The 144,179-nt window shown below is 43.7% G+C and overlaps 2 protein-coding genes across 5 annotated transcripts; both read left to right on the top strand.

Annotated features, from left to right (window-relative positions):
• Nucleotides 1-30,507: 30,507 nt before the first annotated feature.
• PREP (prolyl endopeptidase) lies at nucleotides 30,508-142,366 on the top strand. Of its 4 annotated transcripts, XM_008154610.3 has the most exons (15): nucleotides 30,508-30,687; nucleotides 36,548-36,622; nucleotides 52,192-52,325; nucleotides 53,405-53,535; nucleotides 56,463-56,672; nucleotides 62,363-62,484; nucleotides 81,816-81,921; nucleotides 91,897-92,088; nucleotides 97,870-98,067; nucleotides 103,413-103,516; nucleotides 127,730-127,866; nucleotides 131,120-131,214; nucleotides 134,240-134,371; nucleotides 137,897-138,053; nucleotides 141,612-142,366. In XM_008154610.3, the coding sequence occupies exons 1-15, from the start codon at nucleotides 30,643-30,645 to the stop codon at nucleotides 141,904-141,906; spliced, it is 2,133 nt and encodes a 710-aa protein (XP_008152832.1). In that variant the 5' UTR covers nucleotides 30,508-30,642; the 3' UTR covers nucleotides 141,907-142,366. The 4 variants fall into 4 exon arrangements, with proteins under 4 accessions (XP_008152832.1, XP_054578131.1, XP_054578133.1 ...); XM_054722156.1 differs by lacking the exon at nucleotides 36,548-36,622; XM_054722158.1 differs by lacking the exon at nucleotides 134,240-134,371.
• On the top strand, nucleotides 79,255-79,470 carry LOC103297744 (phosphatidylinositol N-acetylglucosaminyltransferase subunit Y-like). Its single transcript, XM_054722159.1, has one exon. The coding sequence runs from the start codon at nucleotides 79,255-79,257 to the stop codon at nucleotides 79,468-79,470; it is 216 nt and encodes a 71-aa protein (XP_054578134.1).
• Nucleotides 142,367-144,179: the final 1,813 nt, after the last annotated feature.

Below are 144,179 nucleotides of genomic sequence, written 5' to 3'. Positions count from 1 at the left end.
AGCATCACAGGAGGCACATGATGCATAATGAATCAGGGAGTGTGGACATTGAGGTTAAGGAGAGAGGGAATAAAAGGAACCATCAAAAGACTTCTGGCAGTGACTGTCTGTAATTATATGTGAAAGTGTCCAATTCCCCCTTTAGGTTGAACAACCTGCTGGCCAGCCATCCATTCATTAGTTTAGTGATGCTTATTGAGCACTGACCATATGCTAGATACTGGGTGAGGCACTGAGGGCATAGCTATAATAAAACAAAATCTATAAAATGGATGGAGAAAATTAAAGCAAGATAGGAGATGGTGAGTGACAGGGATGTTCTCTTAGATAAGATAGCTGGTGAGGCTCTCTGAGGAGGGCAGATGAAACAGAGACCAGAATAAAGTGAGGAGGGAGCCCTGTGGGTATATATATTGTCATATATATATTCTAGAGGCCCGATGCATGGAATTCGTGCAAGAGTAGGCCTTCCTTCCCCAGGCTGCCAGCACCAGCTTCCTTCTGGCACCCAGGACCCGGGCTACCCTTACAGTCCCGGCTTCGTCCATAAGATTGTCCCTAAGGTAAGGTGACCAGACATCCCGCTTTTGGCGGGACAGTCCTGATTTTTAACAATTTGTCCCGCGTCCTGTGGCGTTTTAAAAAAGTCCCAATTTTTGGAAAGAATGCACGACAAGCTAGGGAACGGCGGGAGAACGGGAAGGGAATATACGGTTTTCGGCGGCCATGTGGCTATTTAGCCAGGATATGAGTTTTATATTATTTTTGTTAATTTTATAATGTTAAACTTTAATAATAACAAATAATTGTTGAGAACTGATTATCGAGAACTGCTTATCAAAGTTCGCATTGTTGATCAGTTGTTAGAATTCGACCACCATTGTTTGGACTTAACGAACAATGGCATTTTTTGGGATTGGCAACGACGAAAACATTTTGTAACTGTCTCTCAGACGATACACATCGTACTGCGTGCTAGTAAGCTAGTTAAACAAGTGATGTCATTACAAATCAGCTAGTCAGATCATTTAGGTAAGTAATTTATTTATTTATTTCATAAATACATAAATTTTTTTGAATTTAGCAGACAGTACTCGTATTATTTATATTTTATAGTGGCAGCAAAAAGTCTAGCGCCGGCCTTGAAAGTGACACTTACGACTTACGTTACGGCAAATTCATGACCTTTTAAACAACGACAGCAATCTACTAAAAAAAATTCACTCAAATGAGAAATATGCCAAAGAATAAAATAATACTATACATAATTTTTTTATTATATTTGTAAATTGTACTTATGTTGAAATTTAAAAATATATATTACAATACTATTTTTGCATTCTATGAAAATTTTTGTTGCTCCATATAGACCAAATTTTTAATCAAGAACCCTCCCCCCCTGCCCCCCGGTCAATGGTGTCCCACTTTACCAATGTTAAAATCTGGTCACCTTACCCTAAGGGACATCCAGTCTAATTAGCATATTATGCTTTTATTATTATAGATATACCTGGGAGTGCCAGGCAGGCCGAGTGTCAGAGACAAAGGCCTTGAGCAGGGGCTTACTTGGCAAGTTTAAGGCACAGAAAGGAAGCTGGTGTGAATAGCGTATAGCAAGGCAGGAGGAAAGTCAATGGAGATGTATGCAGAGAGGGATTCTGGGACTAGCTAGTACAGGCCTTCTCAGATCAGTCATGACCACTGAGCACAGGGGCTGGGTCTCACTCACTCCAAGTCCCCTCTAGTGCTTTAACACTGTAGATACTTTGCAAAAAAAAAAAAAGGAAGTAAACTGTGAATAAACTACTCTGGACCAAACACTATACAGGATCATTAGTTACACCCAGCCATGAGAAATACCTATATAGTTTACTTGGAGATTTTGCCAATTCTCTGCACAAGTGAGCTTGTCTTGGGCAATCAACTAGTCATATTTGCTGCAATAAAAGACTGATCCTTTTTATTTCCACAAACTGCTGATCTTGGAAATTGGAGTGCAACTGCTCAAGATAATAAATGCCTACAATGTCATAAGACCTGGAGCAGTGATAGCACAAGTCTATTTTGATAATCATTCTGACAGAGTCAGTAGGAGCATTTGTTGAAAAATGACTTCTGTATTTTAGGAATATAGAGTCAATTACCCAGGAAATGCATGGGACGCTGCCTGCACAACAGACTTCACGTATTGGCAGGAACATTCTTCATTCACAGATTCTCTAAGGAAATTATGAAATGCCATAGCTTAGCCCAGAAATTTTCTTCAGTATGTGTTAATGTAGTACTGGTTTTAAAACTCCAACCTCTCCTTTTTAAAGAAAGGCATTAAAATAAATTAAAGGGTTTTCTTTTTCCTGAGGCAAGAATGGCCTTTGACTCAAGGTTAGATTAAGATACTCCATAAAGGACATTGAGGGCTTTGTGATGGCAACAGGAAAAGCCCAAGAAAAGAGAGAACCTTGCTGAAGGATACAAGCCTGACAGGGAAGGGTGGGCTCTGGTGAGGTAGGAGGGAGAAAGGCAAAGAGTGAAGAAGATGAAGGAGACCTGGAAGTGACTATTATTTCAAGAGATGGCCCTGATAAGCTCATTGTGGAGTGTGGCACTCGGTCAGTGACCTTTAACTGGACTCGGGTTACATTTGCTGTCACTATTCAGTCGTCACAGAAATGGTCCCATTCTTTTGAAAGACATGTACAAAGGATAGCTAGACTGAAACCATGTCTGTAATGGCATTCAAGTTTTACCTGATCTGTGTAACACCCTTATAGGTATTTAAGGCCACTCTGCCTCTCGACTCCTACTAATTGCTATGCCAAGTAGGGTGTTGTGGTCCCCAATTTGAGCATAAGAATGGCGAGTGCTCAAATATATAGAGTGATTGTTGCATGTAATGGGATGGTTTTAATTTCATTGAGACAATTTCTTAGATATTTTGTTATTTCAATATGTATTTAGAATAGTCCACAAATACATAGTTTTGAATAGTTTCATTTCTAATAGTTTCTTCACTTTGTTTTCTCTTCTTCCCCAGAAGAGATGCCATCTCTTATATTTTAAATCTTTTTAAAATAATTTAATTTTGTAGTGCCATCAAGACCAAAAAAAAAAATGTCCATTTAGTCAGGGGAGATATTTCATTGCTTTAGAACATCCACATTTTGAAAAATAAACGTGTTTCTTTTTCTCCTTGGTCAATTTGGCAGCATGAAGTAACTTATTTGTGGCTGTTATTTGTCTCCACAATTTCCCTTAATAGTAGGTTTCACAGTCTTTATTTCATGAAGCATTTCCTTATGTCTGGACCAAATCCCTTTTGCTCTAATTTGAAGCCAGAGACTCTGTGGAGTTGCTCACAATTGTCTATTGAACAGACAAACACTTGGAGTTTGTTTTGAAAACTCGCTTCAGCCTTCTCTTTACCAGGGTAAACAATACTGATCTCACAGCCTTCCTCAACAGCATTATAATGCGTTCATGCCTATGTGTTCATATACGACAGGACACAGCTGACCAATTTCAGGACTCATTCAAGAAAAGCAATACAACACTTATTTCACTTAATCCTATTTCCCCTCATATTTGAAAGGTCCTTTAATTTGCAAAGTACTTTTATAAACAAATTTTATCTCCATAACAGTATATTTTACCCATAATAAATCCATGAGAGGAGTATTACTATTGTTTTCTTTTTTGCTGCTTCTTTTCAGATGAGGTCACTGACTCAGGTCTCACTGCTAGTAAGTGGGAAAGCAGAGATTCAAGTCCTGCTCTTCTGAGACAAGGAGCAGCGGGATTTACACTACCCAGCAGTGCCTACTATGTGCAAAGCCCTCTAGAGGTAAGGAAAATTTGGGGGAAGGAAATGGAATGAGTTGGGCTGAAGTGTTAAGCAGGGTTTGGGTAGGTGGAGAAGAACGTTAGGAAAATTCCTGGTGTGAGCGGACCTGCCTACAGAAAGGTTATGCTGTACTAGAAAATTACATGCTAAGCTTATCTCTTCTCATAGTAGAGGACATGACTTTGAGACTAATAAACTTTCATGGTTAAGAACTAGGGCTGTGAAAGCCTAGGTTTTAATCCTGGATTCACAAAATTCTAGTTGCATTGTTCAGGGCAATTTTTTTTTCATCTCTTTTTGCTTCATTTTCTCATCTGTAATATGGGAGATTTAAATGTAATAATTCATGTAACTATGTAATCAATATTAACTATCATAACACCAAAAATGCTAGAGACTAATAATATGCAGCATTTGGTAAGAATAGAAGGTTGATGGGGTATTCCTAACTCATATCTCAGTTTCTTCCTTCCAGAGGACATGACATAATTCAAAAACATTTTTAGCCTTGCTAGTGGTTCCTTGTGCTAAGGCATAAGGTCATTCTATTTTCACTCTTATTTTACAGGAAACTAAAGAATGATTTGGAATGAACCCCTTTTAATTTCACTGTTGAATAATAGTGAGTTCAATGAACCCAAAGTATGCACACACAGAACACACACTACAACCCAGAAGGATAGGAAAGTAAATCAACCTCTTATTTAGCCTAAATAGCCCTTTACTCTCTATCTTAGAATGCAGCTTTAGGGTATTGATTGTATACAATTTGCATTTTGTTTGAATAAAAATTGCTATTTCAATAAAACTCACCTCCACTTGTGTCCCCAGTCCTGAACTGGAGGCTAAATAATACGATTGGAGTCACCATGCACTCCCAGGGATTTGAACCTGACCCTGAGTACTCCCAACAAAATGTGTCATGCATGTGAAAAACCTTCTATCATGTGTACTCTGGATGAAAAATAATAAAATGAAATCACCAAATTAGGAGCCAGCATGGAGGGCTTTTGTTGGCGAGGTGGGAAAGGCAAGTCAGTACATATAGCTGTGAGGTTGGTCAGTGTCTCTGCTTTGGGGTGGAAGAACAGAGCATTGCAAATAGCCCATTGCCATGGATGAATGGCACATGCATGAGGCTACTAAATACTCATGGCTCTGGTTCTCTTCCGCCAATGGACTCCTTAGTGTGGTGAGAGGAAAGTCATTTGGAATTGTAAGGGTAGTTTATCAGTTTTCTGTGGCTGCAGAAAGAAATTGTCACAAATTTCGTGGTTTGTAATGAAGCAAATCTATTTATTTTATAAATAGTTCTGTCTATAGGACCACAGTTCTATAGAACAGAGGTCCAACATGAGTCTCACTGGGCTAAAACCAACATATTGACAGGGCTGCATTTCTCTCTGGAGGCTCTAGGAAGAATCCATTTCTTTGCCTTTTCCAGCTTCTAAAGGCTATCCAATTTCTTGGTTCCAGGTCCTCTTTTCTCTCTATCTTCCCTTCTCCTCCTCCTCCTCCTCCTCCTCCTCCTCCTCCTCCTCCTCCTCCTTCTTCTTCTTCTTCTTCTTCTTCTTCTTCTTCTTCTTCTTCTCCTTCCTCTTCCTCTTCCTCTTCCTCTCCCTCTCCCTCTCTCTCTCTCCTCTCTCTCTCTCTCTCTCTCTCTCTCTCTCTCCAAAGCCAGCAAACGTAGGTATACTCATTGTCATAACATATCACTCTGACCTATCCTATTGCCTCCCTCTTCCATTTATAAGGACCCTTGTGATTACATTGGGCCCACCTGGATCATGGAAAATCTCTCTATTTTTAAGGTGAGCAGATTAGCAACCTTAATTTCCCTTTGCCATGTAAGGTAACATATTCATAGGCTTCAAGGATTAGTATACTCATGGACATCAGTGGGGGGCCTAATCCTGCCCACCAGAGTATACAGTGGTACCAAAAGACATTCTCAAAAACATATGTTCAACTTATCCACTTATAGTTAGGTTATAAGCCTCTCTTTTGTCCCAAAATGTGTACTAAAGTTGTTAAGTCTACCGGGGATGAACACCTTGGTGTCGGCACTTCTCTAGAACAATAGCTGTGCCTACTAACTTGGAGAGAAGCAAGGAAAGAAGACAAAAGAGAATCAAGACACTCAGCTTCTGTCACACAACCTTTTGTTTTTGTTATGTACACTCAGGGCTTCTCCTGCTCATAAGGACCATCATCTCACACTCCCAGGAATACCAAGAGCTTTGTACAAAGCTCTCTTGTGCTCTCCCATGCCCACTTGCCATCCCCTCAGTCCAGCTAAAGTGGCTCATAATATGCCTGGTTCATCTCGTGTTGGCTTTCCTTCCTTCCTAAGTATTAAACTTTCATTTCCAAAATGCCTCAGGACAATAGCACTCCAACTCCAATCTAGTTGAAAAAAATAGATACATTCAGTTGTACCTTTAAAATTCAAGTGATCAATTAGTCTATCCAGTTGAGTTGGGGTAATCAGAAAGGAATAGCCAAAAAAAATTATTGCAACTATTTCATGAAAGTTAAATTTAATTTTTAAGTTGTACATAAGCCTATTTTTAGACCTTGAATAGTTTTTCTTCATTTTTCTTTTGTAAAGATCAAACCACTTACATCAAAGAAAATTATCTTGTTTGGTTTTTAATATCCTCATTCCACCAGAGGATACAACTCCACAAGTTTCCTTGGCAATATATTTTGAAGTTTGAAAGTTCTCCTGTCTGGAATGTATGCCTTGTCCAACCTAGTTTAAATCCATTTATTCTTTTACACAGAAGATGTTTAGTTACTTAAAGACACTTACCAATGTTCATCCTTGCTAGGTTTGCCAAATCTAAATCTGGAGAATAGAGATCATATTTTGATAAGAATTATGCTAACAGTACTACCCTGTAATGTTTAATCTGGACTCCAATATTGTGTAAGTGCATGTGAGTGACGGCATATGCATGTGTGTGCGTGTGCGTGTGCGTGTGCAAGCATGTGTGTGTGTTTGTTCTTCTAAAAACAGAATTACCAGAAAACCTTATCCATATGGGACATCTGGAAATCCTGCCAAATTCCTCTTTTCTCCAGATCAAATAATCCCAGTCCCATTTAATTTTGCTTCAAAAATTCAGATTTATAAACATCAAAATGAATCATTAATGGAAGCAAGAGCCACAATGACATGCATATGTAGCTAAGCACCTAGGGTGACAAAGTCAGGCTTTCCTAAAAGCTGGAGAACAAATAAATGGCTTTTTTATTTTCCTTCTAGCATTAGAAATCTATGAAACAGCACCAAATATACCAACAGATATTTGAGTGTCCAGTGGATTTTTAGCACTAGCCCAGGATCTGTGGACCAGAAAAGTAACTTGAGTTTTGTGACCAAGTTAAAATATGCACATATATGACCTCTGCTAGTGGAGCCATTGACTTATAATGACTCAGGGTTCCCATTAGCCCAGGACTTCAGATACGTACTTGTGGTTCTTTTTCCCAAAGGAAGTTTTTGATTGACTGAAGATGTTCATCACTTCTGTCTCATCATGGGTGTCCCACCTATAGTGTATTACTTTAAACATTTGTTCATAAACCCTGTCATTATTTTATGAAAAGCTCCATTATATTGCATTGCTTTTGAATGAAAAGCATTAATTTATTATCCATGAACATTTAAAATCTACCACAATTATTTATAACTCTGTTATAAAGTTGGGAAGTGGCCCAGGGCCTCTCTCAACCTCTGGGAGGACCTGTACATATAAAATCCTGTCTTGGCCTCTGAGCCTTTCAATAAGAACCCACGGGCTCCCATGTGTGGCTTTATGCCAGTATCCAAAAAAAGCAGGGTCTGCCTTTATTGGCCTACTGCTTTGATGGCCTTTGATCAAGCCATTGTACCAGAGCAGCCAAGATATAAGGCAAGATGTGGCCTTTCAGTAACCTTCTTTCTTTGTGTGAGAGTAAGACAAGTTAATTGGGCTTGACAGTACAGATGACCCTTTCAAGTCAGGTAAAATGAGACTGTTGTGCTTATCACAGGTAGATGACCATTAATATCGCTTGTACTGTCTATGGGAAGAGAAAGGGGCTTGTTTGTTTTAAATGTTTTTCAAGGAAGGCAACAAAGATTCCCGGGGGGAAGGGGACGCGGGGGGAGGGTTGCCCTGCCATCTACGGAGACAATGGGTCATTTGAAGGGTTCACCACACATTGAAAGGTAGAGAACACACTCCCATTGATGAATTATTATTATTGATAACCCCGTCTTTGTCCTTTAGCTCACATAATTGTCCAAGTTCAGACTGTGGGTCCTAGTGTAACCACTCTAGCGTTCTCTTTAGAAAGCTACATCTGAAAAAGTTGCCTTCTTGTATTTTAGTAGGGATGGACTATCCGGGGCAATCTGAGCTGCTGTTGTTTATACTGTATTAAGCAATCTGTTTGCTCACAATAAGTATTCTGGAACTCTTTTCCCCCTTTGTGTTAGTTTGATGCTCTTTGTGAGGGGCACCGATGGCCATATCTGTGTTCACTGAGGGCGAGGGAGACCATATGGGGGATCATCCCCATAAGACGATCAGTCACTCTTCTTTATTAAGCAAGCTCTCCAGGATTGGGAGCTGGCACCACCCTCTCCTCTTCCCTGTAGAAAACCAGGGAGTGTCAGGGAGTCAACGGCCATTTGAGGGAGTATGACTTTGGTACACACTATTCTATGTTCATCTGTGTTGTTCCTGTTCCAGTTTTCGTAGTTCAGAATCTAATGTGTGTTTTTTTCTTTCAGTTTGTTGAAATATATTTGACATAGAGCACTGTGTAAGTTGAAGGTGTACAGCATAATGACTTGACTTACATACATTGCAAAGTCATTTCCACAGTTAGTTAACATCCATCATCTCATATAGATACAAAAACAAAAATTTTTAAAAATGTATTTTTCCTTGTGATGAGAACTTTTAGGACCTACTACTCCCCAGGCAGTGTTAACTATAATCATCATGTGCTATATTACATTTCTGGTACTTATTTATAACAGGGAGTTTGAATATTTTGACCACCTTCATTCAATTCTCCTCTCTCCCATCCCTTCTCCCTGCCTCCCCCCACCTCTCTCCCATCCCTTCTCCCTGCCTCCCCCCACCTCTAGTAACCACAAATATGAACTCTTTTTCTATAAGTCTTGTTTTATTTTGCTTTAAGATTCCACATGTAGCCCTGACTGGTTTGGCTCAGTGGATAGAGCGTCGGCCTGCGGACTTAAGGGTCCCAGGTTTGATTCTGGTCAGGAGCATGTATCTTGGTTTCGGGCACATACCCAGTGGGGAGTGTGCAGGAGGCAGCTGATCAATATTTCTCTCTCATCAATGTTTCTAACTCTCTATCCCTCTCCCTTCCTCTCTGTAGAAAATCAATAAAATATATTTTTTTAAAAAGATTCCACATGTAAATTAGATCATATAGTATGTCTTTTTCTGACTGGTTTATATCACTTCAGCATAATACCCCCAAGATTCATCCATGTATCCATGTCATTGCAAATGACAAGATTTCCTTCTTTCTGTGGCTGAATAGTACTCTATATATATATCACCTGTTGCCGGACAGATAGGTTGCTTCCATGTGTTGGCTGTTGTAAATAATGCCTCAATGAACATGGGAATACAGATATCTCTTTGACATAATTTTATTGTCTTTGAATATATACCCAGAGAATCTAATTTTATAAGAAAATAGAAAAAGAAAGGAAGAAAGAGAGAGAGAGAGAGAGAGAGAGAGAGAGAGAGAGAGAGAGAGAGAGAGAGGAGAGAGGAGAGAGGAGAGAGGAGACAGGAGAGAGGAGAGAGGAGAGAGGAGAGAGGAGAGAGGAGAGAGGAGAGAGGAGAGAGGAGAGAGGAGAGAGGAGAGAGGAGAGAGGAGAGAGGAGAGAGGAGAGAGGAGAGAGGAGAGAGGAGAGAGGAGAGAGGAGAGAGGAGAGAGAAGAGAGAAGAGAGAAGAGAGAAGAGAGAAGAGAGAAGAGAGAAGAGGGAAGAGGGAAGAGGGAAGAGGGAATGAACGGATGGAAGACGAGTAGAAGAAACACCAGTGGAGGTTCTGAGGCAGCCAGCACTGGGTTTCTGCTCCCTGTGAACACAGTCCTGGTGTCGGGGGCATGATTCCTGGATTGATGTTATGTGCCTTACATTAGTAAAGAGAGATTTCCAAATAACTCCAAGATTTACCAGTGAAATTAGAAATAAAAAAATCTGAGTTTTTGTTTGTTTGTTTGTTTGTTTTGTATTGTTTCATTGTTTGTTAATCCTTAACAAACAATGAAACAAAGGGGTTGGATTTTGGCCTAGCACTAATGAAATTTCATCATGATAGTATTGTCATGACTTGAGAAAAAGTTTTGTCCATTTATTGTTCTAGGCCAGTGGTCGGCAAACTCATTAGTCAACAGAGCCAAATATCAACAGTACAACTATTGAAATTTCTTTTGAGAGCCAAATTTTTTAAACTTAAACTTCTAACGCCACTTCTTCAAAATAGACTCACCCAGGCTGTGGTATTTTGTGGAAGAGCCACACTCAAGGGGCCAAAGAGCCGCATGTGGCTCTCAAGCCGCAGTTTGCCAACCACTGTTCTAGGCTTTATGAACGGGTAATATTTATTTTGCAGAACAAGTGGATAATGCATATCTAATGGCCAGTAATGCAATACCTACTTTTGGAAACATACCTTAAGAAAACAACTCAAGAGGAGAAAATCATACTATTGGAAAGTGTCCCTAAATAAAGAGATAAGCTTAGAGTAACATTACATATACTATCCAAAGCTGGAAGGAATCTAAATTTCCAACAATAGAGGCTAATTAGATGATAAAAGATCAGTGCTGTGAATATTAGGCAATTATGAAAATAACAAGTCTGATGGGTGAACATGGAAAACTATAATAGAAAGTAAAAAAATAACATAAAATTCTGTATACAGCCCTAACCGGTTTGGCTCAGTGGATAGAGCGTCGGCCTGTGGACTTAAGGGTCCCAGGTTCAATTCTGGTCAAGGGCATGTACCTTGGTTGTGGGCACATCCCCAGTAGGCAGCTCATCGATGTTTCTCTCTCATCGATGTTTCTAATTCTCTATCCCTCTCCCTTCCTCTCTGTAAAAAATAAATAAAATATATATATTTTTAAAATTCTGTATACAGTATACAAAAGACCAAAATTATTAAATAATGTGTGTGTGTATATATATATATATTTAAAGGGCCTGTAAGTAAGTGTGAATAATTCTTTGAGGGTTTTTTTTCTTTTAGAATTTTCTGATACAATACTGAAAAACTTATTTAATCATAGATAATTTACAATAAAATTAATTCATGCTTAGTGAATGGTGTTTGTTGCCAGGGGTACATTTTCCTATGTGATTATAGACAATGTGATTATAGAAGATTTTAGGCATCAAACTTATACCATAGAAATTCTTTTGTCATCAGAGGTTTTAAGTGTAATGTATCTGATATGCTTGAAAAGATTAGGATGCTAGATTCAGCATCCTCTCCTCACCGCATGATCAGTGGAAAAAATCTTTTTTCATCATCTTATCAAAACAGAGTTACCATGTGCAGTTTCAGAAAAATAGTGAAAGTGTCTCATATAGTTAAAACAGAATCAGTTCTCACCACTTTTAAAGTTCGCTCAAGAGCTTTTAATATTGTTCCAAATTCAATAAACTAAGCAAACTAATAAGTATACTGTGAGTAGGGCATAATCTTACTAACAGAGCAAAAATTTGTTTGTCAAAGGTCTGTGTGAGACAAATGTGCTTGCATGAAGACATTGGTTTACTTCTTTGTTGTTTATGGAAGTCGGCTCCTCTCTTTTGATAGTAAGCAACTTGAAGGACAATTTGCTTTTACATAATTTATACCCCCACATATGCGCTAGCACCTAGCACATAATTGGCATTCAATAAATATTTGCTAAATAAATAACAAATGAACAGCCCAAGCCAGACTTTAAACAGATCTTTCCCTCTTTTAATTTCTGTGTACTGTGTTATAGGAGAGTTTGTTTAATAAAGCAACACCAGCATCTTTGATTAAAAGCCAAAAAGGATTCAACATTTAATAATAGAGTAAATTCTACCATGTGCAGAGCCTTCTACTTTTATATTTTATGGACTTCTGGATTGTTTTAATTTTTATTATAAAAGCATATTACTGCTATAATTTTAAAAATAAGATAAAATAATAGATTAAAAATGTTTTGTTTGGGCATGAACATTCACACTTTGGGAATTTGTTATTCCTAAGGGGGTGGAGACAAATGGAAGTTTCAAGGGTGCTGAAGCACAGAAACTGTTTCATGTAAATATTAAGATTCCCATAGCTAGAACGTAGAAAAGTTAGATTGATCCAGATCTCCCCAATCCTTGCTAAAGCAATTAAAGAGAACCATGTTTTCCTCCACCTTTAAAGTAATTAATTATTTTCACTAGACCCCAGGGGAGAGGGAGACTGGAAATCATGCTGTTTTGCACTTCTTTTTTTTTTTAATTTAATAAATCTTTATTGTTCAGATTATTACAATAGTTTCTCCTTTTCCTCCCCATAGCTCCCCTTCACCCGGTTCCCACCCCACCCTCTGCCCTTACCTCCCCCGCACTGTCCTCATCCATAGGTGTACGATTTTTGTCCAGTCTCTTCCTGCACCCCCCATACCCATTTCCCCCTGAGAATTATCAGTCCACTCCCTTTCTATGCCCCTGATTCTATTATATTCATCAGTTTATTCTGTTACTTAGAACAGACTTAAAGCTACTCTAAATCCCAGGAGTCTCAGAGGAGGCAGGCATATGCAGACTACTACTGGCTCAAAGTCTGAGCAAGTTTTCAACATACCTCAGTACATCTCAGAAAGAGAAAGCACTTACCATACCTTTCAGCCACTTGTGCTCCACCTCAGTGACCTCAAGAGATGCTAGACACCAACCTCAGGGAAAGAACGTTCTTCTTTATTCTCCAATCACTTCTTGGAGTGACCGAGAGTCCCTGATGATGTAGCTAAAATGCCTTACTTGAGGCCATCTTCTATGGTTGTGCAGATTGCCCATTGTACAACCAGCACAGTCACACACAACTGTCCTGCTCGGGATTGACACTAAGGCAGGCATGAATCAGAGTTGACATTTAAACTCAGAATAGGTCTAAGTGTTCATGCTTCCTGTAGCTCTTGTGATGGCTAAAGCTCTTTGCTGTCTAGCTTTTTAAACATGTAGATAAATTCTGTTACATAATGATGGCTTTAATAAGTTTATTATTATTTAAAAATACATGCAGGAGCCCTAGCTGGTTTGGCTCAGTGGATAGAGCATCGGCCTGCTGACTGAAGGGTCCCAGGTTTGATTCCAGTCAAGGGCACATGCCCAGGTTGTAGGAACGATACCCAGTAGGGGGTGTGCAGGAGGCAGATGATCAATGATTCTCTATCTCTCTCTCTCCCTTCCTCTCTGAAATCAATAAAAAATATATTTTTTAAATACATGCAGGAAGTATGCTCTGATATTCCTTCATAATTTTTATGTCCAGCAAGCCTTCTAAGCCCCTCCTACTTTCCCAAACAAAGGAGCATGAACATCCTAGTGCTTAGGCTAGGTTACTCGATTTTGTAACACCTCTGGGAGTCCAGTGACTCTGTGATACAGACAGGTCAGGTTTCTTGACTCTGGATACTAAACTGTAATAATTTAGAATTGTGGGAATCAATTCTTATTATTAAATCTAACATTTCAAGCCAATTAAAAATAAAGCTAGCCATTATTAATTAGGTGCCATGAAAAAAAATGCACAATATCAAGTATTGGATGCAAAGATTGTGTCTGGGTTATACACGCATGTACTACATCTGAACTATTAGAATTATTTTGCCATCCAGCAAAGATGTAGTTGATCCTTACTGAGAGCTTCTGAGTTATTTTCACCTATAAAAAGGGGCAATAATATTCTTAAATATTGTTGTAGAATATCATGCCAACACAAAATAATGTAGTGGATGTTTTCAGTGGGGAAAACACTTCAGTTTAACCTGTGTCTACAACTCCAGGACCTGAAGGAGAATAAGTAGCTACCTTGAGTTGGCTGACTCACCACAACTATTCTACAGTAGAATAAGTAGTCACATTGACAAGATTCACTCATAGATCAATAAGCAGATAACATAGAGTCTACTCTGATTAAATCTCCTATGCCTGGACTTCTTAAATACAGGCTGCCAAGACAGTCCAAGATGAAGTCAGAGAATACGCTACTGTGCTACTGCCTAACTTTTCTATTTGGTGGCACAACTGTCCACTTATAGCCAGCTAGATCCATTTTATCAGATCCAAAAGAGAATGAGGAGCACCTTTTATGTGGAAGGAAAAATATTCTCCTGTATCAGATAATGCAAAGTTACCTTAGAAAAGGATTTCATCAAGAGACATTTTCTTTCAAGGGTGTCATGATGGTTTGTTTCTTGTGACACATTCTAGCCAAACAATAATGAACACAGACTTTGCTATACAAAGATAAATTGTCAACTAAGGAGACCAATTTCAAAGCGAGTGCGTAATTTCCTTCCGATGTGTATTTTATGTTTTTCCAGTTGTAAAAGTTGGGTATTATATACATACTAGTATAGGAAAGGTGACACCTGAACACATAGAGAGCCATAATGTTCCACATCTTAGACCAGTGCTATCCAATAGGACTTTTTGTAATAATGGAAATGTACTATGTCTGTGTTATCCAAAATGGTAGCCACTAGCCAGACACTGTGCACTTGAAATGTGGCTAGTGTGACTGAGGAAATACATTTTCATTGTACTGTATTTAATTTACATTTAAGCAGCCACATGTAGTTAGTGGGTACCTCATTGGGCAGTGCAACAACAGACACCAGGTTATATCCTCTCTGGAAGAAGTATGGCACCTGGATCAGGGTAAGCACTAGTGTAAGTACAAAAAAATCCCCACGAATGTGGAGTTTGGAGAGGATTGGGCTTTGTGCCCATTGGCTATCACCATGAAATCTCTGCAGCTGTAAAATAGGAATTTGTGACATCAGAGAAAGATGTACTTCAATGAATATCTGCGAGTATTTTTTCAGAATTCTATATGAATCGTGTATTCCTATTTAACCAACAAGAATTGTACCTTGTATGTTTTTTAGAATTTCTCTGTCTATTGGTTGCTCTGTAATCTTGATGGTCAACTTGATGATGCTGATTTTAAACTAACATTTTTTTAATATAAAGAATTTTCTAAATGTTCAAACTCTGTTAATAAATAATGTAATCAATTTCTGATCAAGGGACTTGATTATCTAAGTTACCTAAAGTTTCATGCTCATATCAAGTTCTCTATACTAAGCCTTTTTTGTCCATACTAAGCCTAAGTAGAGATGTCAAGGAGGGAGTTGAATGTACAAGTCTGTAATTCAGGAAGAGCGCAGGACTATGGTTTAAATACCTTCCCTTTAATTTTCAAAGAATAACATACTATCTAAATATTCACATTATTAAAATTATAAATTCCTGTAAGAGACTGCCTACAATAAAGCTCCTATCTTCAAGTCTTTTCTATAGCATTTTACTCAGTTCCATATATCATTGTTTTATTAGTAATATTAAATCAAATGGAATCAAGTGGCATAAATACATTTGCATTGCCATTTTAATAACGCATCTATATATTTTATATTAGTACTAGAGGCTCGATGCATGAAATTCGTGCAAGGGCCTTGGCCCCTCCCCCCCCCCCTCACCACCACTGTGGTACCCAGCTGCTGGGGCTTTGTCCAGAAGGAAGGATGTCTGGTCTAATTAGCATATTACACTTTTATTATTATAGATTCTATTTGATTGCAACAAAACTTGTGGATAATAAAAATGTCAAAGTTCCATAAACAGCCCATTCATTTCAAACTATTAAAATTAGCAAAATTTTAATAAGTGAATAAGATTTTACATTTTTAATATTCTTTGGAATTCATTTTAATGAGATTTGAGCTATGGTAACATGTGAAATATAGTTAGTGATAGCATATGTTGCAAAGTATATTAACTTTTTTCCAACACACTTAATTTAAAAAATGCCAAACTTATACAAAATGCAAAAAGAAACTTCTGAAGTTGTTAATCCACCCTCCCATAGCTAAGTTAAAGACAAAGATACAAATGACCCATTCTAAATATCATTTTATATGGTCGTTTTAGCACCCTAAGACCTTTAGCCACAGCCACATTCAAAATAACTGGAAGTACTAAATTCATTCTAAACACATTCATGTTAAAAGCCATACTTTTCAATTAATTTCAAAACATATATTGTACAAATTTTCTTTTTCACAGAGTCTTTAAAAATGGCGCTTTCATTTTCTCATATGTTTAAGATGAATAAAATTAACTAAACCTCTAAAATTCTGAAGATAAATCAAAGGCAGTTAGCTTTCTCTTTTCTTAACTCGCTAAAGATTGGGATTTTGCTGCCACCTGTTGACAATAACTGCAAATAATAAATCTTGTCCAAATTTCACAAACTTCATAGTTGAAAAAATCCTTAGAAATCCATCCATACTACTTCCTTCATTTTATGAATGATGAAAGGGCTCAGAAGGGCTAAGCTACTTTCCAAAAGTAATTCACAGGGCACAGATCTGAGCCTAAAATTTAGGTTTGGGCTGTGGAGTTCAGTGTTTCTTTTTCTATACCAGTTATTATCACTGTTTATGTGGCAGAACATTGGAAATGCATGGTGCTCTTTGCACAAATAATGAGCTACTGATGTGCTTAAATCCATCACATTCATTAGTAACACTTTTTGCCTTATGGAAGAACAAGTCGATGCCTCTCTAACATACTGTAGCAAGTAGGTCCATTTGATGTGGCCATTAGACAAGTATGGGCAAGCCTGGAAGTTGGGTAAGGTGGAGTCACCAGGTGTCTGTTTGCATGAGTGACTGAAGGGCTTTCCGAGGAAGAGTTGATCTTTAGAAGAGAAGAGAGCTGAGGCCCACATGTCTGACCCAAGAGGACAGGGAGATCCCGTATGCAGCACAGAGCCAGAGCGCACAAGGCTCATGTTTGCATCTGAAAGAGAAAGAGCTGAAACAAAAGTGTCAATGAAAGCTAAGAGAGTTTTCCCACTAGGGGCATTGGCTTCCTAAGTGAAAGGAGACAGCTCCCCTGAGGCCTCAAACCATTTTACAGGTGCATCATCCCTCTGGAAGGGGTGTAAGTCCCTTCAAGACAGGCATCAGGGCTTAGCAGGAACTGCCATGCAGTCAGGGCAAGGACAGAGGACACATGGGACCTGGCTGACATATTGATTAGTACTTAGCAAATATGTCCTGCAACTCCTAGGATAGCTGAGATAGGCTTTAAGGGATTTGGAATTCTCTTGATTGCTGATGGCACCATGGCTAGAGAAATGTTGTTTGGTTTCTATTACTCTCAACACATTGGCAGTTGTTCATTTAAGCATTACAAATCTGTTGAAGATAATTAACTTTTTAAAACTCTAGCAGTCATGATAGCCTACCCTAAAGGGAACATGGTAGATCTTAAAATACATTAATCTCTTTAAGCCTTTGTTTTCTTATATATAAAAATTAGAAAATTATTAAAGCTATTTTTCCTACTTCCCTGAGAAAAGAAAGTACTTTAAAATTGTAAGACTTACTTAAATAGAAGGTAATGTTTGTTAATTTATCATTTGCTTCTTATTGATTTGCAGTTGAGTGTGACCATGTGTGTTCCTTTGGCCCATAAAATATGAAAAGTTAGTGTGTATTTCACTACATTCACTTCACCCTAACATGATGATTATGGAACATACTAGAGGCCCGGTGCACAAAATTCGTGCACGGGTGTGTGTGTGGGGGGGTGTCCCTCAGCCCAGCCTACACCCTCTCCAATCTGGGACCCCTCAAGGGATGTCCGACTGCCCATTTAGGCCTGATCTACTGGGATCGGGCCTAAACGGGCAGTCGGACATCCCTCTCACAATCCAGGACTGCTGGCTCCCAACTGCTCACCTGCCTGCCTTCCTGATTGCCCCTAACCACTTCTGCCTGCCAGCCTGATCACCCCCTAACCACTCCCCTGCCAGCCTGATTGATGCCTAACTGCTCCCCTGCCAGCCTGTTTGCCCCTAACTGCCCTTCCCTGCATGCCTGGTCACCCCTAACTGCCCTCCCCTGCAGGCCTGGTCCCTCCCAACTGCCCTCCCCTGCTGGTCATCTGGTGGTGGCCATCTTGTGTCCACATGGGGGCAGCCATCTTTGACCACATGGGGGCATCCATTTTGTGTGTTGGAGTGATGGTCAATTTGCTTATTACTATTTTATTAGATAGGATGTTAGGATGGAGCCTCTTGTCAGCCTGGATCAGGTCCCTGAGTATCTATACATGAACAGAGCCCCCTACTGAGCCATACTGTACATGGGGTATGAGGGAGAAATACACTTGGTGATTTAAGCCACTGAGATTTGGGGATTATTTGTTACCACAGCATTACTTGGCCTATCCTGACTGATCCAGGGGCCTCACTAGTATAACTAGGATACAAATGTAAAATATAAAGAAACAACATGACTCAAGTAGAGGTGATTGAAGGAGGGCTTCTTGAAAGAGATGTTTTAGGGAAAGGTTTAAAAAAAAGACTAACAAAATGAGAGATGAGCATTACTAGTAAAGAATTATTATGTTCATATAGCTAGTCAATTTGAAATATGGCTATAAATTAGATGGTCAACAATAATTATGTGATGTTTATAGATAATATCAAAATATTAATCTCTTATACTCTATAATACCTAAATTGGCCTTAAGGAAAATAAATTATTTACCCGAATCTCTATGAGGCTTGTATATTAAATAAAGCGAGTAATAAAAATTCTAACATGAAGTTTTCCTTTTTCTAAGTAGCACTTATTTAATTTATCATGCCATGGAGGTCTCTATGAATAAGAAGCACAGATATAATTTTAAAATATTTGAATTTGTACAAAAATGAGACAGACCCAAGGACATAAACAAGTAAGTACAAATTCATCAACAAATTTCTCATCCCTCTTCATCTCTGCTGAATGTCAATTTCAAACTCTTGATGAGGAAAGGTGCCTCCAAATCTTTATTTTACCACTTTTGTCCACACCTTCTCGGTGTGATGAAAAATGACCCAGAAGATATTGCTGAGTGAAAGGATACCTTACCAGGGTGACACAATGAAAGAGAGAACAATGAGGCCTTTGATGTTGAGCCCTGGGATTTCCCAACAGCAAATAGGACTAATCAGTAGTTATGAAAGGAGTAGCTCCAACTCCCATTAAAACAACACGCACACCTCTTTCTATAACTCCGAAGGAGAAGCCCAAGGAGAGCAGTTCATGGCGCTCTCCGACCCAGACAGGTTGAACTTCTTTGCCCTTCCTGAGTGCAACATGAAGAAAGCATCTACGCAAGGGAAATATTTTTGTTGGCAGTCAGATCAGAGCATGTTGACATCCCTGTTTTTAACAATCCACTGGTCAGTCTGGGTGTGGTCACTCTGTTTGAAAGCTGGGTCTTGAGGAAGTAGGTCAAGTGAGCCAATGTTGTTGTGTTCTCCCGAGTGGGACTGCATCCTTGCACGCAGCCTGTGTTGCTTTGGAACCAGTGTCTGCTGATACAGGGTGCCACCTACTGATTCAGCAGCTGGCATTTCTGGTTGCCCCAACTGACCAGCAGGGCTGGGCGAGCAAACAGCCTGTAGTGCTGAGAGTCAGAGGAGACTGCTCCGAGGACCGAAGGTAGCTGAGGAAAGCCTGGTGGGTAAAGTTGAGGTAAATAATCTAAGGGGACCTATACAGGAATTGAATGCAGACAAGGACCAGAGGCAAGCAGACAAAGGGCTTTGAGAGGAAGTGTAAGCAGTGGTTCTGATTAATAGTCCACCAGCTCTTCCCTCCATTACTGTAGCCGAGACTGCAGCTCTTCCCCGGGTCCTCTTATTCCTGGCATAAAGCTGGGCTCCATTTTCCAGAAGCCTTTCAGCGAATGTAGCCAGGAGACTCCATTCTGACTGATGAGCTGTGACAGGAAGCACAGTGTGCTACTTTCAGGCCTGGCCCATAAAAATCATCTATTCAAACCTGCTTTTCCCCTTCTGTGGTGGGGACATTGGAAGCCATGTGTTAAAGACAGCTCAGCTGCAACCATCCTGGGTCTGTGCAAGGAGTAGAGTTCACCTTCTCCTCTCCTACCTCTGGCGACTGACTTGAAACTACTCAGTCCTGTAAAGTGAGAAAGAAACTTCTTGTTTTGTCATGCACTGAATTTTTAAGATCTTTTTGTTACTGACTCTTATTGTTATTTTTCACATCCATGACATTATCTGACACCAAGTATGAAATATATTTACTATTCTATCTAATGAAGTGGGAATATGCTAATTGACCATCACACCCTCACAAAATGGCAGCACCCACAGCCAATAAGGAGGGACTATGCTAATTGACTGTCATGCCCTCAAAGATGGTGACACCCACAGCCACAAGATGGAGGCACCCAGTCCCCTCAGCCCCGCAGGGGCAGCAGGTGCACGGCATGGCCAGGCCCACCCCCAGGCGGGTCTGGCTGCTCTGAACGCCTGCCTCCAGAGTCGCCCAGTCCCCTCAGCCCCCCAGCTGCCCAGGGCCGGCCTGAGGCACAGGCAAGCCTCGGATGGCAGCAGCCCAGTCACCCAGGGCTACCTGAGGCTCAGGTAAGCAGGGCCGGCCGAGGCTTGCACTGCTGGCAGTGGCAGCAGCAGAGGTGTGATGGGGGTGTCGCCTTCCCCTGATCGCTGGGTCACCTCCTGCCCCTGAGGGCTCCTGGACTGTGAGAGGGGGCAGGCCGGGCTGAGGGACCCCCCTCCAGTGCATGAATTTTCATGCACCGGGCCTCTAGTGTGTATGTATATATATATATATATGCACTAGAGGCCCGGTGCACACACACACACACACTAGAGGCCCGGTGAACGAAATTCGTGCACGGGGGGTGTGTGTCCCTCAGCCCAGCCTACACCCTCTTCAATCTGGGACCCCTCGAGGGATGTCCGACTGCCTGTTTAGGCCCGATCCTGGTAGGGGCCTAAACGGGCAGTTGGACATCCCTCTCACAATCCAGGACTGCTGGTTTCCAACTGCTCGCCTGCCTGTCTTCCGGATTGCCCCTAACCACTTCTGCCTGCCAGCCTGATCACACCCCCTAACCACTCCCCTGCCAGCCTGTTTGCCCCTAACTGCCCTCCCCTGCAGGCCTGGTCACCCCTAACTGCCCTCCCCTGCAGGCCTGGTCACCCCCCAACTGCCCTTCCCTGCAGGCCCGGTCGCCCCCAACTTCCCTCCTCTGCCAGACTGGTCACCCCTAACTGCCCTCCCTTGCAGGCTTGATCGCCCCCAACTGCCCTCCCTTGCAGGCCTGGTCCCTCCCAACTGCCCTCCCCTGCTGGCCATCTTGTGGTGGCCATCTTGGGTCCACATGGGGGCAGGATCTTTGACCACATGGGGGCATCCATATTGTGTGTTGGAGTGATGATCAATTTGCATATTACTTTTTTATTAGATAGGGTAGAGGCCTGGTGCATGGGTGGGGGCCAGCTGGTTTGCCCTGAAGGGTGTCCCAGATCAGGGTGGGGGTTCCCTTGGGGCATGGGGCAGCCTGGGTGAGGGGCCTGTGGTGGTTTTCAGGCCGGCCATGCCCCCTGACGACCCAAGCGGAGGCCCTGGTATCTGGGATTTATTTATCTTCTATAATTGAAACTTTGTAGCCTTGAGCGGAGCCAAGCCTCCTGCTCGCTCCATGGTGGCAGCCATTTTTGTTGGGATTTATTTATCTTCTATAATTGAATCTCCATCAACTAACTTGGTACTCCCATTCAATAGATATTAAATAAATGAAAGACTTACTTTGTAGCCTTGAGTGGAGGCCTAGGCCGGCCAGGGTGAGCGGAAAGCTTGGCTTCCTCCATTGCCAGGGAAACCCAAGCCTCCTGCTCACTCCGTGGCCACGGCCATCTTGGTTGGGTTAATTTGCATACTTGCTCCTGATTGGCTGGTGGGTGTGGCTTGTGGGTGTAGCAGAGTGATGGTTAATTTGCATAATACTCTTTTTTTAGATAGGATATAATGCACAATTCTAGTTCCCTACCAACAATGATTATATGAGACCTGGATGATTTGAGCAGTTTTTCTTCTCCAGCATTATCTCTCCTCATTCCCACATTGCTCCGTGTGCTCCAAGAGAACCAAAGCAAGATGATCCCTCAAATGCATCTCTCTCCCTCAGCTCTCAGTATTTCCATAGGATGCTCCCTTAAACATTCTTCACCTCCTGCCTCACCCCCATCTCCTGGTCTGTACCTGGTTAATTCCTACTCATTCTTCCGATTGTGGCTTAGACATTATTATCGTGAGGACCCCATCTCTATCTCTTCAAGACTGCATTAGGTGACCTCTGCACTCCCACAGCACCCTATCCTACAGGTCCTACACACTAGTCTCCCTTCCGGAATCTAGGCTCCATTAGAATATAAACTGTGTTTGTGATCTTTATAACTGAATCTCCATCTACTAACTTGGTACTCCCATTCAATAGATATTAAATAAATGAAAGACTTACTTTTGAAGTAGTTATCAAAATTCTAATTTAGCCCTAGCTGTTTTGGCTCAGTGGATAGAGCATCAGCCTGTGGACTGAAGGGTCCCAGGTTCGATTCTGGTCAAGGGCACATGCCTGAGTTGTGGGCGAGGCAGCCGATCAATGACTCTCATCATTGATGTTTCTATCTCTCTCTCTCCCTCTCCCTTCCTCTCTGAAAGCAATAAAAATATGTTTTAAATGCTAATTTAATAATCTGAGTTAATGTTTGAGAACAACACAATGATTTTATGCCTTTTTATGATTCCACAATTTAATTCCATCCCTTGTACATGAGTGTTACCTATACATGTTTGTTAAGTGACAGTTTTCTTTGAGAAAGACTTATGTTTTATTATTTAACGGAAAACTGAGTGAAGTTTTGATGCCTCACCCAATATGTGCATTTTATCCTAAAAAAATGACTCTTTTATCCATTTTCCTAGTGCATAAGTAAAATTTTTCTTGAGTGATAATTGGGAAAATTCCAGAAAAAGTAATGTAACAATTAAATATAGATGAGGAATAAATTTCCTGATAACTGACATAGATGCAAAAGAAATATTTTAGGTAAATAGGGCAACATCAGGTCAAGTTTTGAATTGAGGCTAAGATATTAATCTGAAAGTGCAGAATACTTTAGTGGGTTGTTAAAATGTGTAGGCCAGCAAATAATAATCTGATCAAGAGCTCTTAGACTTGTGAGAGCCTTTTGGAGAGAAGCAATTTCAACAATGGAAAGGTGTATATGTATACACACTCACATACATGCACACAAAAATTCTAAGGGAATGGATTCTAAAGAACGAAGTCTAACAAGGTCAAGAGGGGATAAGGAGGAAAGAAAATCTTATTCTTGTTAGGTTTTGAATTATAATGGCAAATCTTGAGTTTCCAGGTAAATTTTTAGTAACACACTTTGTATTGGTACTGTATTATGATGAGAGATTGCCTTATAGTAGATCATTAAATTTGTATATTCTTCTGAGCATATTGGAAGCAGACAATCCTGAGTTGTAGACACAGGATGAGTGCTCATCACAGTTGTAGGTTCTATACACACGACTTTTCACAGAAATGGTCTTAATCAGAATAAACTGGAAGCAAATGCTATCACTACAAACTTCCAGGATATGTGTAGTACCTCAGGGAAGAGATGTCTAACACCACTTTAAGGATCTGGGTAGAGTATTGGACAACATACTTGAGGACTAAGAGGGGATCAGTAGCTTAGAAAGTAGAGCAAGCCTCAGACCTTGGCTTTGGAAGAAGATGTCACCGGAGAGGTTAAGCCATGAGCAGGTGAGCAGCCTTAAGAAGGGACGTCCTCCTTTCAGAGAGCCTCATACAACACTTGCAGTAACTGTATAACAGCATAAGCATTTGAAAGTTCTCTATGAATTGGAAACTTCACAAGGTAAGTAAAGGGACGCAGGGGCAATGGGAATTGGTCAAGCAGTTGGTGCAGGATAAAGCTCTCATTAGGAGCCAGCCCATCTTGAAGTGAAAGCAAAGCTACCAAATCTGAGTCCGGCCAGCAGAGGGCAGACCATTGAACTTTGACTGGGCTTAGGAGAGTTTGGCAGGTGTTAGCATGAACCAGAGCCTGTTAGTGAATAAAAGGTGTGGATTGCCTGTGAAAGATAAGGAAATCAACAGAAGTGAGCCCACACTTCGAATGAGCAGATTTTAGAAGTATGACACTATGGTTTTAATTTGCATTTCCCTGATTACTAGTAAATGTGTTAATTGGCCATTTGAACATCTTTCATGAACAACCTATTTAAACATTTTGCCCATTTTTTAGTGGGCTGATAAATGTTTTCTTACTAATTTCTCAGAATATTTAAAATATTTTCTGCATACTAGATTTTAATACTTATATGTGCTATAGATATTCTCATTCTTAATGTAGACTTTTTACTCTTTCTTGTTAACATAAAATTTGCATTTAATTTTATTGGCTTATTCATATATTCTAAATTTTCTAATACATATGTGCAGTTCTTTTGTAACTAAGGGAAAGGCTTTAAAACATATTAAACAGTTTTGTACCTTCAATGATAGAAAAAAATTCCACATAGATGCTATTACATTTGCATACGTCAAAAGATATTAAGTCTCATTCTTATCATCAGGGAACTAGCTTCAAGAAAATATATTCAGAAATTATCCAATTAAATTAATTGAATAAAAAATAGCTAACATTTTCTCAGACAAAGGTTATACAAATCAGGAACAGCATTTGCTTCTAAGAATATATTATTTGGTCTAATTTTAATAAATGATGCAATTGTTTTCACCATTTTAAGTCAGAAGCAATTTTTTTAAAAATCAGAAATGTTAGAGTTAACTTCCTTGGTGCAGTTGTCGATATTTCCTCAGGTTCATTCTCCTTCATGTTCCTCTTATAGACATATTTCCCACTATCCAGGAATATTTAGGAGATTTCAGAATATGCCTCATGGAAATACTTTGAGAAATATTTACACATTTAAGGCAACCTGAAAATTTAAAACATTTGTGACTGTTACAGAAATCAATCTAAATAAACAAAACCTACTGAGCACCACAAAAGTACATGATACTATGGTAGTTGCCATTGCATCACGACAAGTTCCTTAGAAAATATTTTTCTGTATTCATAAGCTTTACATTCCACATATGTATCTTATATTGGGTTGTTAAACTCTTAAAAATGCACTCAAGAATCCGAAAGTTTTTTGCTTATGTTCCTTAAAAATCATTTTTTTAATTTATTTATTTTTCAATTACAGTTGACATTCAATATTATTTTATATTAGTGGCCTGGTGCACAAAATTCATACACATTAAAAGGGGATTAGAGGAAATATTTTAGTATTGCTATTTGCCCTTTCTCTATAATAGAAGTGTCAGAGATGAAAGAAAATTAGTAAAATGTATATGAAAATCTTCCTCCTATCAGAGTCTGGGGCATGCCGTGGGACCCAGAGTCAAGTCCCCGCCCACCTGCAGCACCTCAAAATCGTGCAAGACCCAGACCCAGCCAGCCCCACCCCCATTGGGCAAGATCCAGACCTGGCCGACCCCACCCCCGTCAAACCCTGTTGGATGTGGGGGTGCAGCCTCAGGTCCCCTGGCCCAGTGCCGGGCGGGGAACGCAGCCTCAGGTCCCCCATCAAGCCCCTCTGGGTGAGGTGCTCAGCCTCAGAGCTCCAGTGTACCCTTAGGTCCCCCGGCCCAGTGCCAGGGCGGGGGGCACAGCCTGAGGTCCCCTATCAAGCCCCACCAGGCAGAGGGCGCAGGCTCAGGTCCCTGCTGATTGCTCCTTAAGGCTCTTTATGGGAACTCGTCCTCCTCTGTGGGTGCAGCCATCTTGTGTTACAGAAACCCTGCCTCCACTGTGGGCGCCGCCATCTTTGTGATGGTGTGATGGTCAATTTGCATATTCCCTCTTTATTAGATAGGATTGGCTTCAGGTGTACAGCATAGTAGTTAGACATTTATATAATTTACAAAGTGATTCCCCCTGATAAGTCTAGTACCCACATGGCACCATACATAGTTATTACAATATTATTTACTATATTCCCTATGCTGTACTATATACATACTCATGACTATTTGTGACTACCAATCTGTACTTCTTAATATCTTCACCTTTTCAACTCAGTCCCACAATGCCCCTCCCATCTTATTATCTGGCAACCATCAGTTTATTCTCTGTATATATGAGTCTGTTTCTGATTTGTTTCATTTATTTTGTACTTTGGGTTCCACATATAAGTTAAATCATACGGTATCTGTCTGACTTGTTTCAGTTAGCATAATACCCTCTAGGTCATCCATGCTGTCCCAAATGGAAAGATTTCCCTTCTTATGGCTGAGGAATATTCCATTGTATATATGTACCACATCTTTTTTATCCAGTTTTCTACTGATAGACACTTAGCTTGCTTCCATATCTTAGATATTGTAAATTCTGCAGTGAACATAGAGGTGCATATATGTTTTCAAATTAGTGATTTGGATTTCTTTGGATAAATACCCAGAAGTGGAATTGCTGGGCCATAAGGTAGTTATAAGGTAGTTAATTTTTTGATGAAACATCATACTGTTTTCCATAATTACTGCACCAATTTGCATTCCTCGCAACAGTGCATGAGGGTTCCTTTTTCTCCACATCCTTGCCAACACTTGTTTGTTGATTTATTGATGACTAGAGGCCCGGTGCATGAAAATTCAGGCACTGGAGCAGGGGGTCCCTCAGCCCGGCCTGCCCCCTCTCACAGTTCAGGAGCCCTCAGGGGCGGGTGGCAACCCAGCAATCAGGGGAAGGTGACGCCTCCATCACACCTCTGCTGCTGCCACTGCCGGCAATGCAAGCCTCGGCCGGCCCGGGTTACCTGAGCCTTGGGAGGCCCTGGGAGGCTGGGCAGCCGCCATCCAAGGCTTGCCTGCGTCTCGGGCTGGCCCTGGGCGGCTGAGGGACTGAGGGTGTGGCAGTCAATTAGCATATTCCCTCCTTATTGGCTGTGGGCGCCACCATCTATGTGAGGGCGTGATGGCCAATTAGCATAATGCCTCTTTATTAGATAGATAGCCATTTTGACAGGTGTGAGGTGATATGTCATTGCAGTTTTAATTTGTACTTCTCTGATGATTAGTGATGTTGAGCATCTTTTCATATGGGTATTGGTCATCTGTATGTTCTTTTAGGAGAAATGCCTATTCAGGAACTCTGCCAATTTTTTTATTGGATTGTTTTTGGGGATGTTGAGTTGTGTGAGTTCTTTATAAATTTTGGATATTAACTCCTTGGATGTATCATTGGCTAATATCTTTTTCTATTCAGTAGGTTGTCTTTTCATTCTGTTGATGGTTTCTCTTGCTATGGAAAAGCCTTTTAGTTTGAAGTAATCCCATTTGTTTATTATTTCTTTTGTTTCCCTTACTTGAAGAGATATATAAAAAATATTATTAAGAGCAATGTCAGAGCAATTACTGCCTATGTTTTTGTCTAGGAGTTTTATAGCTTCTGGTCTTACATTTAAGTCTTTCATCCATTTTGAGTTTATTCTTGTATATGGTATAAGAAGGTTATCTAGTTTCATTTTTTTTGCATTTATCTGTCCACTTTTCCCAATACCATTTATTGAATAGATTGTCTTTACCCCATTGTATAGTCTTGCCTTTTCTTTCTTAATCTATAAAACATTAATTTTTGTTTATAGATTTATTTAATATATAGGTATGGGTTTATTTCTGGGTTCTATATTCTGTTCCATTGATCTATGTGTCTGTTTTATGACAATACCATGTTCTTTTTTTTTTATTACTATAGGATTATTGTAGTTTAATTTGACATTGGGTAACATGATACCTTTGACTTTGTTCTTTATCAAGATTGCTGTGACTATTGTTTTTCTTTGTGGTCCCTTATAAATTTTAGGATTATTTGTTCTAGTTCTGTGAAAAATGTCTTGGTATTTTGATAGGGATTACATTGAATTTATAGATTGCTTTGGGTAGTATGAATATCTTAATGATGTTAATTTTTCCTATCCATGAGCATGGTATATGCTTCCATTGATTTGTATCTTCTTCAGTTTCTTTCCTCAATGTCCTATAATTTTCTGAGTACAGGTCTTTTACTTCCAGGGTTACATTTATTCCCAAGTATTTTATTTTTTAGATGCAATCATAAATGGGTTTTTTTTTTCTTAATTTCTCTTTCTGTTCATTATAGCTATATAAAAATGCAACTGATTTCTGGATATCAATTTTGTATCCACTGCTTTACTTTTGTCAGTTCTAATAGTTTTTTGGTAGCATCTTTAGGATTCTTTATACACAGTGTCATGTCAGCTGCAAATAATGGCAGTTTTACTTCTTCCTCTCCAATTTGAATATTTTACTTCTTTTTCTTGTCTAATTACTGTGGTTAGGATTTCTAATAGTATATTAAATAAAAGTGATCAAAGTGGCCATCCTTATCTTGTTCCTGATCTTAAGGAAAACACTTCTATCTTTTCCGAAGGAGTAAGATGTTTGCAGTTTGGCCTTTATTATGTTAAGGTATGTTCCCTCTATTTCTACTTTGCTGAGATTATTAAATCATAAATAGATGCTAAATTTTGCCAAATGCTCTTTCTGCATCTATTGATATGATTTATGATTTTAATCCTTCACTTTGTTTATATGGCATATCATTAATATTGAACTAACCTTGCATTCCAGAAATAAATCCTCTTTGATCCTGGTGTATAATTTTTAAAAAATGTATTGCTGAGCCCTAGCGGGTTTGGCTCAGTGGTTAGAGCGTAGGCCTGTGGACCTAAGGGTCCTGGTTTTGATTCCGATCAAGGGCACATACCTCAGTTGCCGGCTTCTCCATGGCCCGGGCCCTGGTCAGGGCTCGTGCAGGCGGTAACCAATCCTCTGTTTCTCTCACATTGATATTTCTCTCTGTCTTTCCCTTTCTTTCTCTCTCTCAAAATCAATGGAAAAATATCCTCGGGTGAGGATTAAAAAAAGAAAAATGTATTGCTAAATTCAGTATGCTAATATTTTGTTGAGGATTTTTGCATCTATGCTCATCAGGGATATTGGCCTGTAATTTTTTTTGGTAACGTCTTTGTCTGGTTTTGAAATCAGGGTAATGATGATCTCCTAAAATGAGCTTTGGAGCATTCCTTTTTTTTTTTTTTTTTTTTAAATAGTTTGAGAAAGATAGATGTTAATTCTTCTTTAAGTGTTTGGTAAAATTTATCTGTGAAGTCATTCAGTCCAGACCTTTTCCTTGTTGGGAGATCTTTCATTCTATTTCATTGGTAGAATTTTCTTGATTCAGTTGTGAATAAGTTATATTAGCCATTATAATTTTCTTTCCTGTTTTCTGTATAGTCTAGTCAGATTTTTATATCTAGGTTATGTGACCCTAATAAATGAATTGGGGGATAGTCCCCCTTTTTCTATACTCTAGACTACTTTGTATAAAATTGTGATTACTTTCTCTTTGGATGTTTGGTAGGCTGAGAATCACTGGATCTGGATTTTTTAAATTACTAATTCATTTACTAGTTATAGGTCAGTTTTCTTTCCTTTTTCTTTTTATGTAGTGTTCAAAAGATACAGTTTTCCAAGAATTTGACTATTATACTAAAATTTTAAAATTTATTGGCATACAACTGTTCCTATCATCTTTGCCGGCACCATCCATATAATTCTGTTTACTGTCCCATTCTGATTTTGCTCATTCTTTTCATTTTCATTTTTTTAAATTAATCTTAGTAGAGTTTTATGACTTTTATCAACCTTTTCAAATACCTAAATTTTGGTCATCAAGATCCATTATCCCTTCCCTTCCAAGTCCAGAGTCAGAAAAGGCAATGGAAATTAGGTCACCTCAAGCCTCCTGCTCTCCAGGCTAAGGGAGAGGAAAGGTCCCTACGGCCCCTAAGAAGCCCCAAACCAGGAAGATGGGGGAATGGGTTCATAAGCAACCCCTGCCATTCACTCCCTTAGCCTCCCCACCCAGAGCGGGGGCCCAGGGAGCTGGAAGCGGAGGGACTTCCTTCCGGGAGGGCGGGAGGAGGCGGGCTGGCCCCAGCAGGGGTGGTGGGACCTGGACCCCGGTGCGGCGGTCCGGGCTGCCGTGTCGGGCGCGTCCTGGGTCCAACTCCAGCGTGTGCCGTGTGCAGTGGCCCGGGCTGGTGTGCGGGCCGCGTCCCTGGGCGGCACGTGGCTGGCGCGGTGGCCCGAGGCAGCGGTCTGGCGTGGGCGCGGCACGTCCCCGGCTCGGCGGCCCCCGTGCTCGGCGGCGCGAGCGCGCCCGGCGCTCCGGCAGAGGGAGCTGTGCGCCCGGCCCGGCGCACGCACGGCGCCGCCCGCTCCCTCTTGCCGCCGCCGCCGCCGCTGGGCCCGCCCGCCGGGGAGGGGCTCCCGGCCACGGCGACAGCTGCTTCCTGCTTCCCGCACGCCTTCGCCGCCGCGCCGCCGTGGCCGAGAGCTCCTCGCGTGCCGCCGCCCGCTCAGCCCCTGCCCGCGCCCCAGCCTCGCCCCGCGGCAGCCCCGCTCGCCCGCGTCCGCTCCCGGAGCCCGCGCCCCACGCTGCCCCTGCTCGCCCCGGCCATGCTGTCCTTCCAGTACCCCGACGTGTACCGCGACGAGACCGCCGTGAGTACCAACTGCCCGCGCCCATCGGCTTCCCCGCCGAGCGTGCGGCGCCGGCCGCAGCCCGCAGCTCCCGGCCCCGCAGCCCCGCGCCCCCCGCGCCCCTCCCCTCCCCCTCGGCCTTTGTTTGCGAGAAACGGGCCGGGGGCGCGGGCTCCTCCCCAGCCGCGGAGCCTCCGGGGGGTGGGCACTCCCCGCCTGCTGGCGGCGCAGCCTGGGATGGGCCGCTGCTGGGAGATTTCCTGAAATCAATGGGGTCAAGGGCAGATGCCCAGGTGGGAGGTATCCCTGGCTTTTGGACTCGAGAAGCTCTTGCGTAAATATGGTGGTAGGAGAAGGAGTGTGAGTGTATAGGTGATGTAGAATTTAAACACAAAGCAAACTTTTTTAAACTTCCAAATTAAGAATTCTTAAGAGTTGAAGTTCATTCATTCGGTTTTACAACGTGTCCTGAGCGCTTACCCTGCCCCAGGCCGGCGGGGCGTTGGGGATGCAGAGACAGGACCGGGGAACGCGAGGTGTAGCCGTGCTGGTCCAAGTTTTCCTGAACTAGAAAAGGAGTTGATAGGGAGTGAGAGGGGGACTTAGAAGGGAGAGGGGATGGCCTTTTTTTTCAGGATGAGCTTAAGTTTTGCTTCGTGGAGGGGTTAGCCACCATTAACCTCAGCTGCAGATGAACTCAGGGTGGCTGTTGAGATCCGGTGGGTGGAATTGGGGGGGTGGGGAGGGCAAACAGCTCTTTAGGTGCGAGTAAACGTGAATTTGGCATCTTAGGAACTGTAGTGCATCCAAATGTGGTAGGCATGATTCTCCTAGGAATAGCCAGATTTCTCAGATTACTTAAAATAGAATCAGATTAAAACTATTTTTTTTTTGTGTGTGTAATACAGTTCTATTTTCTTCTGCTTCCTTGGACCCAGTTTATGCCAGATGGTACGGTAAAGCACATCTCACTTTAGGTTAAAAGGGTACTGCGGCTTTAGCGTAAAGGACGTTGTTTTAAGTTAAGACTTCCCAGTGGCACTGATGCATTCATGGTTTCTCTGACCAGTGGCCATCTGGTAACCATGTTTTCTCAGTCTGTTCCGCTGCCGGCTTATTAAATTTGCCCCAACAACCCAAGAAGCCCTATTCCTGTGGTTCAAAAGGTGGTTTCCTTTGTGTTTGGGAGTCAAGTGATCCTGCTGGGATGGGAAGAGGACAGGGCAAGTGGGAAGACCTGAGTGCTGGCTCTGGCTTTGTCACTCACTAGCACAGCGGTTCTCAGCCTTTCCAACGCCGCGACCCTTGAGTACAGTTCCTCGTGTTGTGGTGACCCCCAACCATAAAATTATTTTCGTTGCAACTTCCTAACTGTAATTTTGCTACTGTTATGAATCGTAATGTAAATATCTGTGTTTTCCGATGGTCTTAGGCTCTACAGCAGCGGTTCTCAACCTGTGGGCCGCGACTAGTGACTAGAAGGGTGCCCTGTGGCAGGTCATTCACCTGCTATAGGTCTTCTTCCTCATAAGTGGGATCTTTAGGGCTGGCTTGTTTCTACAGTAAAAATATCTTTCATTCATTCACATGACAGCCTAGCCCTGCAGTGTGCTAGACTTTAGTAATGGGAAGACATGGGAATATCTCCGTTCGGGTCTTGAGGATCTTTGCGTTTTCAGGACTGATAAAAATGTAAACCATTGCCCATTAAGTGGTTTGTTAAGTGCCCTTTCAGATTTGTACTGGGTTTTTTTTGGGGGATGGAGGAGGGTTGCTTCTCACTTTATTTTTCCTTATTTGTGTTACCAGAATCCTACGGTTTATTTATTTATGTTTAATCGTTCTTGAAAGGCTTAAGTGGGGGTTTCATGAAGACACCAAGTAGATTATGAATAATTAATTCAAAAGAGTATATATACCGTACCATGGATTTTAATACTCCCCAGTTCCTTCTTTCCCAAGAACTCATAACCCTAAGCCTCATGGACAAGGGAAGGTGGCCGTGGTCCAGCCTGGGCCCCCTGCTCTGTGGGTCCCACAGTGTACTCAGCCCAGCCCTGATAGTCTGCATGGGGTATCTTTTTCCTGTGACGAGAGCCCTGATTACTAAGCTCTAGGCTGGACGTAGCATTTCCCCAGGTTACAGCCTTGACTTCTAGGATGGGTTTATGTCTATCCAGAGGTACTAGGGATTGCTGTAGCTCTCTGTCTCTCTCGCCTGAACACCTTTCAGCCACATACTGGGCAGCCTCCTGCTGCACTGTGGGGTTGGAGTGTGCAGTCCTTTTTGGTGGATTTCTGCTCGTGAGCAGAAATGTGGAAACCATGACACTTCCTGGGTAATGCCATTGCCCAATCCGTGGTACAGGCTTGGTCCAGGCGTTAGAAGGGTGTGTAGGGTGAGTGGGGAACACAGGAGGATGGGATTAATTTCTGTCAGGAGCAGAAGGTAATATGTGGAAGCTGGCCAGTTGGATAAGGTAGAAAGGACATTCCTCGCCTTATGACTAAAATAAAGCCATAGCTATGTGGGGCTGAATGGTCATGAAATTGCATGTATGTAGGACGGCAGGAAGGCCGTTGTGAACAGAGCATCCATGGAGGGACAAGCTTGGATGGGGTTTGAGAAATAAGAGCGGGGCAGGTTTCACGGGCGCTGCCTGTTGTGTGTACAAGAGTCTACATTTTGTCCTGAAGGCAACGGGCACGTTGTTGAACCGTAAGAGTAAAATATTGAATAGCAACAGTGGCCTGTCTGGGCTCTCGTGTTTGAGCTCTTGGGGAGGTGAGGAATGATTTGCAGACTTAAATGAGGAAGTAGATGCTGCATAACTTGAATTCAGGGGCTGCTTCGGCTATGCGATCGCCCTATTTAGGATATGGCATGGTGAAAGGAATAGGGGGAGGGGGCGCTTGGCTGCTTGGGATTGCCTTGGGGAGTTCTCATCCTGGTTGCTAATGTCCGCTCAATAACTGACCTCAGTCTGGTTTAGATGACAGCACTGGTTCTGAGTAGATGAGGCTGCTTCCTCGGTGGTAAACGCCGTTCAGGAGGCAGCGTGCTGTAGGACACACTGGGTTCAGAGTCAGGGTCCAGCTGCCCACCTGCCCGTTGGCACCTGACCCGGCTCATTGGCAAGAGGTGAAGTACACAGGCTTTGGGGTTGGCTCGGAGTGGGCCACAGTCCTACCTTACTGTATTTTCCGGCGTATAAGACGACTTTTTAACCCAGGAAAATCTTCTATACGCCCAATCGTCTTATACGCCGGAAAATACGGTAGTAGCCACCTGAGCTTTATCAATTGCTGTCACTCTCTCCAGCTTCCGTTTCCTCACCTGGGAAATGAGGGAAAATGTGTCCTCGCAGTGAGGACACAGGAGGTAATGTGGCTGTCATCCATGGCGCAGTGGTTAGCTCACAGGCGTCTCCGAGCAAACTGTGACTATGTGGCCTTTACTCTTACTAAGCTCTCTGAATAACATCCCATAATCTGTAAAACAGGAACATTTAAAACATTGGGCACAACAGTGTGGATATTCAGAAAAGGTTTATTGCGTTGGGCTTAGCACTCGGCCACACCTTCACTTCGTCATAAAACTATCGCAGTCTCCAGTTAACCTTTTCCGCTTCCTTTTGAAAAGTTAAGTCTCTGGATGTGTCAGAGTTTTAGGAACACATTTCACGTGTCTGGTCTGTCCCCTCTGAGGAACATTTGGGGGAAAGCTGTTGGCAGGTTGTTTTTTAGTCCCAGCTCTGGTTCTGAACTCAGTAAGGCCCTGGGCGTGTTGCCTGACCTTGTTCTTGCCGTGCCTCGCTCCTAAAAATGTTGAATGGGAAGATCCTTTACCGGGTTTCTTATTGTCAGGAAAAGGAAGGTTGTTGTTTTAAGCATAATTTATAGCCGCTTCAAGGTGTGTGAAATGTAAAAGACTCGAGGATGAGAAGATTAATAGCTTTCATTCAGTTGTGACAGCTAAAATGTAGAGGCCTTAGGTAAGGATTGAAAATTGGTGTGTGTGTGTTTTCCCCCGAAGATTGGTAATTTTATGAAGACTCCTCAGGAGCGGTTTTAGCCTGGCTTTGTGTCCCTTGCCCTTGTCAGTCAAGGTTTGATGAGAGCAGGTCCCGGGTGGTCCACCTTAACTGCCCATCCTTCCAGGTGTCATTTCCCCAGGTGTGCCCCCCTTCCCAGTGGAGGAGGACAGGTGCAGACCTTTTGCATCCTGATGGCCTGGGCTTGTATGCTCAGGGAGAGTCTTCTCAATTGGCAGCAGCCGCACTGGAACTTGGACCCGAAGTAGAAACAGCAGGTTTTTCTCTTCCAGGAGAGTGTCTGCTTTCCTTAGGGCAGTGGTCGGCAAACTCATTAGTCAGCAGAGCCAAATATCAACAGTACAACGACTGAAATTTCTTTTGAGAGCCAAATTTTTTAAACCTAAACTTCTTCTAACGCCACTTCTTCAAAATAGACTCGCCCAGGCCGTGGTATTTTGTGGAAGAGCCACACTCAAGGGGCCAAAGAGCCACATGTGGCTCGCGAGCCGCGGTTTGCTGACCACGGCCTTAGGGAATAGCCCCTACCATCTGGTATGATAGAAGGGAGCAAGAAGACCGATTAAAAATTCATCTGAGATGGTGGGGGTCTTCCCGACAACCTTCTAGGCCAGTGGTCAGCAAACGGCGGCTCGCGAGCCACATGCGGCTCTTTGGCCCCTTGAGTGTGGCTCTTCCACAAAATACCACGTGCGGGCGCGCACGTACAGTGCGATTGAAACTTCGTGGCCCATGCGCAGAAGTCGGTTTTCGACCTGGGCGAGTCTCTTTTGAAGAAGTGGTGTTAGAACACTCCAGGGGCCAAAGAGCCGCATGTGGCTCGCGAGCCGCGGTTTGCCGACCCCTGTTCTAGGAGAAGCCTTAACCGGAATGTTGGAGTTGTTCAGAGAGACTTGATTGGAAAGACGTTGTCAATGGCGTTTCGGTTATCTAGATTAATCCGGGTGGTCTGATGTGGGAGGTTTTGTAACGATGTTTGCCTTTGCAGAATGTCTTTAGGCATTATCACCTGAGGAGGGGTGACTCCAGGTGGCTGCTCTAGACCGGAACAGTCTCTGAGGCCAGGCCCAGGAGTCCCGGCTTCGCAGAGACCCCCCCTCCCCTGGCAGTTCTGAGGATCAGCCCCCAGGGGAACTCCCAAAGGCTGCCCCTCAGCCAGGCCCTGCTTACACTAAGCAGTTTTATTTCTATCAGGGTAGCTGTGCCTCCTTTTATCAACAGTGAAAGAAAGCATTTCATAACAATACACAAAAGGGAAGGAAGGCTTCAGTTTGGAAGTGCTCCTTCATTGCATTGAAGTGAGCGTTTTCAATTAGGATCAGCTGATGTCAATTAGAGTCATTATAACTACACATCAGTAAGTTCCTTGTTGGCCGTTTAGACAGCAAAGCAAACTGGTCGTATTGCATATTGTAGGGAGATTTTCTAATCGTGAGCCAGCGTAGTGAGAACAGGGAAATGAGCACAGGGCCGTGCCCTCTGTCATCCCCGCTGCCTTGTGTAATTCTGTGCTGTGCCCCTGACAGCACGTGTCGGGTTTCTTTAGCTCAGCAGCAGGCCTTGGCTTGATGTACAGACAGAGCTGCTGCCTATCCTGACCTTTCATCTCTCTTCCCTCTCCAGTAAAACATTCCTTTCATGAATGCCTGACACCTTTGAGAACCTGCCAACTGCGGTTCATGTGGCAGTGTGGGCACACGCAGTTGCCAGCGAGCCAACCGGGTGTTTTTGTCTGTCCCTTTCCTCTCTCTCCATCACATTCAGAAAACACTAATTTAGTTGGGGATAGACACGAATTACCCACTAACACATTTTGTCTTTTGCAGGTGCAGGATTATCATGGGCATAAAATTTCTGACCCTTATGCTTGGCTTGAAGACCCAGACAGTGAGCAGACAAAGGTAATCGGGGCCTTACAATTGGTTTCGACAGCCTTAGTGGCTAGCACCAAACTGTCGACATTGGTAACCAGGGCTATTCCTTCCTGCACTTTCTGCTGTGGTGTGGTGGGTGGGTGAATCTACTTGTAAGTACTACCACTTTGTGTCAAATGATTCATGAGAAAAGTTGAAAGCACGTTTAGCCCCAGAGAAGATCAAGTAACTGTTTTTGCATAATGTTTATGGTTTATAGTGACACTGATGAACCAACTATTTGAAATGAAAATATTAGAAAGAAAACTGATTTAAAAAAAAAAAAGAAAGAAAACCTAAAGAAAAATAATGTGAAGAAAACAATTGCCTAACACCGTGGTCGGCAAACTGCGGCTCTCGAGCCGCATGCGGCTCTTTGGCCCCTTGAGTGTGGCTCTTCCACAAAATACCACGGCCTGGGCAAGTCTATTTTGAAGAAGTGGCATTAGAAGAAGTTAAAGTTTAAAAAATTTGGCTCTTAAAAGAAATTTCAATCGTTGTACTGTTGATATTTGGCTCTGTTGACTAATGAGTTTGCCGACCACTGGCCTAACACATTTTCCCCCTAAAGAAAGAAAATCTTATAATTGAACAAGTATCAGGTCTTGAAAACTAAGTGCTGATTTTAGATGACTTACTGATTTTAATGCAACAACAACAAAAAAATGAATGAAATGGTAAGTAAAATAGTAAATATTGTATTTTATAGAAATGAGGGGTGAAGGAGAGAATTTTCTGCTGTCTAAAAACATAAAGCTTTCCTATTATTTTGGAGAAGCACGTAGTATTTAGAGTTGAAGTCTCATTTCATTGAAAAGCTACCTCTGAGTGCTGCAGCCCTCAGGTATTTTTCTGCCTTGAAATGCCCAGGACTTGGCCCTTGGGACGCCTCATTTACATATACTGGATGTGGTTAAGTTCGCCTGGGTGAGGGAAGAGTGTTTCTCAGTCCACTTCAAGTTCTTTGACTCTTATTTATAACCGTATTTACATATTACTTAATACATAAGGATATATTTACAGTTTCTAATATACTCACCATTCCAGAAGTTTACTTGAGCTTCTTTAGAATCCCAGAATATTTACCAATTTTTTTCAACAACAACAAAAAATGTTAAATGCACTCTGAAGTTTTGCAGACCAGCTTCCGAAAAGCCTACGTCTCAGTACCCCCTGTATTTGTGGTCCCTTGATGCCGTATGTACCACTGTTCTCTCGAGAACTGAACTCAGACTTCCAAGGCCATTCAGATTTGCCAGGAAAATACTCACTCCTGATGTGGCTCTGGCAGTGGGATTGGGTTCCTCCCTTACACAGCTGCTGGTCTGCAGGGGGTGGGGGTGGGGAGGGGGCGCGGCAGACGAGCTTGACGGGTTGATGGGCAAAGGAGTGGGGTTAGCTGGGCGAGATAATCTGTGGAAGAGGAAAAGTAGAGGCAGGAAGAGTTGCTCCTGCTCGAGTAAATCCCACGTCATCTCTTTCTTTTTCCTTCATTCCCATGTGCTCTCTCACCTGCCTTCTTTTTTGCCACCCTCACATATTCTTTCTGGCATTTCTCTTCTCCTGGTACAAATGGTGGCAAGAGATCACAAGATACCGGAGGAGCTACCAGTAAGACAGGACTGCAGAAACGACTGCATCTTCTTCCTATCCCTTGTCCTTAAAGTAAGCACAGCACCGTTTTTGAGACTTTGCAGTGGTTTTTACTTCTATCTACTAGAGGCCCATTGCACGAAGATTCGTGCAATAGGCCTTCCTTCCCCTGGCTGCCAGCACCGGTTTTCTTCCGGCACCCGGGACCCAGGCCTTCGCTCCGCCGCAGCGGAGGAGCCAAGCCTCTTCAGTCTTCAGTCGTCTTCAGTCTTCACTCGGGCTGGAGCTTTCAGTCTTCGCTCCGCGCCTGCGTATGCAAATTAACCCGCCATCTTTGTTGGGTTAATTTGCATACTCCTGATTGGCTGGTGGGTGTCACGGAGTTATGGTCAATTTGCATATTTCTCTTTTATTAGTGTAGATAATCCTCCTCCTCTCCCTTTCCTGGGTGAGAATGATATTTGGACTTTTTCCTTTTTCTTTCATAAAACATTGGGTTATAGAGCTGGGTGGGTAGAGATTTCCAGATGAGAAACAGATGGGTATCTTGAGTAGCAGGCGAAGGCTCTACCTCATCAGGGAAGGCTAGGAGGAGCAGGGAGCAGATGTGGGGCTGCCTCCTCACCTGGAACCTGCCACAGGCTGCCTTGATGGTCCAGCATTGGGCCAAGCTGGGACGGGTTGAGCCTGGGAATGGAGAATCACAGGCAGAGGCATAACTGGTGATGGATGGAGGGCACCCACAAAGGGAGCAAACCTCCTGTGCATCTCCTGGAAAGCCTTCCCCAAGGACTGTGTCTGTGATGAGGTCTCAAGTACAACCTGGATTTCTTCAGTCTTTGATGGTGATGGAGTCATTCAGCAATGTCAGAATAGCCCAGTTTTGGTTTATATGTTAATGAACACACACTTTGCTATTCCTTAATTAATAATGGCTGGTCCTGTGGTTAGCAAGCCACTTATTAGTAGATGAGACCTAGGTAATTAGCGATTTTACAGTCAACCTTTGATGGAACTAATGAGTATACACTGTTATTTTCGCGGTGTATGTTTATCGGATGCTTACTGAGTGCCAGGCTCTTCACTGGTAGCTTTGCCTGCTCTATCTCATTTCATTCTCAAACTCTAAAATAGATCTCTTTATTTTCCTCATCTTACAAATGAAGAAGTTGAGTTACTGAGTGGTATGGCCAAGGTCAGTCTGCTAGTAAGTGTAGAACTGGTATTGGAACTCAGGTAGGCCAGGTTGTTTTCAACTTGAGATTTAAGAAGAGGACTTGGGGTGTAATAGCTTTGGGAATACAAGCGGAAGGAGCATATTCATGCCTTGGGACGTGATAGGTCCTCCTGTTGGGCTCACCTGCCAGCCCGTTCCAGCAGCGAACCTCAGGTGTCAGAGGGCCGTGCAAGCTCGTCTTTCCCTCGGTATCCTCCATGCACAGCTTTCTCACTTCTCTGTAAACAGGTTTGTCATTCACAAAAGCTAGCATGTCATCTGGGATCTGATGAGTTGAGTTTGGGTCTCAGACTGGAAAGGTAGGGTATATTTTTCAAATGAGCAGAAGAGCAGCACGAACATTTTCTACTCAGAGTTATTTGCGTGTACAAAAAAGTGCATTAGCCATATACCTTCGGGTAAAGAGGAGAATCTTCACATTGCTTCCAAAATAAAGAAAAGGCTACTTGTTGTATTTATACTCTAGCCCTTTACACTAAGCCCTTTACATTAACCTTTTGCACTCGGATGTCGAGTGTGACTCGACATGGTTAGCATTAGAATAAAGGAATCGAGAAAAAAGCAAGTGAGTGCAAAGGGTTAAGTTCTGAAATGCTATCAGTAGTTCTTTGATTTGATCCATAGTTAATACAGGTTATCCAATTCTGACAGTGCCTGGCATGTAAGGCTTTATCCTCTGAAAAGGAATATCAGAGCAGACTTGTAACTTAGAACATTCCCTAAAGCGAGGGTGGGCGAGTTGAATCTGGATGAATCCTATCCAGCTTCCAAAGCCCATATAAGCATATTTTATAGCAAATGTTCCAGATTGTGGAAGATCCTACACAACTTAATTGATTCTTTGGAATAAATTCAACCTTGATATGAAAACCTACCAGAGGTGCTTTGTAAAGAGGAAGGAGTAGGCCCACGCTGCTCAGTAGATATAATTATAACGCCAGCCACATATAATTACAATTTTTCTTATAGCCACATATTAAAAAGTAACAAGAAACAGGTGCAAATAATTGTAATATATTTATTTAACCTAGTGCAGTTGGCCCCTGAACATTGCAGGAGTTAGTTGTGCCGACCCCCGAGCAGTTCAACATCTATGAATAACTTTTGATCCTTGGGGGTTGGATCTACCCTCCCAAACTGCAGATTCCAAACTATGGATTGAAAATACTGTTTTCGGTCCTCGGTTGGTTGAATCTGAGAATGCAAAACCCATGATACAGAGGGTGACTGTATATTTATTGAAAAAAAAAATCACGTATAAATGGACCCATGCAGTTCAAATTTGTGTTGTTGAAGGGCCAGCTGCATACTCAAAATATTAACATCTTAACATGTAGTTAATATAAAGTACTAAGATATTTTACATTCCCTTTTTCAAACTAAATTTTGAAATCTGGTGTATGTTTTACACTCATACCACCTATCAATTCAGACCAGCCACAGGTGCTCAAGTAGCTACATGTGGCTGAAAAGAAATTTTAAAAAGAAATTAAAGAAAACCTAAAACTCTAACTTGGAATAATAGTGCTTTAACAAGATGGACATGTCAATCAAAACAACAACCTAAACTTTTGGCTTGACTTGTCTCTGTCACCACTATTTTTATGTTTGCAAAGCTTTGACCAGTGCAATAAAAAAAATGAACCAAAATATGGACAGCAAAAATAAAATGATCATTCATTGTAGATTATGTAATTGTGTATCTAGGCAACCCAAGATTTCCAACTTAAAATTTAGTAGAATTAATTAGTTCAATAGCGTGAATATGTACAAAGTAAATATAACATCAGTATCACTTACATACACTGTCAATAATGAAAAATTAGACCTGTCTGATAGCAATAGCAAAAAGCAAATACTAGGGAATGAAGAAGAGATTTCAAGTCTACTGGGAGAGGACTGTCATGTCTGCTCTATGGAGGTCTAGCAAAGGGCCAGTTGGGGGCATTATTTATAGTGAAACATCGGAAATGATGTCCATTTCCAGCAATAGTGTAGTGTTTGAGCAGAATATAGTGAATCTGCATGATGAAATCATATGTGCAGTTGTGAAAATGTTGGGCTATACAGATTGCTTACTGAGATGAAAAAGTGCTTCTGATAGAATATTAAGTGGGAGGAGGATACAAGATTGCCCTGCTCCAAATGATTAGAACTTTAAAAACTGTCTTTGTAAAAACGATTCTAGGAGGATTTATGTGGAAATACAAACTTAAGAACAAAACTAAGATAAAGGGACTGCCCCATATGCAGGTGGTTGACTTCCTAATCTTTAACTTCATAAAATTTCCCTCTAGTTTCCTGTCTCAAACAAGTGAGCGAACTCCAAAGCCCACACTCCGCCTCAGCTCTTTTTTCTTCCCTCAGTCGGTCTCCAGGCCCCTTCAGGTGTGCCCTGTTCAGGTCTTATTTCGGATCTTTCCCTGGGCCATCTCCCTCTTTCCCTCTGCCTGTCCACAAGCCACTCTGCATGCCCCTCCATGTAGCTGGAGCCCCCCTCCTCTGTCACCACTCCCAGTAACATCTCCCATCCATATAAGTTGTTCTCTTCATGATGAGCAGTGGCCCAGTGGCCAAACGCGGAGACTTTAAAATCGTCATGTGATCTTCCCAGCGTAGATTATCACAGGGCCAGGGGACTCTCAGGCCTTTGGAGTTGCTTACTTGGCTTTCCTCATGGAGGTGGCAGTTCACTGACAGGTCGCAGAGAGCACTAAACGAGTATGTATTTTCCTGGCCCCTCTGCCCATGGCCATGCAGTCGGTCCACACTGCACCACCATTCGCTGTCCTTCTTGCCAGTGATAAATTCTCTTGCTATCACTGGGCTTGGTTTTTGCAGCCCCAAGGTCCACCTGGAAGCAGCGTTCTTGCTACCTCTTGAGGAGTCTCCCCATCTTACTATTTTTTATTTTTATTTTTTTTGTAGTTTCAGTTTCATAGTTGAGTATTCCAGAATTTGTTACTGAGTTACTGAAGGGGAGATACAGGGAGAAGAATGTGTACGTTTCAGAGGATAACTGCCTTAATTGTAACTAATTGTTGAGTCTGATTTTCACAGAAACTGTCCTGGGGCTTTGATGCAGGAGGGAACCAACTGTAGAATATTAGCTGCATATATGGAATGACTAATTTTTTTTTTTTCTCCCTGAGAACGGCCCTGGGAAAAGTGAGAGAAGCAACAGCTTCATTTCCTTTGTGGGTCATGAGAGAAGAACTGATTTAGGGAATCAGCTAAAAACAAAACACTTGTTTTTGTTGATATTCATTCTTTCTAAAAATGTGAAATTACTATTTGTTTCAGAGAGGATCAAGGAATACACAACATGGGTCTTCTTTCCTAGGACATTCTTTGCTCTCCCTTCCCAGATCCCATTTTAGCTGACTAGTTAGGGGTAGGGTAGTCCATGACACCTGATGAGGGGCTAGGGAGAGTAGAGAGGAGAAATCCTTGTCTTGCAGGGTAGGAAACCTGGAAATTTTACCTTTCTCTTCCCCTGTCCCCATGCTGTTTCCTTCCTTGGCAGGGAAGGTTTCAATCTTAAAGGACTTCTGATCATCTCGAGGATGTTGAGGTAGCCTCAGATTTCTGTATAGGTATTTAATGTCACCGTTTAGGGAGGTCAGCAGCTGTTTTTAGGTATCCTTCCTATTATGAAATTTTGGTTTTTTGGTTGTTTCTTGCTTTTGTTTTCATTCTTTAAGGTCAACCCTAAAAGTGTGTAGTGTGAGGAGTTTCTGCTCGGTTCTGGCACCAGATTGGCCTTCCCTAGGGTGGAACAGAGCCAGCATGAGCGGAGCTAAGGGGAGTGAGGGGAGCAAGGATTCGTCTGTCCAGTTGCATTTGCCCAGGGAGCCACTGTGCTGTCAGCTGTAGAACCAGCAGGAGAAAGCTTGTTCCCAGGACTCCCATTACCGTGAAGTTCTAGTTCAATGTCTCTAAGCCAAAGACAGCAGATACAGCCTCGGGACTGAGGAATACATTCAGTCAAAGTATAAAAGGCTGGTTTGGTGTATGATGTTCTCTGAAGACTTTAAGACAAACTGTGACTATCCATTTTGTGAATAGTTCCTTCATCCTGTGAGCTTCGCAGGCATTTGGGATGGTATTTCTGTTGGGAGGCAGGGTGAAGGCATAGAGTATTTTCCAGGTGGGACCGGAAGTCAGAACACACAAATCGTAGCCCTTGGTCCTTCATGTTCCTGTTCAGTGAGCATAGTAAGCAACGATACCCGGATGCATTTCCTTCATCTGTAAAACGCGTGTAATCATACTCATTTCATCTAGCTCCAAGGTGTTAAGGACGCCCAACTGAGCAAAGACATATAAAGATTCCTGTGCTATACCCAGCGGTGATCTGTACAGACAAATAGTGCCGCTTGGGCACCCCTACTTACCTGTATTGGGATATAGACCTTCAGGCTCCAGTCCTCCAATTGCTCCGTGAGAATGTTGAACTTTAGAGACTTAATTTTCATCCATGAAACTTAAGCAGGATTTTCCTTTTGAATTCTAGGGTGTTTTTTTTTTTGTTGTTTTTTTTTACAGAAAGACTTACATTCTGAGTACTGGTTTATTTATTTTTAATGGACCTATGCCTTCTCAGTGTTGTTTCATTGTTCCCAGGCATGATGACTAAACTAGGCCAGGAGTACCTTAAAGCTGTGTGGTAGCGTTACTTTTAATTGCGGCCTTCTGAACCCCATTGGCAAGGCTGTGAGACGCCCATTAGTGTTTCATTAAGGACCTGGATCATCATCCCTTCTCTAGTGGAAGCGGGAAATGCTTTAGGTAAATATATTACCCCGTATTATTTCAATCTTCAAGACATCTGAAGTCTTAAATGTCTCACCAGCTCCCATGGAAATGTTTGGCCTTATTATAGTTTGTAAACAGACTTCTCATAAATCCACAGTTGAAATATGTGTTTAGGGAACAACTTATCTTTTGATCTGTGGATGAGATAATTGCCCAAAGTATGCGGGCGTTACTGGTACTGGGCCAGCTTTTTCTAAGCACTGCTTTCTTCTTCCTTTTTCTGTCTCCTCTTCTTGCCTTCTGCAACAGGGTTTCTGATGTAAGCAGTAGAAGCTGACTGTGGCCAAGTTAGACACATAGGCAATTTACAACAAGCATAGGCAGCCAGCTCCAGGGACAGACTGAAGGGGCCAGGTGTGGAGCAGGCAGGAACCAGATCGTTTTAGCGCTGCAGGGCAGGAACTTCCACTTTTCACCCAGCACTGCGACTGGCACGAGTGATCTTCAGTCATTCCACCCTCTGCCACTTGTTCAAGTGACTGTGCCCCAGGGAGGGAGTTTGGATGCGGAGCTCCAGACGACTGCTCACTCCTTGGCTGTTCTGCCGGGAATAAGAAAAGATTTGGTAGAAGTCACAAGGACCCTCTTTGCGTTCTGTCCAGTAGGACAACTGCTGGAGTTACCATCCCGCTAAGAAGGGAGGACACCGGGGAAGGAGAGTGGATGCTGGCCGCCCCACCTGCCACAGCCCACCCGCTTCCTTCTCTCTCCCTTCTCTGTGTGTGCTTGGTCCCTCCCTCTCTTCCCCTGCCCTAAGTTTAGCTGTGTGCCCACTGAGAATTCAGTTCAATGGGAGAGAGGGCAGAAAAGAAGGGATACACTGTCATAGGAAAGACAGATGTGGCCGACGCCAACATGGAGTTCAATACTAGCCTAGGAGGACCAGATTGGAGATGGGCAAGCCACTTAACCTTTGAGCAGCCAGAGGTCAGTGCCAAAAGGAGGCGGAGCCACGCCTTAGCTAGAAGCGAGGTATGTGGCCTTGTTTGCTCACCATCATTTTAGAAAAGCAGACCCTAAACCACCGATTTAATGCTAAAGTGCTGGTGTACATTTAGCATCGATACTTTCCCTGTAGGCAGCTGCTCAGCTTTGGTTTCAGTCACCTACCGTTTCTGAGAAATGCTGGTATCAGGTATGGTATCTTTGGGAAGAACTAATAATTAAAGAACTGAGATAACTCTGACTTCTCCCAGGCTCGCTCTTTTCTGTTCTTCCTCTATACTTAGGTACCTACAATCCACTCACCACTCCGTTCCACCACGTCCAGGGGAGAAAGCACTTGGTCCTAGAAATCACCTGGCCACTGTTAAGCATTTCCCAGCTCTACTCCTGGAGCATCTAATTTCCGTAGGAATCTCTGTTTCCCAGGCACCTCACCAGGTAATTCTTAAGGTCCAGAAAGCTTGGGAAACCTGCCCTAGGGAATGCTTAGACCTGATTAGGGCCAGATAATAACACCTTTGATTATTACAAGGCCCACTTTCAAGGAGCTGGAGTTTTAGTAGACGCCTCACTGTTGTTTACAGCATCTTTGTAAATTGGGGGGGGGGGGGGGGGGGGGGACAGTGTTTGTGGCTCTTAATTTTTCTCCTTGGGGGAAACCAAGGCTTATGCCATAATAAAGGCACCCTGGACTCTTCTGTATAACATTGGTGCTCTGACTGTTGGAAACTAATAGCTTTTCTCATTAGCTTTAGCTATAGAAAGACAGGTTTGAGCCTTAGCTGTAGAATTTACTAGATGTGTGACTTGGTCATGGTGTTTAACCTCTCTAGGTTTCAGTTTTCTGATTTATAATTTGGAGAAAACTGTGTGTGATTGTGGTGAAAATTAAGTGATAGTGTTTTTGAACGATGCAGCTCAGTGGTAGATACAAGTAAGTGCTTTCTAAATGCTTGCCGTTGCATTTATTATTGAACAGTTCAAATAGCGTGGACATTGTCTGTTGAATAATTGAGAGACCTCATCTGTTGAGCTATCTGAGGAAAATTCTTTTATTGCAATTTTGGGCTCTTTTCCCCAACTTTCTTTCATGGTTATTGCTCTGTTCAGATCTTCTTTCTTTTTGGATCAATTTAGTCATTTGTATTTCCTAGAAAATGGTCTGTATCATTGGGATTTTAAAATTTACTAGCACAGGTTATGCTTTCATTATAAGAAACTTTACTCTCCCCGTCTGTAGTTATATTCTTTATTGCCTCTAATTTTGAGTTGCCCGTTACTTCTCTCCCCCTTTTTTGATTAGTTTAGCCAGAGCTTTGATAGAATATGTGGAGTTTTTTCTTCCTTTTTAAAAAAGCAGCACTTATTTCTAGGACTTAGAAGTTATGCTCCTTTACTTTTCTCATTCATTATTTTTTTTCTTTTGTTGCTTTAAAATTGTTTTGTTTGAATGTTTACTTTAATGTCACTATTTCTCATTTACGGATAAAGCGCCTTTTTCGGGATTCCCCAGCCAACTTCTGGTCGATTCCACCTCTCCCAGCCTGCTCCTGTCCAGCCTGCCTCTCCTTGCTCACAGACTGCACGACTCCTACAGGAGCTGTATTAGGCAGGACTCGGTGAGCGGTGCCTGAACCGCGACCCAGCTCATACTAGCTCATGTAAAAGCACTGTGAGCGGCTCACAAAAGTGATGACCACGATCCAGGAGTGCACGTGGTATTTCTGTCTCTCTTTGTTTCTTAGGTCGTCTGCTTTTCTCTGATGGTTTTATTTTCCCGCATCCTCCTGAGTGGTGGGGAAAGATCCCGTCCTATGGCCCCAAACCTCATAAAGTGACTTAACTTCTATCTCCCAGTGTTTATCTGTGGCCCTACAAAGCATCCTGGTTGCTTTGCCTGGGTTCACAACTACTTTACTGACGGCTGCCTATAGGGAAGAGTTGAGGAAAGACTCTGCTTATGAAAATGAACAGGGCTTACTTATATAGAAGATGTAGAAAGAAGTTATCACAGTGGTCTTTTCTTGTTTTTTCTGTATATTCTCGTTCTAATTGGGATTCCCTCATTGATACACAGGAATTACTTAGGAGAGGATGCGTGTGTGTTTAACTTCTTCATGATTGGGTTTTTAGTTAGGTTTGGATTTGGGGTGCACAACACCTCTCTCCTTGCCCAGTTTCTGGTCAGTAGTATAGACACTGAAGAACAGAGCTGGTGGGGCTCAGGTGTCAGCTTAGAATGAGCTCCCTGCTAGTGACTAGATTTGGGAACAAGGCTGAATCTCAGGTCAAAATTTGGTTGACAATATGTAGCCCCAGTGAGGGGACTGGTTTGCCCCGATGGGGACAGGCAAGAAGGTGGAAAGACACCTGGTCTGCTAAGCATGTGCAGTTGGAAGCTCCGGGAGCTTCCCTTACCTGAGAGCAGGTGTTCTCAGAAAGCAGACACTCCGGGGTTTTGAAGTTAAAAGACAAGCCCAATGAATTCCAGATTTCACAGATTGAATTCGGTACTTCTCCTCTTTGGAAATGAGTTGGGGATGTGGGGGGGGGGGTGCGGGTGTGAGGCCAGGGAGAGAAAGGCACCTCACTTAGTTGAGGTTAATGGCATTGCAGTCACAGTGCTGCTTGGGCTTTAAGGATTCCTTTGTTGTGTGGTGGACTGCTGATTTTTTAAAATATTCAGTGAGAACTGGAAAATAAGGGGCACTCTTTTCTCTTTGAAGTAGTGAGTCCTCTTATTAGTCTTACTAAAAGCCCGTTGCAGGAAGATTCCTGCAAGAATAGGGCTTCCTGCGACTGTCTCCGCCGCCCCGCCTGCTTCCCTCCCTTCTCCACCGCCCTGCTTGCTTCTCCGCAGCTTCGCTCCCTTCTGCAGCGCTTGGCTTCCTTCTATGCTGTCTTCAGTCTTCGCTCTGCGCCTGGATATGCAAATTAACCACAATCTTGGTTGGGTTAATTTGCATACGCACTCCTGATTGGCTGGTGGGCGTGGCTTGTGGGCGTAGCAGAGGCACTGTCAATTTGCATGTTTCTCTTTTATTAGATAGGATAACATGCATTATTCCATCTATAGTCACAGTTTCTAGGCATGTTCCCTAAAGCCGCTGCCTCTGGCTTTCTGTTTTCTGTGTGGCTGCTCGGCCCTCCTGGCCCTGGGTCCTGCAGCCTCAGGGGTGAGTTTTGCCACCTTTTGATTTTTTTTATGGGGTTATCCCTGCCCTTCCAGATCCTGCTAAACTTCCAGTAGAGGGGGTGCAAGTGTGCGTCCCCTCTGGCCACCTGGATGTGTGGGATCCTGGTGTTCTGCCAGGCCATGCTGTGACACCCACATTGCCTTTCTCAGAGCCCCCTGATAGTTGCTTAAACAGGTCATATCACACACACACACACACACACACACACACACACACACACACATTTGTAGTTTGCAGCAGTGGGATGTAGATAGCACTACTCTAGCTTTTATTGGTATTTGGAGGTGGATACTAGTGCCCAAGTTGGTCTTCTGCCTGGACCTCCCTCCCGGTCGTCCTGACATGGCCTCTACCCCAGTCTGCCCCGCCTTATCCTGGAAGTAGTGCCCTTCATTTGTTCTCCTGTAGCACTTATTTTTATCCTTAATTCATCTTTGTAATTCCATGTTATATAGTCATGCTGGTGTGTGTGTGTGTGTGTGTGTGTGTGTGTGTGTGTGTGTAATGAGTAACTATGCATCATTTGTATTACATATGTAAGAATTGTACTTGTAAAAGGACTTGAGGTATTTTGTGGATTGAAATACAGGACATGTGAGGACAATTTGAAAAAATTCTTCCTGAAGGCAGTTGGGGTAAAGGAATCTCCAGCTCCCATACCGAACGACCCTCTGCCGAGGCACTTTGCATTTTTTTTTTTCCTTTAATGGTAAGAATTAACTTATATGAGGTCCACCCTTTTAAAATTTTATGTGTACAATACAGTATCGTTAACCATAGGCACAATATTGTACAGCGGACCTCTGGAATTTATTCATCTTGCATAACAGAAACTTTGCTTTGAAGCTTTCTAATGATATCTGAACAAGATTTCTTTGTTTTGACTAGCTTTTCTTAGGAAAATGTGTTCAGATTCATCCACAGCTATAGAATCTGAACTGTTGATCCTTTTAGAGGCTTTGCTGCAGGTGTCGTTAATGGGCTCTCAGGTTTCCGTTCTTTTGATAACATCGTGAAGTGTGACTTTGGATGCTGAAACAGCTGAGGAACAAAGAGGATTTTAGTTCTCCCCAATCTGCTTCTTTATCATCATGTAATTCCTCCAGGTTTCTTCCTTTTACCTTTCCCCAAAATTTGTTCTAAATTTTAGACCAAGAAACCAGACTATTAAATCCATAAGTGAGCAAGAAGGTGTTTTCCTGGTTAAAATGCCAGGAATTTTATTGGCATTCTGTGGAGCCCTAGAGTTCACAAAGCCCCTTTACAGAAAGTTTCCCACCACCTTCAGGAAAAGGATTTGCCCGAGTTATAAAGATGTTTACTACTGTGAAAGAACTTCAGACGTGAAGGAATTTGAACACTGTTTGGTTTTGCGTCTAGGTATTTGACTTGGAAGGGTGCAGTCCTTAAATACTGCTCTATTTAAAGTAATTGCCTAACACTTGTGGGGCGGGGAGGTGGCAGATTTGGATGTAATAATCCTAGAGTTATGTAGGTATTTGGTCGCATTGTTATACCTGGCCTAACAGTGTTATGAACATTTTAAACGGGAAGAGCCACGTGTCTGCTTTCGCCTGCGACGGATTCTGTTGCCGCAGTTGTGATTGTGCCATGAGGCGTGTAAGAGAAGCAAAGCAGAATTGAGACACGATCGGAGAACACAATTCCACCTTTCCAAGGAGAACACCCGGGCAGTCTGTGACTCTGGGGCTCACCATGGTCCGCCTAGAGCCAGGCTGTCCTGCAGCCAGGAGAGGGCCTAGATGCAGCCTCATCCAAACACAGATCAGAGGACGAGAAATGGAAGTTTGCAGGGCACCCTCCTCAGAGGGCGGGGTCAGGCCCTTCTGGGAAATAGCTATCGAAACGACACATTACCGTGCACTGTGCCCATTTTCCCCATCTCACTCCCATTGTAATCGCCACTCCTGCTCCTTTTAGGGACCAGCCATCCCATGTGGCTTCTTCTCTCACGGAAGCTGGTCTTAGACTTGTCCCCCCTCCATTCACAACGCCAGGATTAGGGCTGAGGCACCCTAGGTTCTTACTAAGTCCTCATTGGTGGTCCAGCACCCCAAGGTGCCTGTCCTGCCCAGCCCAAGCGGGAGAAAATCAGAGGAGGCCCAGGCTGCCCCCCTGCTCCCCTGGGTGGGTCTGCTTCCTCTCCACGTCCCATATCAGACATGGCGTCAGCTCCAGTCACAGTGTCTGGAATAAAGTAATTCAGAGCTATTGCTAACTCACTGCATGACCTTGATCGGCGACTGGCCACCTCCATTGCCATACCTGCCATGTAGGCATGGCTTTCCTTCCCCCATGATATCGGGTAATGCTCCTGCATGTGCTTAGTAATCTCCAAAATGCTGCCTCTTGAGTGGCTTTGCAACGATGTATCCATTTCGTAGCAAAAATCAGAAGCTACTTTCTAAGTGCTTAAGTTATCAACAGGGTATGCTTGGCTACAAGTGATCGTTGTTGTAAAAAAACTACTCTGGCAGCGTCCCCTGCCTTCCTGCAGGCCACCGCTTGCTTTACGTATAAACCATGTATTATAGATATTCAGTGCCACTCATTTTCCAATTTTAAAAAATGTTAGTGAACTTGACAAGGTAGTAGGTCTTAGAAAAATAGTAAGTCAAAAACAAAATTGATGAAAACAACGCCTAGGTATCCCTAACCTTATTTCTTTAACTCTGATGTTGTTTGGGACCCCAGCTGCTGACTAAGCAGCCCAGAGCCTCAGCACAGCGCGCGTGTGGTTTACTGGCCGTGTGTGATCCGAGCAGCCGCGTGGTGTGCTTGTTCAGAGCATGGATCCACAGGAGCCAGCTCGGCCATTGCCTAGCTGCATGATGCTGGGCAGCTTTTTAACCCCTCTGAGACTCAGTTTCCCTATCCACAGAGGTGGGCTAATTAAAGAACCTCCGATTATGAGTTCCAAATGAGTTAATACTTGCCTGGTACGAAGTTTGTGCCATGTAAATATTCGTTATTTATTGAGGGAAAATATGCTTTCACTGTTACATTTTTTAGTCTACCTCCCTCCCCCAGTTCTGTGTAACATTAAGGTATACAGCATAATGACTTGACTTACACATATATTGTGAAATGATTACCACATTAAGTTTTGTTAATCTCTACCATCTGATATTGATACAAAGAAAAAACATGTTGTATGATGAGAACTCAGGATTAACTCTCCTTACAACTTATTTATATGTATCATACAGCAGTGTTAACTATAGTCATCATATTAGATATTGCATCCTTGATACTTATTTTATAACTAGAAGTTTGTACCTTTGACCACCTTTATCCAATTCCCTCTCTCTCCACCTCCCTGCCTTTGGTAACCACAAATCTGATCTCTCTTCTGTGAATGTTTGTGTGGGGTTTTTTTTTAGGTTCCACATATAAGTGAGATCATACAGTATTTGTCTTTCTCTGCTGATTCATTTCACTTAGCATAATGCACTCAAGGTCTATTCGTGTTGTCACAAATGGCAGAATTTCCTCCCTTTTGTGGCTGAGTAATAGTCCGTTGTACATACGTATTTATCACATTTTCTTTATCCATCCGATCCGTCAGCGGACACTTAGAGCATTTCCGTATCTTGGCTATTGTAGGTAATATCGCTTCAACATCTTTGGATCTAGTCCCAGAAGTGGAATTGCTGCATCTCTCTGATACAAGTTATAAAAGTGTAACATTACTCGTGGTAAATTTTATATCTGACTTTCTCGGGCCATGTACCTTTTTCCTGCAGGCTTTTGTGGAGGCCCAGAACAAGATCACGGTGCCGTTCCTGGAGCAGTGCCCCATCCGAGGTTTATACAAGGAGAGGATGACTGAGCTGTACGACTACCCCAAGTATAGTTGCCACTTCAAGAAAGGAAAGCGGTACGTGACATTGCTTTCACTTAATTTTATTTCACTTTTCTAATTGAATGCGTTCTTAAATGATAAAACAAGTTCTGAATAACTTACCAGTTTATCAAATTAATTCATTATAAAATGGATTCATTTCTATGCTTAAATATGAGAATATCTTTTGGTCTATTGTCCAAATTCTTAAAATAAGGATTAAGAAATTTAGTAGATGTCACTATAATTAAAAATAAATTAAAAACAACGAACATGATCACCAAAAAAGAAAAACAGAGAAAGAAATTTAGTATAGATATGTCCTACGACAAAATCTAGAGTGTAAAAAACTATTGTTTTCTTATGGCTAGTAATTGGTGAGATGGCATGATTCATAAACAACAATGGAGATTTGTTTGCCTCTAAAATTTAATTATCTTTGGTTTATACTACTTGAAAAGATTTTATTATATGCATTTCTTCTATCCAAAAATGAAAATTGTCCAGGAAGTAGAACCTAATAATTTGCTTCTCTTGTTTTCTTACTCACACTCAAGCATATTCTCTAGTTGGTTTTTTAAGCCTCATTGGAAGCATCATCAATAATTCAGTATCCCCTTTTCCCCCAAGGATCAACAAAGTGGATCTGCATGCCAAGCCCTGCCCACCACCTGCTTTTATTAATGAGGCTTAAATGGCACGCAGCCATGTCCATTCACTTATATATTGTCCTTGGCTGCTTCTGTACAACTCACAGTTGTGTAGTGGCAGCGGAGATGTGTGGCCACAAAGCCTGAAATATTTTCAGTCTTGCCCGTTACAGAAAAGGTTTGCCGACCCCGACCCAGCAGCCTTTTATTTAGCAAATAAAAGTCTTTGTCTCTGTTTAGTTAAGGTGCAGAATTTGAATACTTAAAGCAATTCAGATAAACTCGAGGTACAGGGAGATGGTGGGAACTACAGCCTAGTCCCCATGTCCCGTTTGCTGCGGTACGTGTGTGTGTGTGTGTGTGTGTGTGTGTGTGTGTGTGTGTGTGTGTTTGCTTATGTGCATTTGGTTTTACTCCACAAATAGACAACTCCACCGCTAAATAAAGACTGTCTCTGTCCCGCAGGTATTTCTATTTTTACAATACAGGTTTGCAGAACCAGCGAGTATTATATGTACAGGATTCCTTAGAGGGTGAAGCCAGGGTGTTCCTAGACCCCAACGTACTCTCCGACGATGGCACGGTGGCGCTTCGAGGTGAGTGCTCCACAGCCAGGCCCCCGGGAGTCCCAGGCCCCCACTCCACGCTCTGTGTTGGAGCAGTCACCTCACCTCTGAAATGCCAGACAGAGCGTGGACCCTGTTGCAGAACAGATGCACACACTATGTCAGGAGAGCTACTTTTGCACAGTGTATTTCGGACACGTGAGTAGTCACGTGTCCTTCCGATGGCATGAAGCAGATCTGGAGAATACTTGTCACTGGCCTCAAATTAGCGCCTAGGGCTTCTGAGACCCTGAAGTAGCTTCATCATTTCCCATAATATCCCTGAGAACCATCTGTGATTAGAAACACAATCCTCTTCTATAAGAAATTTAAGCTATGCAAAGAATGTTTCAACTATAAATATAAAATAGGAAGGAGTATTTATGAGATCCATTTCCTTGGGGGGGAGATTGATTATGAATTTTAAAATTTAGATAATTGTCAGTATGTTAGAATTAAAAGTAAAAACATACAGTCTTGTAAAAATTGGACAACTTGGTACCCTGACCTCTAAAGATGCAAGTTTAAAAACTGATTAAGTTTAGCCTACAGTTGCTATATGTCTCCTAAATAATCCTGTCCCGAAGATACCCTCCTCCACAGGCCATAAAGATTACCCCAGGTTTGTGGCATAAACACTAGTCCTAGGGTTAGGAGGTTTGCTGTTCTATGGCTTAATAACTGTATCCTCTGAGAACCACATCTTGGTAGCATTTCAGATGTTTTTGGTGCAGTTGGCTCATCTTCTGTAGCATCTTCTGTTTTATTAAGAAAGCACGGTTGTAGGTTCAGTCCTACAGAATTGAGCAGTTGGAACACTGTAGTCCTATAGTCAGTTAGGTGGGAATTAAACAGATCTGTGCAAGGACCCTTTTATAAAGGCATTCAGTCTTTTAGTGGTTCCCTCTCCTCCTCTCCAAATGGGCTGTGTATGTAAATGATGATTCTTTACTAACTGGTATTGAAAGTAATAAGATGCGAGCCAGCTTAATAAGAGCATTCTTCCATGAATTGGAACTTGGAGTTAAATGAACTTATTAATATACTGGTCCTGTGAAATAATGTAGGATTCATTTAGTTTTAACAAAGGTCTATCTTGCAACTCATCCAGAAAGACTTCATTATAACAGAGTCTCACCTCTCACTTTGATAATTCATTCTAGTAACTTTTTTATGTAATTGTTGCCATCTTCATGTCCTGATGGATGAAAAGGAAAATTCAACACAGGACCTGGCTTCAGTCTTTGACAGTGGTATTATAGGGAAATTACAGTATGGGTGATAAACATTCAGATTCTTTTGATAGTATATACATTTTTAAAAATATATTTTTTTTATTGATTTCAGAGAGGAAGGGAAAGGGGGGGGGAGAGAGAGAAACATCAGTGATGAGAAGGAATCATTGATCGTCTGTATCCTGCACACCCCCCACTGGGGATCAAGCCTGCAACCCCGGGCATGTGCCCTTGACCAGAATCGAACCCGGAACCCTTCAGTCTGCAGGTCGACGCTCTATCCACTGAGCCAAACCAGCTAGGGCGTAGTATATACATTTTAAAAATACATATTTGAACCCTGGCTGGTTTGGCTCCGTGGATAAAGTGTCAGCCTGCTGACTGAAGGTTTATGGGTTCAATTTTGGTCAAGGGCATGTACCTCAGTTGCAGGCTCGTGTGGGAGGCAACCAAATGATGTGCCTCTCTCACATCGATGTTTCCCTCTATTTCTCCCCCTCTCCTCCACTCTCTCTAGAAATCAATGGAAAAACTACCTTGGGTGAGAATTAACAAAACTAAGTAAAATATAATTTGAAATCAAAATTTTTATTTGGAATTTTTCTGAAAATTTTATAATTACATATAGCTAGTTCAAACACTACAATGTTATATAGAGTGAAAAGTGAATATTTTCTCCCCATCATCTTCTAGATTCTTTTCTGCAATTACATATCCTGGATATTTTATAGGAATTGTAAGTGATTAATAAGTAGGCTTTTTAAAGTTTTAGACATATTTCCCATTAATAGAGGTCTCATGTAAAACTAGTAGAAAACCTCTGAAAATAGTTGGTTTTCTTTAGAATAATTTCCACTCCCTCCCCGACAACCCCCCCCCCCCCCACCAGTAAAGTTCAACAAACATCCTAAGAGGAAATTGGAAATTTCTCGTGTTGGTGTCTGGTACCAAATGCTGTACCATAATGATTATTCATAATGATGAAAGCTGCTATACATGTGTAACTGTTTGTCAGGAAACATTCCATGGTGATTACAATGATCTATCCGTCATGTCCCTAAAGAATTGGACACAGTGGAGTAGTCCATAGATGGTGTTGCTTTTCTTCCTTTTCCACGGTCACTTCTGGAACGTGGGCTGTGTGAGGTCTTCATGGCAGACCCTCAGGCCTTGTTTGCCTGGGCTGGTGGTGTCCGGATGGTGTGGACGATAATCCTCCAGTACCAGTAGTGCTCAGGAAATGGGGTTGTAAAGAATGATCTCAGATAGTTTGGAATCCATTCCAAAAATTACCTAACGACTCCATTTTAGTTCTGTTTCACGGTGTGTGTCCTAATTCAATCATTACTCCAAAGGCAGTTTCCTTACTGCTTACTTGTTCCCTTTAGAGTGTAAATAAAAGGTGCTGAAAGTCCGAGATGAGCTCTGCTTTTAACTGAGAGAAATTAAAAAATAGAAGCATCTTAGAGGACGTATAATCCAACACTTCATTTTACAGATGAAGAAAGGAAGACTTGCTTAAGGTCATAAGGCAAATGCCTGTAAGACATGGGCTTGGCCCTCAGAGTTCCTCACTACCACATTCTGCCTCCGTGTATGGCAGCGTTGTGGGACAGCGCAGGGCAGTGAGCAGGGCCAGCCACTGTGTCCCCATCACTGTTTGATTTCTCCTGTGTTCCATAGGCTATGCATTCAGTGAAGACGGTGAATATTTTGCTTATGGTCTGAGTGCCAGTGGCTCCGACTGGGTGACAATTAAGTTTATGAAAGTTGATGGTGCCAAAGAGCTTCCAGATGTTCTTGAAAGAGTCAAGTTCAGCTGTATGGCCTGGACCCATGATGGGAAGGGAATGTTCTACAACTCTTACCCCCAACAAGATGGAAAAAGTGATGGTACGTTAAGACTTCAGGTGAAGGCACCTTTTTTTATGAAATAGAAGTGTGACTCCCATAACTTTAAAAGAAAAACTAATCCCTAACAGTTTGGTCTAGAGCAAGCATGTCAAACTCTCGGCCCAGAGTGAATATTTTGGGGGCCCAGACAATATAACGGTATGTAAGAAACATTTTAATAAAAATTCCGTAACTTAATTTTTACAATATTCTGTTATACATAATCTATCTATATATATAAAAGGCTAAGTGAACGACTGTATGCCCGACCAACCGGCCGGTACATATGCACACTGGCAATTTAAAAAGAAACATTGCCTCGCGCATGTGCAATACATGTAAAGCTCTCGCTGGCACCAATCCCACACGTGTTTCAATCTGTCATTGTCGATCGTGAATTTGGTTGTTTTAGTTGACATTCAGTGTGAACCACATTGCAATTTATTCATCAACCATCCGACTGGCCAGTACATATGATGCACAATGGCAATTTAAAAATAAACATTGACTTGCACATGTGCAATATATATAAAGCTCTCTCTGGTGCCAATCGCACGCATGTTTTAATTTTGTAATACTATATTATATATACTATTTTGATATGTAATTTTTTGCAGTAAAGTAATTACAGCATGAATCTTTTTTTCTAATTAATTTCCTTTCAATGTGCATGAATCTGTGCACCAGGCCACTAATCTACACTAATAAAAGAGAAATACACAATTGACCGTACCTCTGCGACACCCACCAGCCAACCAGGAGTGAATGTGCAAATTAACCCAATAAAGATGGCGGGTTAATTTGCATACAAAGGTGCAGAGCGAAGACTGAAGACTGAAGAGGCTTGGCTTCTCCACTGTGGCCGGAGCGGAGAAACCTTGAGGCTTGGCTTTTCCACTGTGACTGGAACGAAGGCCTGGGTCCCGGGTGCCGGAGGAAAACCGGTGCCAGCAGCCAGGGGAAGGAAGGCCTATTGCATGAATCTTCATGCAACGGGCCTCTGGTATATATATAAGAGCCTAAGTGACCGAAGGACCAGTCAACCAGTCGCTATGACATGCACTAACTGGGGCAGGGGCTGTAGGACATTGGCCGGCCAGCCGGGGGGAGGGCCCATGAGAGGTTGGCTGAGGGAGCACACTGACCACCAGGGGGCAGATGCTCAACACAGGATCTGCCCCCTGGTGGTCAGTGTGCTCCCTCAGCCAACCTCTCATGGCCCCTCCCCCCGGCTGGCTGGCCAATGTCCCACAGCCCCTGCCCCAGCCGGGTGGCCTGATGGCCCTGATCAGGGCAGCCAACCTCCCGTAGCCCCTCCTCCTGGCTGGCCAACCTCCCACAGCCCCTCCCCCTGGCTGGCCCCAATCGGCCCCAATCGCTGTCTAGGCTGAGGGACCCCACCCATGCACGAATTCATGCACTGGGCCTTTAGTTATTAATAACGAACTACAACATTCGCTAATGACTGATCACTATAATCGTGTTGCATTCATTTCCCTTACATGCCTTATGCGCAGGCGCACCATTTCTCTCCACTACTACTAGCAGCGAATATTTTAGCAGCCAATTGCCACATCATTAGTCTTGGACTGACTTGTTTGGTGTGCGCAACAGGAAATATTTTGCTTTTGGAGAACAAGAAAAATAGGTTTATTTGTGTTACACTTATTAATTTGTGCAGTTATTCAGTGCCTGGTAAGTTAATGTTCAAGAAAAAATATTAGTTTTTATTAAAATGTCTATTACTTTATGTTAACGATTACTCATTTATTTCAGCCCTTTGTATTTAGCATGCCTATAGAAATAAACCTACGTTTCTATGAAAATTGAAGCTTTTGTTTTTTTGCGGCCCACATAAACTTAAACTTGTTTATTTGGCCCGTGTTAGCCTTTGAGTTTGACATGCTTGGTCTAGAGCCAGGGTTCCTCAAAGAACGTTATACCAGGTAACTTTGTTGTGTAACAGGTCACCCCAAACCTCAGTGGTTTAGAATAATGACCATTTATTTTGCTTGAGTCTATGGGTTGTCCAGGCAGTTCTTCTGGGCTTAGCTGAGTTCCATCGTGTATCTGTCTGTGGTCAGCTGCAGGTCAGTTGGCTTGACTTGTACATGTCTGGGGCCTCGGCTCTGCTCCATGTGGTCTCTCATCCTCTAGCAGGCTTGTTCGCATGAAAGCTCAGCAGGATTCCAAGAGGGAAAGCTGAAGGCACAACTTCTTAGATGCCTGGGCTTGCTGCTGTCATGCTGTCACTTCCCTACATTCTGTTTACCATCCCCTATTCAAGCAGATACTGGGAACTGTGAAAAATGGAGGCCATTATTGCAATCAGTCTTTCACAGATGTGTTTCTACGTCCCAGGGGGATCATGGAGAAGATGGATTTTTTTCATAAAACCAACTTATTTAATGATGTTGAGTGATTATAAAATTTTTCTGCTGCAATCATCATTGATCTCTTCCCCTGATCAGAAGTTACAGTCCCCTGTTGGTTGCATTTATCTTGACACTTTTCTCCTTGTTAACTTCCCATACACATCTATTCTCCTCCTCTTCAGTTTCACAAAGATCCTGTTGTGTCCAGTGGTCCCTCTTTCTTTCCCCCCTCACTCCTCATCTTCCCAGACAGGAAGGGTCCTGCACCTTCTCAGCGTCTTTATGCCACTCCATATTCCACTCGAGGGATGGCATTCTCATGTTTCTGGGCTGGTCTTGACGGGGGGTTTTACGATCCCTTTGTTAGAGCTGTGGAGCTGGGATGCAGAGTCTTGGGTACCTTTTTCAGAGCCTGGGCCTGGCCAGTGCTTTCTACCGTACATGTTGCCCCCTTACCATGACCTCCTGTATCTTTGTCATCTTTAGTTATGCTCTCCTTTCTGTCTCCCCCCCACCCCCTCTCAGTTGAATTGGGAATAAAGCTGTAACACTTTTCATCTCTTTTGGCTATGTTTACCGTCTGCTGCCTTTGATGATGCTACTCTACCTTTCTCTGAATTCACCAGGGATCTACAAGAGGAGCTAAGAGGTTTTAAAATCAAGGATGTTGGCTAAAGAAAGACCTCTGTGTCTGTACTGAGAGTGCCAGTGGGTTAGAAATTGTTGGCTATTTCCAAGTTCTGGGAGATCAAAAAAGCATATAACTGGCCATTTCTTGTTAGAGAACAATGTTTATTAAGTTAATTTGGGGAAAACATTTTCAGTTATCCTCCACTTTCAGTGGCAACAATAGCAATTGCGATTGAACTAAGAAATCCAGTACCTCCCGGCTGTCAGTTGCTGCCGTCTTGTCCAGAGAACCTCAGCAGCCACTTAGGGTGAGTGCTGGAGGCCCTTGCAGTAAAAGCTGAGCAGTTCTTACTGCGCACTTCTTACCAGTGTTCCCAGAAAACCCTTGGAAAATCACCAAGTGCTCTGAGGTGGTGGTGTTTTTTTCATTAAATTTACTGGGGTGACATTGGGTAAGAGGATCATAGAGATTTCAAGTGTACATTTTTATGATACAAGATCTGGATATTGCACTGTGTGTCATGGTATTATCTTTTTCTTCATTGTTCTGAAAGCTTGGTACATTTTCAGAATAAAATAAAAATAGTTCAATCTTACTACAACCTCAAAAATCAGCATATATGTGTGAATTACTTCCAGATGATATTCAACTGATTCTTAACTTTTTTTTTAATAGTTCACTTTTAGAGCCAATTTAGGTTCACAGCAAAATTGAGCACAGGTTACAGAGATTTCCCATACATCCCCTGCCCGCACACATGCATAGCCTCCCCTATTATCAGCATCTCCACCACAGTGGTACAGTTGATGAGCCTACATGAACACCTCATAATCATCCCAAATCGATCATTTGCATTAGACTTCAGTTTATGTTGTACATTCCATGGGTTCACACAAATGTGTAACGATATGTTTCCGCCATTGTGGCATTATACCAGGGTAGTTTCACTGCCCTGATAATCCTCTGTTCCACCTGTTTATCCTCCCTCCCTCCCTCTCTCCTAACCCCTGGCAACCACTGATCTTACTGACTCCATAGCTTTGCCTTTTCCAGAATGCCTTTAGTTGATACTGACTATCTGCCCTTTTCAGATTGGCTTCTTTCACTTAGTCATATGCATTTAAGATTGCTCCATATCTTTTCACAGCTTGATAGTTTATTTCTTTTTAGTGCTTAATAATATTCTATTGTCTAGATGTAGCATGGTTTACTTATGCACTCACCTACAACATCTTGGTTACTTCCAAGTTTTGGCAATTATGAATAAAGCAGTTATAAACATTTGTGTGCAGGTTTTTGCATCAACATAAATAAGTTTTCAACTCCTTTGGGTAAATACCAAGGAGTGCAATTATCGCATCATGTGGTAGAAGTATGTTTAGGTTTGGAAGAAACTGCCAAACTGTCTTGCCAAGTGGCTGTGCCATTTTGCATTCCCACCAGCAATGGATGAGAGTTCCTATTGCTCCACATCATCAGCATTTGGTGTCATCCATGTTCTGGATTGTGGCCATTCTGATAATGATACCTGGGTTGTATTTGCATTTTCTTGATGACCTATGATGTGGAACATCTTTGCATATGCTTACTTGCCATCTCTACTGTCTGTTAAGATCTTTGGCCCATTTTTTTAATCAGGTGTTTGTTTCCTCATTGTTGAGTTTTAGTAATTCTTTGGGTATTTGGGATAACAGTCCTTTATCAGATGTGTTTTTTTGCAAATATTTTCTCCCAGTTTGTGGCTTGTCTTTTCATTTCCTTGACAGTATCTTTCACCGAGCAGATGGCTTTAATTTGAATGAAGTTCAGCTTCTCAGTTCTTTCATGAATTGTGTCTTTGGTGTTGTATCCAAAAAGTCACCACCAAACCCAGGGTCATCTAGGTTTTCTCCTGTGTTGTCTTCTAGGACATTTATAGTTTTGCATGTATAGTTAGGGCTGTGATCCATTTTGAGTCCATGTTTGTGAAGTGTGTCTGGTCTGTGTCTAGATTGTTTTACACGTGGCTATCCACTGTTTGTTGAGAAAAAATGATCTTTTCTCTGTTGTGTAACCCTTGCTCCTGTTTCTGGGCTATCTACTCTATTCCATTGATCTTTTTGTCTGTTTTTGCCAATGGCACCAATGTCTTGATTACTTACAGTAAGTCTTGAAGTCAGATAATGTCTGTCCTCCAATATAGTGTTGGCTGTTGTTTTGTTTTTGCTCCTCCACATAAACTTTAGAATCAGTTTGTCAATATCCACAAAATAACTTGAATAACTTGCTGGGATTTTGACTGGGATTGGATTGAATCGAAAGGTCAAGTTGAGAAGAACTGACATCTTGACAATATTGAGTCTTCCTGACCATGAACATGAAGTATCTCCCCCATTTATTTAGCTCTTCTTTGATTTCTTTCATCAAAGTTTTTATAGTTTTCCTCCTCTAGATCTCATACATATTTTGTTAGATTTATACCTAGGCATTCCATTTGGGGGTACTAATGTAAGTGGTATTGTGTTTTTAGTTTGAAATTCCATTTGTTCATTGCTGGTATGTAGAAAAACGATGAACTTTTATGTAATAACCTTATATCCTACAACCACGTATGTGACTTTGACTCTAGCATAGTACAGTGTGGGTGGAATAGATTCTCTTAAAATGGCACACTGCGTTTCAGTCTACATTGTTAACTCTTCCAGGCACAGAGACGTCCAGCAACCTCCACCAGAAGCTCTGCTACCATGTCTTGGGGACTGATCAGTCAGAAGATATTTTGTGTGCTGAGTTTCCTGATGAGCCTAAATGGATGGGTGGAGCTGAGGTATTGTACTATTGTGAAATTTTACCCAAAAAGACCATGTCCCAAGGAGTGTATATGTAAATATCCTTGTTTCGTGATGACCTTTATGAATGGTAGAAGTCAGTCCTTTGAGGGAATAGTTGTTTTGTTAAAAATATTGGCATTCACAATTATTCCTAAGAATGAAGTTGATGATAAACCTTTTAACAGCAGTCACAACATAATCTTACTACTAAAAGTTATACATGCTATGGTAAAACAAATGTAAAAGTCCAGAATAACGTAAAGTGAAACATGAACATTGTGAAACTCGGAATCCTACTTAGAGGTGAGGAGAGTATACTAATAAACATTTTCCTTTCATATGCAGGTGAGTCTGTAGCGAGTGTGTGTTTTCCTGTTTTACACAGTTGTGCTCTTTGTGTAGATTGTTTGTTTTTACACTAAAAAAGTATCCTTTAGATATCTTCCTGTTTTATTTTTTTAATATGTTTTTATTGATTTCAGAGAGACAGATAGAAACATCAGTGATGAGAGAGAATCATTGATCAGCTGCCTCCTGCACATCCCCTACTGGGGATTGAGCCTGAAACCCAGGCATGTGCCCTCACAAGGAATCAAACCGGGACCTCCTTGTGCATGGTGTCAGCGCTCAACCTCTGAGCCACGCCAGCTGGGCGATACCTTCCCATCTTATAGTTAGATAGTTCATACATTCTTTGGGGATCTTGACAATAACCAACCTCTATTGAAGTGATACATATTTGAAGTTACTGGCCTAGATTTTATTCTGTATCTTGCTAATCAATTGAAAAAGCTTAGAGTTGCTTAGAGTAAGAATTTACTGCTGTGAGTTCACTTCTGGGTACTAAGAAATACTTTTTTAAAGAAATAAAACAGCCCTGGCCAGGTGGCTCAGTTGGTTGGGGCATCGTCCCGTATACCAAAAGGTTTTGGGTTCGATTTCTGGTCAGGGCACATACCCAGGTTGTGGGTTCAATGCCCTTGTAGGGCGCATATGGGTGGCAATTGATCGATGTTTCTCTTTCACATTGACATTTTTCTGTCTCTCTTTCTCTCAAATAAACATATCCTCAGGTAAGGATTTAAAAAAAAAAAAGAAAGAAAAACATTCTGAATGTTTTAATATAAGTAGACTATCATTCCATTTTTAAGTGGGAATGAGGAATCCACTAGAAACATTTTAGCTCATTGAGCCATTTAGCTCTTCTCTGAGAGACAATTAAAAATTTGGTAAGTAAAGGACATTTTAAATTTGAACTTATGCTCATGGGTCTGGTTCATTGGGGCAAAGAGTAGGAACCCATGGTATTTAGTTCATGTGCGTTGATATACCTTATTCCAAATTGTCCCTTTATTTCTTTATTTTGTTTCTCTAGCCGAGGGCTTGTCACACTATTGTCCTTAGGCCAGATCTGGCCCACTGCTAGTTTTTGTAAATAAACTTTTATTGGAACAGCACATCCTTTGTTTACGCAGTGTCCGTGGCTACAGTCAACCTCCAACACCAGAGTTCAGTAGTTGCCACAGAAGGCCACAAGGCCCACAAAGGTTTACAGAAAAACTTCGCCAGACTTTAATTCACTGTGTTAACAATGAATCGATAGGACTTATATTTTATTAACTGAAACTGTGCCCTTTTTTCATGCTTTTTCTTTTCTACCTAATTCCCCACCCTACAAGCTTTGCTTGTATAGTTACTATTGCCATATTTCTCACATATTTGTTTATAATGGCTCTTCTGACTGTATTGGTATGTTTCTACTAAATTTTCTTCTTATATCAGCTTTTCCTCATACCTTAGGCTTCTGCTTACTATGGATATGTGTTTATTTAAAAAATAGTATAAATTTTAACTTTCATCTGAATTTAGGGAGACAAAATGTGCTACCAAAACAACCTAAAAACATTAGGCCATGTGTTTCTCTTTATCTTTATTTGGGGGGAAACCTAAAATAACATATTTTAGTAATCAAATTTTATTCCTTCTGGACTTACCATAAATTCAAAAACATGTTGTGGTGGAGAAATTTTTTCCTTCCAGGCTAATAATTTCATTGAACCAGGCCTGTTTTGATCAAAGTAAAATTATTTGGTTGATACAATAACAGGAACACTAAAAATGCCAGAATATCAGTATATTTTAGCAAATTGGTATAAAAATAAACCAGTTTAACTGGAATACATGCAACTCTGGTTGCTCAGATCTCTTTGTTAGCACTTGGTTGAAGCAGCTAGTTTTTGTTCAATACTTTTTGAAATCATGATAAATATACCTAAAATAAAGTTTACTAGTTTATTCATTTTATGTATAGTGTGGCAGTAAATATGTTAACACTGTTGTGCAACCATCAGCACTGTTCACCTCCAGGACTTTTTTCATCTTGCAAAATTGAAACTGTTCCCATGAAGCAGTAAATCCCCACCCTCCTACTCTCCGATCCCTGCTCCTTTCTGTCTCCATGTATTTGACTACTCTAGGTGCCTCATATAAATGTCGTCATAGAGTCTTCGTCCTTTTGAGTCTGGCTATGTCACTTAGCATAATATTAAGGCTTGTCCATGTCATAGCGTATGCCAGAATTGTCTTCTTTTTAAAGTTGGAGAATATTTCATCAGTGTATATACCACATTTTTTTATGCATTCATTCATCGATGGACATGTGAATTGTTCCAGTAGCATTGTTAAGAATAATGCTGCTATGAGCAGCAGTTTTTAAAAATAACAGGGGCGATACATCATATGAACATTTAACATCTGTATATTCCATTCTACTAGCTAGGCAACTGAAAAGAAAAGCGGATTTAAGTAGTTCAGTGATCCTTCTACCATTCATTTAATAGATGTTCACTCTACATAACTTGACTAATGAAATCCTTGCCACAGCCTTGAGAAGCAGTGATCAGTCCTATTGCATGGACAAAATAGGATACCTGCCGGGTTGGTTACCATGAGAGTCCGTGGCTGGAACTGCCTGCTGGGTATGTCAGGCCTCTGTATCTTCTTAACACCCATGTGCTCTGTGTCTGCTCAGAGCAAGAGGTCACGCTAAACAACAGCAGTGACTGTTTAAAGAATGGCAGTAAGTGAAGAGATGCGTCTTTACTGAACAGAAGTAATAAATGAAGTTGTTTTTAAAAAAATGCTACAGGGACAAAGTGGGACCTGAGGGACTTTATATTGGATCAGGACCCTAATCAGTGAAGAGTGCGAAGAAAGTCTATAAGGCTTAGGCAGGTCAGGCTGACGTAGGCGAGTGTCCCCATCCTTCCTCACCCTGCTGTCTGTGATCGTTCTGAGCTGAGAGGACCTTCTTGCTGCATAGGGGATCCCTGTCATTTCAGCCTGAACACTATAGTTCTGTAGGTATAAGCCTTCAGAAGCCTGAGGCCCATCCTAAATTGATGATTCAGTTCCAGGTCAGAAAAACCTAAATGAAGGAAAAAAAATATTGATGTGGGAGTTTCTTATACCAGGCAAGGAAGTGTGATAAAGCCAGGGGGATCCAAGCGGCCGGTGTGCTGTTGACTGTCTAGACCAGCGTCACCCATGATTGGTGTACCGATGAGCAATCAGGACATGGGCTGGAAACGAAGCCAACAGTTTCCTAACAGCCTTGATTTAGTGACCCACATCCTAGAGAAAAGCAGTCGTCCTTTATGTAACCATGCACCAAATACATGTGTTGCAATTGTTGCTTCTATTTTTCAAGCAGTTGTTTTTAGGATCATCATTTTGAACCTGGTATTTCATGAACGCATTTAACAGTATCTCTGGGTGGAGAGCCCGTGTTACAGTGATGGTGTGTACTGCAGCAGAAATCAGGAGAATTTTATTCTAGTCCTACCTGGTGGCCTTAGGCAAGTCACCTCACCCCTGCAAGCCTTGTTTCCTCCGGGGCTTTTCAGCTCTGAAAGTCTGTGATGAGAGGACGTATTCACAGCATCTCATAGACCAGTGATGGGCAACCTTTTGAGCTTGGTGTGTCAGACTTCGCCAGAAAACTGAGCATAACTCGGGTAGTGTGTCACTTTGAGGAAAAAACATTATTTCGCAAATGTTTCATCCTCAGGAGCAGCAAATGTTTCATCCTCGGCATGGGGCCACCTCAGCGGCCGTGTGTCATCAGAAATGGCTACGCGTGTCAGTGCTGACACGCATGTCATAGGTTCGCCATCACTGTCATAGACCCTGAAGCAGGCTTCCTGGGTGAGAACATAGCTGCTGAATTTGAGGTCATGAGGGTGTGGAGTGCCGGTGTTTTGGGTGCAGTCTGAGGCGCTCGTGGGCGGGAGCGGAGTGTGTGAGTGGATGTGATTCTCTGGCTTGCTGCCGCCCTCCTCCCTTTGGCTGTTGCAATCAGGTTCACCGGGGACTTCCCTTTGTGTCCTAGTTGCTGTCTCCTCATGACTCAGCTCCTCTTTCACAGATGTCTCTGCTTTCCTGCATTGGACAGGTCTTTCTGACCTTGGACGAGTCTCTAAGCTACTGTCAGGAGGTAGCCTTACTCTTCCCATTGTTGCTGATGACCCATCTCTCCCCAGGACGACCACCTTCCACCTGACAGAACCCGTGGCCTCTTGGCCACTTTGGGGTACTAGGTCTGTTGCTAAAGTTCCGTGGCAGTCCAAAACCAGATATCAACTCCAGTTTCTATGCTGCTTCCCTCTCCCCAGCTCAGGTTTGGGGAGCACATGGGGTAGGGACTATTTAATTCTTTCCCTTGTTTGTTTATCTGTTTGTTTGTTTTTCCATACAGAGATGTGGACATGAATAGTCATAGCAACCAAGCTGGATATAACCCAAATGTCCACTAAAAAGTACATGTATGAACAAATTGTGGTATATCTCTGCACTGGAATACTACTCAGCAATAAAAAGGAATGACCTATTTACATACCTAACAACATGTGGATAAATCTCAAAAATTATTAATGCTCAGTGGAAGAAGCTGGGAGAGAAGGAGCACACAGAGTTAGATCCCATTTATATAAAACTCTAGAAAATGCAAACTAGTGTATAGTGACGTGGACAGATCAGTGGTTGCTTGGGGACTGGCAGGGAGGGAAGATGAAGGGACAGGCAGAAACTCTGGGAGATGCTGAGACCGGAACTTGGAAGTGACGTTTTATAGGTGGGGTCATCCTGAGCAGTGGCAGGACCCCCATTGCCTCCCTCCCCTCTGGAATCCGCCCTGGCTTTTGGTCTTCAGTGTCCATGCAGGGAGGAGGAGGCAGGGAAGGGGGACAGGATTTTTGCTCATCGGGAGCTGTTTGTTGATTGATTCTGGCTGCTCAGCAGTCCACCAGCTCTTAGGCATCCTTTAGGAGTGAGATTCCCTCAATTCTGCGAACCTCTGCGCTTTGCTGTTCCCTGATGTGGGTTATACACTCTCTGGCTGACCTTTCTGTGTTTTTGCATTTGTGCCTCTGAGCTTCTGCTCCCAGTAGGGATCCCTTGAGAGTTGTGCCTGTCTGGCACCTCCTGCCCCTGCACCCATCCTTTTTCAGCAGGGACTTTTCAGATGACTGGAGGCCAGCTACCTTGTTGGTGCCTCTTGATCCAGGGGAAGCCACATCCGTGGGTTCTCCGTGGAAATGCAGGCAGTGTTCACCACTGACCTCCTCCCACCAGCCTCGCCTCTCAGGCCCTCCAAGCAGCACCCTCATGACCCTGGGGTAACACGCAACAGATACCTAGCATTCGGCTTGGAAGAAGAGTGGCATCAGTTGTTTTTAATATTGACCGTGAGGCTTTCGTTGTAGGGCAGTGATTGTGGAAGGATAGAAATTGTCATTTTAGAAGGTTCTCTTGGACAGAAAAGAAAAGAAAAGCTCTTTATTTAAAATGATTTGTATAGCATTGGGCACGCACGCGCACACACACACACACACACACACAGAAATCAAGCATTTTGAGGCTCTTTCACACACACACACACAAAGAAATCAAGCATTTTGAGGCACTTTCCCAGCAGAGGGTGCTCTAGAATGAAGATTCTGAAAATGGATTCAGTCCCTTTAGAAAAGATCAGGGAGAAAATAACCTGCCTCTCTCTGATTATCCAGCTGAATCTTATTTTGAGAACTTAATTCCATTATACTTAATTCCATTCCAATTTTTCAGTACAGAGGTAATCCTAATTCTTAATATTCATTACATGTCACTCTACAAGCCATTTTAGTGTGTTCACTTGTGACCCTTAGAGTTAATATGTACATGTTTGTTCACATTTATATATATTACACATATATTAACATGTAAAAGCGTTGCCTGATGCTTGACTCACTATTGGCACTCGTGAATGTTAGTTTTCTTACTCTCCCCTCTTCCCTGCTGAGGTTCATGCACAGAAGACCTTCTGGGCCTGGTGTGCACCCAGCTTCGCCTACAGAACATACCAGCTCAGTAAAGTGCAGATGTTCCTCGGGGAACTCTGCCTCACCTGCCCTCACTCATTGGATGGTTTTCACTTGGAATAGTAATTGCTCAGCAGGCCTTCTCCGTGGTCAGGACAGTTCATGCATTTATTCCACAAATACCTAGTAAGTCCTTGCTTTGTGTCCACTATTGTGCAGGGACCCGGTGATACTCAGGATCAAAGAGCAGAGCACTGGCCCTTATGGAAGATGTTTTTGTCATGGTAACCCATTCACTTTCAGTATATTTACATAATACAAAGAGTCTGGGGGCCTCACGGCAGAATTTCCCCCATGTTTGGTTTGGTTTGTCATTTTAAAGACACCATTGTCCTCTTGACCTTAACTTCAGTAATTGAGCCTGAGACTGTCAGCAGGAAAATCTCAGCAGCATGCCTGGGAAGGCAGAACAGTCAGGAAGCCAAACTGAAGAGCTGGGTGTGGGTAAAGCTAGAGGCCTGCTGCTCTGTATCTATATATATAAAAGGCTTATGTGCTAAGTGTCTGTCCGACCGGTCGCTATGACGCGCACTGACCACCAAGGGGCAGATGTTCAACACAGGAGCTACTGTGATGCGCTCTGGCCATTTACAGAGAAATGGCACTGCGGACCTGGTGCTCACAAAGCAACACTCCACTTCCCTCAAGTGGGACGCAGGCCCGGCCACCACCGCAGAGCGACAGCCCACCAAATCGCAGCTGATGCTGCTGAGACCCCATGGCGCAAAATGAGGCCCACAGCCCAGCCCAGCCCAGAAATGGTCTCTGTGGGCGCTGGGTAATGATGTCACGTAGCAACTCCCGGCTTCCTCTCCCTAGCGACGACTAACCTCCTTGCAGTTTCTTCAGCCCAAGAACACGACTTGCTTTATAGCCAGGTGCAAACATTTCACCAAATGTCTATGAAGCGTTTTCCCGTGCCTCATCTCATTTGATCCTCACAGAAGTCCTGGAGTCGGTAGATAGGAGACTCGGTGGAATCCTGTTTTCTTTTCATTATCTGGAAAACAGATATTTAGAAACCTTTGAAACTTGACCTGACTGAAAAGAAGTAAGAACTGGTGGACCTTGAAAATGACTTCAGGTTTTCTCACTGCACCGAATATAGTCAAACACTGCTGCAGTTAAATATTTTACCCTGTGTTCTCCCTACGTGATCTACAATAATAATCTGCTTTGTGTTGATGTTTATTGCTGTGTTGCTGACAATTACCTGAAAGAGGAGTTGGAGTGCTTCACTGGGCTGGAAAAAACTTAGTTAAATCAGAAAGCAGGTCTAATTAAGCAAGTTTATCTCTCTATATATAAAGCTCTCGCTGGCGCCAATCGCATGCGTGTGTTTCCATCTATCATTGTCAATTGTGAATTTGGTTGACACTTCTATTATAAAGAAAGGGCGAATAGCAATATTAAAATATTTCTTCTAATTAATTTCCTTTCAATGTGCACGAATTCGTGCACCAGGCCACTAGTGTATACATAAAACAGCTCCTGATGGGGAGGCAGGGCGGAGGGTGTAATAGTCAGGTAGGATTTGCCAGTCAACCACTTGTCTCACCTGACCCCTCTATTGCTCAGTAAGGGAGGAAAGAAAACAAACAGTAGATTCTTAAATAACCAAGCTTACCTGCCAGAACAACCAACATGTAGATTGGAAAGAGTAGTGGCTATATCATGCCTAGACCTACATTATTTACTTTACTTTGAATGGGTTTTCTTTTCCTAGAATTTTCTGTTATATCTGTTAGTGGCATACAAGCCGCACATAAGAGTGTTGGGGCTCATGTCTCTTTCCCCATTGCTGTAGTGTCTCTGTGTTGGGAAAGCTGGGTAATTTGATTTAATGACTACCTATTAGAAATGTTGGTTAATGCACATCCCATGTGTTTATGACTACCCTTTACTTCTGTTACTGACATTCTCTCTTATTTTTATTACAAGCCCGTAATGAGTCCCATAAAAGAAAAGCCATCATTGTCGGTGATTATTTTGACATTTAAAAGTTTTTCTAAGTTAAGTTTTGCAGACACACTTAATATTAAAGGATTTTATGATTAACAGCTATTACAAGAGGAATTCAAAAGCGTCTCTCAAATAAAATTGATAAACTTCCCTGCTCTGAGAGGAACATGATTAACTCTCGAAGCTATTAAAATCCATTTTCACTCCTTTTGTTAATTTCCTGGACAATTTTAAGTCTCACTTCTTTTCAGTATACTTATTTTATACACACAATTAATTCTTTTATCATCCTACCTAATAATAGACAAATATGCAAATTGACCATACCTCCGACACACCCACAAAGCCACGCCCACAAGCCACGCCCACCACCCAATCAGAGCAAGTATGCAAATTAACCCAACCAAGATGGCTACAGCCACAGAGAGCAAGGTTTCCTAGGTAACAGAGGAAGCCAAGCTTTCTGCCTGCCCTTGCCAGGCCTAAGCCTCCACTCAAGCTACAAAGTTTCAATTATAGAAGGTAAACAAATTCAAACAGAATGGCGGCAGAATGGAGCTTGAGAGAGCAGGCCAGGGTTGCTCTCCTGGCAACAGGGGAAGCAAAGCTTTCCGCACACCCTGGCCGGGCCCAGGCCTCCGCTTAAGGCTACAAAGTTTCAATTATAACCCCAACAGAAATGGCTGCCGGCCTCCGAGGGAGCCCCAGGCTTGGCTCTGCTCCAGGCTACAAAGTTTCAATTGTAGAAGGAAAATAAATTCCAGATACCAGGGCCTCCGCTTGGGTTGCCAGGGGGCATGGCTGGCCTGCAAACCACCACAGGCCCCTCGCTCAGGCCGCCCTATGCCCCAAGGGAACCCCACCCTAATCAGGGACACCCTTCAGGGCAAACCAGCTGGCTCCCCACCCCTGTACCAGGCCTCTATCCTATCTAATAAAAGAGTAATATGCAGATTGATCATCACTGCAACACAATATAGCTGCCCCCATGTGGTCAAAGATCCTGCCCCCATGTGGACACAAGATGGCCACCACAAGATGACCAGCAGGAAAGGGCAGTTGGGAGGCACCCAGCCTGCAAGGGAGGGCAGTTGGAGGTGATCAACCCTGCAAGGAGAGGGCAGTTGGGGTCAAACAGGCTGGCAGCAGAGTGGTTAGGGGGTGATCAGGCTGGCAGGTAGAAGCGGCTAGGGGCAATCAGGAAGGCAGGCAGGCAAGCAGTTGGGAGCCAGCAGTCCTGGATTGTGAGAGGGATGTCCGACTGCCCATTTAGGCCCAATCCCGGTAGGACAGTCGGACGGGCCGTCGGACATCCCTCAAGGGGTCCCAGATTGGATAGGGTACAGGCTGGGCTAAGGGACAACCCCCCTCTGTGCACGAATTTCGTGCACCGGGCCTCTAGTAATATATAAAAGAAAATACTTTCCTCAGTCTGAAAAAGTGCATGTAGATTCAAATTATGAAAATCTTTCTCCACCCTCTTGTTGGATTCTAAGTTTTAAGTATGTATATCAAAGAAACTTCATGTCCATGAAGATTCGGTTATTAACACAAGCCCAGGTGCCTGTGTAGTTCAGCAGCTCTAGCACAAAATCCCTCATGAGCTTTTCTTTGAAAATGATAATATGTCTGATGAAAGTCCACATATTCTGTGTATATATAAGTATTGGTTATGTGTCCCGTCACTTTGAAGGACAAATAACCTTGTAGATAGTTAAATGATTGGAGAGTTTAAAACATTAACAAGTGATCTGCTAATTTTCTCTTAATAAAAGATGCATGAAGGAAAGTTCGCTTATTCCAGTCATTTGAAAAGCCCAGTTGTTTTTTTAATAAATTACTGTCCTGTTTTAAATTATATATTTTTATTAATTTCAGAGAGGGAGGGAGAGGAAGGGAAAGAAACATCAATGATGAGAGAGAATCATTGATTGGCTGCCTCCTGCATCTATCTTCGATCCTCCTGGGGATTGAGTCCACAAACCAGGCATGTGCCTAGGGGAAAATGAACCATGACCTTCTGGTTCATAGGTTGACACTCAACCACTGAGCTACACCAGCAGGACCCAGCTATTCTTATTATGTAGTATTGAGACTGAGAATAGCCAGATTCATCATCTTTAAAGTTTTTATAATGCTAGTAATCTACACTAATAAAAGAGAAAGATGCAAATTGACCGTACCTCCGCAACACCCACCAGCCAACCAGGAGTGAGTATGCAAATTAACCCAACAAAGCTGGTGGGTTGATTTGCATACGCAGGCGCAGAGCAAAGACTGAAGACGACTGAAGACTGAAGAAGCTTGGCTTCTCCGCTGCAGCCAGAGCGGAGAAGCCAAGCCTCGCTGCGGCCTGAGCGAAGGCCTGGGTCCTGGGTGCCAGAGGAAAACCAGTGCCAGCAGCCAGGGGAAGGAAGGCCTATTGCATGAATCTTAGTGCAACGGGCCTCTAGTAATAAATAGTTATACAAGTCTCTTGTAATATACAAAGATCCTATCACCAGAGAAATTGTTGACATATTGTATTTTACACTTATTTCTGTAGATCCATATTTTTTTTAAAAAGCCTCAAATAAACTGATGGTAGAGCTGACGATGACCTCTTGTGAAAATGAAGCCCCTGGACTTAGAATCTGGTCTAAATGGATTCCCATTACCCCTACATGAGGCATTTAACTGGACATTTTATACACACATACTGTTTGGGACAAGTTTCCCTGAGGTGTGCTCTGGTTGCTGCTTATCTCTTTAAATTCTGTGGTTTCATGGCCCCTGGGTTGGTAGGGATTATAACCTTGAATATGCTAAGTCATGACCCGCGTGTGTGTTGGACCAGCACATATGAACCTGACAGAATACAGTAGAAAATACTCTGTTTGAATGATGTCTACCAAGGGTTTCCTTAGTAAATATTACTATCTTAGTGTAGCTTAATATCACAGTATGCACAATTAAAATTTCTTGTGGCTTCTTTAGTGTAAGTGTAAAGTCTGATACCCCCATGCTTTATACTTTACCTGTTGATAAATGCAAATGAGGATGGTAGCTGTTATTATGGGGTACCCCCTTCAAAAACAATATTGCATGGACTGAAATTTACACTGTCCCATGAGGCATGGTGGGGCCCATAGCTTTCCTGTTTTTCTCTTTTATCTGGATTTCAGGAAAGTCACCTTACTTTAATTCTGTTAATTTCTAATTCTTTTAATTTTCACTTTTAACTCTAATGATATTTAGGTGTCTTTCCTCATCAACATGATTTTTATCTTCCCCTCCCAGTGATTTCCAAATTCATTTTTTTAATTGCCTTGAAATATAGTCTAAATGTGAGGCCATGGTTCACTATGTATTGTTATTGATTAAATTATAGTGCAAGAAAATATATTTCTAATCTAACAGTGACTTGCAAATTATTTTGAAATTTGAGACCTTGCGTGTCTGAAAGTTCAGAGTTGTGTTCAGAGTTGTTTAGCAGATTTGTTCAGTGGCTGTGGCACATCTCTGGGTTGTGATGAAGGTCGTTGTAGTAAAAAAGGCTGACTTAAACGCATTCAACAACAATGGATCCAGAGACTTCCTGCCTTAAGATTAAATATAAGCTGCTATTTACTACAGCCAGAAATGGTGAGAAAAACTTATTAGATGTGCTTGAAACAGTTGTCATCAAAAGTTTGGTGTGGTCTTTGCAGTGAGTTTTGCTGCCTTATCTTTCTGTTGGATGAATCACTACAACCAAATTAACTATCATTTATGATTGATGTGGCATGACTTTTAGCACTTCGCTCTAAAGATTCTGTCTGTCTTTAAAAGACAAAGAACAGAAGTATGAAGTGTTATTAATGAGGTTGCATTTCATTATGTTTAGTAGTTATAATTGTGAGATTGCTGATGACATGATTTGAAAATAAGGTGGAACTAAAATTTTAGATGCTGGTTTATTAGCTATGTATATGAAAAGCTTAAGGAAATTGTATAAAGGACTAGAGATAGAATATATAACACCTAAAGTAATTAAAAGAGGGGGAAAGTTTACAAAGAAATTTATACAGTACAAAGAAGAGAGGAGAAAGGAAAAGCAAGGTGAATAGAATATTCAGAATTAATCATGTGGAAGCCAGCACATCAATACTAACAGTTAATGAAAGCAGAGTAGTACAAATTCTTAGGTTAAAGTTTTAAAAGTTAATTAAGTCATATGTTCATTTGCAAGAGACCCACTTAAAACATTGTGACAGGTAATTTGGAAATACAGTGAAGATGAGAATGGAGGGGGAAAAAATTAATGTAAATAAAATTTATGTGAGGTTTTCCAAAAACTCTGGCAATCTTGGAAAATACTATAATGAGACTAGAAAAAGGTGAAGAGAATGCATCTGAGTCATTTGATATCATGTGCAATTTGTGACAAAAACTCATATTATAAAATATGATTCATTTTTGGTATAGGGGACTGCTTCAGAACTCAGGGGGGGAAAATCACTAAGGAAGAACAGCCCAAGTAAACAGGACTTTCTAGAATCTTTTATAAAACTACTAGTGGCCCGGTGCACGAAATTCATGCAGGGGGAGGGGGTTGGGGTGGCTGTCTCTCAGCCTGGCCTGCTCCCTCTCCAATCTGGGACCCCTCAAAGGATGTCCTACTGCCGGTTTACAGGGATCGGGCCTAAACCGGCAGTTGGACATCCCTCTCGCAATCCGGGACTGCTGGCTCCTAACCGCTCACCTGCCTGCCTGATTGCCCCTAAACACTCTGCCTGCTGGCCTGCTCGCCCCCAACTGCCCCTCGCCTCCAGCCTGCTTGCCCACACCTGCCCTCCCCACTGGCCTGCTCTCCCCCAACTGCACCCCTGCTGTCCTGATCACCTCCAATTGACCCCCACTGACGGCCTGCTCACCCCCAACTGGCCCCCCTGCTGGTCTGCTCATCCCCAACTGCCCCTCCCCGCCCGCCAGCCTGATCACCCCTAATGCCCCCCAACACCCCCCCCCCCCCCCCCCGCTGGCCTGATCACCCACAACTGCCATCCCATCCTGGCCTGATCACCTACAACTGCCCTCCCCTCTTGGCCTCTAACCTCCTCTACCTTGGCCCCGCCACCATGGCTTTGTCCAGAAGAACATCCAGAAGGTCTCCCAGTCTGATTAGCATATTACCCTTTTATTAGTATAGATAGAGGCCTGTTGCACAGGTGAGGGCTGGCTGGTTTGCCCTGAAGAGTGTCCCGGATCAGGGTGGGGGTTCCCTTGGGGCGGCCTGGGCGAGGGGCCTGTGGTGGTTTGCAGGCCGGCCACACCCCTATGGGGTGAGGGTCCCCGCTGGGGGGTGTGGCCAGCCTGGGTAAGGGGCTGAGTGCCATTTTCAGGCTGGCCATGCCCCCCAGCGACCCAGGCTCCCAGCCCTTCCTTTTTTTTTTTCCCCCAGCGCCTCCTTGAGCAGAGGTCAGGGCAGGTGGGAAGCTTGGCTTCCTCCGTCACTGGGGGCAACCCAAGCCTCCTGCTCCAGCTCCGTGGCCGCTGCCATCTTTGTTGGGTTAATTTGTATACTCGCTCCTGATTGGCTGGTGGACATAGCGGAGGGACGGTCGATTTGCATGTTTATCTTTTATTAGTGTAGATAACCTGGAATCCCACTTTTGTTTCACAAGTACAAACTATTTCTGTGCTCTAAAGTAATTTTTTCTGAGAAAGAGCTGTTTACCTTATAACATCAATGTATTGCCCAGTGTTTAAAAACACTGAACATACTGGCTGCTGCTAGCAAGTAAAACCCTAAGTAGTCCATGCTTAGTCCTGTTGAGACAACATTAAGCTCGATATGATCACTTTGCACTGATACCAAGAATCAGTGTATGTGAGCTTGATATGAGCAGCACAAGTCCAAGTGAATGTTATGTTTGAAAATTTTACCTCCACATAAAATAAAAGAAGCATGTCCCAAAGACTGCAGTTCATAGAAGTGTTATTGAAATAGGAAGCAGAAATAGTGTAACTATCCTACTATGTAATGAGACAGAAGCAGATATATCATTGTTATGTATTTTTTATTAATCATGGGTATTATATTTTTAATTAGCCCTATATTAATTGCATGATTAATTCTTACATTCATGCACTTTAATTATATGCAATAAGGTACCCCCAAAATGTAATTATCCAATAACAAACTAAAATGATTTTAAAACATAATGACAGATTTTTTGCTTCTGGCCATGACAGTGTAACTGGTATTGGACTAGCCCTCTTGCCATAAACAGAAAACCATACAAAATAGACAAAGCAACTGTTTGCAGATATTGGTCAACAGGCATCACAGGATTCCATCTGTGAAAGTGACAAGTCCTATGCTTGCCCAGCTCTCTGCCTGGAAGTATTTTCTGGACTCCAGCACAAAGAGGAGGAGCCCCAAAGTGTTGCAGTCTCGCTGAACTTAGGATACAGGAAAACTGAAGCCACTGGAATTTACAGGCAGAGTACCAAAAGGAGGAAACTACCCACTAAGAAATCTGCCTTGGTATCCCCTTGCGTCTTTAGCTGACTGTTACGTGGTACATGCACAGGAGGAGACTCAATGATTCGAGCCAAGGACAACTACCAGGAAGCTGTTAAGCCAACCACTGCCAGAGGTTTAACACAGCTGGGAGACTCGCATTCTGACAAAGTGGAAAGACCTTGTGAGCACCCAGGGTATTCAGCAGAGATCCCAGAGAAGCCATGCCTCAGCAGTAGGACTGTAGACCTTACCAACGAAGCTTGAAAACAGCCTTGAATGGAACAAGCTGATTTACCAACAAATTATCTGCCTCAGAACTTTTAAAGGAAGGAAGAAAAAAAATCCAGACAACATGCAAAATATTCAGAATCCAATAAAAATATTACTGTGTGTAAAGAAGCAGAAAAAATGTGACTTAACTTGGAGAACAATTAGTCAATACAACAGATCCAGAAATGACAGGTATTAGAATTAGCAGACAAGGACTTTTTAAAAGCTATTATAAAAAATGATTTTAAATGGATTTTAGAAAACATTATTATAACCAACAAAGAAAAAGAAAATATAAAAACAACCCAAATGTTCTTCTAAAGGTGAAAAATAAACTATCTGAATTTTTAAGTTCTCTACATGGGCTTACCAGTAGTTTAGATACTATTAAAGAAAATATCAGGTAATTTGGAGATGGGACAGTTGAAAATAAACCACAAAGAGAAAATAAATTGAAACAAAAATGAATACAGTCTCATTGACCTATCAGATAGTACTAACTGATTCAACAGTATGTAGTTGACATCTTAGGGATAAGGGGACACAAAACTATACAGGGGGGGGCGGAAAGTAGGTTTATGGTTGTGCATATGGAAAATAACACATTAATGAATAATAATATAGTAATAAACTCGGTGTTTTGTGTACTCACAAGTGTAAAACTACTTGTTCCTCACCCATATGAGGGAAAATTGGTCAAAAATGGTATGAATTTGATAAATAGACATACCCACAGATTCACGACACTCAACAAATCTCAAGCAGGCTACTATAAGCAAAGCCCATTATAATCAATCTGCAGAAAACCAACGATGGTAAGAAAATCTTTAAAGCTGCCAGAGAAGAGAATACATTACCTACAGGGAGAAAAAAAATAAGAAATGACTTTTCATCTGAAACAGTGCAAGTCAGAAGACAATGGAAAGACAATTCTTTTTTTTTAATTCCCTTCTACCTGCCCTCCACTGCTGCCGGCTTCTTGGAGATCCTTCTAGAAATGTTCCATGCACAAACATAGCAAATGCATTTTAAATTATTTTTAACATAGAACTTAGAAAGGTTAGCAGGAATGTATCCTGCTTAGAGAGTCATAAAAGGTGTGTTGTGTTTATAGAGAAATGATGATCTTTCCTAGGTAAAATAATCCCTAGAGCAGAGAGGGGCAATTAATTACTTCAGCCCTAATCCTGTGCTGATTAAACAGCCCTTAGTTTTATAGTCTGGTCTCCTGAGTTCACAGCCCGAAGAAGGGACTGTGACTGGTGTTAATTCTTTTGCTGAGGATAGGTGCCTTTAGAAATATGCAAAGTGGCACCTTGGCTTAGAAGGCAGCTGGACAAAGAATAAAGGAGACAGAATTTGGAATTAGGTCCAATCTGGGCTTTGCAGCTTAGTTGTGTTTAAAGATAGAGAAATGGGGCACTGGTTGGGAATAGCCTATCCAATTATTGATGGGATCCCTAATAGGATACCACCCACCAGCAGCTAGGATGATGACACATCAAAATAAGAAGCAAGAAGATATGGAGCAGCACTAGGTCATAATTAAAAACAACAGATACAACCAGATTTTCTTAATACCATCTACCTTTTAAAAAGTCAGGGTGGCAGATAAGTGGCATAGGAGAATGTTTCTGTCTCTTCCTACGTTGACCGTCCTCATTCCATTGATCTCCTTAGCAGGACGGTTCTACTCGGCCTCCGTGGAAGAAAACTCCCCACAGGGCTGCACTAGCACAGCCAGCCTGTGCTTTTACAGTCTGCTCTTGCCCATTACCATAGCCGTGTATGTGTTCTTCCACCTGTGGATGCGGCTCGGTATTAAGCTCTTCAGGCATAATTAATGCACCCAGAGCCAAGATGGTCTATACATTAATGATAAAGTCTTGAGTGGCTAGTCATGAAAATACTGGAAACCCACTTAATTTTCAGGAAAGATGCTTTACCTTGCTTCTGTCAGAGCTTGGGACTACGGGAAGCTTACACTGCAGAAGCTTCTTTTATTATACTTTGGTTCTGCCCTTGTTTTTTTTGAAGGTTCTAATTTGTAACTGCTGTATCAGAAGAAACATTTCAACACAGTGCCTTATTGGAAATTAACGCCCCCAACCATCACCTAATGACTTTTATTTCTGATCCCTTTCATCTAAAAATTAATATTTTGAAATTTTATGTTTGAGATTCAAAGTCTTTGATAAAGTCACGTTATGAAATAATTCCAAAGGAGCTATGTTGGAGTAGTTGTAGAGAAATGGATTTGAACTAGTGTGATATAAACCATAATAAAATGGAAATTTTATGGAAAATTAAAAAAAAGAAAGAAAGAAAGAAATGGGGCCTGGCCAGGTGGCGCAGTTGGTTGGAGCGTCATCCTGGACACCAAAAGGTTGCTGGTTTGATCCCTGGCCAGGACAAGACACCTTCTTAATAGGCCTACCTTGACTGCGACACTGAAAACTATGGTCCCTTCCCCGACATTCTGCCTCCCTTACCGAGATTGTTCATGTTCTCCATGCCATCTCTCATTGTATAATATGCTACATAATTCTATATTTGTGTGTTTGTCTCCTCCCCTAGACTGTAGCATTTTTTTCTTCTTGGTTTGTTCACCGGTGTATCTTTAACACCTAGAAAACGACTTGAACGTAATAGCTGCTTAGGAAATTTTTATTGAATGAGCAAATGACAGTTGTTGTAAGTGTGTTAGGGTTCTGTAGAGAAACAAAAACCAACAGGACCTGTGTATATGTAGAGAGAGAAATACTTACTTTTTTAGAAATTGGCTAGTGTGATTGTGGAGGCTCGGCTGGTCCAAAGTCTGCAGGGGAGGCTGGCAGGCTGGAAACCCAGGGGAGATTGCCCGTCAGAGACCATCTACTGGCAGGATTCCTTCCTCCGTCTGCAAGGCAGTCTTTTTCTAGTAAGGCCTTGACTGGTTGGATAGATTCACTCACGTGACGGAGGGTAATCACCTTTATCAGAGTCCATCCATTTAAATGTAAATCTCATCCAAAAAAATACCTTCACAGAAACATCCAGAATAATGTTGGACCAAATATCTAGCTGCCGTGTCCCTGTCAAGTTGACACATTAAATTAACTATCACAATAGGATGTGGAGAAATAGGAACTGTTATACACTGATAAAATGTAAGAGGGTGAGTTGGTACATCACTTAATTTGGCAATATCTAATAAAGTGGAGTTTGTGCATGTCCTGCCACTGAGCAGTTTCACTCCTAGTTACATAGAAACACTTATAAAAGGCCATACTTACATAATATAAGGGAAACACTTATATAAGGCCACAAGTAAACATGTTCAATAATTTTTCTGAAGTGTTGCTTGTAATAGCAAGAAAATGGAAATAATCTAAATGTTTACTGGTGGGAAAGTGGATCAATTAGCTGTGGTATATTCTTAAATTGGAATACTATACAGCAGTTAAATGAAGTAAATGTACATATGTCAACATGGATTATTTTCTTAATTATGTTGAATTAATTTTAAAAAGTAGTTACAAAAGGATATATATGTAGTTTGATAGCACTTATGTTTTAACAACTCAAAACCGTAATGTTGGTTGCATTAGTTTTTTACCAAGATTATTTTTGTTCTTTAAGATTCTCCTGTTTAATTATAAAAGAAACCCACAGAAGCATGGGCGTTTGTTCTCTGACAGCTTGTGTGGAGGGGACTAAAGATATGCATGAAGAGTTGGTCAACAGAAATTATTAATGTGACCGATGTGAACCACTCATGAACTTCTTTACATCCATGCCCATTTTGGTAACTTTTACTCATTTAGAACAACTTTCAAAATACGTAACCTGTGACGAAACTTCCAAGGCAGGGATATTAATATTCAAAATGACAGGTTGCATATATTTTCAGTTAAAGAATAGGCTGGATTTAAATAAAAATCACATTAAGTCATTATGACATTCAGTTACATCTATTGATATTTTCTACTTAAATATTTCACTATGTTTTGTTAACCGTTGATTAGGAGTGAAATAAGTTAAAATGGATGTTCATCTTTTTTTCTGCTGACTTCCTTATCCATTCATAAGTTTGGGGTAAATTTATTGCATTTGAGTTTAACCTTTAGTTTTTGCTTAATATTTAATAGTACTCTCACAGAAAATACATTCTAATCAGCCTCCTGCATTGTTTTTATTTTCTTCCTAGTTGTCTGATGATGGTCGCTATGTCTTGTTATCAATAAGGGAGGGGTGTGACCCAGTGAACCGCCTCTGGTACTGTGACCTGCAGCAGGAATCCAATGGCATCACTGGTAAGTTATCTTTCACCCACAGGTAATTACTCCAGAATGCCTTTTAAAAGCAGTTATTTTGTCTTCTAATTGATTTTCTAAGAAACCGTCTTCCATTTAACCACATTGTCTTAGTTCATCTGTCCCCCCTCCCCAATATTATCTCATAAAATGAAGAAAAACTGAATGAACGTATTTGTTGGCTTCAGCATTTTCTCTGTAGATTGAGGTTAACCATATTTTTTGCATATGAGTGTGAAAATATCCTACAAGTACTGCAGATGAAGTCTCAAGGAGAAGCTGGCCCTTTGGTCTGTAAAACAGTATAACTGTCTAGATGTAATGCGGCAAACTGACATAGGCAAGAGAGGGGGGACCAGTGAGAATTAACCAGGGTAACAGATAATCCTAAGACAGCTCCTCAGTACTGAGCCACATGCACAATAACAGCCTGATTTTCCTGCCTGAAACTTCATATGTCATGACAGTAAGCATAAAACCAGCCAGTCACAAATTCTGGAGATGGCTCATTTTAGATATTCTCTCCCAACATCTAAATCATACCAGTACCACTCACTGTCAAGCATTAGAGTTTTCCAACTGCATGACTTACTGTGCTGAAAATGTCCAGACCCAGAAATTGTGTCAGGTATGCTGGCACGCAGGTAAGACACCATACTAATTATACCATGTTCTGGTTAATGTAAAATAAGCATATTTTAGAGATTATGGCATAGATTTTCAAACTGTACAATATTGAGTGCACTTTCAGTTATTTGATTACCTCATTATTGGTCTATATTGTGTGTTACATTATAGTAAGATTATATAAATTCTTTATTATTGATTGGTCATTGCATCATTTTTAAACTTCTAAAGTAAGATTCGCATCCTAGCATTCTTAGATACCACAGAATGCCATTCACACATACAGCAGGATGAAGTCAACAACTTTCATGCTAGTGTTAAATATACTTCCATTTAATAAAACTACGGGTTTGTGGGGGTTTTTCTGTTTTTAAAAAACATATATATCCATTTTGATCTCAAGAACATTGGCTCAACCACAGCAGTTTCACATTCTCTGACAGGAGCAGGCCACCACCCAAGAATTGTTCATTTGAGTTGCAAGAGCAGGTGTACATAGAACTGTGCAAACCTCTGAATATAGAATCTGAAAGAAACAATAACAGCTGTTAAACTGTGCTGTTGTCCTGTACAATATGCCCATGTGACTGTAAGATAGTGCATAGGACTTTGCTTTCGCCAGTTCTTTATGAATGCCAATTACCGTGTTCTTTCTCCATAGAATTCTGGTTTCATTCTCTACTTATTACTTCATTTTTATATATTTAAATTAATAGGTGGGCTTATTGTTAAACAATGTAAGTTAACTAATTAAGAAACAAATTGGCCCTAGCCAGGTGGCTCAGTTGGTTGGAGCATTGTCGCATATACCAAAAGGTTGTGGGTTCGATCCCTGGTTGGGGCATGTGCGGGAGGCAACCTATCGATGTTTGTCTCTCTCTCCCTTCCTCTCTCTAAAATCAATTTAAAAAAAGCAAGCCTGAATTTTAAAAAAAAGCGAGCCTGAATGGTCTTTATGTCACAGCATTTATGAAGTGTTTGGTGGAAAAGCTGGATGGTGCTAACATATTTGATTTTTGTAAGCAAATATCTGCTTACTGTGTACTTTGTCTAGACTTTCATTAACTTGTCTCTCTCCTTTGTCCTTTTATGCTGAAGGTTTGATCATTTTAGATTGATGAAATTTTCAGTGCTCCCCATGTCTTTATTTTTAAAGCTTTCATGTCATCAATGAAAATTGTCTTTCTCCCACATAAGAAATTAATCTACCCATGAAGATGAAAGGAAGCTCAGTATTTGTCAGACACCTACATTGTACATCCAGCCATCTCTGGCTAGTGCAAAGCAGATGACCTCTTGTTTTTAGGTAACTGAGACAAAATTGACTCCATGGTTCAGGCCTGGCAGGACTGGGCATCTTTGGGGGTTACAGTGGAAATGGAGAGAAAAACATTCAAGAACTTTTAAATGATTTATCCAAAGGTTAGCCAAGTCATCTGAGCATTAAAAGCCAGACCAACAGAGGAAGAGGATTTCTGTGATGGGCAGAGGTTATTAGAAAACAGTGTGTGTGTGTCAGAGTGGGTCTGCCAAAGGAAAAAAAAAAAAAAGAATTGGAACAGCAGGAGGTAGTATAAAAATATGAACTTTGAAGTAAAATAAATAATGATAAAATCAATATTTTTGCTAATTTCAAAATTAGGGATTAGAAGGGCTTTTTCTAGGAAAATAGCTGTGTGCCATGAGAGATGGAAATTAAACTTTAAAAGTTCACTATTAGCAAATCATGCTGTTCAGAAGCCACATTTAGCTTATTTTTGTCATTTGAAGAACACAGATTATTTGGCATAGTAGTAAGTATTGTTTATTTAGCATTTATGTGGGCCAGATTCTGAGTACAAATTTAGTTACTTCATCTTCTCAGCAACTTCTGAGGAGCACGTGTTGTTATTCCTAGGAAACAGGTTGGTGAAGCCAGTTAGCTTTCCTGATGCCACTTAAAGATTCAGACCTATGTCAGTTGAACTCCCCAGCCCCTGTTCTAACCATAGTTATGTGGCAGGTGAGGTGGAAGGAAGGCATCAGACCAGCAGCCTTCTGGTCCCCTCCATTCGGAACAGTTGGCATTGGTTTATCGTTGTTACATGTCAGGCCCTCAGTGCTTGGTAAAGTATAAGAACACTTCTTAGCTCCTGTTCTTAGAGAGCTTACAAAACAGTTTCTATGAAAGGTGGTTAATACCATTGATTTTCAGAGAAAGCAATAAAATTAATGAGTTTGCTCTCAGGAAAGCATGAGATGGCTTACTTTAAGCTAATCTTCACTCAACAAATCATTCTCCCACCCAGAAGCAGATTTATAAAAAGTAATTTTAACTTTAATGTCGAGAAGTTTAGGAATTGAATTCTCTTGGCTTCAGAGTGAACAATGCCACTTACAGACAGAGGAACCTCAGAAAAGGTGAGCAGACAGTGATGGTTAGAGAGGTTAGCCAGTCTGTTTTTAAAAGTAATTTTCCTGTTTTCCATTTAAATCAATAATGCTCTAACTTATGCATAGCAAAACTGAATGAGCCCCATTCTTCATCCAAAATGCCATTTTTTTTTTAGAATTGTGTCAGGTCCAAAGCCCTGAGGAGCAAGGGTTTCAGAAAAGCAAAAGGATTTAGCGAGCTCCCGTCTTAAACATGCTGCCCTGTGAGGCCTGTACTTTCCACTGCTTTTCAGATTTACAGCTGGATTTGTATAAATCCAGCCACTTTCCCTAATCTGAATAAATTTATGACTTACAGTATCTATTTATGACTAAGGTTAATGCTTCAGAACTTTGGTGGCAGATAAGACCACAAAACTTTGATTTTGTGTGTGTGTTCAGTGGAGCTGATTATTTAGAACGTATGCCGCATTTTCAGGCTCACCTGATTAAACAGGTACTGGAGGAAGTTTCTACTGTGTTTGGCTTTCGGTGGATATTTCAGTGACTTTGCAGACGTGGATAGGGTCATAAGAAATACCACTGCAGTGGCTACAAGGTCTTTTCAAGCAGAAATCATAAGATGGTTACTTTGTGGACTAAAGGTTTTACATTACAAAGTGTTTTATTGCCAGGGGAACACTTAAGGAATCTGACATTTCCATGAATCAAGATTCTGTCTCTATAAAAGTCGTAGTCGAGAAAATTACGTTGTAAGATTCTTATTATAAACTAGAGGCCCAATGCATGAAATCTTGTGCAAGAGTAGGCCTTCTTTCCCCCTGCTGTCAACACCGGCTTCCCTCTGGCACCCGGATCCCGGGCTTCCCTCCTGCTGCTGGCAGGCACCCTGGACACGAGGCTTCCCTCACAGTCCCAGCTTCGTCAGAAGGTCATCTGGAAGGACGTCTGGTCTAATTAGCATATTATGTTTTTATTATTATAAACTAGCGTTCCCGTTGCAGGAAAAATCCTGCAATAGGATGTCCTGCTGCACTCTACCCCGCCTCCGCTTCTCCCTTGTCGCCCGCCCCTCCTTCTCTGCCAGCCCGCCTGCTTTTCCCTTCACCCCCAGCCCTGCCTTCGCTCCTCCCTTCTCCTCCCTTCTCCTCCCCCCGGCTTGCTTGCTTCTCCGAAGCTTTACTCCCTTCTGCAGCTCTTGGCTTCTTTCCACGCTGTCTTGATATGCAAATTAGCCACCATCTTTGTTGGGGTAATTTGCATACTTGTCCTGATTGGTTGATGGGCGTGGCTTGGGCGTAGCGAAGGTGCGGTCAATTTGCATATTTGTCTATTATTAGATAGGATGAACTAGAGGCCCAGTGCACGAATTCGTGCATGGGTGGGTTCGGGGCCCGATTAGGGCTGGGCTGGCTGGAGGGAGGGGCTGCAGGTGATTGGCTGGTGGGCCCCACCCCTGATTGGGGTGGGGGGGCAATTGGAGGTGGGGCCAGCCATGGGGAGGGGCTGTGGGCGGTGGGCCAGCCGGCCCCGCCCCTGAATGGGGTAGGGGGGCTGATTGGGGGTCAGCAGCCGGGGGAGGGACCGTGCAAGGTTGGCCAGCTAGCCCCACTCCCGATTGGTGTGTGGGAGGGCGGTCAGGGATGGAGCTGGCTGGGGGGAGGGGCCACAGGCCAATCAGAGTGGTGGGGGCTGATCGGGGGTGGGGCAGGCCATGGGGAGGGGCTGTGGGCAGTGGGCCGGCCGGCCCTGCCCCGAATGAAGTGAGCAGGGCCAGCGGCCTGGGGGAGGGACCATGGGTGGTTGGCCGGCCCTGCCCTTGATTGGAGTTGGGGGGCTGATCGGGGGCGGAGCTGGCTGGGGGAAGGGGCTTTGGGCTGATTGGGGTGGTGGGGGCCAGCTGGGGGGAGGGGCCGCAGGCGGCTGGTTGGCTGGCTGGCCCTGCCCCCTGATCAGGGTGGGGGGCCAATCTGGGCTAGGGCCGGTGGAGGGGGCTGCAGGAGGTTGGCCAGCCAGCCCCACCCCTTATTTGGGTGGGGATTGATCAGGGGTGGGACCGGCTGGGGGAAGGGTCGCAGGAGGTTGGTTGACTGGCCGGCCCCACCCCCCACCCCCGATGGGGCCGGTTGGCTGGCTGCAGTGGGTGTCATAGCAACCGGTCGTTATGGTCGTTATGGCGTTACCGTCACTGGCTTTTTATATATATACATGTACCTTTCTGTTTATCTACAAATTTTGCATTGGCAGCTAATTTTTTACTTATTCTTCTAAGAAATAGTTTTTAGGGTTGTTGTTTTTTTCTTTTAAAAACATATTTTATGTAAACTAAGATACAGGTTGGTTACCATTGAGTGGTCACCTGTTTTTGAGGTTAGCCGTTTGAAAATAAAATTCTAACTTGAATTGCAGAGCTTAACCTTTTATGAAAATTAATTGCATGGACTTCTGTGTGAGGGAGTTTGTCATATTATATATTCTGAATAGCCTCCTAATTGAAGCAGCTAAGATGCTGTAACAACTTGATAAAGCACATGTCTAACTGTATTGCTGAGTTGGCACAGAAGAAGAGAACCCGTAGAGACCACAGACAAAGTGAAAGCAGGAATCCTGGATTGCTCCTGAACGTGTCTGCTGGGCCCTGAGGCCGAGCTTCCCTCTGCTGGCCACTAGGGCAAGGGGCATGGGAGACAAAGCTCTGGGTCTCCTTGGGAGAGAGTGTAATGAGAGATACCCTCAGTGTCAGGGTGACTGAGAAATAAACCTAGCAGAGGTAGAGTTGGGGGGTGAGGCGGAGGTAGGGCATAAGAAGGAATCCTGCCTCTCTTTACCTTGTCGCTGCTGCAGGGGAGGGGTAGGCAGGATGTCAGTGCTCCTAAAACTTGGGAAAGGCTGACCTTCACCTGCCTGCAGGTTCTCCTGATTGGCCCTATGAGGCCCAGAAGTCCTCATACCAAGCACTTAATTTAATGTGCTCCCAGTTTGGCTGCCTCCCAAGAGGCAAACAGAAGGCCAAGCATACCTTCTCTGGAAGAGTGCCACTTCTAAGGCTTGTAAGATTCCCACGGATAATGTTTCAAGGGGAATCAGTTCACAGTCAGAAATCACAAAGGCAATGAAGAAATTTACCAGCATGAGAAGTAGGGCCAGCAGAAACACCAGCATGGAATTATCAGATTCCTAATGTAAAGCTAGTGCATACACTTTTAAAAATAAACAGTTAATGTGTTGCTTTTACAGAAAGTGAAAGAGAAGCTTGGTGGCAAAGCAAGAAACACGATACTATAAAAAAAAAATTACCAAATAGATTTGGAAAAGGACTAAGTAGAACTTCTGCAAATAAAGCTATGATTATTACCATTAAAAAATTCAGTTATTACGTTAAAGGCAAGATTAGTCACAGCTGAAGAGAGAACTAATAAATAGAATATAAATATAAAGAAATCAACTAGAATATAGCCCACCAGGAGCTGGAAAGCATGTGAGTGGTTAAGAGATATGGAAAAGAGCAAATCTTTTTGGAAATGATAAGCTATATAATTGGGACCAACCATTCTGCAGAGGACAACTGGCCCAAGTTGTTATCATGAAAATGATGTGACTGTCTTAGTATCAAAATAGACTTTCAAGTAAAAAAGCATTACCAAAGAGATAAAACTTCATAATCATAAAAGATTCAATTCAGTTTTATTTAAATATGATCTATGGGTATATATAAAATCATGATTTCAAAATACAGATAGCAAAAATTAATACAAATCTAGGTAAAAATAGATAAATCTACAATCATAGAGAAGCATTTTAATAGCTCTTTTCTGGAACTGATAGAAAAAAAATGGCCCCCTAAATCAGTAAATATATAGATTTGAACAATATGACTTAATAGACATTTAACATATCACACCCAAAGGCTGCAAAATACACATTCTTTTTAGTCACATACAGGAGCATTTAAAAGTCATTTAAGAGAAAAAAATTAGACGATAAAGCTTTTCTGAACTAATTTTGAATGATTGAAACCAGACAGAGCATGTTCTTTGAGCACAATTGGATTTAGCCAAAAGTCAATAACAATGACCAGAGGGTGAAAATCTCATAAACATGATGTCAAGTGAAAGAGGTCAGATACAAAAGAATACATGTTGTATGTTTCATTATATATGAAGTTCAAAAATAAGTAAAATTGTGTTTAAGGATACATATTAAGGCAGAAAAAGAACAAAGAGAAATAGGATCACCATAGCATTCAGGATGGTGATTACCTTCTGGAGGGCGGGGGCTTGTTCAGAGCATCGTAGCACGAGAAGTTCCTCCTCATTCTGTTATCAGAAGCATATTTATTATCCTTCGGTGCCGATTCTTCCAGCTGTGCTTTTAGAACGATATTGTCAGATTCGTTAAAAATCTCATTTGGATTTTGATTGGAATTGTGTTAAATTAGTGAATTTTCTCTGGGATTATTTGCACCTTTGAAATAGTCTTCCCATCTAAGGATTTGGTGTGTGTTTTCAGTTATTCAGGATTTGTATGTTCTATTGTTTTGTTGTTTTTAAGATTCCTTAGAAAAAGTGTCGAGCTTTCTTCATATAGATCCCACACTTCATGTTAAGTGCTTTCCAAAACATTTTATTAATTATGCTTCTATTGTAAATGAGCTCTTCCTCCAGTCCTCCCATTTTTTCTAACTGGTTATTGCTAGCGTGTAGGAAAGTGATAGGTTTTTTTTAAAACTGCTTATCTTATTACTAGTTTCACTTCAATTACTGATTTAAAAATATTTGTTGAGGTTTTGTTGTGTAGATAGGTATTAGTAATCACTTTAATTTTTTTATTAATTTAAATTCTTTATTGTTTAAAGTATTACATATATCTCCTTTTTCCCCCATTGACCTCTCGCCAGCCCTTCTCCCCGCTCCTCCCCTCCCCCACTGTGCCCTCAACACCACCCCCATCTGTGTCCATTGGTTTTGCTCATATGCATGCATACAAGTCCTCTGGTTGATCTCTTACCCCTTCACCCCCCACCTTCCCTCATAGGTTGGACAGTCTGTTCGATGCTTTTATGACTCTCGTTCTATTTTAGTTCCTCAGTTTATGTTGTTCATTATATTCCACAAATGAGTGAGATCATGTGATATTTATCTTTCTCTGACTGGCTTATTTCACTTAGCATAATGCTCTTCAGTTCCATTCATGCTATTGCAAATGGTAAGAATTCCTTCTTTTTTATAGCAGTGTAGTATTCCATTGTATAGATGTACCATGGTTTTCTAAGTCACTTCAATACTTTAAAAATCTTTTTACTAATGCTAGTTTACACTGAGAAGACTAGGCTTATCAGGGGATAAAGAGATTGCTCAAGGTCACACAACTAAATACCGTTGAGCTGGAGTTTTAATCCAGTTGTGTCTGACCAAAAAACTCACTCTTTTTATCATGGGATATTTTTCTTGATGAATTTAATTCGACAGCCAATTATATAAAGTTATTATGCTCTAAAGATGAATGAGACAATAAATGTAAAACTGCCTTGAAATATTCAAGGACTATAAATGAACTATCCAAATTAATGTAGCAATTTTACTGTGAAATTGAAGCCAGGAGATTAATTGGAGAATAGTCGAGATCTGGCATTGCCTTCCAGAAGTTTAGAAGGCGTGGAACTCTTTGTTTATAAAACTTGTGAGATGTACTCTGAACATCCATGTCTGATACGTTGTGAAGCCGGTGTCCTCCCAGTGCGTTTTTTAACATTAAAAGTGGCATTTAGTGAGCCGTTTAAATGATAATAGTGAGCCACATTTAAGATTTTTTCATGATCTCCATCTCAAGACTAATTCTTAGCACTAAGGGGCTGGGAAATGCTCTTTCATTCAGCACCAATTTTATTTTGCACCTTTGAAGTACCAGCCACTTCCTTTAGGTGCTAAGTATTAACTTCTGAATAGAAAAGACAAATTATAAACAAGTACATAGGTACATACCTTGAGAGAAGTGCTTGAAGAAATGGTCTGGGTACCGTTAAGAGGTTCCTGGCCATTGGAGTGTGAGCCAGGCCGAGGAAATGCCCTGTAGCAACGCCTTTGGCTGCGGGAAGGCCAGGCAGGAAGCTAATCTGCAGACCGGGGCAGCCTAGTTCTTGGTCGTAGAGGCTGTCCTGTGAGCCAAAGCACCTTTGTGTGAAGGAGCCTGACAAAGGCTCGAAGGACAGCGGTGCAGCGAAAGTTGGAACAAGCTGAGGTTGGCTAAATGGGCAAGGACTGTGACATGCGAGGCCAGGGAGACCATAAATAGGAATTTGATTGTATTCAAAGAGTAATGGGGACTTTTTAAGAAGGGCACCAACATGGACCAGCTCAGGATATTCCAACATTGTGGTAATATGGTAGCCGCTAATACTGAGAAGGTTGGAGTGGCTGCAGGAAGGCCAGGCAGGAAGCTAATCTGCAGACCGGGGCAGCCTAGTTCTTGGTCGTAGAGGCTGTCCTGTGAGCCAAAGCACCTTTCGCGGTATCTCTGGCCTTCACCCACTGGACTCCAATAGGAGCCCTCCTCTCCCCTTCCAAGTTGTGACAACCAAGTCTGTCCCCCACGGTGGTGGAATGACCCCGGCTGAGAGCCCCTGATGCAGACCCAGCGGGAATTGGTGAAGACGTGGCCGGTGTGAGGGCAGTAGAGGCAGAGAGAAGTGCTCCAGTTTGGGAACAGGCTCAGGTGGAGGAGGATCCCCCAGTTTCCCTGGGGCAATGTTCACATCTACCAGGCTTTTCAAAGGGCCGGGGAGGGAATTCCTTCACATGTTTTAAAACCTTAAAATGTGCCCATTGTCCTCGCTCTTTCTCAGACCTTAGATCTTCCAGATAGTGTGTCTACTTTTCCTATAGACAGATAAGATCTGCCCTCTCTTCCCCATGCACAAACCACACCCTTTTAAAGCACTGGAGAGGTGACAGGGATGCTTGGTCTCTCTCTCACCAGGAATCCTGAAGTGGGTGAAACTGATCGACAACTTTGAAGGAGAATATGACTACGTGACGAACGAGGGGACGGTGTTCACGTTCAAGACCAATCGCCATTCTCCCAACTATCGCCTCATCAACATCGACTTCACGGATCCCGAGGAGTCGAAGTGGAAGGTGCTTGTTCCTGAGCACGAGAAGGATGTCTTGGGTAAGACTGCACGCTGATTGAGAACGGTGCTTTCGTGTTTGGTGAGCACATCAGCAAATCGGTCTGTCTCTCGTCCTCTGGTGGCCCGTTACAGGGTAAAGAACCTGCAGCCTCTGAGCTCTGGGCATGAAGTGTCTAAACAGTGCCACCAGGTTTGCACTGCACGACATCTTTGTAGTGACTACAATATTCTGCAGGGTCATCCTAATTGTGAAGATAGGAATCCAGACTTTCTAGGTGTCTAGGTGTTGCTTTTTTTTTTTTTTTTTAATATTAGTTGTCTTTGTGTAATAATCCTATCTAATAATAGACAAATATGCAAATTGACCATACCTCCGACACACCCACAAGCCACACCCACCATCCAATCAGAGCGAGTATGCAAATTAACCCAAACCAAGATGGCTACAGCCACAGAGAGCAAGGTTTCCTAGGTAACAGAGGAAGCCAAGCTTTCCGCCTGCCCTTGCCAGGCCTAAGCCTCCACTCAAGCTACAAAGTTTCAATTATAGAAGGTAAGCAAATTCAAACAAATGGCGGCACAATGGAGCTTGAGAGAGCAGGCCAGGGTTGCCGCCGGCAACAGGGGAAGCAAAGCTTTCCGCACACCCTGGCCAGGCCCACCCGCTTAAGGCAACAAAGTTTCAATTATAACCCCAACACAAATGGCTGCCAGCCTCGGAGGGAGCCCCAGGCTTGGCTCCGCTCCAGGCTACAAAGTTTCAATTGTAGAAGGAAAATAAATTCCAAATACCAGGGCCTCCACTTGGGTTGCCAGGGGGCGTGGCCGGCCTGCAAACCACCACAGGCCCCTCGCTCAGGCTGCCCCACACCCCAAGGGAACCCCCACCTGATCCGGGACACCCTTCAGGGCAAACCAGCTGGCCCCCACCCCTGTACCAGGCCTCTATCCTATCTAATAAAAGAGTAATATGCAGATTGATCATCACTGCAACACACAATATAGCTGCCCCCACGTGGTCAAAGATCCTGCCCCCATGTGGACACAAGATGGCCAGCAGGAGAGGGCAGTTGGGAGGCACCCGGCCTGCAAGGGAGGGCAGTTGAGAGGAACCAAGCCTGCAAGGGAGGGCAGTTGGAGGTGATCAACCCTGAAGGAGAGGGCAGTTAGGAGTGACCAGGCCAGCAGAGGAGGGAAGTGGGGGGCAAACAGGCTGGCAGCAGAGTGGTTAGGGGGTGATCAGGTTGGCAGGCAGAAGCGTTTAGGGGCAATCAGGCAGGCAAGCGGTTGGGAGCCAGCAGTCCTGGATTGTGAGAGGGATGTCCCATATTGGAGAGGGTACAGGCTGGGCTGAGGGACAACCCCCCTCCGTGCACGAATTTCGTGCACCGGGCCTCTAGTCCCATATAATAAAAGCGTAATATGGTAAGTGTCCGACCAGTCGCTATGACACGCACTGACCACCAGGGGCAGACGCTCAGACCGGTAGATTAACTTGCTACTGGGGTCCAACAAATAGGGACTGGGTGAGAGAGCTGGACATGCCCTGGAACCTTCCTACGCCCTCCCCGGCTGGCCGGCCCCCATCGGCCCTGATCGGCATCAGGACTGGGTGAGATGGCCCCAAGGCCCCAATCGCTGGCCAGGCTGAGGGACCCCACCCATGCACGAATTTGTGCACCGGGCCTCTAGTATGATAATAGTCACTTATGTTTAATTTTTTAAACCATTGCATTTAACAGCCTTAGCTTTTCGCTTTTGAATAACCTTTGGCTGTTTGTATTGTACCTATTAGAGATTGTAGGGTGGGTTTACAGTCCCCTTATTAGGAAAGGAGTAGACTGTTGTCAGATTGAATTGAAATCCAGTGCAGTTGCTGCTGTGTGCCCTGAGCTCCATTAGCCTTTCAGGAATCTCACCTCTCTGTCCATCCTGTTTCAGGGTGCCCTTAAGTCCCCTCTTTCATTTTCTCTGTGATGTTCCCAGAATGGTATGCTGTGTTATAAATGGTTAATTGCCTGAAAGCTGGATTTTATTAGAATGAGACTGACTAATTTTGCTACAAGTTTTTTTACACAAAAGAAGAGTCCAGTTACCTTCAAGTTAATGAAGAATTTACTGGTTGGAGGTGAACTTCTGCTAATGGGTTCAGTGGGGATAAAAGTGAGGGCCACCCAAAATGGGAGGGTGTAAGGTATATAATTAGGAAAATAAATCCTCTTGATACCTGCATAGTGTCCCTGTCTCGGCTGAAGCAGTCCTGGAAAAGTGAGGGACTCTCTCCCTCCTGGCTCAAGGCCGTGCGCTCTGCGCCTGGCGGGCACTTAAACCTGGCCTTGCGTCGTGGGGAGAGGGAAAAGGTGGTCAGATGGTTACGCTGACTGCCTCAGGGATTGCTGCCCATGGGCGCCCCCTCTGGGCCCTTCCTTCTGCATGTCCCTTGGCCCAGGAGGAAGCACTACTCTGGGTCTTTGCTCCAGATTCTGCCCAGCCCCTGGACATCTGGCTGCACCCCTCACCCTCTTCAGTACTGAGGTCTCCACAGCCCGGCAGGCAGGTGTGTTGGCCAGGACCTGAGAGGACCTCGTGCTTGCTTTTTCTTGCAAAACCCACATCTGCACCTCCAAGGCAGCAGCCCCTCCGTGCTGTCCCTGAAGTACTCAGTCCCCCTGCTCCTGCCTTCCAGCTGTCCCAGTCCCGGTCCCTTGAGCCTCTCGCGTTGGAGTGGACACCAGTGCTGTCTCAGGCTGGCTCTCCCAGTGGGGAGAGGGGCTTACAGCATGACTGGGCTTTCTCCAAGGAAATCCCTTCACTTGTCTCTCCAGAACCTTCCATTCATTCCGTGCCCTCATTTATTTGGATGAGGGGTCCGTGAGTCAAGAAACAGGTTTTTGGCCATCTCTTTAACAGCTTCCTGTGAGGAACTGGGCGCGTAGTGATTCTGGTTGCCTGGTGGCTTCTGTCCAAATTGAGACCGAACGGCCCCCCTAAGGGTGGTAAGAGCCGGGCATTTAGGGAGTGCCTCTTCAGTGCCACATGAACTGGCCTCATGCTGGCAGGTCCCAGTGAGACTTTGGTAGCACCAGCCTTCCTGTAGGGTGTCCTGGGTGGTTTTCAGACGCAGGGCAGGTTGGATCAGTGATTCTTGAATGGGGAGCTCTCAGAGACGTAACTGCTTCCCAAAGCCTGTGACTTTTCTGCCTTTTAAAGCCCCCCTCAGAGTGGCTTGGCTGAGCCTTAAGGTGACATCCTATTTCACTTGTGGACCTAATGAAATGCAAATCACTGCTCAGAGACGTGGGGGTGATATATTTTTATAACCTTCCTTCTGGAAGATTATAAGTTCCTTGGACTGGAAAGGGGAAACCTTCAATATTCCCTAGAACTCATCAATTCCGAGGGAAGTGCAGCTGAGTTTGCTATCTATCATTAGCACAGAATGCCCAGTTGAGAATAAAAACTAGAGATGAGTCATAAAGCACAGCCATAAAGTCAGAGCTGTTATTGATGGCGTCCGCAAATCTCCTTGTCCTTCCTTCTTCACTCTGTCTGTTTATAATTCTGATGTGCTTGCAGTTAACACCAAGGATTCCTTGACAGATAATTTACTTCTGTTTTTCCTCTCTGCTTTCTGTAAAACATTCAGGCCACATGAAATATATTACTTGATTGAGGCACTTTTGTAAAAAAAAAATCGCATTGGAGAAGGAGCACATGACTTGTGGCTGGGCAAGTTCTTTGTGTCTTCCCCGAAGGAAGGGTTTGCTGTGGTAGACAGCCAACCAGATGGGAGCTCTGGGGGTCCTCAGAGCTCCCTCTGGCGATGCCTGGCTTGTGCTGATAGCTGGTAATGTTACAAGCGTGAGCTACTAGTTTCGTGGGTTTTAAAAAATGAGCATGTGGCCCTAGCCGGTTTGGCTCAGTGGATAGAGCGTCAGACGCCCGTGGACTGAAGGGTCCAGGTTCGATTCTGGATAAGCGCAACCCATCTATGAGTCTCACGTCAATGTTTCTCTCTCTGTGTGTCTCTCCCTTTCCCTTCCACTCTAAAAATCAATGGGAAAAATATCCTCGGGTGAAGATGAAAAATATTAATGATAAAAATGAGTTTAGCCCTAGCCGGTTTGGCTCAGTGAGTAGAGTATCGGCCTGTGGACTGAAGGGTCCCGGGTTCGATTCCGGCCAAGGGCACATACCTGGGCTGCGGGCTCGGTCCCCAGTGTGGGGCGTGCAGGAGGCAGCCCATCAATGATTCTCTCTCATCATTGATGTTTCTATGTCTCCCTCTCCCTTCCTCTCTGAAATCAATAAAAAATATATATATATTTTTTTAAAATGAGCAGTGTCAAGGATCCCACCACCACACTTCCCCGTGAAACCCAAGAAAGGCTTGTCCCCGTGTTGGAGCTGTTACCTGCAGCCCTGTCCTTGCATCTGTCCGTTCATCACAGCATCTCCCTCTGGACAGCCTGGCCTTCCCTCCGGCTCATCCTGTCCAGAAGGAAACGGATTGTGCTCTGTGCCTGCCCTTCTGGTTTTCGCTCCCCTGCACTCCCCCGCGCTGCCGCAGGGCCGCGCCGATACTGCAGTTGCAACCCTGGGAGTGAGGAGGACTCATCTCTCCACCTGACTTCCCATTTCCCCCCGGTCACCAAGCCCTGGATTCTTTTGGGGAACTTGCCTTTCATTTATTTAGTTATTTTTTTATTTTTTGCCTTTCATTTATTTAGTTTTTTTGTTTTTGTTTTTTTTTTTTTTTGCCTTTCATTTATTTTCTTACATCTCCAGACTTGATCCACACTGGTGTGATTTCACTGGCTTTCTGCAGGCGTGTTCTTCCTGGTCTCCCCTCCGTCCCCTGTGCACCCCCGTTCTGTATCCTTCATGGATGGCATCTCTATTTGTATCCCCTTTATCCAAACAGTAGCTCCTCAGCAACTGCAGAGTATGAACTACACTCCGCTCCTACCCAGCTCACCGAAGCCCCCTTCGATCACCATCGCCACTCACCCCCAGACTGAACAACCTTTTTCTTCTTAAAAGCAGACCTCTCACTTGTTTTTTTAGCTCCCTTCCTTCCCCCCTCCTCCCTCCCTCCTTCCTCCCTCTCTTCCTGCCGTGCATTCATTTGTTCATTCTCATCCCTTTTCTCTCTCCTCATTCCTAGCTCTGGCCTGTTCCCTGGGTCGCCTGTCTTCCTGCCACCTCATCCCGCTGTCACTCCCAGGCACCTCCACCCCCACCCCTGTGCTCGAGACTCAGTTCAGCACTTGCTGAAAGGCTCTCCCTTGTTTGGGTCTGCAGCCAACCAGTGACTCACCTTCGTCTTCGTCTGCACGTTACTAGCTGTGTTTTTATATGATTGTGTCCTAAGGGCAGAGGTGCCGTCATCTTCCTGCTGGTCTCCCGGCACCTTGCAGAGGACCTGGAATATTCCAAGGGCTTGATACATTTTTGTCGAATAAACAACCCCGACGGAAAATGGACTGTGATTTGGTTGTTGTTGTTTTCTTTATCCTATTTCCTGTAGCATGCTGTTGGACACGGAATAGGTAGGCAGGTTACGTATAGTACACACCTTATCTGGAGAATCACAGCCCCGGGCCCAAGGTGGGGAGTATTTTGTTTCCTCTCGACACCACAGGGACAGTCACTTATTAAAGGAATATGCTGGAAACTAGGCGAAGGATTAAAAGCAGTTGTACAGTCGGTCACTTTGCAGAGCACCCTGGAGCTCAGAACTCCTGTCCAGGGACATGGGTGTGCCGTCCCCGCCTTTGCGAAACCACCTTAGGCTTTGTCTGTTCTTGTCTTTTCAGAATGGGTGGCCTGCGTCAGGTCTAACTTTCTGGTGTTGTGCTACCTCCACGACGTGAAGAACACGCTGCAGCTCCACGACCTGGCCACGGGCGCCCTCCTGAAGGCCTTCCCGCTCGAGGTGGGCAGCATCGTGGGCTACAGCGGGCAGAAGAAGGACACCGAGATCTTCTATCAGTTCACTTCCTTCCTGTCTCCAGGTGAGTCTTCCCACCAGTGCGGCTCAGTTCCAACATCAGACTGATGTTTGCGCTTCTTTGGGGAAATGGGAATGCAGTGCTCTGAAGTTGAAAATCACATATGCTGTATCACAGCCAAATCACTTAATGGGAGCAAAATAGTAAAAATAGTTCTGATGCTCAGAACCAAGGGAAATGCAGCCGCCGAAACTGCACCATCATTAGTCTTGTATCCTGAGTCCTGAGTCTCTGTTCTGGGGACAGGACCAACTGTTGTAGGATGATGAAAAAAATCCGCAGGAGCAAGTATCATCTTAGATTCAGCCTTGGTCTGTATGGACCAGGGCAGCCACAGCGCACATAACTAAAAGCTTAAAATAAAAACCTGTAGCCACATCTGACGTTACAATTGTTTCCTAAGAACAAACCGAGAATAAATTCTGCAGTTGTTAAACTGAATTAAAGATAAGTCTGAAAATATAGTCTTGCGTCATATAGAAAAAAACTAACTTGGTCTAATACAAAGAAAAAAATGCTCATCAATTGGAGTTTGACTTTGCATGTAAATTTCATGTAGTTAATTTTACCCAAAGTCAACATAGCGATCCTTTTCACTTTTTAAAAAGTCACTTTGCTTTGTTTTGGTTTTGTTTGCTTCTCCCCTGGGCTGTTTTTGCTATCGCCGAAGCCATACACGTACTCCGACTTGTCCCAGGAACCTGGTTCAGTTAGCAGTTTGCCTTGGACCGAGCAGGCCCTATACAAGATCAGTCTGGCTGAGAAAGTTTGTGCACATTTCCTTGTTCGTTTTTCACGTTCCTCCATAGCCCTTTTGGTCCTACCCAGTTTGGTTACAGTAGTTTTATCCTTGGCAAATACAGCAGATAGGGGAGAGCTGGGCAGGGACTGGCTTGGCTCCGGGGTTTGGCCAGATGACCGTGATGCCTCTTTTCTTTTTTTTTTTTGCACCTCGGAGTCACAGAGCAAGCCCTTCATAGGAACCTTATCTCCTGGCAGGTTGCTGTCAGGGTTATTAAAATCCAAAGAGTGATCTTCTGTAAGTAGGTCTGATGGCATATCTGGAACACATAGTAAGCTTTACTTTCCCACGTGCCTTTCGGAAGATCTAGGGGGCCAGGAAAAGTGCCCACAAGGATGTGGAAACCAGGGCCAGGAGTCAGGAACGGACCGGTGGCCTGCACCCCGCCCCTCTCCCCCGGGTACTGAGTACAGTGGCAGCCCGTGGACAGGAACCAGGAACAGCCATTCTCAACCCACTGTGCAGGATCCACAGTTCATGCGCTCAGGTTACACGGGTTCTAGAGGTATTACACTGGACAATCGCACAGCTTGGACAATTTAAATGGACAAAGGGCGGAGAAGAACAGAGTAGAGGGTGACTCACCTACACTTGGTAAAAGCCAGAGTCACCAGAGGCCTGTAAACCTCCTTCCGTGACCGCACGTGGCCATTTATTTCAGGAACAAGCTCATCGTTACCTGGGGAAGAAAGGACTCATTGTCCCAGTGTAGAATGTTGGGTTCTGTGCCAAGGAAGGAAATGTTATCCGTGCCCGTGGCTGTAAAGGTTGGAAAGAGAAGCGTGTCCTTAGTTCTGCAGTGCCAGGCAGCTTCCGAACAAGCTTTCATTTGCTGCTGTAATGCTTTGTTCCTCTCCTCTCTTTGTTCTTCTTCATTTTGCCTCCAGCTTTGTTTTTTTCTCTCCTTAATGCAATTTGATATCTAAAACCAAAGAACAGGACATCCAGACTCAGGCCTTTTGTTCCAGGTGCAAAAATGGTCATGTAATTAATTGTCAGCATGTGTATATATCCATCCACACACATCCATATCACCTTAAAGGCTGCCTCGCCCTGGCCTCTGAAGGTCAGCTCTCCACTACAGCTGACTAAATTAGGAGCAAAGCCCCAGGGCCCAAAGCCACGGCAGCTGCAGCTGCAGTGGACATGTGAGCCACCTGGCAGGGGCACGCCACAGCTGACTGTGGTCCCCACGGAGGTGCACAGTGCAGATGTGCCTTATGCCCAGGCCATTTAGGACTTTTGTATCCTGAGTCACACCTGGGAGAAACAGGCAGCCTGGGCAGTGTGATGCACAAGGCTCTTATTCCCTGTGGCTCAAACCACGTAGCTGTCAAGCCAGTTAATTCTGTACTCGTGGGACCTCGGCGGGTTGTCTAAGGTTAGCTCCAGACAGACTTGCACATTGTAAAAATCCTATACAGCAGCCCCAGGTGCATGGCTCTGGGAACCAGAAATTAAAGAACCTTCTCAAACTGTTTGGGAAAGGCGAAAATATATATATTTTTAAGAGTTTTAGAGCAGATTTAGGTTCACAGCATAATTAAGGGCAAGGTACAGAGATTTATCATATAACCCCTGCCCCTGCACATGCATAATCTCTCCCACTATCAACACCCCCCCCCCAAGTGTATTACATTTCTTATACAGCTGATAAACCTACACTGACACATCATAATCACCCCACGTCTATAGTTTACCTTAGGATTCACTCTTAGTGTACATTCTGTGGGTTTGGATAAGTGTATAATGACATGTATCCATCATTATGGTATCCTACAAAATGCTTTCACTACCCTAAAAATCCTCTGTGCTCTGCTTTTTCACCCCACCCCATGTCCCAACCCTTGGCAAGCACTCTTTATTTTATTGTCCCCATAGTTGTGCCTTTTCCAGAATGTCATATAGTTGGAATCACACAGTATGTAGCCTTACCATATTGGCTTCTTTCACTTAGTAATATGCATTTAAGGATACTCCGTGTCTTTATTACTTTTTAGCACTGAATAATATTCCATTGTCTGGATGTAGCATCATCCATTTACACATTCACCTACTGAAGGACCTCTTGGTTTCTTCTAAGTTTTTTGGCGATCGGGAATAAAGCTGCTATAAGCATCCATGAGCTGGTTTTTGTGCGGACATAAATACGTTTTCAACTCTGTTAAGAAAATACCAAGGAGCACAAACTTTTTTAAGAGACTTGTTTTAGTTTTTATTTATTTTTTTCTTTTAAAAACCTTAAAACCCAACCTTAATCAGACAAAACAGTCTCGATGTGGGTCATCTTTTGCAAAGTTCTTTGCCTTTTCTTTACATATCCAGTCTTTCCTCCTGATTCTTCTTTCACAGTTTCTCATAGGGTTACCCCTTTTCCTAACTTCCATTTCTTTTACCTCCTTACATTTATTTCGAATTATAGCAGGAATATCCCAGCTGACCATCCCTGCCTCTTCCCTATTGCTAGAATAATCTTATTAAAGCACTTGTTTTCATCCGTGACCCATCTCCTCAAGTCCAAACACCTTAAGGGACTCCCATAATCCAAATCTCTTTCACCCTTACATTTTGGAATTGATTTCCTAGAGATCACCCATCCAGTCCTTTCTGGTTCATGATTCTAGGATTTCTCCAAACCCACCTTCACTTGTACTTGGACACCAAACATCGTTACATTATAAGGATTTACATTACAGTGTGAATGTGCAAATATGTAAATAGAAAGTATTGGTCAACTAACGGTATTAAGTAGTGGTACCTTCAGGGTTAACACAGCCTCTTCCTAGAAGACGAAGAATAGAGATGAGGCAGTAGCCAGCCCCTGTGGTATGCTTACTTCATTCAGCTGTTAGAGGGTTCGATGTCTGAATTTATTTTTTCTGGATAAACAGGCGTTTAGAGTGTATTTTCTATTCATTGTCTTTCACTAGGGAATTTACATTCTAGTCCTTTGGTGACCTAAGCTCACGGACCCAGTAACTGTCAGCGCTGGGAATCCTGGCTCCCGGGTCCCTGTCAGTCACTGTACTAGAGGTAATGGTGATGCCAGGGCAAGTCAAGTGCTCAGATGGTACGTGCGTGGTCTGCCATCTCTATTTGTAGTTGTTTGGTGGTTTGGTGTGCTTTTTTTCTTTAAAGATTCAGATGTTTTTTGTATTTTGTGAAAGAGGAGAGCAGGTACTGAACAAGAAGCTTTTCAAAAATTCACATATACCTGAAGATGGCCATTGCCCTCAAGATGACATTCATCTAGGAAAATTCAGTGTGTGCCCAGCATGCAATTGGGAAGTATTTAAGTTGAACTTTATACCGAAGAAAGCCAGTACTGGAATCATATTACATATCTCCCCACTGTTGATGTTAATCATACACCCTATGATCGTGCCTTAACATACTGTGTCTGTAAGCGTGATGATTGGGATAACATTCATCGGGATTAGCAGTCGTGCTGTTAAGGAATCTAAATGTACTCCTCTTTGCCAGTGGGGGGCAGAGTATGTTTCTCAGCTGTTAGTGAGGAACATACACGGAGGAGTTGAGAAGAACGCAAGCCACGGTTTTCCCTCCAGATCAATCATTGACCATGTGTCCTGTGGGAGTACCGTTTGGTTTCTGGTTTTCCAGCAAGCATGGGGATCACTAAGTAGATTTTTCATATATTTGACAGTATGTGTTTAAAGTATTTCGTGGGAGGGCTGTTTCCACACCAGCCATTCTGGGTGACTAATTCTGTTTCATAAACCACAGCAGTGTTGTTGTTCTCAAACGGCGGGACTTGTCCTATTGATTGTTCCTCCGACTTAGTTGTTAAATGTCAGCATTAAATTCAGGAAATAGAATTTTAATTAGTGGTTAAATAAGCTGGGAATCTTGGTGCATATTTTTCAGTTTGCGTTATGCACAATTACTGGGATCATCAAAATTTAAAAGCAATTTGAGAATGGCTCCCCAATCATCGCTGGTCCTTGATTGCTGTCCACCTGTGTGTCTGTGAATGAGTGGGTGTCTGGTAGGTAGCAAGAGCCCCAGATTGCCATAAAGAGACCCCCGACTGGCTCTTGACTTTGGGCCACTCCCGTGGTCGGCAAACTGCGGCTCGCGAGTCACATGCGGCTCTTTGGCCCCTTGAGTGTGGCTCTTCCGCAAAATACCACTGCCTGGGCGAGTCTATTTTGAAGAAGTGGCGTTAGAAGAAGTTTAAGTTTAAAAAATTTGACTCTCAAAACAAATTTCAATTGTTGTACAGTTGCTATTTGGCTCTGTTGACTAATGAGTTTGTCGACCACTGGGCCACTTATTGGCGTTTTCCGTCGTAATCGGCTCTCGGACATAACGGCCCTGTGTGAAGTTCCCCATGTTATTTCGCCTGTGCTCCTAAGTGACGTGGCGTGGAGCAGACCTGTTAGTTTCCAGTTAGCTCTTCCCTCTTCTCATACTCTCTGATGCTCCTCCCGCTCCTCTTGGCATCTGATTATGCCTTGGGATCCTTGTCCCCCTTGTGTCTGGTGTGTTCATGGACTAAACATAGACTTCCGCTTCCTTCTAGGCATCATTTATCACTGTGATCTTACCAAAGAGGAGCTGGAGCCACGAGTCTTCCGAGAGGTGACTGTGAAAGGAATCGATGCTTCCGATTACCAGACCGTCCAGGTATGGAGGAGTGTTGGCTCTTGAGAATGTGAGTTAGAAAATCTGACTTCTAAGCTGGGCCATTCCCATCCCAGCTCGTCAGGAGCTGTGGAGGTAGGGGATCCACAGTAATACGGATGACAGATCCTTTCAGAGTTCCCGGGTCTGGGCACTGAGCCAAGATGGTTCCTGTCCTCCCAGATCTTACAAGTTCTCCCATAGCTGCAACTCTTGACAAGAAGCCAGAGTCCCTTGTCTGGGGGATCTCACTTCAGTAGCTATCAAAGCAACACAGTTTGTCTATGTTAGTCTGTTTGCTTGCAGTGGGTTGCGTTCTAGCTCAAGTCTTATGGTGTCATAAATAGCAACATAGATTTGCACTATGTAAAGTATTTACTCAAATGCTATAAGTCTTTTCAGTCTGAATTTCATATGTTTCTGCCTGGCACAGAGTGGGCACGCCATAAAATATTAGAATGCCCTAGCTGCTTGGCTCAGTGGATAAAGTGTCAGCCTCCAGACTGAAGGGCCCAGGTTCAATTCCAGTCAAGGGCACCATCCCAACACATCCCTTGTCAGTTGCAGGCTCCATCCCCACACATCCCTCGTCGAGCCTGTGCGGGAGGCAGCCAGTTGATGTGTCTCTCTCACATTGATGTTTCTTTCTCTCTCTGTCTCTCCTCCTCCCTTTCACTCTCTCTTAAAAAACAAACAAAAACAAGGGGAAAATATTCTCAGGTGAGGATTAACATAAAATATTAGAATGGATGAATTAACTAATTCATCGTCATGGCACCACAAACTCTATCGGTGGTCACCATCTTTTTAGGCTAAGAATCTCTGTCTTTATCTATTCGTCTCCCCAAGATCCTGCGTCTCCCAGAAACTGAATCACTTAGCGGTCGACGACGCAGAATATCTCCGCTCCTTCGCAGTGAGAGGTGCCCTCTCGGGCGCCAGGTGTTTATCAGGCTCTCCCACCTGGAGGGCTGGACCCCATGACCACAGATTAGGAATTCAGGAATGAAGGGAGGTTAGAACAAAGAGCACTGATGCTCCTGAGAATGTTTCTGTGAAACGAGGGCATTATTTGAGCTTGGTGCCTTACTCTTCACTGTCTAGAAATGGTCTAGACGATGGGCTAGATCTCGATCATAAAAGAAATAAAGCTTTGTTTACAAAAACCAGTGGTGGGCCGGATCTGGCCCGGCTCTGCGCGTGCCAACCCCTGAGCTGTATCTGGAGCTGGCAGACTGGCCTCCGGTTACTGGAGAACGCCCATGCCCATTTGTTTACCTGGTCTCTGTGGCTGCTTTCCCGCTTTACCGGGGTAGGTGCAACAGAGCCTGTACGGCCCACAAAGCCTAAAACACTTAACAGCCCTCAAAGAAAAAGTGTGCTGCTCCCTGGTCTATACAAATAGGATTCATAACATCAGAATGTTCTCAGGAGATGTATAAGGGGCCTTGGTCATGAAGCCACGTCAGGCCTGAGCTCTGCACCTCCTGGTCGGGTGACATTGGGTGAGTCACTTAACCTTTCCACCACCATTTTTCAGCTACAAAATACAGATGGTATCTACTTTGCAGGATTCCTGTAGGATTATATGAGAAGATGTATAAGTGTTGGCATATAGAATAAAATGATTTTTTTTCCAGTCAGTATTGGCAATAAATATAACAGACTTTCAGTCTTCCATGTCTATTTTGGCTTGTTTCTTCTTTCATTGTTAAGGTGAGCCATTGCCTGGAGAGAGACCCTGTAGGGGCCAGTAGCCCCTGTCTGATACTTACACGTTCGTTAATTCAGCCTCGTCCTATGTTAGGCTGTCGTTCTTTGCTGTTTTTCCTTTTCTCCACGTGTAGAACATGTGTACCTACCAACTGTAACATTTGGCCGTCTCAGGGCCTACTTTAGTCCTCGCCCGGGCGACCCCAGGGCTTTGATGTGTGTGTGCGCACCTCGTTGCCTCGGAGATCAGCAGTGTCAGGGATGCCCAGGAACAGTGGCATCTGCCGCCCTAGCATTGGGCAGAGTTGCCTACAAGAGACCCCCGTCTCCTCCTCATATCTGCTACCCAGCCCCTCAGCTCTAGATTAAAAAACAAACAAACAGAATTCTCCTCTCCATCTTCCCACACCAAACTGCCCACCTGTGCAGTTACCTTTGGAGTTCGGGGAGGGGAGGGGACTTGGAATGGTGACAGCTGTCAGGGAGGCAGCTTCTTAGCAGGACGAATCCCTTCTCAGCGAGGGTGGTTGGAATCGTCCCTCCTGTCAAGTAGCTGGTTTTTCCTGTCCTGATAACACGCGTGTTCTTCACAAAGAGACCCGTCACCACCTAATGTGTATTGTTTCCAATTACAAAGGAAAAGATAAAACTTTGCAGCTGAGCAAGCGCTTGTGTGGATAGAAATCTCTCCGCCACAGGCATAGGTAGCCGCCTGCAGTCTCCAGAGGAAACTGGAGGGGAAGGGGCTTGGAGTTGCCCGCGTCATAGGAAAACTCCCTGAATTCCTTTGTGCCTGACGCTTCACTTCACAGTGAGAACTTCCCTGGCTACCCAGATCCTTACGACCTTTTATTTGTACTGCTGCAGCCGGGGAGAAAGTTCATGGTCAACATTTAGAGAGATGGTGCCTGGCAGAACACGGTGGTTTACAGTCCTAATGCGCTGCTCCTCAGAGCTGTGCCCGTGGGCAGAGTGGAGCCGCTGTGTGTAATACCCACCGGAGATTTTATACCTATCGATTGTACACATCGCACATACTGCGCCGAGTCGTTAAAATAGAACCCGTTCGTGTGTAAAGGGGCCTTTGAGATGCACAGCAACCATAGGCTTGTTCCACTGAGCATCCGCGTCGCCGTGGTTGACATCCGAGTGTGCAGCAGAGCTCGGACGTCAGACGTGAGTGTGACGGGTGTCCTCACATTTTGCTTAGGCTCTCGGTGGTGTTGGCCGACAGTGACCGACCGCTGTAAAAGCCGCCCTCCAGAGGGACCGGTGTATGGATGGGCAGCATCCTGACGGCGTGTGAAAGGAACCACAGCGTTTTGAAAAATAGATACTCCGTTTTTGTTTTCAGCCACGTTAGGGTGATGCCGCTCTCGATCCCACACGACCCTGGTGCTTATATTTATTCCGCATGTAATTTAAAAAGACTCTCCCCGGGCTGTTCATTCCCTTTTACAGTCTGTGAGGCACCGTGGCCGTGTTGAAGCACACACTGCTGCACCGATGACCCCGCCTGGCTGGGCGGTGCAGCTAGTGGTGGTGATGACCCTGCGCGTCTGCCTGGCGGTGTAGCTGGTAGCAGACCGTGCCCCAAGAGAGAAAGGGGGGGCGAAGAAAAAGGCAGCTACAGCAGCCACAGAGGTGCGTTTCGTGTGACCTCCATGCAGGCAGGGCCCAGAGCACCTTGAGGGGGGCCGGGGTGGGGCGGGGGTGAAGGATATGGTATCGTATTTTGCTGATAGCAGAGCAAAGCTGCTCACATAGCCTTTATCCATTCCTGACTGCAGCTGTGGGTAGAAAATTGATCTGTATCAGAAAGGGAATTTTTAAATCAGATCCTGCAAAACTGTTCATTTTACTTCCAGTCTGGGGTACACTAGGAATTTCCTTTTAGATAGGTTTATCAAACCTACAATCAACTAGTCCTTTTCCTTTTATTGTGAATGACATGGCCACATCATTTTGATTACAACCTCTGTGCCCATGTCCTTAAAACAGTGATGGGCAACCTTTTGAGCTTGGTGTGTCAAACTTCGCCAAAAAACTGAGCATAACTCGGGTAGTGTGTCACTTTGAGGAAAAAACATTATTTCGCAAATGTTTCATCCTCAGGAGCAGCAAATGTTTCATCCTCAAGGCGGCCGCGTGTCATCAGAAATGGCTACGCGTGTCAGTGCTGACACGCGTGTCATAGGTTCGCCATCACTGCCTTAAAAAGAAGTAGAAGTAGCCCTAACTGGTTTGGCTCAGTGGATAGAACTTCGGCCTTCAGACTGAAGGGTCCCGGGTTTGATTCCGGTCAAGGGCACATACCTCTGTTGCAGGCTCAATCCCTGGCGCTGGTCAGGACTCATGTGGGAGGCAACCAATCAATGTGTCTCTCTCACATCGATGTTTCTCTGTCTCTACCTCTTCCTTCCACTCTCTCTAAAAATCAATGGAGAAATATCCTCTGGTGAGGATTAACAACAACACAGAAAAGAAGTAGAAGTGCTGAACATTAGAAATGACACTTGTTAAAAAGGTTTGGTAATAAGAGATTTACCAGAAAAATCTGTCTACATCTATCATTAGTTATGTGTTTCCTTTTAAACAAAGGTGAAGTAATAGGGAAATGTTAGCTAAATTTAGTCTTCAGCAGATATTTATGACACGACATCCAATGCCAGGTGGTGCTGTGGAATATAGAGAGATTTCAGGCACAGGCAATTAATTTATATAAATTAATTTTGGAAATGTATAGTCAGACTGAAAAGTAGAGACATAGAGGTCTGAAAGGTGAAACACCCCAAGTATGTTACCACAGTGATGGAGGGGGAAGTGCAGGCTTCGGTCCGAGCTGCCAGGTAGGGACCCTCCTGGCCGGGGTGGAGGAGGGAGCCTTCACTGCAGAGGTGGGAGCTGGTCATGGCCCTGGGGTGCTTTCAAAGCTCCTCGCTCCCCAGATACTCACGAAGGACTTTCCCACCACCCTTCATCAGATACTGCCTCTGCCCTCTCGTAGCAGCGCGATTTCCCGGAAAATTCGAGAAAGAAAGGACTCATGCCCTCAGTGTCCTGTGCAGAGGTTGCTCCTGTGAATGGAGTGGGGTTTGTGCTGCGGTTGATGTGGCACGACTGAGGAGGGTAGTGGGGCAACGGTGCACTTTTTTGGTTTCTCAGTGTCTCCTTTTTGTTCAGCCAGCTGAGAAATTGGCTGTTCTCCTCCCAAAATGAAACAAATTTTATAGATGTGAGAAAGAACAGTGAACTGAATATACTATGAAGAAACTCCATTAACAGTTTCCACATTTTAGAAAAGACAATTTTTCAGAAGGAAGAGCCAATTTTATGGGGCAAGAACAAACGTAAATCAATATAGTACAAAAATAGTAAGAATTATAAATACACTAGCAGCCCGTGTGCACGAAGATTCGTGCAATAGACCTTCATTCACCTGGCTGCCTGCACCAGTTTTCTGCTGGCACCGGGGACCCAGGCCTTGGCTGTGGCCACTGCCTTCTGCCTTCTTTCAGGGTCGGGGCTTGGCCCCGGGCGGCGGCCTTGGGCTCTGCTGCACCCCAGCATCCCTGCTAAGGATCGTAGGAGCTGACCCCCAGTGGTTGCCTGCTATCCGTGCAGGCTCCCCGCTGGTGCTCGAGGCTTTCCCGGCCTTGGGCTCAGCGGCACCCAGCGTCCCTGCTAAGGATCGTAGGAGCCGACCCCCTGGTCATTGCCTGCGATCGTATAGGCTCCCCGCTGGTGCCCAAGGCCGGGAAAGCCTCCGCCCGAGACTTTCCCGGCCTTGGGCTCCGCCGCACCCCAATGTCCCTGCGACTGTTTCCTGGTGGGCGTGGCTGGTGGGTGTAGCGAAGGTACGGTCAATTTGCATATTACTCTATTATTAGGTAGGATAACATACATTTTTATCCTGATTTCTGTTCTCTTAGGCTTTGTAGGAATTTTACTTTTTAAAAAACATATCTTGATTGAATTCAGAAAAGAAGGGAGAGAGAGATAGAAACATCAATGATGCAAGAGAATCATTGATCTGCTACCTCCTGCACATCCTCTACTGGGGGTTAAGCCCACAACCCAGGCATGTGCCCTGATAGGAATTGACCTCCTGGTTCATAGGTCAGTGCTCAACCACCGAGCGACACCGCTGGGCAGGAATTTTACTTTTGATGTTTACCTACAGTAATACCCTTCAAGAACATCCCAAAGGCGGTTTGCTGTGTGGCTGAACAGAAATGTTAAAATCAGATGATTCTTTGAGTTTACCAAGGTGCCTTGGGGTAAAGGAATTTTTTCCCTTTAGTTTAATCTAGATGTGTCTGGTGGTGATAACTAGTTTGGTTGCTAGCCTGCAGGCTTTCCCATTCGGAGAACATGTTCTCAGGACATTAATTCGTGTTTTGATACTAACTTCTGCGCTGAGCACACGGCACATACAGTTTTTGAATATTCGCTCATCCACAGCCTCGTGACTGAGAGTTGAAGCCGTGACAGAGTTTTCTATAACACCGAGTTCTCAGAAATCTTCAGGACATGTCCGTGAAGAGTGAGTGGGGAAACATCTCCAGAACTTAGTGAGGGTCGCCATGCTTGCAGTCAGAAAACTGCTTTGCATTTAGTCAGTGGTTCTTGACAGTTTCTTGCCTAAGTAGTTGCGTTATTTTTTATATTATGCTTCCCTGTGACGTAGGTACCATTGCATAAAGAGATCCCTCCCCTTCTTTAGGATTCTCTTTGTCATGCAGGCATCCTCCATAGAGGGCTCATGTGTGTGTCTTTCCCCTGCAGGTGGCAGCTGTTACGATAGTGTGACTGTGAGTGATAAGAGAGTCTCTGCTTTCTCGCTGACTGATAATAGAGAAATGAGCTGTGGGGCCCACATCTGTAGTTGCTGCGGTCTCTGTATCACTGCACATAAATCCTTCTCTGAGGTTAAAAAGCACATTACTTTGCAGCACCCTAAGCATATGTAACCCACTTTCAGTAAAAATCAGAAGGTGGCCTTGAGCTTTGAGCCCCCAAACCCCAAGATAGGCCTGGGGAGGTTTCTTGCGCCTTCTGTGGGCCTTCCCTGTGGCAGGTGGACGAGCGCTCAAGGCGAACGCAGGCCTGTGCTGACCTTCCTCTGATGTCCTTGAACTTTGCTCTGAGGAACGGGTCCTGTTTACACGATGAACAGGGACTGCAGCGAGGTGGGGCCGGGCCTGGTGACTTAGAGCGGGGGATTCCCCATAGAAAGAAGCCCCATCGCCGGCTCTCCAGGGGGATGTGTGGTGACTCCAAAGCTCAGGACTTTGCTCAGTTTGCTTCGCCAGGATGTTAGATGGGAATAGGTGTTGATTTAATTTGAATGTTTAGATTGACTTCTGGAAGGCAGTCTAGGTTTATTCTTTAAATATTGTATTAGAGGCCATCACTGTCAGAGGTCAACTCAGTTCCATAGGTGACACCTCTGCTCATAGGAGTATCTCTACACAGGGATTTTAATAATTAGACATCTATAGATGATACCGAGTGTAGAGGCTTAAATTTTGTTTACATTGGTTTGAGAATTGTATGAAAGTTACAGGTTGGGGAGCTTTGCTGATATTGAGGTGGGTAGATTTCAGGGTACTCACACCTACAACCAGCTCCTTGCTAGAAAACTATGTTTTGGGGAAAATGTTATAATTCATTACCTTATTTTTTACAAAGTCACTTCCTGCTTATTAGAACTGAATCAGTAGCATAGTATCATCTATGAATAGTATGTGTGCTGATGGTACTTATCTTTTGCTATTTAATAATAATTATTTGTTTTTAAAACCGAGTCTGAAATCTCAAGGTGTGTTACTCAGATTATACTCAGCTGTGAGCAGTGGGAAAAAGTGAGACCAGCCATGGCTTTAAAGGAGACAGACATTTGTGTCCCTCGCACATAAAAGAAGCAGAGAGTGAGTGAGTCAGTCAGGGGCCGACTCCATGTCCAAGGTGTGAGGAATCAGAGCTGCTTCTCTCTTGTGGCTTCGTCACCAAGGCTTCTGCTCCCAGCATTACCGCATGGCCCTGGAAGGCTGCTGGGGTTCCAGCCATGGTCCAGCCACCGCCCCGACAGCAGGCAGGCAGCAGTGGGGGAAAAGAGGGGAGGGGACAGGGGCGGTGCATGCCAGCTGTTTAATAAGGATGTTTGTGAGAGGGGACATGTATTTTGTCTGATTTCATTTTTTTATTTTTAGCAAAAACACGTGGCCACAGCTAGTGCAAAGAGTAGGTTTAGAGATGTGTGCCAGAAAAAAAAGAACCCAGATAAAAATTGGGGCCTTTTATCATGGGAAAGGAGGGAATGGATGTTGGGGGACAGCTAACAATCTGCCACACGAGGCAGAACGGGCCTTCAGGTAAAACTTTTTGTGTGGACCCTGAGTCCAAGAGACTCAAACGCCACCTGGTGGCCAGGTACCTCAATTTCAGGACCCAGGCTGGAAAAACAGACTAAAAAAGTTGAATTTTCAAATATTATCATTGTGACCAGCAGAAATCACATGCTCCTGAGAGAGAAACACCTTTTGCAAAGGCTCTCCTCCCGCGAACAGACATTTAGTGTTGCTTCTAGAACACGAGTGTGCGCCGTTCCTGAACTCTTGTCTTGGTGTTAGCAGAAGTGTGATACAAGAGCGAATGGGGTTGTTCTGAGCATTAAAAGCAAGACAAACTCCGAGGGGTTATCTCTGGCAGGATGAGGAGGCCAGGTAAGCCAGGGTCCGGATGGCTGTTCAGGTGTTTCATTCGGGCTGGAGAATTCTTGCCTGGGATAACCCACTCCGAGCCACCCTCCTGTACTTACCTGCAAGGGCGCCATGCGTCAGCCTTCCGGGAGGTGGGCAGGTCCCTAATTTCATAGCTGCTCTCTTGTTTTTTCCTCAGTGTGTATTTTTCTGCCAATATGGTTTGAGGCTCTGGACAAAGTTATATGCCTTCCAATTGCATATACATTAGGGTTCAACTAGCAGAGCTCTCTCGTTTTATAGAGAGGAAATGAAAACTCATTCGATGTGTTTTAACAAAGGTCACACCGTTAGTAATTGACAGAGCCAAGACAAAAAGATAGAACTCCAGAGCTGTGCAAATCCTGTATTTGTTATCAGGATAAGTTATTTGTGCTCTCTATCTAGCTCAGTTGTTTTTTGGTCTGGGAGTGTGTGTTTGTGGTGTTTTTTTTTCCACCTCTAAAATAAATCCTTAAGATTCCTTATCTCTAAAAGAATGTATCTAGTGAGTACTTTGTAAGCTCTTAGGGGACCTGTTAAACAATAAAAATACCCTCTGTATGAAAGGGGAGACCATCGGGCCCGTAGATTCATTTTTAACGACTTATAAATATTGTTTTAGTGTTCACTTCTAGTCACCTTATTGCATGTTAATGGAGATTCTCATTACCTTTTCCATTTACGTCATCTATATATTATACACATACATATGCATACATAACATTTATAGTTTAATACGAGAGGCTTTATTTAAGTCTTAAGTGTTGGTCACACTTGAAATTCCCTTTAAAGTATGCTCAGAAGTGAAGTAAAACTTAAGTATGTATGGTTTTGCTTTTTTCATTTCATTTCTGCTGGACCTCAAGGTCTTTCTTACTGGGGTGGGCACTGGTGCCCCTACTGGCACCAGGTGGCTTCTAACTCAAATTCAGGAGAATATTCACAGGTTTATTTTGGAAGCGCTGGCCCAGGACCTTTGCTTCTTGTGCTGTGAACTTGCAAAGCAGCGGCTGTGCCCAACGCAGGTGCCCCTCTTACCTGCTGTCTCCTAGAGGCGCGCATCCATTCCGGCGTCTGCTTCTTTGCCTTCTTCGTAGGTGAAGTTAGATAGAGAACTAGTAGCAGCAGGAGGGTGTCTAGAAATAGGAATGTGGTCATTGTTTAGGTTTTCTGTGCACCAAGAAAGCGCAGCAGGAGAGAGTTGGGGTAACCTTCTCCTGCTTTTCTTTGATGGTATCAGACCTAAACCCCAGGGGTACATCTTCTCAAGGTTGCCCACTAGATAAGTGTTCTTCGGCTTCCTGCTCAATCTTTTAGGGCAAAAGGTAAGAAGAGACAGAGACCATAGGAGCTTAGTGGGGGAGGGGGGTGGGGGGGTCACCATCTGCTACCCAGTTTCTTCTTTCCTCTCCCCTTTGCCCACCTGTCCTTTTGTCTTACTCCTCAGGACACAGCCCTCTCCTTCCCAGCCTTGGGGAGTAGGGCCCTCCCTGGAGGGCTGGGATCCTCCACAACTCCTCTCCTCCACAAAGGACTGGCCCCAGGCCTCCTCCCCTCCACAAAGGACTGGCCCCAGGCCTCCTCCCCTCCACAAAGGACTGGCCCCAGGCCTCCTCCCCTCCACAAAGGACTGGCCCCAGGCCTCTTCCCCTCCACAAAGGGCTGGCCCCAGGCCTCCTCTCCTCCACAAAGGTCTGGCCCCAGGCCTCCTCCCCTCCACAGCACAGGGCTGGCCCCAGGCCTCCTCCCCTCCACAGCACAGGGCTGGGCCCAGGCCTGGGGGCCACTGCAGGGTTGTGTGTGGTAGGGATGAAACTGGCGCTCTCTGCTGGAGTGCCTCTCCTGCGCTGCGTTTTCCTCGGTGGTAAAATGTGTGTGATCCAGCCAACCTCTCCTTGGGATGAGGGTGAATTTCAGTCTCTTGTACTGAGACTTGGTGCTGGTGTCTGTTTGAGGAATGATTTATGTTCTTGATACATTAGCGGGCAGACTTCCCGGCTGGGGTCAGTATTAGCAGGCAGGGCAGCCAGTTCTGAGATCAGCAGTCAGAAGGGAGTGACTGTTTGCTATTGTTTCATAGGATAAAGTGGCTTCTTACTAAATAGTATATCCCTTATGACCATGTTTGTCTGGAAGTGTGACCAGCTCAGAGTAATGCCCGTGTGCCCCACAGTCAGGCCCCTGCCCTTCTCCCCTCGTCCACTCAGCTGCAGGCCGACGGGCTTCCTTGCTTTGCAGGTGAGCACGCACTCCCCCTCCCCAGCATGTTCACCCCGAGTCCTTCGCTTCCTTTTACAGCACCCCTGCCCTCTGCATGCTGCAAAGATAGCAGTCCTTCCCAGCCCCTCCTCCCACGCCCAGCATCACGGGTTCCCCACGGCACACATCACCAGCGGGCATCATCTTTTCGTTTGCTTGTGTTCTTTAGAACGTGGTTTTGCCCACTGCTGTGTCCCCAGAGCACAGAGTAGATACATGTAAATACTTGTGAGAGGCGGTGACAGATGATGCATTCTGAAATTACCTACTGTGATTGCGGAAAACCTGTAAATACAGGGGACATTTCCTTTCTGTAAAATGTCTGTGTTGGACCACCTGCCTCTCCTTTCCTATGATGACTGGTCCTGCCCATTCAAAACCAACAAATATTGTCAGAAAATGAACGTCACTTCCATTTGTGCTTCGGTGGAGTTTTTTGCATGATCGAATCTCTAAGAGTATTTTGGGTTATAGTCAGTGACCAAAGCAGGAAATGATACTACTGCCCCTCCCTCTTAGAGCATCAGAGTAATTTTTTTTTAATATATATTTTCCTAGCATATATTTATTGCATGGCTGCCTGCTTACAAATCTGTGAGAGCCTTTTGGACAAGTTGACCTGTAAAAAAAAAAAAAAAGTAATTCTACTAACAAGTAAATTCAATTAACCCAGTCCTTATGTTTCATGAAAGTTTATGATCATTACTTTGGTTTTTTTTTTTTATTACTTTTTAAAGACCTTTAGTTTTTCTAATGTTTTTCAAAGCAGCTTATTTCACGCATTTAATTTTCCTTTCCTTTTTCATTGTTTGTGTTCCTTGTAATGTCCCCCATGCTGTTAGTCTCTGAGGTTCCGGGCTCCTTGTGCTCCATGGTGCTTAAGGTAACGATCGTTATACTTACTAATCCTAATTCAGATAACATGGAACTTTCAAGTGAGAAGATTGCTGAAGTAAATGAATAGGTGTAATTATTTTTATTTCACAAACACTTATTAAACTACTACCTTGTGTTCTGACAGTGCTGGGAATATAAGGAAGAGTGGCATTTACTAGGGGAAATGGGGATATAATCAAACATTTTTGGCAATTTGATGGTGGGGGCCTGGTGGTGGTGGGGGGGCATATGAAAGTTGATCACAGGTTCGGTGGGACCCCGGAGGAGGAGGAGCGGCTAGGACTGCCCCTGGGAACAAGGCTGCCTGGAGAAGAGCTTTGGGCAGCCAGGAGGAGGGTGCTGGAGGAGGAGGAATCCTCAGCACCAGGACTGGAATCCAGCAGCAGGAAACAAGCCTGGAAAAGCCGCCGGTCCACACCCAGAGGGTCTGATGTGCACCCAGACGGGGTGAGAATTTATCCCCTCTATGATGGGGACCCCCTGAAAGGGCCTGTGCCAGATGCACTGGTATCTACCAGGAGCTCAGAGAATTAGGGTCAGGAGTCAGGGAGCACCCTGAGGCTGCCAGGGTGGGGGTGGATGAACCAATGGGCTTGGCTTGAAAACCCCAACGCTGTGTACAGTCTCAAGGAGGCACTAACAGTTAGTTGGGGGGGTGGGGGGATGATTGATAGCCATCAAAAGAGAAAAAAACTCTATATGGTTTCATGATGCGATTTTTGCTACTGTTACTCTACTGCACAAATGTAAACCATTTCACACAGCCAAGTTGGGATTCTAAATCACAGAAGCATTTGTGCTCGGACCTTCGCAGCAGGATTTGCCTTCATTTTCCCGCCTTCCTCTTCTCCGCCCCCTGGTGAGTGGCCTCCCGCTAGCTACTTGTGATGCTCCTCCGAGCCTCTGGCTCCATCTCCTCTAATTGGCCACCTCTTTGCACCTGCCTTCGCCTGCCAGCGTGAGTCCGCTCCTGGCCTCAGGGTTCCCAGTGGGGCAGTGACGGGCGAGGTGGTGCTCATGAGCCGGCTTCTTAGGATTACTGCCTAAGCGACTCAGGGTCTTTTATGATGGGTTCCTTTCTTGCCTCTTACTCACCCAAAGGCTTTATTTGAATGATTTGCATTTGTGTTGTCTGGGAGACTCTAGGTAGAAGTGGCTCGGAGTGTAATAGCAGTGTTAGATGTGTCCAACAGAAACTGGCATCCGTGTCTTTGTGCCCGAGAATTTTACTTCCAAATTCACCTTTTCAGTATTCCGATCATTCATCTTTCTGCAGCAAAACGGTGTGTTGTTGCTTCTCACCCTGTCTTTCCGCATCTGTTTCCCCTGGATGTGCAAGCGACAGGTGGAACCTGGCCGGTTGTGCCAGCTTCCCGGTTCCTGGGCTTCTGTTATTGCTGTCCTCAGTTGAGGACCAGCTCTGTGCTATGCAGTTCACCCGTCCCCCACCCTGCCTGAATGGCTTGATTGCACACTGCTCTCCCTTCTCCTCACTAGCATCCGGCTCCCCGAGTGCCCCCTTTTAAGGGAGCGCATTAACTCCCAGCCACAGATTTTTAAAGCTGTGCCCAGAGTTTGTCTTTTCAACATTTTGGTTATTGATTTTATTTTTTCAAATACAGTAAATAAATAAGCGGTCTGCTAGTTTTGAGTTAATGAGGATTTGAAATAGATTTCAGGTGTTCCTGTCTGGCTTTATGATGCAGGTACTGTCTCGTGCAGTAAATTACCATAACTGATCAATTCGGGAGCTACAGAGCTCCCCTGTGTGTAAAATAGATTAACAGCCGTGTGTAAGGAAAATGTCAGATATTAAGTATTTTTCAGTAATAATAAGTTGGAAATGTGTAACCTTATCCATGCTTATGTAGCCTCTTAAGTCTCTCAGCCAGAATTAATTTGTATTTTACTACTCAGCTTACAGGCATTTTGATGCCAGACTCTAGGCTGCTCTGTTTGTGTGGATTTTTTTTTTTTAATAACGAACTGCCATTTAAAATGCCCTTATGTTGTTTGATTCAAAGCATAGGTCTAGTTTGAGCATTCACTCATGCATTTATCTAGCGTTTGTTTTCAAGTGCCTGCTGTCTTTCAGGTGCAATTCTAGGTACAGAAGTAAATAGATTCGCAGCTCCCGAAGGGAGACACAAGAGGGCACAACCTGTCTGTGGGGGGGGGAGGGGGGGTAGCTGGGGGGGATCCCTGGAGAAGGGGCCTCTGGAGGAGGGGCCAGGGGATTTGCTGATCCCTCGTTTATGGTGACTAAGTGCAGGGAGTCTGGCATCAGATGGCCCAGGTTCAAATCCTGACTTCATCACTTAGGAGATATATGACTTGGACTAATTACTTCTGTGGGGCAGAGTGATCCCCTCTAAAAAATGGAGGCATTCATGGTACAGACCTCATATGTTAACATGAGGGGCTATTTATAAAGCCCTTAAATGATGCTTAGTACATGGTGAGAACTATGTAACTGTTTTAAACAAATCAAGTAAAATAAATAACATATATTTTGACTGAAATAAGGACTAAGGAAAACTCTGTTTGAAAAATATAGAAACTAACTGGCAGGTATTTTACTATTTGTTTTTAAATGTATGGAAATTTTAGTTGACGGCTTATATAGGAATTTACTATCAGTAGGTTCTGTCTCCAGCGCCCTGGCTAATTTTTGTTTTCTTTACTTTCAGTTATTTTGACGTTTTCAGGGAAGAAAGAACTTTCTAACAATTAGAGAGGCTCCCAAGTGAAATGAGCTCCATTTGTGTGCTGTTGTAAAGTCCTTCCTCATGACTAGAAATAGCCACATAGAGGTTGAACCTGCCTGAGATGCACTGGGTAGGAGCAGAGGGGATCAAACAAGTGAATGCCTAAAAGCCAATTAATTTGGGGGGGTCATACTTTAGTCTATAAACATTGGGAGCAGGGGGTCTGGTGGTGGGAAATGGCCGTTTCAGAGCAGAGGACAGAGGAGGGTGAGAAGGACTCACAAAAGTTGAAGGCGGAGAGCGAAGAGCTTTCATTGCTGGTCTAAATGTGGAATCCATTCTGTAGAGAATGGGGAGGCATAGGGGAGTGGCCAGATTAAAAGGAAGATCTCAGGGAGGGTAACCTGGTCACCGGTGCCAGATCGGAAGTAGGAGGCCCGTTGGATGGTAGGGCTGCCATGTAGACAGGCGGGGAGAAGAGGGTGTGTGAGAGGCATCCAAGATGATGTTGAGCCTCAGGAACGGAGGCAGCTGGGTTAGAAAGAGAGCGTTTCACATGCAATTCTAACTTATTTATTCATTCAGCAAATGTTTATTGAATGCAGACAGTGCAGAGCTCATAGCCTCGATGATGGATTTATCCTGCTGTTTTCATTAAGAGCAAAACGTGCATTCCACATTGTTTCAATCCCATTGTAGTGAGCCTTATTACCGGACAATGGCCGCCTTCTGCAAGCGCCTTAGAGACAGTGCCTGTTGCAAAAACAGTGCTGCTTTCTCTGGACCTCTGCCTATAGTAGGTTCTTCACTTTAGTGAAAATGTCTGATTAAAAGTGTTTGCATTGACCCCAGATCCGAGCAGTGGCACTGAAGACAGCTTTTACAATCTGCAGTCAAGTCATATTGATTCATCGTAGCCGTGAATGCCTGTGTACCGTAAAACACTTGAATACCTCTCAGATAAACTCATCAGAGTGCCAGTAGTCCAAGATCTAGTTGTGCCTCTACCACTGTCCTTCTTTCTTGGTTCCAGAACCTTCCACTCTCTGTCTCACTTCTGGCTCCACAGTTTGAGACTGGGAAAAGGGTTTTTTTATTCAGAAAAACAGATGGCCGAGCCTTGGAGAGCTGAAGCATTTCTGCAGACTCTCAGTAGAGCACGTAGCACATAGTTAGTGCTCAAGAAATGTACCAAAAATTAAAACAGATTTCTAACAGGCTGACTTTATTGTTGTTGAGGTGCCCCGTGGGAATTTTTAAATCTTCATCCTTCCTTTGAAAGGTAAACCAAAATGGAATGGAAATTTTCCTTTTGGCCTAAAGGTCACTCTTAAGCTCCTCCCCATCCCTCCGGAATTAAATGCCTACAAAATAGACAGGATTATAACTATCTAATGCCAGACTCGTGTTTTTAACCCACGCACGATACAGAAATCTGCAGTGCCTGCCCGAAGACCCAGGAAGTTCTTCGGATGCAACTTGTTTTACGAAGACGGGAGCATGAGGTTGCTTTCTGCTCGGTTCTTCGGCCATGGACCGTCTTAGTCCCTGCTCGTGTTGACCGCAGGATTCCTGAGCAGCCTGCTCCTTGTCAGATGTATTCACCACACCGTGCACAGGCCACACACGTGGCCTCTGTCAACCCGGAGAAACGGGGGAGCCCAGCACCCTCTTATGAACGCTCTCCTGTAAACCTGTCAGGCTCTAAATTTAGGCAGGAGCTGCTATCACCAGACCTTCTTCTCTCCGAAGGGCTGGCCCTCTGCCTCCCCTTCCCCTTGCGTGGAGGAGCAGGTCCCCGTTACTGATGATGATGCGAGTCCTGGACCTGCCTCAGCACCAAATCGAAACTAGATCAAATGCGGGGGCGAAGATTGTTTTCAGGAGCTTAAATGCTTGCATGGCTGTGAGTGTCTTAATAAGATTGACTTCGTTACTAAATGTGTTCCTCTCAAGAAAAGTAATCGTTTCGGTAGAGACAAGCTGATTTTTTCATAAATGATGTCATTCTCCTGAAGAACAGGAACGTTCCCTTGATTTGGTATGTTTCCTTGCTCCTCTTTTTCCCTTAAAGGCAGATGTTTTGATTTCATCTATTTGAAACCGTATTCAGATGTTAGGTCAGCTGGACACGCATTCAGTGGCTCGCGGTCTCACAGTAAAACACTCTTCCAGAGTAAAACCCCTGTCTGTTTGGTGATGTCTCTGGAAAGTCATGCTTGATCATAAGGATGGGCATTCCTGACATTTTCGACTATGCACTTTTCATGCAAACCTTTTCTCTTTTCCTTAATCATTTGTTTAAAGGATTTCAACTCAAAGATCTGTGAGCTCCTACCTGTTAAGCAGTCATTCATTAGAATATGGTTTTAAGTGTACAAAATTAGACACTTCTTTAAACTTAATTACTCAGAAATTTGGGGATGCTTTCTTTATGGTTCTCTCAGGCATTTTTTTTGTTTCATTTGTGAAATGAATTATGTCAGTTAAGCCTTTTAAAAATACTATTGAAACTGATTTTTTTTTTTAGTAGAACAGCATGATAGGAGATGGTGGTTTTTTTATTATTTCAGTATTTTTTTCAAAATGGTGACAGTGAATAATACTGTGTGGAGAAGGATCATCTTTCGAGCAGGCCCATTAGCTGAAAAATAAATAAATAATAACCCCTTTATCTGGAAAATGGCTTTTGATATGCTTGAGTGAGTCGCCTTTTCAAGAGGGTAACAAAAACAGAAAAGCAAAGAAAGCATAATATTCCCGGGAGAATATTTGTTTTCTGCATTCCCTAGAGATGTGCTTAATCATTGGGGGGGTTAGAGGGACATGTAAAATAGGTTTTAACGGTTTCAAACATTTGCAAAATTACTCCCAATAAAGATATGTATAAGGAAGTCATAATTTGAAGTGAACTGCTTTGTGATACAGTAGAAAAGTTCTGGACTTGGGAGACCCGAGTGGTAATTTTCCATAAGCTGCAGGGTTACCTTAGCAGGTTTCTTACTCTTGTGGTTTTTAGGTTTGTCATTTGTAACAATGAGAGAGATGACCGGCTGGATGAAGTCCTCATATCTGAATCATTTGAAATCCTGAGATTGGAATTGTCACCTTAATTTCTCGGGGCTGAGGAATAACTGACACCAACTTGCTTTACCAGGGGCACCGTCTTGCAGCTGCTCAGAAAATACCTGTCGCTGTGCTCTCGCTGGAACCAGCACGCCCTGCACGGAGGCTGCGGCTCCTTATGCCTCGTTGTGCCTAATGTTCTTGGTTTTCTTTGTGGAGTGACGTTGTTATGCTGTGGTGAGAGGCTCCACTATGAAGATTATTTCTTAAAGGGGAGGAAAACGAAATTTAAGGAAAGAAGCTTTCTTAATTCAAAGTTTGAGCAACCTTTGGCTGGCTCACTCATACTTAGAACTGTTTCTTTGAATCACTGTTGTGATAGTTATTTTTTACTAGTGGCCCGGTGCATGGATTCATGCACATTGAAAGGAAATTAATTAGAAGAAAGATTTGTGCAGTAATTACGTTACTGCAAAAAATTACATGTCAAAATAGTATATATAATATCCTATATAATAAAAGGCTAATATGCAAATCAACCAAACGGGGGAACAATAGGTTGCTATGATACACATTGACCACCAGGGGGCAGACACTCAATGCAGAAGCTGCTCCCTGGTCGTCAGTACGCTGCCTCAGGGGGAGGGCCCCTCAGCCAGAAGCCGGGCTCACGGCTGGCGAGCGCCTCTCCCACCTCCGCAGCAGTTTAGGCCCACTCCCCTTGGCCATCAGCCAGACATCCCTGAGGGCTCCTGGACTGCGAGAGGGAGCAGGTAGGGCTGAGGGACTCCCAAGTGCACGAATTTCGTGCACAGGGCCATTAGTAGTAGTATAAAATTAAAACACGCATGCAATTGGCACCAGTGAGAGCTTTATATGTATTGCATATGCACAACTCAGCGTTTATTTTTAAATAGCCAGTGCATGTCATATGTACCACAGTCGATGAATAAATCATGATGTGGTTCACGTTGAATGTCAACAAAAACAACCAAATTCATGATAGACAATGACAGATCAAAACACACATGTGTGATTGGCACCAGCAAGAGCTTTACATGTATCACACATGTGCGAGTCAACATTTATTTTTAAACTAGAGGTCCGGTGCATGAATTTGTGCACGGGTGGGGTCCCTCGGACTGGCCTGCGGGGATCAGGCCCCAGCTTGTGCCCCCAGCCTCGCAGCCCCACAGCCCCACAGCCCCACCTGGCACCCCACCTTGGCCTGGCGCCGCCCCCTCACCTGCTCCACCATCCTGCCGCGGTTCCACTCTCGTCTGGGTCCATCAGTGCCGGCAATGCCTCCATTGCCGCCAGCTGCTGGTGCCTGCCATGGTCCGCGTTGCCCCCTGGTGGTCAGCACACGTCATAGCAAGTGGTCGAACTCCTGGTTGAGAGGACAATTTGCATATTAGGCTTTTATTATATAGGATTGCCATATGTGTCTTTTATTATATAGGAGCGTCATATGTGCTGGTTGGTTGGTCAGATGGGCAGACGGTCGGTCACTTAGCCTTTTATATATATAGATTTGTGATGTCCCTGAAGAAAGTTTCATATCAAAGCACGCTAAAATAGTCCCTCTTCGGAGATCTCACGGTATTTCCAAAGACCATCTGCTGTGGGTACTTTGGTGGCATTTGTTGTCTTTTGGGGTGAGAGCTATGCCTGGAGGAGGGGGGCAGACCTGTTGCTAATGCTGGTTCCCGGGCTCCTGGCTGACCTGGATCTGTTGCACACCCATTCCCTCCGCTGCTGTCAGCAAGAAGGCAGGATGGGCCGGCCAGCTCCATGTGATGCGCCTGTGTGATGGACAGACTTTTTCTGTTGCTCAAGTGGGCGCCTGTTAGATCCCACATGAGCACTTTATTTCCCTGTCCATTAAGGGTCCCGTAAAAGCTTCGTCATTCAATTAAAGGGCGGTGCCTACAGTGGACACTCAAGAAGAATGCATGTGTAATGTCAGCTGTCTCATTTGGTTACAAGTAAGAAGGGAAAAAAAGGTGTTTTTGCTTTTTAACTTGAACCTGAGTATTGTGGTAGCAGTGAGCTATTGCAAATGGAAAAATAACACATAGATTTAAGCTTTGGCAATTGTCTAATTTTGTCTACTTATCCAGCACTGATGGCTACTGTATTATATACACAGATGCTCTTTGACTTACAGTGGGGTTACATCCCGATAAACCAACCCATTGTTAAGTTGAAAATATCGAAAGTTGAAGATGCACTTAATACTGCATTGTAGAGTCCCAGTTGTAGACCCTTGTGATGGTGTGGCAGACTGGGAGCCGGCTCACTGCTGCTGCCCAACATCACAAGAGAGTATGACACCACACATAGCTAGCCCGAGAAAAGAGCAAAATTCAAAGTACGGTGTGCATTGCTTTCGCACCATCGTATAGTCAAAAAACTGTAAGTAAAATCATAAGTCAGGGATCGTCTGTATATAAATTACATTGTAATTTTTTTATGCTACTAAGAATAGAGGTTCTATTCCACCAATCTACTTTGGCAAAGAGGAGGAGTCAGGCAGACCAGTTGGTTTAAGGCTAATGAAGTAGAGGATTCTGAGCAGGTCTGCCAAGTGAGAGAGGAGGGGTCTCTGGTTGTGAGAACTGAAATGACTGAATGAGGCCTGGGGATCCTTATAACTGATAAATAGATGAAAATGCTTACTAATATGATGTGGGGAGTTGGCCGTTGGGTGGCTGAGGGACATAACTGATAAATAGATGAAAATGCTTACTAATATGATTTGGGGAGTTGGCAGTTGGGTGGCTGAGGAGAGAGTGAAATAAAAGAGGGTGGAAGAGGAGCACGTACCAGGGCGAGGTCACAGCCCCTCGCATGGGCCCGCAAATGTGGACAGGAAGGTCCGTAGCACAGTAGTTGATTGGAGCTCTGAGACATGGCAGTGGGGTTTGCAGAGATAAAAGAGAAGACCAGCTAGAGAAAATGGCAAGACAGCAGCATTTGGCAAGAGGAAGAAAAGCTAGGAATGGATTGATTAGGAAGGTTGAAAAAAGGTACCACAAAGGCAGGTTATAGACTGAAAGGAAATACAAACAAAACATGACAGGAAAAAAGGTTATTACTTTTAATGTAGGAAGAGTTTCTATAAACTAATTGGACAGTAACACAATTTAAAGGATAGGCATACTTTATTCTCTGATGATAAGACATATTATAACTGATAAATAGATGAAAATGCTTACTAATTTAAAAACTGAATCTTAAGGCAATAATGAGATGGTACTGTGCCTACTGAACTAGCAAAAATTAAAATCCATTTAACATCCACTGCTGATGAGAAATGGACACTTAGGTAATCATTGTCACTAGCAGCTTAAGTTGATAACATTTTTAGAGAAGTATTTGTCAGAATCTATTGAATTTTTAAATGCACATACACTTTGATCTAGCAATTTCATGTCTAAAGAATATATCCTTCAGAAATCTTAGCATGAGTGTATAGTATTTATCTTAAAAGGATGTATTTCATCATTGATAACAGAAAAAAAGAATAGTCTTGTCAGTGAACAGATGTTTAAATAAATTTGTGTACATTTATACAATGAAATACTAGGCAGCGAATTTTTTTAAAATGGGATAAATCTGGGTGCTGTAACCTGGAAAGAAGTCCATGATGTCTTGCTAAGTGAGGCATGGGAGGAGTAAGTTGTAGCCCAATATTAGCCTGATTCTGCATTGTCATAATGATATAATAATCTGTAATAATAAAAGCATAATATGCTAATTAGACTGGACAGCCAAACGACCTTCTGGATGTCATTCTGGACGTCCTTCCGGACAAAGCTGCTGCAGTGGGGGCCGAGGCAGAGATGGTTAGGGGCGATCAGGCAGGCAGAGAGGTTAGGAGTGATCAGGAAGGCAGGCGAGCAGTTAGGGGTGATCAGGCAATCAGGCAGAGTGGTTAGGGGTGATCAGGCAGGCAGGTGAGTGGTTAGGGGCGATCAGGCAGGCAGGTGAGTGGTTAGGGGCGATCAGGCAGGCAGGCAGGTGAGCAGTTAGGAGCCAGCGGTCCTGGATTACAAGAGGGTGCAGGCCGGACTGAGGGACCCCCCCCACACACACATGCACGAATTTTGTGCACTGGGCCTCTAGTTCATATATAATTGTGTGTGAATAATTATACATAGATGTGTCTCTATAAATGTATGAAAAGGTGTGAAAGGGTATACACCACTGGGTAGAGGTAAGGATGGAGGGACAAGAAGAGAGACAAAAACATTCATTCATGCCCTTTGAAAGCGCAGTGGTAGGGACAAAGGGATGAACAGTGTAACCCAGTATGAGTTGTGGGTGTAGGTTATTGCAGATATGTTTGATCAGGAAGGAAGAGGAAGATGGAAATTTAGCTTGAGGGGTAGACGGGGCAATACAAAAGTTTTGGGGTTTTTTTTGTTGTTATATAAGATAGGAGAAATTTTAGTCTGTTGGTATGCCAAGGAAAGGAAGAGAATACAAAAAGGAAGTTGTGGTCACTGGAAGAGTGAGGTAGTAGTGGAGGTGGTAAGGAATGGAATTGAGGCCAAGTGATCCTTCTTTCTCTGAGGTTGTAGACGGTGAGTGGAGATGGCAGGAAGAAGGCTTTGTAAGAACGCCTAGCCGGTGGCCAGATACAAATAGTGGTGTTGGGAATGGAAGAAAATGGGAAATATTGGAAACAACTACGCTGAAATTGATTTAGGAACAAACCAACAAAAAAAAGGTATAAGGAAGACATTTTTAAAAAACATAGGAAGCAAAATATAAGGAATTCATTTGGGGGACAGGGGAGACATAAGTTCAGAGCCCATGAGTTCAAGTATTATCAATTTTCAATGAAGCGAGTTGGCGTTTCCTGAGTGCCCAGCAGCCCAGAGGAGAAGGAACCCAGTGGGTTAGGTTAGAATTCGAGGATTTTCGGCATTAGTAACATAGAGGGCTGGCCAAGGGCCCCTGCTGCCCAAGAAAGCCCAAGGGAAGCTGACAGCCAGATAGAGTATAAGGAACCGAATGTCATAGAAAGAGTTTAAAAAAAAAAAAAAAAAAGGCAGATGCCCCAGAAATAAGGAAGGGAAGGAGGTGGTGAAAGAACAAATTGGAGTCTTGGGGGTGGTGTGATGTCAGAGTTCCTTGCAGAAGAGTTTGAAGTCCTAAGGGCAAAGGTAAAGCTAAGACGATGGGTGTTTGTAGTGCGAGTTTGTTTCTGTAGACTTTAAGTTCATCTTTGTCTCCAGTGTTCAGTGCAGTGCCTGGCAAATAATGGACTGAGCAAATACTTGAATGAGTGGGATGGAAGTAAAGGTCTTGACATTGAGGGGTTTAAGCCTGTGGAAGGTCAGCATGCTAGACAGGTCATCAATTTCATTGATTCAAGTCACTGGAGAAAGTCGTGATGCTGTGGTTGGAGTGCTTCAAATTCTCCCCCAGTGTGAGTGGAAGGCCCTCAATTTTAGCTCATCGGCCCCTGCGAGTCACTTGAAATGGGATCCTCTTACTCCGCATTTATTGTACCACCCACAGAGTTACACGTTATCAGAGGCTGCTAATTGCCACTACATTAACTTTAAATAAAACTGTGCTCCTCTGATAATTTTGAACTCTGCGGAGTATTCTTCTCCATGATTCCCAAACTGTCAAATTTATCTATTTCTTAGTATTTTTACCCAAGTCAGAAACACATGCTTCTTATACTACTATTGGCAGGTTTCAAAAACCTGCCAGACTTGTAGGCACGTATTGTGGCCTGTGATGCCTTTCTCCAAATCTGCATTCCTTTCCCCTCTTCCCCCACCCCGGCCCCCCCATACACACAGCACCCCTTTATTTCCAAGCATTTTGCAGCATCTTTCTACGATAGGACTGCTACCTAAAAAGCTTTGGATAAAATATGGCTGTAAGTAACCCTAAGTGTAAAGGCTTCTGTCCTCAAACTGTAACTTTTGAGGTCAGCAAGACATTTCTAAGTTGGGCACGTTCTAGATGTCATTGGGGTAAAGAAACTGTTTACCCAAAGAGAAAGCGATCTATAGATTTTTCTGTCCAAAAGGGGCCATTATCATCTTTTGATGGCTTATCGCTATTCTGTGGCTTATCGTTTACATAGCATTTAATATTCTCTTTCTTATCCTTTTACTCTTCTTATCAAAAAAGTAAAGAATATAGAAATGTTGACTGAACTTGCCTGAGGTTGCTTAGATTCAGGAAGGTTTTATGAGCCTTAATTAAAAATACTGGAGAAAAATGTCTTTGACCTGAAGTAATAGGATTTCTGTGTTTCTCCATCTACTTTCTAAGCTAATATATGTTTTGTTGTTGCTATCATTAATTTAACTGTTGTACATAGAAAAATGAGGCAAGTCGAGTTATCTTAATATTTAGAAAGGCGGTTGAATGTGAAATTGGTTTTCTAGAAAATAAATCTCCCTAAACTGAATTGTTTGGCAGGATGGCCAAAGCTGACTTCTTCCAGTGCTGGGAACGGAAAACAAATGTGTGTTTTCTGTGCACCTTGTGAAGGCCACATTTTAGGGATGAAGAACTGAGACTGAGAGAGGATAAACAGTATGTCCAAGGTCCCCTAGCTGGACAGCTGTGAAATAAGAATTCAAATTCAAGTCTCCTTTCAGACACCTGTGCTTTCCACTGCTCCACGCTGGCTATCGCCACACAAACCGAAAGGTGCCCCACCGTCAGCGACCCGGCTGCTCCACATCTGGAGGAGAGAACTGCTGCCTGTGTGTGTTCCCCATGGAACAGCATGCAGGTGTTGACGAGGTAGTGCTAACTCTAACCATTCTGCTCTTGTGTTCTAGATTTTCTACCCTAGCAAGGATGGTACCAAGATTCCAATGTTCATCGTGCATAAAAAAGGCATAAAATTGGACGGCTCTCATCCTGCCTTCTTATATGGCTACGGCGGCTTCAACATCTCGATCACACCCAACTACAGGTAAGCATGGACCATGATCCCCTCCATCCAGTGGAAGGAAACCAGAGCCTCGTCTGTTAAATCATGCTTTTTTCTCAGATAGTTAACCATATATTTCTTGGCGTGTCATTTTCGTGAAGGGATAGGATTACGTTAACTACATGCATTTTTGGTCAGGAATTCCAGCATCATTACAAGCTGATCTTGTGTCTTTAGTGAAACAGGTTGTTTGGGAACTAAATGCTGAAGCTGTAGCTGACAGAGTACGGAAGGTTAGTATCCATTGAGCTTTGAACAAAGAAAGCGCCTACCTTCCGTGTTTGGCATGTGCTCTCAGTATTCTCTTCATAAGGAATGATTTTGCAGCTTCTGATGATGTTTTTTCAGCAGCACAAGTCTTAAAACAGACTATCTTAACCTTCAGCCATAAATATATTTTTTGTGTACTCTATTATTTCATCCATTTTAAACTGTCCTACACAGTTTCTGTGATTATCTCCCAGTAATTATGTTTGGGGGAAAAAAATCTAAATTTAAGCATTTTCTATTGTTTATATAAATGTCTCCTGCCAGTTCTTTGCAAACCTGATTTTACTACCCCATTCACAGTATAAAATGGAATTTGCTGTGAGCATCTATGTATATAAAAGCCTAAGCTACCAAAGGATTGGAATGAATGACTAGTCGCTATGACACGCACTGACCACCAGGGGGCAGACGCTCAGCACAGGAGCTGTCCCCTGGTGGTCAGTGCGCTCCCACAGTGGGAGTGCCGCTCAGCTAACCAACCCATCCTGGCATCCCACCAGCCCAGCAGTAGCCACTTACTCCCTCAGTAGGCCTGTAGGTCCAATCTCCAGAGAACAGGCCAGGCGTCAACGGACTGGTGCTGCCGTCCTCCTGGAAGTCGGCTTTGGGCACTGTGGCCGCTTCCCCTCCCTAGATGCTCCACAAGGAAGAAACAGTATAAAAGGGGCCACCATATGGCTCCCAACAACCGGCGCAAACGTCAGTGGGACAGATCCCGAGCCAGCAAGGCCATTCTACTGCCCGCCCAAAGGGCCCATCGTGTCTCGGGCCCCCTCCCCTACCCCCCTCGGGACGGACGCCAGACACAGGTCTCACGGCTGGCGATCTCCCAATCAGGACTGACTGGGCACAAGCCCACGGCAGGCACAGCGGGGCCAGGATGAGCGGGAGCGGCAGGCAGGAGCAGCAGGCGGCGCTGGACTGCCGATTTCGGCCCAATCCCCGCAGGCCACACCAAGGGACCCCCCCAGCCGTGCACTGGGCCTCTAGTTTTTAATAAAAGCAAGGCGAATCCTTCCAGCAAGATCAGTTTTAAGCCAACTTCTAAATAGTGCCGCCATGAAATCTGATTCTCAGATTCATCTTCCTGATTTGGAAAGAAATGAGGGTGACTATTAGGACATGAATTCAGAGTAGATTCCCAAATTTAAATGTTACTTTATTTCAAGTACTTGATATCAGTAGCATTCTGCTAATTATTTAGGATTTAATGAAGATGTTTGTAGCCAAATTGTGGACTGTCTTGAACATCTGGCTGAAGAGTTTGATTTTGTTAGTGAGGAGCTGAAAAGGTGTGAAATCATTGTGTAGAACAGTATTTTCAGAAGACTTGTGAGGCATTGTCGTATGAGTTGCTCTTCATTCATTGCACAATGACATCACCATTCTACATTCTAGGTTGCTTTCTCTATACCAAGCACCATGCTAGGCAAGGCCTGAGCCCACAGACGGGCTTCCCATCTCTTACCAGAGTTTCCCAGGCAGTGAGATTCGCTGTTTCATTAGTATCCATGTCTGTGGTAAAACCAGAAGCCATATTTATTCCTATGACTATTAGTCTAAGGATGCAAAGCCATAGCTGTTCACCCAATTCTTACAACAAAATGTACAGTATGTCATTGTTTGCCCCTCTTCTCACCCAGAGTGAGGAAATGCAAGCTTCAGTTTCCAGTTGCAGTGAGACCTGAGTGTAGGGCCAGTGAACATGTGCTTCATCTAATGGACGAGTCAGAGGCTCGTACCTTGAGCCCCATACCCTTGGTCTCCACGGGGTGGCGAGGATCCAGACAACACTGGTCCCTGAGCAGATCTGAAGTTAACATCATTTGTCTTCGGTCATTTGTGCAACAAGTATTTATGAAGCCTGCTGTGTTGGGAATCAGGAAATGAATAAAGAGGAGCCCCTAGCCACTTTCAGCCCAGAACCCAGTGGATGTGCTGATGGTTTCAGTGGAGACCATCAGAGGTGCATGAACAAGATCGAAGAAAAGACCAAGCAATTGGAGATCCATTTGGACAGTCTGGCGTGGTGGCATGCTCTCATCGCTTACCCAGCTGTCCTTTCCTCTTCATCCCCGAGATCCAGGAAATTAGCTGCAGGTTGCAGAAGCCCATGGTTTCCCCAGTTACTGAAAGGAAGAAGGATAAATTGCTCAGAAATAGTTCTCAAATAGTTAAAATTTAATTTTAACTAACTGAAGCTAGAAAAATAAATGTCACTCAGCATTTTTAGGACCAGAGTGGAAAGAGGAGGAGAAAAACATGAAATCCAAATTTTCCAAAGGACTTAATTCTTTTCCCTAGAAACTTGGTGCTGTAGTTTCTTCTGTTTATTTCTAGAAAACATTCTCCTGCCGTGGGCTCTCCATTCTTACGTTCTGGTCAGTGTCCTCCACCTACCTCTCTTAATGTGTGTTGTCTAGTTTAACATCTGAGCTTCTGTAAAACTATTTAAAATCCATGCTTCAGAAAGAGCTTCCTTTTTTCCAATTTGAACAATGTGGAGAGAGAGACTGGAAAAAAATAAAGATAGCAGAGCAGGGGCCGTTATTGGTGTTCCTACGAGCCCAGCGCCACTCACACCAGGCCTGTGTCACCTGGCTGGCAGTATCTTGTTTGCCAAGATAGATGTTAAAAGATGTTCATTATGAAATGAGGGCCTCTGTTTTTCTCTGTCTGCATTATGAATTTTGTATTCCCAGTTTGTATGGTGAAATATTTACCAATATAGTACAGTGAGATCTTCTGAATGCTCATGAGCATGTATGAGCTTTGCAGCTAAACAATCAAAAGTTATATGTTTTACTTTAATCAGGTAATATAAAAATATTGGGCTCCGACTTAGAGGACATTACACATGGAGTGTTTTGGGGGATACATTTTCTTTTTTTTTTTTTGAAATGGAGGGAAATAATGTCCTTACCGTGCAGTTAATGGAAGTTTAACTATTTTTATTGTTTCTCAGTGTGTCCAGGCTTATCTTTGTGAGACACATGGGTGGCGTCCTCGCAGTGGCCAACATCCGAGGAGGTGGTGAATATGGAGAGACGTGGCATAAAGGTGAGGTCTTTTCTCCACAGAAATGCAAATACGCCATAGTCAGAGCTATGTTTGAATGAGCTGAGGGGTCAGGACCAGAAAGAGCATTTCACTAAACAAATGAAATCGAAGACTATTTTCAAACCATTGCAGGTACCACTCCCCCTTTAAAAATAACTTCGTGCTATTGTTGTTTTTACCTTTTTAATTGGTTAATAAAATTATATAGGTTTCAGGGGTACAATTCTACAATACATTATCTCTATGTTGTATTGTGTTCACCACCCCAAGTCAAGTCTCCTTCCATCACCACATATCCCCCTCTACCTTCCTCTACCTCCCCCACAACTTCACCTTCACACATTTTCTTTTCTTGTATTCTGTTGACCTGTTTTTCAGAAACACTCACTCTAGACCAGCGGTCGCCAACCTTTCGGACCTCGCGGACCACCACTGGTTGGCGACCGCTGCTCTAGACCATAATCAGAACTATTTGCTTTGTTGGCGGCGCAGCCAGTAGATTTTTATCTTATCGCTATCAGAGTAAGTCGGGGGGGGTGGGGAGGGGGCACTTTTGGCATTTGTTTTGTCTCCTGTTGGCCTGGCTTTTACTGTTCATTATTTGGCTCTCTCAAACAGACTTTAAAGCGAGTCATTTTTTTTTTTTTAAAGAAAAGAACAACCTAAACTAGAGCTTTCCTGTTCTCAATGTGGGCATCCTTTGCTTGTCTTCTCATTTCTCCAAAGTTACTGAGAAATCTCGCCCTCCCAGCGTTGCTGCTGTGACTTCGGCACCTGCAGCCATTAGAAAAGAGCTAAGTCATCGTTCTTCTCTGGTTTAAACGATTCCGTCTCCATTCTCTGGCCTCCTGAGCATGTGTTCTAGTTGATTGAAGATATTGCTTCTCTACTCAGCTTCATTCCAGGATTGTCACAACTTGCTCAAAGAATAATAATTTTTATTTTAAAGCCCTACCTCTTCCTTTTTTATATACATGGAGCACACCCCCTCTCCCGGGCTTTTGTGTATCTGGAATTCATAAACTAACCAATAGCCTGAAGACAATGTTTCTCACTTGTCTTATTCCTGTGTCCCATGGAGGAGGGTATGGCACCTCACTCCACCCCCGCTCCCTCCTCATCAGGCAGCGTTTATAGAAGGCCTGCTGGGGCAGAGGGAGCCACTCGTGCTCGGCCGGCAGCACCAGGTGAGAGGGCGCTTCTCCCACAGTAGGAACCTCAGAGACCACCCTTCATCCACCTGTTCTTCTCTGCCGTCTCCAACCTGAGGCCATTGGCCCTGGTTTTCTGCATAAAATCAAATCAGCAGAGATGATGGTAGACCTGTAAAGAGATGTTTCATAAGAGCTTATTAGGTGTCAAGATATAGGAAAGGCCCAGGCCTGACCCCTGGGCATCCGCATGCATCCCAAGGGCTGACCACAAACTATTTGAGCCTCTTAGCAAGAGTTCCTAATTGATACATGGGCTCCAGGCCTGCCTGTCATCTCAGGTCAGCTTCTGCCATGACATCCCCAAAGACTTATCAGTTGTCATTGTATTTGAAACAGCACAGAATTCATTATATAATTCTAACTTTGGCCTGATATTAGAATTTAGTTATACTAAAATCATACTGTGAAATTGTGATAATTAAGAGATGACTGATAAAAGAATATTCAAGAAGAAAATCTCCCTATACCATACGTTTTATTTACATTCCAAATCCACATGCTACCTCTGGACCCCCAATCTTGCCTGATTTCCTAGTTTAAATGTTTGTGGTGTACCCAAAAATACACACACCTGCACAGACTCCTGTGGTGTCCACAAAGAGCCCATACTCTCCTCTATAAGACCCCTCTGGCCACCACTGTGCTCGGATAGGGCCGAGGGCCCTTGGTCCTGGTCAGCACTTTCTGTCTCATCTCTCTATTAATTAGAAAGAATTTATTACCCAGAAGCCTTGGGGAACTTGACTGAGGGTAAAAGTAGGCCATGTTTAGACTGATTCATAAGCTTTCTCCACATTTAGGCAGTGAAAGGACCAGAAACGGACCTTTTCCCAGTTAGACCGGAACATACTGATACAGCTAAATTCCCTTCTGTTAGTGTAATGCTCTTTAAAAAAATATAGTTCTATACCCAAAATGATATTATTCCTGGAAACTTGAGTCATCCTAGCTGTTGTAATTCACTGATAATTTCTTATTAAAATCTTAATAACATTTGGTTTGATATGAAAAAGTTTCTTCAGTAACACTGCTTCATCTTTAATTGAATTTCTGCAGATGGTGTTAATCTCAGATATCTAATTAGATGTCTGCCTCTCTTACTTCAGAGGCAGTTATTTTAGACATCTGTCCCTCTGGGGGCATGCCTTGGCTGTTTGGCTTTTACTTTTAGATCTTCCAAGACCATACAGATGTTCTCTCTTTAAGGAATTGCTTTGTGTGGTGTTAGACATTGGAATAACTTCTAGATGAGAAAGCCCAGCCTCCCTGGCAAGATGTTCGGGGCCCTCTTCATTCAAGACTTGAGAAACCTCCCTACCGAATTCTTATTTACAACAAAATTGGAGAACCTGGTCCTCACGTACCCATTTCAAACTCCTGCAAAGCACTTTGGTCTTCCCTGGGAGGGGAGCCGCACAGGCCCATCGGGGGTGCTGGGTGGAGCTGAGAGAGGACTGAACCCTGCTCTGATCTTGTTCATTTTAAGTTCCGCTTTTCCAAAGTATAGGTTCTTTTGTTCTCATGGTTCACTAATGTAACAGATCATCTCTTCCCTTTGGGGCACGTGCCTTTTAAATTCTAGGAGTTCTTAGAGAAAATATAAATCCACCAGATGGATTAGCAATTGTGGAATTGATGATGGATTTTTGGTCGAGGCATTTTTCTAAATGTAGTGCTAGCCCATTATGTTTAAATTGAGCAGTAGTTGAAACTATGCCCTGTCATCATTTGCATTCCCTTAGGGTTAACCTGCCATGTTTTCTAATGTTTTGTGCTGTTAATTAACTATCTTGCACTTTGGCTCATTGTAGGTGGTATCTTGGCCAACAAACAAAACTGCTTCGATGACTTTCAGTGTGCTGCTGAGTATCTTATAAAGGAAGGTTACACGTCTCCCAAGAGGCTGACAATTAATGGAGGTTCAAATGGAGGCCTCCTAGTGGGTAAGGATTAAATTTTCTTCATTGTACTAGTACTTCCTAGAGTTACCACTCTTGGGATTTTCGTGTGCACTGTTGACAGTTCTTGATTTACTTCGGCTCATGGATGGCAGCAGTGGTACAAAAAAAAACAAAACCCATTTGTATTTGGGCCTAAAGACCCAGCTGATCCTACATTCCCTAAACTTGACTTATGACAGCCTACAAAAACTGTCTGGCCTCCCTGCTCTGAGCTCTTCTGGGCTAGACTGCAATTCTCTCTCCAACCGGGTTGGACCCCTCTCCCCACACACTGGAGCCACAGGTTTCTAGAGTCCAGGCACAACAGTCCTGAGCCCGATAACCCCTCTGATTGTGTGAGTCAGGACTTGTAAGATGTGATTATCACTAAACATTTGTTGAATAACTACACCCGGTGATGCTAAATGCTGTGGGTACAGAGAGAAAAGTCGTGAGGGAAATGAGGTACGTATAAAGATGGATCTACAGCGTAAGGGTAATGAAATAGTCACAGAAGTTATTCACAAAGTATTGAGTACCTTGTGTGCCAGGCCCAGTCTGAGACCTTGATGTACACGCAGCCTGGGAGATGGGGACTGGCAATGCGCCATCTTACGTAGGACACACCGGGCACCGAGAGGTTGAGTAGCTTTCCCGCGTGTCACGGTTGGGAGTGGTGAGGCTGGGGCTAGCACTGTGGTTTTAGATTCTGCTCTTTTAATCGTTTTGTGGCACTGCCTCCAAGTACCTAATTTTTGGTAGTTAATGAAATTTGAGTTTGCATTTTCTCTCTCAGTAGCACTGAACATTGTAATGAAAATCTATAGTGAACCTGAACTTTGCTGGCTGGGTCTTACATCCAGGGTCATTAGCACATGAAGGGCCATTGCACAAATGTAGAATAGCATATATAAGCTCAACTTAAAACACACATGACAATTTTGGGGGTTTTCCATCCACGGTTGTGGAGGAGGGTGGCAGGTAGCGGCTGATGCACTCAATTTCCTTGTCTTGTTAATATACTGAGTCATGTCAGCATCTGAGTTCCTGTCTTGACTCTTTACCTCAATAGAATAGTCTTGGGAAAAAAACAATTTTTTTCCCCTTTGGAGGTAAAATCTCTTATGTCCAAAATAATGTTCCATTTTAAATTTAGAAAGTGTATTGATAACCATCTTGGGAACAACAGACAACACCTCTGCCTTCCTAGAGCTTTCATTCTCGTCCTAGGAGCAGACAGTACACCCGAGGCCCTGAGCCCAGCACGGGCTGGGAGGGGCCTAGCAGCCGGGAGGAGACCCACGTCTGTGGCTGGGCACAGTGAGCAAAGGGGAAGTAAGCGGTGGCAGGACCTCGGAGCCAGGCTAGAGGACCTGGTTTACTGTGAAGTCCGCCTTTGGGGGAGTTTTGAGAGAAGTATCATAATTTGACTTATTTTTTTCATAGGATCATGCATTGATCCTATTACAGTGTTAGTGCAGATGGAAGGAGAGTTAAGGGGAAAAAAGCAGGCCAGGTGGGAGACTTCTGTCCAGGAAGGATCCGTGTGGCCTGGCCCTGGGGTGCAGTGACGGAAGTCCTTCAGTCCACAGGCCAGCTCTTTGTCCACTGAGCCAAACCAGCGAGGGTGTGATGGAAGTGGTCAGGTTCTGGGTATATTTTGAACTGGAGACAACTGAACTTGTATATGGATTACAGGTCAGGTGTAAAAGAGAGAAGAAATAAGGGCAAATTTAAGATTTAATAGGAAAAGCTATTGAAAATACCATCTGCTTCCAATAGTGGGAGAATTGTTTTGTGATGTATTGGTTCACCAGTAACTCCTTTATATTTAGGCATTAGTTTGTGTCTGTTGACACACCTGGTCCCTTAAGGACCCTACAGAGATGGAGCCCCGCATTTGGATGCTAAGTGCTTATTTAAAGGACAGTTTCCTGTCCCTCCCGCCTCTGAGGATTCAGTATTAGGAATAAGCTCTGAAATCAGAATTGGGGTGGGAACGATGTTTTAGCCGGCTGTGATGTGACTTCCTCCCTAACCGCCTTACACCTGGTTAGGTACCCCTACACCCCACCTGAATTTTTTTAACACTGTCGTTGCTTCCTCGGTTTTTTATCTTTCCCACCTATCCCCAGGCCTAGTGCCAGGCACATGGCAGATGTTCAGTAAAAAGGACAGAGCCCTGAGCTGGGTTTTAGGCCCTATTCTGCCTTGGACTGTACAAACTGTTTCTACTCACAACACTTTTCCGCACCAACCAGGTATCCTCCAATTCACTTCCATTCTGACACTACTTAGAGTTAGCACGCACCCCACAAAGTAAGGGCTCAGACCTACAAGACTGCTCCCAAGATGCCAGTCACCAGTCCAGGGCCTCCCAGGACCCCCTCCTCAAACTCTCTTCTTACATTTACCAGTTTGTTCTAAAGGATGGAACCCAGGAACAGTCAGATGGAAGAGCCCATTGGAGTAAGGTATGAGGAGGCGTGGGAGTGGCATTTCCATGCCCTCTCTGGGCACGCCACCCTTCCAGCTCCTGAGTATGTTCACCGACCTGGAAGCTGTCTGAACTCTGTTGTTTCAGGGGTTTTATGGAGGTTCTAGGAAATAGGCACAAGTGATTAGATGATTAGCCATCAGTGATTGAGTCAAGCTCTAGTCCCTCTCCCTCCTCAGAAGCCAGACGTTTTGAGGGAGAGATGACAGTTCCGATCTTCCAAGCACGTGATTGATTCCTCTGGCAGCTGGTCCCCATCCTGAAGCCATCTAGGTCCCACCAAGAGTCACCCATTAGCATAAACTCAGGCACCATTGAAAGGGGCTGGATTTGAATGACAAAAGACACTCCTAGTTCTGTGCCAGGAACAAGGACTAAAATGTATGTTATTACACTAAAGGCCCAGTGCACGGATTCATGCACTGGTGGGATCCCTCAGCTTGGCCTGCAGACATCCCCTGAGGGGTCCCGGATTGCGAGAGGGCGCAGGCCAGGCCAAGGGACCCCATGGGTGCATGATCAAGGCCAGGGGGAGGGACCATGGGAAGGCTCTAGAGCATATCCCACCTGTCTCGCCCAGTCCCCAGAAGCAAGCTAGCCTACCGGTTGGAGCGTCTGCCCCCTAGTGGTCAGTGTGCATCACAGCAACTGGTTGAATAAACGGTTGGACATTTAGCATATTAGGCTTTTATTATATAGGAGGATTGCAATATCACAGGCTTGTTTTGAGACCCCTCACCTGTGAAAGCAAGTAGGGAGGAGAGGAAACAGGTTTTTCAAATAACCCTCCCCTCTTGAAATTCACCTTGGTGAGTAAATCCCTATTACTGATGAGACTATCCCGCCTCGGATATACTGGAAGGAAGGGGGAAGCCTGTGGGCCTTTAGGCAGGTGATTTATGATGGTTTCTTTCTGTGCTCTAAGAAAAAAGGCAGCCGAGGTTCTGAAAGCACCACGTGTTCTTTGGCTCTGGCTTATTTAGCTGTTTAATAACAGACTGCCTCCCTTTTCTTTCTGTCTCGGTTTTTAGCTGCTTGTGCAAATCAGCGGCCTGACCTCTTTGGTTGTGTTATCGCCCAAGTTGGAGTAATGGACATGCTGAAATTCCATAAATACACCATCGGCCATGCCTGGACCACTGATTATGGGTGCTCAGACAGCAAACACCACTTTGAGTGGCTTATCAAGTAAGGTTTTAATTCATACTTCACGTATATGTTGCTAGAGACTTGATATCCTTTTGACTCACTGTTCAGACTTATGGTGTTTAACTCCTTACTCTCCTCCATGTCTCATATCCTACCTAATAATATGCAAATTGACCGTACCTTCGCTATGCCCACGATTGGCCAGGAGGCGCGGGGGGGGCGGGACTCGGGGTGGCTGATTGGGCCAGCGGCGGCTCGAGCTCAGCATCTGCGCCATGGCTGTGCTGCGGCACAGAAGGGGCCTCTGGGGCAGCGAGCCCACGTCCTACCGTGGACCATCGAAAGCATGGGAGCTGGGTGCCTGTCCGCTCCGGCACCAGGCCTTTCAGAAGCCTCCGCTGTGCCGGAGGCTTCTGCAAGGCCTGGTTCACCAGCGGACAAGCACCCAGCTCCCCCGCGATCGAAAGCAGGGAGCTGTGTGTCCGCTCCGGCACCAGCAGACCCCCCTGCCATCAAAAGCGGGGAGCAGGCTGCTAGCAGTGTCCGCAGAGCATGCTAGGCTTTGCGGGGCAGTGGATATGGCCTGGATGGCAGGTTAGGCCTAGGGGACCCTACACGTGCATGATTTAATCATGCACTGGGCCTCTAGTTTGCATATAATTTACTGCAAAAGTAAGGGAAGTGATGGGAATACCTGTCTTCCTTATTTTGATCTTGTGTTTAACAAGAACAAACTACAGAGATGTGAAAGGCAGAATCTAAATGTGCGCACCCCCTCCCTCCCCCCCAAGATACCCATCTCCTTCTCTTACACACTAATCCCGGCATTGCTGTGAAGGGACATTGCAGATTAAATTAAGGCTACTAATCATCTGACATTAAAATAAGATTATCCTGGATTGCCCAAGTGGGCCCAGTCTACAGTGACATACCCTTAAAGGCAGAGCACTCTCTGGCTGGAGTCCAGGGTGCAGGGGAAAAGGAGGTCGGAGCATGAGGAGGATCTGACCCTCCAGGGCTGGCTTTGAAGATGAAAGGAGGGGCCTCTAGAACCTCTGTCAATAGCCTCATGGAACTGGATTCTGCCAGCAACCTACATGAGTCTGGAAATAGATTTTTTTCCAGAATTGCAGCCCAGCCAGCTGACGCCTTGATTTCAGTCTGGAGAGATCTAGAGCAGAGAACCCACTTGAGCCAATCCAGACTTCTGACGTACAGAACTGGGAGATAAAAAAATCAGGGTTGTTTTTAAAAGCTACTAAATTTTGTGGTACATCCCTCAAAAACCACTTTTTTAAAAGGTGTCATTATACCTCACGTCAATGTACATGGGATTTCCTTTTTTAAATTAAGAAATAAGAAAATAAAGAGGAATATGTGCAAATACAGTTAAACTTACCTTCTGCTCTCAGTATAACTACGAGTATTTGAAACCACAGGCTGTGTATGAAAATACTGTGCAGCTCCCCTCTTTCATGTCCCTCCACCACTTCGGCGATAACGGGACAAGGGCAGATAGATTCTCAGGACTGAGAGCTACGTTCTTTTTTGCCTCTTCACTCTCTTTACTTCTCACATGTAGACGGGTTTGGGGATTATCAACAGTATTTAGGAATTGCCCTTGGAATAACAAGAAGCCTGTGTCCCAGTCTTCTCAGTCAATTATAAAGTTATCAAGTTTTTTCTTTCATTTTATAGGCTTTTTATGGCTCGGTCTCTCCAGTTAGAAATTCAGCTAAAATGACTTGAATTACTAAATTCAGTTCTTTGGTGAGGGAGTTGGGGGGACTTTACTTTGTAAAGCTGTTATTAAGTGTACAAATAGCCTCATTGGCACATACTGGTAAAAGCTGAATATTTGAAGAAGTCATAGTTCAAATTAACTTAGAAAAAATAAGCATTTTAGGGGGATAAGTCCCATTTAAAGTCAACTGAAAATACTGAGTTAGACAATGAAGACAACAAAATATTTGATGGAACCTGATATTTCTAAATATTGTTTCTCTTAAAATGTCTGTGATATACGGGGTGGGCAAAAGTAAGTTTACAGCCATAATACAAAAATTAATAAATATTAATACAAGAGTAAACTGTTTTGCACTATAACTATTAACCTACTTTTGGGTTGTAGTACAAAACAGTTTACTCTTGTATTATTACTTATTAATTTTTGTATTATGGCTGTAAACCTACTTTTGCCCACACCTATATACTAGTATTCTCTCTGGATTTGAGTTTTCCACCCTAGCGCTCATAGGCCTGCATTTACCTCTTTATCAGCTGCTCCCATTGAGCAGAGAGCTCAGCCCCACACACTAGAGCCAGAAGGGGCCCTGTAAGGACCTGCTCAAGCCCTGCACCCCTGGCCTGGAGCGTGTCCCATGAAGCACCATGGGGCCCCCCAAAAGAGAGCTGGATAAATAAAGCCTAACAGATTTTTTTCTACAGAACTTCTTAGAATCTTTAACATATAAATGTGGCATGTGAATCTTGAAGGGGAGGGGGGGTTGTAATATTAATAGGCAGAGTTTCCCCATAGAACTAATTATTATCTGGAGGTCTGAGGCTAATCCAGAAACACTGAAATGAGATCAGAAAACAGTCCATTGCCCCCATCGCATCTACTGGGAGCAATGAAACGCTACGAGAGTAATTGATTATATTCATTAATGCTGAACCCTTTGAAAAACATGACACCCATATTGAATAAAATATAAAGAAAAACTATCCGGAGATTTCCCTCACTTAACTATTATCTATCACTGTGTAACTCAGCTGTTGCTTTCCTTCTAAAACTCTCTTTATTACCGTGACTAGCAGTTTACCTTATACTTCAGAAGGTGTCTTCACGGACGTTCTCGCCATTGGCCGAAGGCAGTTTCTCTGCTGGAGCCAGCAGCCCGGCCCAGGTGCACAGGCCGGAAAGTAGGCCTCCTGATCCTCCCAAGACTGCTGAGCTGAGCCTGTAATAAAGGTTTTATAGACATTAAAGGGCAGAAAGCGGATTTCAAGTTCTTCAACAAAAGAAAGGCTTGCGCCTATTCCATCCACAGTCAGTGATTTAAAAAGGCCGTCAGGCCCTGGCTGGGTGTCTCAGCGGGCGAGCACCGTCCAGGACACCAAAGGTTGCAGGGTCAGTAATTCCCGGTCGGGGCGCGTACAGGAGGCAACTGGTCAATATCTCTCTCTCTCTAAAAATCAAGAAAAACATCCTCGGGAGGGGTTTAAGTAAAAACAAAGACAATCAGTCCACTCAGTAAGAATCTGAAAATACTCCATTCCTGACGATCAGTGTGCACACAGGTGTGATTATTTCAACAGCCCTGTGAGTTTCGTTCCTTATTCAGTCCTCCAGAGCAGGAGCCAAATGAACGACAGAGCCCTTCCCAGCCTCCAGTGGCCCTGGCCGGGGAAGGCCGAAAGAGCGGTGCGGGCAGTCTGCGGCGTCACCACAGAGCGGCTGCGGGCCTGTGGCTCATGACGTTAGGCTGGTAAAGCCCATAGGTCACCCTGCCCGGCAGCCCTCCTTGGTTGTCCTAGTGAACAAACAACTCCGCTTTTGATGTTTAGCATCATGAACGTGCCTTTGCCTTTCAGGTATTCTCCGCTACATAACGTGAAGTTACCCGAGGCAGACGGAATCCAGTACCCGTCCATGCTTCTCCTCACCGCCGACCACGATGACCGCGTGGTCCCGCTTCACTCCCTGAAGTTCATTGCCACCCTTCAGTACATCGTGGGCCGCAGCCGGAAGCAAAGCAACCCCCTGCTCATCCATGTGGACACGAAGGCGGGCCACGGGGCCGGGAAGCCCACAGCCAAAGTGATAGAAGAAGTCTCAGATATGTTTGCGTTTATAGCGCGGTGCCTGAACATCGACTGGATTCCGTAACGGAACTGCCCGCCCCCTCCCGACAGCCACACGAAACCTCAAGGGCTTTCCCGCCGTTAAACCCGAGAAACCACTGGGCGTGCTGCTTCCCCACGTGAACACTGTTCCCGCGCTCACAGACTGCCGCCGAGCAGGACTGCTGCGGGAATCATTTTATCTTTTTTAGCCTTCTTCTTTTTAGCAAGCCCTTGGCGTTGTTGTCTTTGTTTTCCCCCCTCCACCCTGGGCAGGCACATGTTTAAAACAGCAAAAAAACAGGCATGTTTGGGTCAATAAGGGCAGTCAACACATTGTGAATATGAGATTGCTGAGTTAAGAGTCGTAGTTGGGCATCCTTCACCTAGAACACCTCGTGGAATTTGCTTCTATAATCATAACCAATATATCTCTACATAGATGTGAGACCTGTTCTCATGAAAGACTTCTTTGCAACAACAATAAATGTTATTTAAGAATGGGAGGCGTGGTTTCTGGTTCCTTTGTGTTGAGGGGCAGCTCCAGATGTGCAGTCATTCCGGATCCTGTCGCTTTTCTATGGGGGTAAGCGGTTCGCCTTTCCACACAGATTAATTTCTAAACACGGGCGTCACAGGGTGTTAGCACCAGAAACAAGTTGAGTGCGTCCATTCCAGCTCCCTTGTTTGTGCGTGATGAGCTATTAGAGGTGGCTCACCGTCTTACAAATGGACTACTCAGTCAGCTCAGAATCTGGGCCTCTGGTTCGGATGCCTCCTCTGAAAAATGAGTGGACCAGAAAGTAAAGATGATGCACCTGTTTGTCTATCAATTTGGTTACAAAGTATCACTGGAAATCGGAGTACAGAACTAGGTTATAAAACTAAGAGACCACATGAGTGAACTATCCAAACAGATACATTTATCCAAACTTATCTTACAGTCAGAAATTTCAGCATTTCCCAAGCTGTTTTTTCCCCCATAGACCACTTTCTGGAAATAGAAAAGGTCATTTAAAAAAAAAAAAAAAAAGCGTTTGCCCTGGCCGGTGTTGCTCAGTTGGCCTCGCACCGAAGGGTCTCAGGGGTGATGCCTGGGTTGCAGGTTTGATCCCTGGCCCCCAGTCAGAGCCCGTGTGGGAAGCACATGTTTCTCTCACATTGATGTGTGTGTGTCTCCCCCTCTCTCCCTCCCTTCCACTCAATGGAAAGAATATCCTCAGCCCCAGTTTGGCTCAGTGGGTAGAGCGTCGGCCTGCGGACCGAAGGGTCCCAGGTTCGATTCCGGTCAAGGGCATTTACCTCAGTTGCAGGCTCTGTCCAGGCCCAGGCCTTGGTCGGGGTGTGTGCAGGAGGCAACCAATCGACGTGTTTCACATCGAAGTTTCTGTCTTTCACTCTCTAAAAAAAATCAAAGGAAAAAATATCCTTGGGTGAGGATTAAAAAATAAATATATTAAAAATTTTTTTAAAAGAGTATTGTCAGGTGAGGACTTTAAAAAAACGACAAATGGGTTTAGATCCCCTCAGAACACCCTGAGTTCTTAAGAGGAGGATCTATCATTCCTCAAACTATTGTCTATAAAATAAGTCATTTGTTTTATCATCTCATGAAACATTGTTCCTTTGGGCATCAGTTTGGGAATTGCTGACTTTTATGAAAACTGCTTCTTCGTCTTGCTTCATCAGACAGGACAAAAATGACTGTATGAAGTATCTTAACCTTTAAAATAAAAAAGGAAAACGCTTACAAGGCCCTGGACAAGTAGCTCAGTTGGTTAGAGAGTCCTCCCAATACGCCAAGGTTGTGGATTCAGTCCCTGGCCAGGCACATACAGAAATCAACCAATGAATGCATAAACAAGTGGAGCAGCAAAATCAATGTTTCTCCAGAATCAAACTTTTAAAGAAGCTTAAAAGATTACTTCATTATTCCAATAACGTGCTTCTCCAAGTAAGTCCTATTTTCCAAATCATCCATATCTGTGCTTTTCTTTGAGTTCTCTCTGCCTCTCAAATTGTGGTCTAAAATCAAACACATTTCTCTCTCAAGCAGATCACTACCTACCAAGCACAGCTGGAAGGCAGCCACCTGGTTTGATTCTTCTCTTCTAAAATCATGCTTTCCAATACCGCTTGTATAAATAAGCACTGTATATATGCAGCTGTCAGTGAGCATAGGATGCACGATAATCCCCTGGAGAAAATCTGTGTCACTAGATAGCAGTGCGTGCAGAGGCTGACATCACCGTCTACCCAGAGAGATGCTCATACTAGCGAAGTGCCATGTAACTGCTGACCAGCGTGGCAGGGACAATA

This window comes from Eptesicus fuscus, chromosome 10 (genome assembly GCF_027574615.1).
Source record: "Eptesicus fuscus isolate TK198812 chromosome 10, DD_ASM_mEF_20220401, whole genome shotgun sequence".
Lineage (NCBI taxonomy): Eukaryota > Metazoa > Chordata > Mammalia > Chiroptera > Vespertilionidae > Eptesicus > Eptesicus fuscus.
Note: the sequence above shows the minus strand (reverse complement) of the source record. Positions and strands in the feature narration are given on the sequence as shown.

Excerpts from the sequence above, each read along its gene's own strand:
- PREP (XM_008154610.3), top strand. The coding sequence starts at position 30,643 with ATGCTGTCCTTCCAGTACCCCGACGTGTACCGCGACGAGACCGCC. Across the intron at positions 81,922-91,896 it reads GGAATCCAATGGCATCACTG|GAATCCTGAAGTGGGTGAAA; the intron begins GTAAGTTATCTT and ends CTCTCTCACCAG. Across the intron at positions 103,517-127,729 it reads CCGATTACCAGACCGTCCAG|ATTTTCTACCCTAGCAAGGA; the intron begins GTATGGAGGAGT and ends CTTGTGTTCTAG.
- LOC103297744 (XM_054722159.1), top strand. The coding sequence starts at position 79,255 with ATGTTTCTGTCTCTTCCTACGTTGACCGTCCTCATTCCATTGATCTCC.